At 40.5% G+C, this 144,179-nt stretch overlaps 5 protein-coding genes and 1 non-coding gene across 17 annotated transcripts in view; 5 read left to right on the forward strand and 1 right to left on the reverse strand.

The window, feature by feature from the left end:
• Positions 1-36,242, forward strand: part of LOC128695161 (uncharacterized) — a 356,867-nt gene extending 320,625 nt beyond the window's left edge. For all 4 annotated transcript variants that reach the window (XM_070091341.1, XM_070091343.1, XM_070091342.1 and 1 more), the window contains 7 exons: positions 19,864-20,052; positions 21,325-21,483; positions 22,112-22,422; positions 23,283-23,391; positions 24,783-24,918; positions 30,212-30,372; positions 33,152-36,242. In XM_070091341.1, coding sequence (XP_069947442.1) covers positions 19,864-20,052; positions 21,325-21,483; positions 22,112-22,422; positions 23,283-23,391; positions 24,783-24,918; positions 30,212-30,372; positions 33,152-33,243 — 1,157 coding nt within the window. In that variant the 3' untranslated portion in view covers positions 33,244-36,242. The remainder of the gene's footprint in view (positions 1-19,863; positions 20,053-21,324; positions 21,484-22,111; positions 22,423-23,282; positions 23,392-24,782; positions 24,919-30,211; positions 30,373-33,151) is intronic.
• Positions 36,243-39,522: 3,280 nt separating this feature from the next.
• LOC128695159 (uncharacterized) lies at positions 39,523-86,197 on the forward strand. 4 transcript variants are annotated; one of them, XM_070091344.1, is made up of 13 exons: positions 39,523-39,647; positions 44,494-44,632; positions 45,119-45,228; positions 46,580-46,675; positions 60,959-61,049; positions 65,520-65,641; positions 66,646-66,765; positions 67,033-67,202; positions 69,118-69,323; positions 72,268-72,489; positions 72,740-72,864; positions 83,320-83,438; positions 85,715-86,197. In XM_070091344.1, exons 2-13 carry the CDS (start codon positions 44,512-44,514, stop codon positions 86,181-86,183), a joined length of 1,971 nt encoding a protein of 656 aa, XP_069947445.1. In that variant the 5' UTR covers positions 39,523-39,647; positions 44,494-44,511; the 3' UTR covers positions 86,184-86,197. The 4 variants fall into 4 exon arrangements, with proteins under 4 accessions (XP_069947445.1, XP_069947447.1, XP_069947449.1 ...); XM_070091348.1 differs by having other exon boundaries at positions 39,547-39,647; positions 44,434-44,632; XM_070091345.1 differs by having other exon boundaries at positions 39,553-39,643.
• Positions 39,641-44,495, forward strand: LOC128695157 (meckelin). Its single transcript, XM_053785623.2, has one exon. It carries the CDS (start codon positions 39,761-39,763, stop codon positions 42,701-42,703), a length of 2,943 nt encoding a protein of 980 aa, XP_053641598.2. The 5' UTR covers positions 39,641-39,760; the 3' UTR covers positions 42,704-44,495.
• On the reverse strand, positions 80,500-114,729 carry mRpL52 (mitochondrial ribosomal protein L52). Its single transcript, XM_070091349.1, has 4 exons — positions 114,600-114,729; positions 109,397-109,466; positions 101,572-101,698; positions 80,500-86,940 (listed from the first exon to the last, which is right to left on the reverse strand). The coding sequence occupies exons 1-4, from the start codon at positions 114,619-114,621 to the stop codon at positions 86,788-86,790; spliced, it is 372 nt and encodes a 123-aa protein (XP_069947450.1). The 5' UTR covers positions 114,622-114,729; the 3' UTR covers positions 80,500-86,787.
• A 786-nt stretch (positions 114,730-115,515) lies between these two features.
• LOC128695232 (5S ribosomal RNA) lies at positions 115,516-115,634 on the forward strand. Its single transcript, XR_008407977.1, has one exon. It is a non-coding gene; the product is annotated as a 5S ribosomal RNA (ribosomal RNA).
• Positions 115,635-129,567: 13,933 nt separating this feature from the next.
• Positions 129,568-144,179, forward strand: part of Hyccin (PI4KA lipid kinase complex subunit hyccin) — a 58,570-nt gene continuing 43,958 nt past the window's right edge. For 5 of the 6 annotated variants that reach the window (XM_053785622.2, XM_070091352.1, XM_070091350.1 and 2 more), the window contains exons 1-7: positions 129,568-129,674; positions 133,823-133,922; positions 134,602-134,764; positions 136,456-136,600; positions 138,029-138,154; positions 138,351-138,568; positions 142,756-142,908. In XM_053785622.2, the coding sequence (XP_053641597.2) occupies positions 134,622-134,764; positions 136,456-136,600; positions 138,029-138,154; positions 138,351-138,568; positions 142,756-142,908 (785 nt within the window). In that variant the 5' untranslated portion in view covers positions 129,568-129,674; positions 133,823-133,922; positions 134,602-134,621. Of the gene's footprint in view, positions 129,675-130,047; positions 130,203-133,822; positions 133,923-134,601; positions 134,765-136,455; positions 136,601-138,028; positions 138,155-138,350; positions 138,569-142,755; positions 142,909-144,179 lie in introns of those variants that run through there. The other variant, XM_070091351.1, reaches the window with a different exon arrangement.

Consider the following 144,179-nt stretch of genomic DNA (forward strand, 5'->3'; position numbering starts at 1 on the left):
TACAACACCACCTACACAGTGGTAGTAGTGACAGTACTATCACTACTACAACACCACCTACAGTGGTAGTAGTGACAGTACTATCACTACTACAACACCACCTACACAGTGGTAGTAGTGACAGTACTATCACTATTACAACACCACCTACAGTGGTAGTAGTGACAGTACTATCACTACTACAACACCACCTACACAGTGGTAGTAGTGACAGTACTATCACTACTACAACACCTACACAGTGGTAGTAGTGACAGTACTATCACTACTACAACACCACCTACACAGTGGTTGTAGTGACAGTACTATCACTATTACAACACCACCTACACAGTGGTTGTAGTGACAGTACTATCACTATTACAACACCACCTACACAGTGGTTGTAGTGACAGTACTATCACTACTACAACACCACCTACACAGTGGTAGTAGTGACAGCACTATCACTACTACAACACCACCTACACAGTGGTTGTAGTGACAGTACTATCACTATTACAACACCACCTACACAGTGGTTGTAGTGACAGTACTATCACTATTACAACACCACCTACACAGTGGTTGTAGTGACAGTACTATCACTACTACAACACCACCTACACAATGGTAGTAGTGACAGTACTATCACTACTACAACACCACCTACAGTGATAGTAGTGACAGTACTATCACTACTACAACACCACCTACACAGTGGTAGTAGTGACAGCACTATCACTATTACAACACCACCTACACAGTGGTAGTAGTGACAGTACTATCACTACTACAACACCACCTACACAATGTTAGTAGTGACAGCACTATCACTACTACAACACCACCTACAGTGGTAGTAGTGACAGTACTATCACTACTACAACACCACCTACACAGTGGTAGTAGTGACAGCACTATCACTATTACAACACCACCTACACAGTGGTAGTAGTGACAGCACTATCACTACTACAACACCACCTACACAATGGTAGTAGTGACAGTACTATCACTACTACAACACCACCTACACAGTGGTAGTAGTGACAGCACTATCACTACTACAACACCACCTACACAGTGGTTGTAGTGACAGTACTATCACTATTACAACACCACCTACACAGTGGTTGTAGTGACAGTACTATCACTATTACAACACCACCTACACAGTGGTTGTAGTGACAGTACTATCACTACTACAACACCACCTACACAATGGTAGTAGTGACAGTACTATCACTACTACAACACCACCTACAGTGATAGTAGTGACAGTACTATCACTACTACAACACCACCTACACAGTGGTAGTAGTGACAGCACTATCACTATTACAACACCACCTACACAGTGGTAGTAGTGACAGTACTATCACTACTACAACACCACCTACACAATGGTAGTAGTGACAGCACTATCACTACTACAACACCACCTACAGTGGTAGTAGTGACAGTACTATCACTACTACAACACCACCTACACAGTGGTAGTAGTGACAGCACTATCACTATTACAACACCACCTACACAGTGGTAGTAGTGACAGCACTATCACTACTACAACACCACCTACACAATGGTAGTAGTGACAGTACTATCACTACTACAACACCACCTACACAGTGGTAGTAGTGACAGCACTATCACTACTACAACACCACCTACACAGTGGTTGTAGTGACAGCACTATCACTACTACAACACCACCTACACAATGGTAGTAGTGACAGTACTATCACTACTACAACAACACCTACACAATGGTAGTAGTGACAGTACTATCACTTCTACAACACCACCTACACAATGGTAGTAGTGACAGTACTATCACTACTACAACACCACCTACACAATGGTAGTAGTGACAGTACTATCACTACTACAACACCACCTACACAATGGTAGTAGTGACAGTACTATCACTACTACAACACCACCTACACAATGGTAGTAGTGACAGTACTATCACTACTACAACACCACCTACAGTGGTAGTAGTGACAGTACTATCACTACTACAACAGTACCGTGGCTGAAACAATTCATTATTAACTCACAGTTTGGAAAGGAAACTTTAGACGACGTTTCGGTCCGTCTTGGATCATTACCAACTTGATAATGGTTCAGAATGGACCGAAACGTCAAGTAAACTAGTTTTAGACATTTAGAATGTGTCTAAAAGTTAGGTTATTCCGTGGCAGTCATTCTTCAGGCCATCGAGTACATAAATACGGAGAAAGATTTCTCATGTAGGATAAAATATGGAAATTTTGCCGAGGTAAAATTTGCAGAGTGCATCTGAATCCTTATTGTGGAAACGTTCCCCCAGCCAGTGTCTTCTTCAGTCCAGTACAGGGAAGAACGGAGGAACATGAGGAGCAGTTTGAGGTGATTAGCTCCTCAGCCCTCATCAGTCTTGATGATTAAGCTTGATGGACTGAACACATTGACTCCAGGCTGAGGGACTGATTACCTCAAACTCCTCATCATCCACCGTTCTTCTCTGTACTGGACTGAAGAAGCCACCATCTCATTCTTCAGCTTGTCTATTTTTTAAACCATTTACATCATTGTATCTTCGATACTCTCCTTCATTCGTCACTCTGGAGCCAAGATCCATACACAGCTTTAAGAAGAAGTATGATAAAACTCGTGGAGCAGGAAGAGTGACCTAGTAGCGACCAGTGAAGAGGCGGGGCCAGGAGCTGTGACTCGGCCCCTGCAACCACAACTAGGTGAGTACACACGCAGTTATTACACCGCCTCCCAGCATACATAAGGGGGATTACCAATAGACCCCTGGCAGTCTTCAAGCTGGCACTGGACAAGCACCTAAAGTCGGTACCTGACCAGCCGGGTTGTTGGTCGTACGTTGGATTGCGTGCAGCCAGCAGTAACAGCCTGGTTGATCAGGCTCTGATCCACCAGGAGGCCTGGTCACAGACCGGGCCGCGGGGGCGTTGACCCCCGCAACTTTCTCCAGGTAAACTCTTCTGTCCAACATGGATCTACTTGCAAGTTTACTGTATGTTTGAATGAGTTACTCGAAGCGGAATTTTTTTTTTAATGTAACAACACTGGGTACATCATGAGTCTGCTGATGAACTGTTGTATATGACAGTTACACAGTGGAAACAAAGGCTAACTGTGTTTCCCTGTTATATTCCACCACTGAGGATGGTGGTCATACAAGGTGTTGAACTGTATCAGCCTGAGCTGGGAGACTTGAGTAGTGTCAACCTGAGCTGGTTACGTTACTTAAACATACAAGTATGAAAGTTGTCACAATCATGTCACAGTCGCCCGTTTAACGTTCTTATAGTGACGTCAAGAGGAGAGTCTGGGAGAAGACAGAGTAGTTATAGAGAGGCTGAGGATATACACCTCTCGGTGTATGTCTCGGTGTATATACCTTGAGAGTTTGCAGGGATTAAATTATTAAGTTAGGTAGGTTTTGTCAGGAAACAGGACAAGTGTTTCCTGACGCGGGTCTTAGTCATATGATGACCAGCAGCTGGAGCTTTTGGTCATCTGACCGAGGCTTTTTGCTAGCTTACTGGTCCACCTCTTTAAAAATTACGGTCATCGTGTGGCAGATAACTTTCAAACTCCATCAGCCAACCACAATGAGTCTTTGCAGCTGTGCTCGGCTGTTTGTGGTTGCAGGGGTCGAGCCACATAGCTGGGTTAGGCACTATGAAAATCCTGCAAATAATTGAATGGAAGAAAAATGATAGGTTGCTGCCAAGACCGGAAATGTTATTCTGGGGAGATGACAAGCAAGTATTGTGTAGGATGGCAGGTAGTGTAGGATGGCAGGTAGTGTGTAGGATGACAAATATTGTGAATGATGGCAAGTAGCGTGTAGAATGACAAGTATTGTGAAGGATGATAAGTATTGTGAAGGATGACAAGTAATGTGTAGGATAAGTATTGTGAAGGATGGCAGGTAGAGAGTAGGGTGACAGGCATTGTGTAATGTGAAGGATAGCAGGTGTTGCCCAGAAATATTGCAGAAACGACACATTCAACGGATATTCCAGCTTTGCAACACGACCCGTCGCTGTGTAGAGCTTCAAACCGTAAAACTGCGCTGGTAAAGCTCCACACACAGCGACAGGTCGCCTTTACAAGAGAGCTCTTGCTCTACAATAACCGGTTTCCCAGCGTAAGTAGCGAGACGGAGCTCCCGATGGCAAAATTGTGCGTTGCGCAGGGTAATTATGTTAAGAACAGCGCAAGGACGCTAGAGTGATATAGGAAAGAGGATGTCGATCCTTCTGTTGCATAGTCTGCAGTGTTGACTGGTTAGTACAGTCGTGTTGAGTATAGAGATTCTTGTGTACGTTGATGATACATTGATGATGCATATGTTGATGATACGTACGTTGATGTGTTCGTTGATGATACGTACGTTGATGATATAGTTCTTGGTTGGGGGAACCCCACCCTTGCTGAATGCTTCGTGTTGCAGCAGCAGCAATAACAGCAGCAGCAATAACAGCAGCAGCAATAACAGCAGCAGCAATAACAGCAGCAGCAATAACAGCAGCAGCAATAACAGCAGCAGCAATAACAGCAGCAGCAATAACAGCAGCAGCAGTAACAGCAGCAGCAGTAACAGCAGCAGCAATAACAGCAGCAGCAATAACAGCAGCAGCAATAACAGCAGCAGCAATAACAGCAGCAGAAGTTGTAAAATCAGCGGTTGCTATAACAGCAGTACAGCATCATCATCAACTACAGCAATATCGGCAGGCAGCAATAACAGCAACAGCAACAGAATCATAAAAAATATAACAGCATTAGAAGCAACGTCAACAACGGCAGTAACACCAACGTTAACAGCAGCAGCATTCAAGGCCACGGACCACTGGTACAAGATAATTTGTCACACACACATACATACACACACACACGCGCGCGCGCGGGGGGGGCAGGAGCTGAGTATCAACTCTTGCAACGGCAATTAGGTGAGTACACGCGCATACACTGGTATATCTACGTTACTGCTGCAGCTGCTATATTGAAATTCAATCAGCAACGTACAGTACGTTAGTCACTTTCCTTGTGTGTGTGTGTTAGTTACCATTGTGTCCTTGGCACATGTCCATTAGACACTAGGCCTGTTGTATATGTGTGTGTGTGTGTGTGTGTGTGTGTACTCGCCTAGTTGATGTTGCAGGGGTCGAGTCCTAGCTCCTGGCCCCGCCTCTTCACTGATCGCTACTAGGTCCTCTCCCTCTCTGCTTCCTGAGCTTTGTCACACCTCTTCTTAAAACTATGTATGGTTCCTGCCTCCACTACTTCACTTGCTAGGCTATTCCACTTCCTGATGACTCTATGACTGAAGAAATACTTCCTAACATCCCTGTGACTCGTCTGAGTCTTCAACTTCCAGTTGTGACCCCTTGTTTCTGTGTCCCCTCTCTGGAACATCCTATGTACTCACCTATTTGTGGTTGCAGGGGTCGAGTCCTAGCTCCTGGCCCCGCCTCTTCACCGGTTGCTACTAGGCCCTCTCTCTCCCCGCTCCATGAGCTTTATCAAACCTCGTCTTAAAACTGTGTATGGTTCCTGCCTCCACTACGTCATTTTCTAGGCTATTCCACTGCCTTACAACTCTATGACTGAAGAAATACTTCCTACTATCTCTCTGACTCATTTGTGTCTTCAACTTCCAATTGTGGCCTCTTGTTTCTGTGTCCCCTCCCTGGAACATCCTGTCTTTGTCCACCTTGTCTATTCCACGCAGTATTTTATATGTCGTTATCATGTCTCCCCTGACCCTCCTGTCCTCCAGTGTCGTCAGGCCGATTTCCCTTAATCTTTCTTCATAGGACATTCCCCTTAGCTCTGGAACTAACCTTGTCGCAAACCTTTGTACTTTCTCTAGTTTCTTGACGTGCTTTATCAAGTGCGGGTTCCAAACAGGTGCTGCATACTCCAGTATGGGCCTGACATACACGGTGTACAGTGTCTTGAATGATTCCTTACTAAGGTATCGGAATGCTGTTCTCAGGTTTGCCAGGCGCCCATATGCTGCAGCAGTTATCTGATTGATGTGTGCTTCCGGAGACATGCTCGGTGTGTGTGTGTGTGTGTGTGTGTGTGTGTGTGTGTGTGTGTGTGTGTGTGTGTGTGTGTGTGTGTGTGTGTGTGTGTGTGTGTGTGTGTCCTGGCATATCTATTCTTTAAACTGTGAAACTGTGTGTATGGATCCTGCCTCTTCCACTTTCCTGTCCACGTCATTCCACTTCCTAACTGCTCTAAGGCGAAAGAAGTATTTCTTAAGATCCTTGTGACTCGTCAGCATTTATTAGTTTCCAGCTGTGCCTTCGTGTAGTGAGACCCACCACTCGAATGGACTCGCCCTGTCTGCACTGTTAATTCCTGTCAATATTTTGTATATAGTAATCATGTCTCCTCTGGTCCGTCTGGCCTCTCATATCATCAATTTCAGCTTCTTCAGTCTCTCCTCATCGCTCACACCTCTCAGCTCTGGGACTAGTTATGTTGCTCGTCCAGTACACTTTTTCCAGCTTCTGTACTTCATCAGGTGTGGCGCTGCGTACTCCAGCATGAACCTGACATGTGTATAGTGTCGTGAACACCACCTTCTTGAGGTCTGGCTGTGTGGTGTAAGTACTATGTGCTGTGATACAGAGTACACATGCTCAAGTCCTGCTCTTCTCTCAGATGTTATGTTAATCTCCAGGGTTTATTACCTGGACCTCAGCAATGACAGTGGCTACTCTCACCGCTGGGCAACGGCGACCAGTGTCTCAGATAAAATGTAAATGATATCTCTCGTTTGTTAAATATATATATATATATATATATATATATATATATATATATATATATATATATATATATATATATATATATATATATATAATAAGGTCATAATAAACAGGTGATATCACAATGTGCAGAACATCTACAGTGCAAAAAAAAAAAATTTCCAAGGGCTTTCGTGATTTCTCACATTATCCAGGAACTGTCCTTGATAAAGTGAGAAATCACGAATGCGCCTGGAATTTCGCTATTTTCTTCACAGTGGTTGTTTGAAACTTAGTAAACAGCTGTCAATGAATAAGCCGAAGAAGGAATCGAACCAAGGTGGTGTACATAGCCGACCCTAAGCTGTATCATCCAGCCACGGTAGTTTCAATAACAGTTTTACAACAGTTACTTGTGCTGAGAATTTACTTTAATCGTTATTTTAAGGATTTACAGTGTTTCTGACTGGTGGTTTATAGGTAACACGCAACCTTAATTACCTTCGTGTAATCGATAGGCTTGACACCTAGCAGACTTACCGAGTAACCTGCTTTCTGCCTCATCACACAGGTGTGCTGTTCATTACCACGCACTGGTGACATCACAGGTGTTCAGACCACTATTGAACACTTGTTGATATTAACTGCTGCGAACATGTCAGTGGACACAAGTACCTGGAACATGTGTGGACACAAGTACCTGGAACATGTGTGGACACAAGTACCTGGAACATGTGTGGACACAAGTACCTGGAACATGTGTGGACACAAATACCTGGAACATGTTTGTGGACACAAGTGCATGAAATAGGTCTGTGGACACATAGGGAACAAGTCTGTGAATACAAGTATGTAAAACAAATGTGTAGATACAAGAATATAGAACAGGTGTGCAGACAAACTCGGAAATACTGAAATGGCTTCAATGACTCGCAACTGAGGAACGTAAAAACCAGACGTTCGTAGCATTTATGAAGACGCAAATAAAAAAAAAGCGCTCTTCCGATCATAGTCCTTGAGATGGTCAAGATAAAAGTCCGGATAGCTTTAAATGTCGACAGTTGTATCAAGCTCCCAGACCGTTGCCCAGTCCTGGGCACCTCTGGCTCAGCCTTGGGTACGTCTGGCTCTACCCTGGACATTCTGCAATAATGTCATTATCAATTTCCTGATGTTAGCTCCTTCCTTTCTTGCCGGTTCAATAGTCTGAGTGGCAGCCTGACTGTAGTGTGTTCTGAATGGCAGCCTGACTGTAGTGTGTTCTGAATGGCAGCCTGACTGTAGTGTGTTCTGAATGGCAGCCTGACTGTAGTGTGTTCTGAATGGCAGCCTGACTGTAGTGTGTTCTGAATGGCAGCCTGACTGTAGTGTGTTCTGAATGGCAGCCTGACTGTAGTGTGTTCTGAATGGCAGCCTGACTGTAGTGTGTTCTGAATGGCAGCCTGACTGTAGTGTGTTCTGAATGGCAGCCTGACTGTAGTGTGTTCTGAATGGCAGCCTGACTGTAGTGTGTTCTGAATGGCAGCCTGACTGTAGTGTGTTCTGAATGGCAGCCTGACTGTAGTGTGTTCTGAATGGCAGCCTGACTGTAGTGTGTTCTGAATGGCAGCCTGACTGTAGTGTGTTCTGAATGGCAGCCTGACTGTAGTGTGTTCTGAATGGCAGCCTGACTGTAGTGTGTTCTGAATGGCAGCCTGACTGTAGTGTGTTCTGAATGGCAGCCTGACTGTAGTGTGTTCTGAATGGCAGCCTGACTGTAGTGTGTTCTGAATGGCAGCCTGACTGTAGTGTGTTCTGAATGGCAGCCTGACTGTAGTGTGTTCTGAATGGCAGCCTGACTGTAGTGTGTTCTGAATGGCAGCCTGACTGTAGTGTGTTCTGAATGGCAGCCTGACTGTAGTGTGTTCTGAATGGCAGCCTGACTGTAGTGTGTTCTGAATGGCAGCCTGACTGTAGTGTGTTCTGAATGGCAGCCAAGCAGTACTGTGTTTCTCTGTCCTGTAAGCTGTAACTGGAGCAGTCTTTGATTGGATTTTTAACAATAACAACAACAATATTAATAATTTATTTCCAAAAATATTATACAAGTTCACAAGAAAGAAAGAACAGTGCAGTAGGCTTTTTATATCATCCTGGGCAGATCCGGTTCACACCCAACCGATATTTACCGAAGTCCTACCTACCCAACCTATATTTACAGTTACCCAGAGTTCTTGTCTCAATGACGCTATCTGGGAGTTTTGCTCCAGTCAACCTCAACTCTGTAAAAACCAGTACAATATTTCCTATATCCTTTCTAAATCTATTTTTTTCCAACTTGAACCCATTGCTGTGAGTCCTATCTTGGTTAGATATTTTCAGTACGTTATTTATAGCCTATTTCTGTTTTCCATTGTTATATTTCAATCATATCCCCAAAGTCGAGCAAGTTAGTTGCTTTCAGCTTGTCTTTGTAGGAAAGGTTTCTTATATACAACAAGCGTTAGAAATTTCTGACAAGTAAACAGGATAATAGTGTATTATAAAGCACACTAAAATAAGACTGAGATAGGTAAGGCTGATACAACTCCAGACGAAGTGGTCCTTGAGTACAACACATGGTCCTTCTGTGTGTGTGTCGCAGTGTGGTGTCACCAGGGGCTATAGTGTTTGTTAACAATGAGTGCCATAGAGCATGGTGTCCTCTAGGCAAAATTGTATCATTGTACCCAGATACTAATGATGAGCCAGCAGCTAAATTGTGATACAGTGGCAGTGAAAGTCTCCATACAGGAAACAGATTAGTGCCATTAGAAATGTTCTGCGTAATGGGGGCTGGTTAATGGGGGGTTAAAACCCGGAATGCTATGCATCCTGTGACCCTTCAGATTGTTGTATGGTTTGTATATACAGTAAATTAAAAAATATTGTATTGTATCTTAGGGTCATTAAGGCTACACGTAACCTTTTGACTACCGACAGAAATACTTCAGTCCACAAAACTGGAATTAAACTCTCAACTTACATATACACTGAGATTATTATTATTATAATCAAGGGGGAAGCGCTAAACCCGGAGGATTATACAGCGCCTGGGGGGGGGGGATGTGGAAGGCATTCAGGCTTAATTCGGGGAACTGGAGCACAGATCCAATTCCCTAAATCAAGAGCCCCTCACCAACATCAAGGAACCTTCCTTGAGGGGATATACACTGAGAGAAATACAACTTTCGGTGTATATATCCTGAGCCTAACCAGGGGCTTTATATGTATATTATTAAATGACATACTAGTAATATTATTGTGGTAATGTGCATGGTGCAAAAAATTTAGTGATAGTGCCCACGTGAAAGAACAAATGAATAACCAGCATGCGCCTGGTGTTGAACACTTGCAGTGTGATGGTGAACATCATGTAACTATCAGTTTCACTAATAGTGAACACCATGCAACGACCCACGTCACCAGCCAACATAGACTACCCTAATCTGTGCAGTCTGGGCCTGGGAAGGATGACAATAAGCAGAAATAGTAGTTCAAATTTTTGTTTTCACTCTTACATTCCCATGGTACCTGCTTACTGCATTATGCATCTTCCTCCCTCCTTTCCTACCCGAAGTCCAACACATTTCTCCCACACTGCTGGTGGTCCCAACACATTTCCTTAACACTTTTCCCTTATAAACCTGGTGGCCCCTAACAGCAGGTGTGTGATTGACGCACATGAGCCTAGTCTCGACTCTTCTTAATTCCTGATGATGATTTGCTCACTGAAGATGAGATCACTGATGCAGTCACAGGAGCTGAAGTTGATAACTATCCTAGTATTGATTTATAATTGTTTCCCAGTGAAGGTGTCTTTATTGATAAATTCTGGCAAGAAATATATCTTGATCATCAGAATACAGATTTTACAAGAATCTAATTAACTGTCGTATCTACGTGCTTCTGTCAAGACAGTGATAGTGTGAATGATGGTGAATGTGTTTCTTTATCGGTTCGCCCTACTGCGGTGGGAGCTGACCCGTGTGGTAAAAAAAAAATGGTGTAGCGGCAGTCTGTCAAAATAGGTTACTGAAAAGTTGATATTTATAGATTCTTGCAAAATAGGTTTCTTTTGTGACGAATGTTATTGTGCATCGCAAGCTTAACTACCTAACATACGGCTCATGGCAGTACCTAGCATACGCTTCATGGTAGTCTACCTAACATACTGTCCAGGGCAGTCTACCTAGCATACTGTCCAAGGCAGTCTACCTAGCATACGCTTCATGGTAGTCTACCTAACATACTGTCCAGGGCAGTCTACCTAGCATACTGTCCAAGGCAGTCTACCTAGCATACGCTTCATGGTAGTCTACCTAACATACTGTCCAGGGCAGTCTACCTAGCATACTGTCCAAGGCAGTCTACCTAGCATACGCTTCATGGTAGTCTACCTAACATACTGTCCAGGGCAGTCTACCTAGCATACTGTCCAAGGCAGTCTACCTAGCATACGCTTCATGGCAGTCTACCTAACATACTGTCCAGGGCAGTCTACCTAACATACTGTCCAGGGCAGTCTACCTAGCATACGCTTCATGGCAGTCTACCTAGCATACGCTTCATGGCAGTCTACCTAGCATACGCTTCATGGCAGTCTACCTAGCATACTGTCCAAGGCAGTCTACCTAGCATACGCTTCATGGCAGTCTACCTAGCATACACTTCATGACAGTCTACCTAGCATACGCTTCATGGCAGTCTACCTAGCATACGCTTCATGGCAGTCTACCTAGCATATGCTTCATGACAGTCTACCTAGCATACGTTTCATGGCAGTCTACCTAGCATACGCTTCATGGCAGTCTACCTAGCATACTGTCCAGGGCAGTCTACCTAGCATACGCTTCATGGCAGTCTACCTAGCATACACTTCATGACAGTCTACCTAGCATACGCTTCATGGCAGTCTACCTAGCATACGTTTCATGGCAGTCTACCTAGCATACACTTCATGGCAGTCTACCTAGCATACGCTTCATGGCAGTCTACCTAGCATATGCTTCATGACAGTCTACCTAGCATCAGCTTCATGGCAGTCTACCTACGCTTCATGGCATACCTGCATATGCTTCATGACAGTCTACCTAGCATATGCTTCATGACAGTCTACCTAGCATACGCTTCATGGCAGTCTACCTAGCATACGCTTCATGGCAGTCTACCTAGCATATACTTCATGACAGTCTACCTAGCATACGCTTCATGGCAGTCTACCTAGCATACGCTTCATGGCAGTCTACCTAGCATACGCTTCATGGCAGTCTACCTAGCATATGCTTCATGGCAGTCTACCTAGCATACGCTTCATGGCAGTCTACCTAGCATACGACTCATGGCAGTCTACCTAGCATACTGTCCAGGGCAGTTTACCTAGCATATGCTTTATGGCAGTCTACCTAGCACACAGTTCAGGGCAGTCTACCTAGCATACTGTCCAGGGCAGTCTACCTAGCATACTGTCCAGGGCAGTTTACCTAGCATACTGTCCAGGGCAGTTTACCTAGCATACTGTCCAGGGCAGTTTACCTAGCATACTGTCCAGGGCAGTTTACCTAGCATACTGTCCAGGGCAGTTGACTAAGAAAAACAACACTTCTGGGATTATCAGTTAAGAGAACTGATCGAGCCCCTGGCGGTATATAATACGTATTATTGATATACACCTAGCATACTCGCTGCTATAACTGGTCAACAACATACTCGCTGCTATAACACTGGTCAACAACACACTCGCTGCTATAACACTGGCCAACAACATACTCGCTGCTATAACACTGGTCAACAACATACTCGCTGCTATAACACTGGTCAACAACATACTCGCTGCTATAACACTGGTCAACAACATACTCGCTGCTATAACACTGGTCAACAACATACTCGCTGCTATAACACTGGTCAACAACATACTCGCTGCTATAACACTGGTCAACAACTTACTCGCTGCTATAACACTGGTCAACAACATACTCGCTGCTATAACTGGTCAACAACATACTCGCTGCTATAACACTGGTCAACAACACACTCGCTGCTATAACACTGTTCAACAACATACTCGCTGCTATAACACTGGTCAACAACATACTCGCTGCTATAACACTGGTCAACAACATACTCGCTGCTATAACACTGGTCAACAACATACTCGCTGCTATAACACTGGTCAACAACATTCTCGCTGCTATAACACTGGTCAACAACATACTCGCTGCTATAACACTGGTCAACAACATACTCGCTGCTATAACACTGGTCAACAACATACTCGCTGCTATAACACTGGTCAACAACATACTCGCTGCTATAACACTGGTCAACAACATACTCGCTGCTATAACACTGGTCAACAACATACTCGCTGCTATAACACTGGTCAACAACATACTCGCTGCTATAACACTGGTCAACAACATACTCGCTGCTATAACACTGGTCAACAACATACTCGCTGCTATAACACTGGTCAACAACATACTCGCTGCTATAACACTGGTCAACAACATACTCGCTGCTATCAACAACATACACCTGGTCAACAACATACTCGCTGCTATAACACTGTTCAACAACATACTCGCTGCTATAACACTGGTCAACAACATACTCGCTGCTATAACACTGGTCAACAACATACTCGCTGCTATAACACTGGTCAACAACATACTCGCTGCTATAACATACTCGCTGCTATAACTGGTCAACAACATACTCGCTGCTATAACACTGGTCAACAACATACTCGCTGCTATAACACCGGTCAACAACATACTCGCTGCTATAACACTGGTCAACAACATACTCGCTGCTATAACACTGGTCAACAACATACTCGCTGCTATAACACTGGTCAACAACATTCTCGCTGCTATAACTCTGGTCAACAACATACTCGCTGCTATAACACTGGTCAACAACATACTCGCTGCTATAACACTGGTCAACAACATACTCGCTGCTCTAACACTGGTCAACAACATACTCGCTGCTATAACACTGGTCAACAACATACTCGCTGCTATAACACTGGTCAACAACATACTCGCTGCTATAACACTGGTCAACAACATACTCGCTGCTATAACACTGGTCAACAACATACTCGCTGCTATAACACTGTTCAACAACATACTCGCTGCTATAACACTGGTCAACAACATACTCGCTGCTATAACACTGGTCAACAACTAAAATGCTTCCGAGACCAGAGTATCAATTTGCAACTAATTTTAGGTCACTGATAATGAATATCATGGTTAAAATTGTTTGTTAGCTCCACTTTACAATATACACCTAGATAACTCTGTGCAGCGATTATAATCGTTGCACAGTTACCTTAAATTCCTTTGTTTCTCACCAGTTCCTACATCGTTCTTTTTTTTGTAAGATGACCTGGCAGAATTCCGTCCCTTCATGACAACTAGTTGCGTACCACAGTTGATGAAAAACAATGTTGTGGCCTATTGATACTCTTAACCCTTAAACGGTCCAAACGTAGATCTACGTTTTTTCAACATTTGAAAGTATATAAAAAAAGTAGATCTTCTTTTCTTTTTTTTACATTTGAAAACGTGTAAAAAAACTTTGATCTACTTTTTTTGTTATATTTGAAAATATGTAAAACAACATAGATCTACTTTTGGAGCACTACGCATGTGAATGTAAATTTGTTTGGACAGTTTAAGGGTTAAGTTTTGTTCAGTGTGCTCAGTATAGAATTTTCAAGGTCACTCGTATCAGTTGCTCAAAAATGACAAAAATTGTGGTATACTTATTTTTAAGTTAAATATAGATGTTTCTAAGTTAAAACTACATGTTTTTAAGTGGACAATACACAGTTTTTAAGAGAAACTCCCCATGTTTTTAGATATAGATGTATAGAATGAGAAGAAGAAGCGACGATGAGTGAGAGCCAGTTTGTTGATAAGAGTGTGATGATCTGAGGCTGTGTGAGCATGACTGTGCAACAGTCATGTTGCACCCAGGCTGGCTGCAACACTCAGCACTCACCTGCCTGCAACACTCACCCAGGTGCTCTCACTCACCCAGGTGCTCTCACTCACCCAGGTGCTCTCACTCACCCAGGTGCTCTCACTCACCCAGGTGCTCTCACTCACCCAGGTGCACTCACTCACCCAGGTGCTCTCACTCACCCAGGTGCTCTCACTCACCCAGGTGCACTCACTCACCCAGGTGCTCTCACTCACCCAGGTGCTCTCACTCACCCAGGTGCTCTCACTCACCCAGGTGCTCTCACTCACCCAGGTGCACTCACTCACCCAGGTGCTCTCACTCACCCAGGTGCACTCACTCACCCAGGTGCTCTCACTCACCCAGGTGCACTCACTCACCCAGGTGCTCTCACTAACCCAGCACTCACTAACCCAGCACTCACTAACCCAGCACTCACTAACCCAGCACTCACTAACCCAGCACTCACTAACCCAGCACTCACTAACCCAGCACTCACTCACCCGCTCAGGTCAGGTGCTCTCACTCACCCAGGTGCTCTCACTCACCCAGGTGCACTCACTCACCCAGGTGCTCTCACTCACCCAGGTGCTCTCACTCACCCAGGTGCTCTCACTCACCCAGGTGTTCTCACTCACCCAGGTGAGCTCACTCACCCAGGTGCACTCACTCACCCAGGTGCTCTCACTCACCCAGGTGCTCTCACTTGTTGCTCTCACTCACCCAGCTCTCACTCACCCAGGTGTGTGATGATCTGAGGCTGTGTGAGCATGACTGTGCAACAGTCATGCTGCACCCAGGCTGGCTGCAACACTCAGCACTCACCCAGGTGCACTCACTCACCCAGGTGCTCTCACTCACCCAGGTGCTCTCACTCACCCAGGTGCTCTCACTCACCCAGGTGCACTCATTACCTGGGGTATACCTGGAAGGTGTTCCGGGGGTCAGCACCCCCGCGGCTCGGTTCATGACCAGGCCTAGCGGCGGATCAGGATTTGATCAACCAGGCTGTTCCTGATGGCCGTTGTTGCTGGTGCACTTTCTGAAGTGAGTATGTGACGGGTCGATTTACAGTTCCTGGCCCCTCCTAAACTATTTTGATCTGTATTATTGGTCTCTGGCCTTTTACATATCAATGAAAAATTATTATTATTATTATTATTATTATTACTATTATTATTATTATTATTATTATTATTATTATTATTATTATTATTATTATTATTATTATTATTATTCTTTCTTTACTTTCAACACACCGGCAGTATCCCACCGAGGCAGGGTGGCCCAAAAGGAAAAACGAAAGTTTCTCCTTTTACATTTAGTAATATATACAGGAGAAGAGGTTACTAGCCCCTTGCTCCCGGCATTTTAGTCGCCTCTTAAAAACACACATGGCTTACGGAGGAAGAATTCTATTCCACTTCCCCATGGAGGTAAGAGGAAATAAACAAGAACAAGAACTAGAAAGAAAATAGAAGAAAACCCAGAGGGGTGTGTATATATATGTTTGTACATGTATGTGTAGTGTGACCTAAGTGTAAGTAGAAGTAGCAAAACGTACCTGTAATCTTGCATGTGTATGAGACAATAAAAGGACACCAGCAATCCTACCATCATGTAAAACAATTACAGGCTTTCGTTTTACACTCACTTGGCAGGACGGTAGTACCTCCCTGGGTGGTTGCTGTCTACCAACCTACTACCTATAATTATTATTATTATTATTATTATTATTATTATTATTATTATTATTCTATGTTAAGTTAGGTAACATTAACATAAAATGGTATAAAGAACACGTAGGAGAGAGAAGCTTACGAGGACGTTTCGGTCTGACTTAATTTACAACGTCCCAGCGTGTATTTAACAACGTATAACAACAACTGGCCCCGGCACGTCTGGCAGGGCGGTCGCTGTATAGCTCCAGGAGACGTTTAAATATGTACGAGTGTAGCTGTAGGCAGGTCTAGCCTGTGCACCAGGTCACTCACCTGGTTGGTGGGTGTGCTTACCCTCCACGTGTTTACTTAACACCAGGTCACTCACCTGGTTGGTGGGTGTGCTCACCCTCCACGTGTTTACTTAACACCAGGTCACTCACCTGGTTGGTGGGTGTGCTTACCCTCCACGTGTTTACTCAACACCAGGTCACTCACCTCGTTGGTGGGTGTGTTCGGCCTCCACGTGTTCACTCGCCACCTGGTCGCAACAAAGGTTAAACCAGCCGGTTTAACGCTTCTCCATAACTATAATAATAATTATTATCATTATTATTAATATTTATTATTATTATTATTTAATTTGAAAACTAGCCGACAATTCAATCATTTTCGAAACATAATCAAGTCAGATGATAATGGTCCAGGGTCGGAGCGAAACCTCGTGGTGATCACTCGGGTGAAACAGCCCAGGGGGAGTGGGAAGTCATCATGTTTGATCCGAGGAAGGGGCGAGTAATTCTGGATCAAGAATCCCCCCACCGACATCATGCAGCTCTCCTCCCCCCCCCCCTCTCTTGAAGAGGGAGGGGGTGAAGAACGTACATATATGTACGTTAAAATATACCTACATGTGCACTGAAGAACATGGTCTGACCACTCGTAAACTGAAGCACTTTGACCCTACTGTACTTATACACGGTATACAGTATACAGCGTGGGTTTCGGGGGTCAACGCCCCCGCGGCCCGTTCTGTGACCAGGCTTCATGGTGGATCAGGGCCTGATCAACCAGGCTGTATATATCTATATACTGAGTTCTATATATTTGGGGTGATTTGGAAAGGTTTTACTCCTGTGCATTTAGAATGAGGTGGAATGTACTCTCAGTTATATGTACTCTAGACTGAGGGTCAAGATAATGTCGCAAAGTCGAGTGCATTGGATATGAGTTGAAAAACACACACACACACACACACACACACACACACACACACACACACACACACACACACACACACACACACACACACACACACACACACACACACACACACACACACACACTTGTACACTCACAGATATTATTCACTCACATCTCACGAGGTCAGGTTTACCACAATTTATTTTGATAATTGGGCAAGAAGTTCTTTAGTGATAAATTATACACATGCGCAACACTTATTTACCCTTATTGTGGAAACGTTTCGCCACACATTGGCTTCATTAATCCAATGCAAAAAGAATAGTGAAGATTAGAAGAAGATCGGGGTAATCAGTCCTTCAGCCTAGAATCGATGTAAACAGTCCATCACTCTTGTTAAGAATACAGCGAGAAGTGCCTTATATACTGCAGAGAGGTGAGGTGAAGCAGTTGTAGGCGGTGTCACCTTGGACAAATCCACAGATGGAAGTAGGTCAGGACTATAGGTTAGGCAAGTGATGTGTGACCCAACGTTTCCGCAATAAATATACCCAAGTTTTGGACATGTGTCTGATTTATGAACTTGTCGGTTCTCTCAACTATCTACGTACATTCTGTTAGCAGTGTTAATGATGGGACACACACTGTTAATAAGACACAGTTTATCACTGTTCCCTCGGTCGTGGATGAAAGACAAACCTTACTGAACAAGCTTTTAATGGGGAAACATTTCGATCCTCTGATGATCTGATAATGGTCTCAGCAGATCGAAACGTTGTGCCAGTTAAAAAAAAAAAAGAGAGCAAGGCAGTCTAGATTCTAGTACCAGCTTCAGAGTGCCTCTGGGGAAAGGGGTCTGACTGTCACCTGGTGTCGTGTTTGTATAACGCTAGCAATGAATGTCGGTGGTGTAGAGTGCAGCGTCATTATGCAAGCAAGTTTCTCTCTGCTGGAGGCCAGTGTGTAAACAACACCACGTAACCAACACTGGTAATTTCATCCTCCTCCTCCTTCCTCCAGGCTGAACCCCGTTTTACAGTGACCTCATCTCACACACAGTGACCCCGTTCCACATACAGTAACCCCATCCCACATACAGTGACTCCAAGCCACACACAGTGACCCCGTCCCATGTACAGTGACTCCATTCCACATACAGTGACTCCATCCCACACACAGTGACCTCATCTCTCACACAATGACCCCCGTCCCACATACAGTGACTCCATCCCACATACAGTGACTCCATCCCACACACAGTGACCTCATCTCTCACACAATGACCCCCGTCCCACATACAGTAACTCCATCCCACACACAGTGACCTCATCTCTCACACAATGACCCCCGTCCCACATACAGTGACTCCATCCCACATACAGTGACTCCATCCCACACACAGTGACCTCATCTCTCACACAGTGACACCGTCCCACACACAGTGACCTCATCTCTCACACAGTGACCCCGTCCCACACACAGTGACCTCATCTCTCACACAATGACCCCCGTCCCACATACAGTGACTCCATCCCACACACAGTGACCTCATCTCTCACACAGTGACCCCGTCCCACACACAGTGACCTCATCTCTCACACTGTGACCCCGTCACACACAGTGACCTCATCTCTCACACAGTGACCCCGTCCCACACACAGTGACCTCATCTCTCACACAGTGACCCCGTCCCACACACAGTGACTTCATCTCTCACACAGTGACCCCGTCCCACACAGTGACCTCATCTCTCACACAGTGACCCCGTCCCACACACAGTGACCCCGTCCCACACACAGTGACCTCATCTCTCACACAGTGACCCCGTCCCACACACAGTGACCTCATCTCTCACACAGTGACCCCGTCCCACACACAGTGACTCACAGCTACAAGTTTCATACCATAAAATGCGTACGGCTAGTTTCTATCCTCCTCTTGGAGTCCCTATGTACCCTACTAAGGTACTACTACTGATGCTCCTACCCATGTAGCTAGGTACCACTCTTGATACTCCTACCCTTGTAACTAGGTGCCACTCTTGATGCTCTCACCCATGTAGCTAGGTACCACTCTTGATGCTTCTACCCTTATAGCTAGGTACCACTCTTGATGCTTCTACCCTTGTAGCTAGGTACTACTCTCTTGATGGGCTGTTTCAGGTGCAGCCTACACTGTGTTTTTGGTGTAGCTGGATTATTTCAGGTATTACTGGACTGTTTCAGGTGTTGGGCTGGAGATCCTGAGCATGAGCCTGGAGGGGGGGTCGAAGGAGTACCTGGAGGTGAGGGCCAAGACAGACTACGTGCTGAGGTGTGACTACAGGAGTGGCTACGACGACCCCGTCAAGGAGGTCCGCTGGCTCCTCTACGGTTACCCTGTCTACGTCTGGAGGGAAAACCAGCATCCAACAGGTATACTCGCGCTTTCTCTCTCTCTCTCTCTCTCTCTCTCTCTCTCTCTCTCTCTCTCTCTCTCTCTCTCTCTCTATCTATCTATCTATCTATCTATCTATCTATCTATCTCTCTATCTATCTATCTATCTATCTAACTATATCTATATATCTGACTTCTATCTTCTCTACATTCGTCTAATAAATTATTATTATTATTATTATTATTATTATTATTATTATTATTATTATTATTATTATTATTATTATTATTATGTAGCTCAGAAAACAATATGAAGTTCAATGGAAGATAACAACGGAATCAGAGTATATAAAAAAAATTCCAACCACACAACAGAGCGAAAAACTAATGTGAAGGACCTGGGAGTGAATTAATGTCAGAGAATCTCATTTCCAAAGATCACAACAATGTATCTACCACATCTGCTAGGGAAATGATAGAGTGGATAATGAGAACCTTCAAAACTAGAGATGCCAAGACAGTGATGATTCTCTTCAAATCGCTTGTTCTCTCTAGGCTGGAATATTACTGTGCACTAACGTCCCTTTCAACGCAGGCGATATTGCAGACCTGGAGAATGTACAGAGTACTTTTACTGCACGATAAGTACAGTAAAGCACCTAAATTACTGGGAACAATTGAAGTCCCTTGACCTGTATTTATTGGAACGCATGTAAGAAAGATACATGATAATATAGACTTGGAAAATCTTGGAGGGTTTAGTCCCAAATCTACACACGGAAAACACTCCCTACGAAAGCAAAAGACTCGGCAGGCGGTGCAACATTTCCCCAATGAAAAGCAGGGGTGCCACGAGTACGCTAAGAGACAGCACAGTAAGTGTCAGGGGCCCAAGACTGTTCAACTGCCTCTCAGCCTACATAAGGGGGATTATCAGTAGATCCCCCTGGCTGTCTTCAAGACGACAGCCACAGACCGACTGGTCAGTACCTAACCAGTCGGTCTGTGGTTCGTTCGTCACTCTACGTGCTGCCAGCAGTAACAGTCTGGTTGATCAGGCTGTGATCCACCGCGAAGCCTGGTCACAGACCGGGCCTCTCCAGGTATAGGTACTATCTTTTATATTAGCTGACATTATAAGTACTATTTTGTACATTAGATGACATTTAATTCCGTAACTCGAGTTCAGCCATACAACAAAACTCACCCAATCTAACTTACTTTCTCCCCAGCGTCTGAGTCCCTGCTGCTGGGTCTGGTGTCAACCAATGCTACAAACTTTGCCTTTATATAATTGACTATTTCCCCAGCGTCTGAGTCCCTGTTGGGCCTGGTGTCGACCAATCCTACGAAGGAGCCTCACAATATTCACTTCAAGAAGGTGGAGTATAGCCTCGCTGGGAACTACACTTGTCGAGTTTCCTCTGCCAACGCTACCGCCCAGGCTACCTTCTCTCTCCATGTTATAGGTACGTCTCCTCCATATATACATGTTCCCTCTATGTTATATGTATCTGTGTTCCCTACTTATTGTATGTATCTGTATGTTCCGTCTGTGTTATATGTATCTGTGTTCCCTACATGTTATATGTACCTGTATTTTCCCTCCGTGTGAATAGATTGTTTTCTCTGTGTTAAAAATAACTTCCCTTCATGTGATAGGTAAGCTTCTGTATGAACCTAAGTCTCTGTGATTGTGTTTAAAGTTCTGAATGACTCTGTAGGTCAACATTGTAAATCCTCTTGTACATGAATGTATATAGTACCGACAGGATGAAAAATTAGACACGTGTACAGCATCTGGATATCTATTTGTAGACGTTTCACCATCCAGTGACTTTATCAATGCAAATTCAAGGACATAATGGGAAGACTATATAGTTTTAGTCTTCCCATTATGTCCTTGAATTTGTATTGATAAAGCCACTGGAAGGCGAAACGTCTACAAATCAACAAACCCAGATGCTGTACATTTATCTAATTCTTCATTTTGTAAGTCCTACCCAGGCAGTGTGTGTACCCCATAGCACTTCTATCATGAATGTTATAATAATAATAATTTGTAAATCCAACAATATAATTTGTTTTATATTTTAGATGCGTCATCGTCGCCCTACCAGACGCGTGTTCAAGTTCTCAGCTCCATCAGCAACAGCAGTGGCAGGGGTGACAAGAACACGTATGAGGTAGCCACTACTGAATCCTCCCACCTTGTGGAGTTTGAGAACCCTGAGTGCACTCTAGTGTGGTCCTTCTTCACTCCAGCTATCTTCCCCAAGCCCAACGTCACCTGCGGTTACTACTCCTTCGACTACGATGATGTTATCCAGCGCCTGCCAGCCGGCCTCACTATGCACCAGTTTGCTAATGGCTCCTGGCGGGCCTCGTTCCAGTCAACTCACATAGAGGTCAGTGTGCAACACCTCGTTAACACTCACTGATAAGAAATCTCGGAAAAAACTACTACAGAACCTTTATTTAGTGAAGGTTCTTCTGTTTTTTTTTAATAATTCTTCTTGTCACTACCCGTTTGTAGCCCCTCCAGAGGTAGACTGGATAATCGTAGAGCAGCGGACCTCCTCGTAGCCACTCCATGTTCTCATTCTCGACTGATAATTAACACACATGTACAATAGTTGGGTATCTTTATTAATGAAAAGTTTCGCCTACACAGTAGGCTTCTTCAGTCAAATACAGAGACAGCAGGTGTAGTAGTGAGATGAACATGATGTAACCAGTCTGTCAATCATGGAGAAATAGTATATGAGGTGGCCAGTCCCGTGTCGGTATTTTATACCATTTTCAAGTCATGCTTTACTGTTTGGCTACACTGAGACACTTTAATGAAGTATATAACTATGTTAGGCTCATTGCCATTAAACTGCTTTAGCTTATTACAGTTCGTTATTCACACACCTTCCCACTAACAGTTATTCTAGCAGAGTTTACAAACAGGTTGATGAATAAGATACATGGGTAACACTTTAGTGTCTTTTATTATTGAAACATCTTTTGCATCGCTGGCTTATTCATTGGAATACAGAGACTATGTAAGAAATCTTTGTAACTTAGAAAATAAAATTATTATTTTGAGTCAGTGTGGCCCAGTAGGTTTACTGCGGTGCTAGATTCATTATTATTATTATTATTATTATTATTATTATTATTATTATTATTATTATTATTATTATTATTATTTGTGTGTGTGCCCCAGTAGGCTTACTGTTGTGCTTCATTATTCTTAAGTTTAATACATGTTTTGGGTCAGGTGGCCAGCATCCCCAGGACGCACCGTCTGGGGTGTTCAGTGCGCATCCCTCAGACTTCTTACAAGAAGATGATCAAGGCTGATGACGACTTCCTTGTTGATGCTCTCAGTACGTATACTCTCACTCTTGTTGATGCTCTCAGTACGTATACTCTCACTCTTGTTGATGCTCTCAGTACGTATACTCTCACTCTTGTTGATGCTCTCAGTACGTATACTCTCACTCTTGTTGATGCTCTCAGTACGTATACTCTCACTCTTGTTGATGCTCTCAGTACGTATACTCTCACTCTTGTTGATGCTCTCAGTACGTATACTCTCACTCTTGTTGATGCTCTCAGTACGTATACTCTCACTCTTGTTGATGCTCTCAGTACGTATACTCTCACTCTTCTTGATGCTCTCAGTACGTATACTCTCACCCTTCTTGATGCTCTCAGTACGTATACTCTCACTCTTGTTGATGCTCTCAGTACGTATACTCTCACTCTTCTTGATGCTCTCAGTACGTATACTCTCACTCTTCTTGATGCTCTCAGTACGTATACTCTCACTCTTCTTGATGCTCTCAGTACGTATACTCTCACTCTTCTTGATGCTCTCAGTACGTATACTCTCACTCTTCTTGATGCTCTCAGTACGTATACTCTCACTCTTCTTGATGCTCTCAGTACGTATACTCTCACTCTTGTTGATGCTCTCAGTACGTATACTCTCACTCTTCTTGATGCTCTCAGTACGTATACTCTCACTCTTCTTGATGCTCTCAGTACGTATACTCTCACTCTTGTTGATGCTTTCAGTACGTATACTCTCACTCTTGTTGATGCTCTCAGTACGTATACTCTCACTCTTGTTGATGCTCTCAGTACGTATACTCTCACTCTTGTTGATGCTCTCAGTACGTATACTCTCACTCTTGTTGATGCTCTCAGTACGTACACTCTCACTCTTGTTGATGCTCTCAGTACGTATACTCTCACTCTTGTTGATGCTCTCAGTACGTACACTCTCACTCTTGTTGATGCTCTCAGTACGTACACTCTCACTCTTGTTGATGCTCTCAGTACGTATACTCTCACTCTTCTTGATGCTCTCATTACTTATACTCTCACTCTTGTTGATGCTCTCAGTACGTATACTCTCACTCTTGTTGATGCTCTCAGTACGTATACTCTCACTCTTCTTGATGCTCTCAGTACTCTCACTCTTTTTGATGCTCTCAGTACGTATACTCTCACTCTTCTTGATGCTCTCAGTACTCTCACTCTTTTTGATGCTCTCAGTACGTATATATTCACTCTTTCATTACTTAAAAAAAATCGTTACTTAAAATCGTTAGTCTATCAGTTGCATGTCAAAAGACACAAACATTATTTTCTGTTGTCTTCTCCACGTGGGTTGTATTCTCATATTGTGAAATTTTTATTATGTTGTGATGCACTAACATCACTTGAATAAGTTTATTAATATAGCGTGAATTACCATTGTTTATTACAGTTGACTCAGCTGGGTGCCCGAGCCTGGAGCTAGAGCACCACCCTGGGCTCAGTGCTCACATCCAAGACGCCACATACACCTGCCATAATGATGTCATACCTGCGGAAAGGGATGGCACAGCTATTGCAAAGCTCAGGTCAGCGTTGTTGCAGCCGATCCTCACTGTAGCTGTTATATATGATTCAAGCCGGGCTCATTTCTGAGCACCGCTGTTGGATATTAGCCTTATTTTTGTCTCTACCCCTACTTACCTAGCAGTAATTAGGTTCCTGGGTGTAATAGTCGTCTGTTGTAGGGTAACAGCATAGCGAAGATAAGACTTGGATTTGAAATAAGCAGAGGTAGGATAACAGCTCTTAGCTTGTAAATAATCTGAGGCAGGATAACAGCTCTTAGCTTGTAAATAATCTGAGGCAAGATAACAGCTCTTAGCTTGTAAATAATCTGAGGCAGGATAACAGCTCTTAGCTTGTAAATAATCTGAGGCAGGATAACAGCTCTTATCTTGTAAATAATCTGAGGCAGGATAACAGCTCTTATCTTGTAAATAATCTGAGGCAGGATAACAGCTCTTAGCTTGTAAATAATCTGAGGCAGGATAACAGCTCTTAGCTTGTAAATAATCTGAGGCAGGATAACAGCTCTTATCTTGTAAATAATCTGAGGCAGGATAACAGCTCTTATCTTGTAAATAATCTGAGGCAGGATAACAGCTCTTAGCTTGTAAATAATCTGAGGCAGGATAACAGCTCTTAGCTTGTAAATAATCTGAGGCAGGATAACAGCTCTTAGCTTGTAAATAATCTGAGGCAGGATAACAGCTCTTATCTTGTAAATAATCTGAGGCAGGATAACAGCTCTTAGCTTGTAAATAATCTGAGGCAGGATAACAGCTCTTAGCTTGTAAATAATCTGAGGCAGGATAACAGCTCTTATCTTGTAAATAATCTGAGGCAGGATAACAGCTCTTAGCGTGTTATCTGAGGCAGGATAACAGCTCTTAGCGTGTTATCTGAGGCAGGATAACAGCTCTTAGCGTGTTATCTGAGGCAGGATAACAGCTCTTAGCGTGTTATCTGAGGCAGGATAACAGCTCTTAGTTTGTGTGTAAACCGAACCTGCATGGAGAAAATAAAATGGAAGGTAAGAGCAGTAATATATATTTCTATTTCCTACTGAGGTGGTCTTCGGTCTGCTGAAGAGGACATCAGTTGTAAGACGAAATGGACAATAATCACCTTGTGTTTCATTGTCTCCTCTGGAAAATCTCTTAAATTATCTTAGAGAGGAATTTCTTAAGGTAAACTACCACCAAGGCATGTGTTCATGTAGGCTACCACCAAGACGTGTTCATGTAGGCTACCACCAAGACGTGTTCATGTAGGCTACCACCAAGACGTGTTCATGTAGGCTACCACCAAGACGTGTTCATGTAGGCTACCACCAAGACGTGTTCATGTAGACTACCACCAAGACGTGTTCATGTAGGCTACCACCAAGACGTGTTCATGTAGGCTACCAGCAAGACGTGTTCATGTAGGCTACCACCAAGGCATGTGTTCATGTAGGCTACCACCAAGACGTGTTCATGTAGGCTACCACCAAGACGTGTTCATGTAGGCTACCACCAAGACGTGTTCATGTAGACTACCACCAAGACGTGTTCATGTAGGCTACCACCAAGACGTGTTCATTCACCAAGACGTGTTCATGTAGACTACCACCAAGACGTGTTCATGTAGACTACCACCAAGACGTGTTCATGTAGACTACCACCAAGACGTGTTCATGTAGACTACCACCAAGACGTGTTCATGTAGGCTACCACCAAGACGTGTTCATGTAGGCTACCACCAAGACGTGTTCATGTAGACTACCACCAAGACGTGTTCATGTAGGCTACCACCAAGACGTGTTCATGTAGGCTACCACCAAGACGGTAGGCTACCACCAAGACGTGTTCATGTAGGCTACCACCAAGACGTGTTCATGTAGGCTACCACCAAGACGTGTTCATGTAGACTACCACCAAGACGTGTTCATGTAGGCTACCACCAAGACGTGTTCATGTAGACTACCACCAAGACGTGTTCATGTAGACTACCACCAAGACGTGTTCATGTAGACTACCACCAAGACGTGTTCATGTAGACTACCACCAAGACGTGTTCATGTAGACTACCACCAAGACGTGTTCATGTAGACTACCACCAAGACGTGTGTTCGTGTAGGCTACCACCAGCACATGTGTTCGTGTAGGCTACCACCAGCACATGTGTTCGTGTAGGCTACCACCAGCACATGTGTTCGTGTAGGCTACCGCCAGCACATGTGTTCGTGTAGGCTACCACCAATACATGTGTTCGTGTAGGCTACCACCAGCACATGTGTTCGTGTAGGCTACCGCCAGCACATGTGTTCGTGTAGGCTACCACCAATACATGTGTTCGTGTAGGCTACCACCAGCACATGTGTTCGTGTAGGCTACCACCAGCACATGTGTTCGTGTAGGCTACCACCAGCACGTGTTCGTGTAGGCTGCCACCAGCACATGTTTTCGTGTAGGCTACCACCAAGACATGTGTTCGTGTAGGCTACCACCAAGACAATTGTTTGTGTAGGCTACCACCAGCACATGTGTTCGCGTAGGCTACCACCAGCACATGTGTTCGTGTAGGCTACCACCAGCACGTGTTCGTGTAGGCTGCCACCAGCACATGTTTTCGTGTAGGCTACCACCAAGACATGTGTTCGTGTAGGCTACCACCAAGACATGTGTTCATGTAGGCTACCACCAGGACATATGTTCACGTATACTACTACCAAGACGTGCTCAAGTAAACTCCTATTTTGAGTTTCAGCCATTATAATAATGTGCTGTAGACATGTGAAGGGTTGCTAAGAGAGACTGCAAGAGTTGAAGGAACACTAAAGAAAAGTGTAAACATTGTCACTTTGATTATCTCAGCTGTTTAATAATTATCCCTTTACCGGGCACACACACACATACACACAGGATCAGGCGTGTATAACAGGAAGGGCACTGCAATGGATCAGAGAATACCTGACAGGGAGGCAACAGCGAGTCGTGGTACGTGATGAGGTATCACAGTGGGCACCTGTGACGAGCGGGATCCCACAGGGGTCGGTCCTAGGACCAGTGCTATTTCTGGTATATGTGAATGACATGATGGAAGGGATAGACTCAAAAGTGTCCCTGTTCGCAGATGATGTGAAGTTAATGGAATCAAATCAGATGAGGATCAGGCAGGACTTCAAAGAGACCTGGACAGGCTGGACACCTGGTCCAGCAACTGGCTTCTCGAATTTAACCCCGCCAAATGCTAAGTCATGAAAATCGGGGAAGGGTAAAGAAGACCGCAGAGGGAGTATAGGCTAGGTTTACCTGGAGTTTACCTGGAGAGAGTTCCGGGGGTCAACGCCCCCGCGGCCCGGTCTGTGACCAGGCCTCCTGGTGGATCAGAGCCTGATCAACCAGGCTGTTGCTGCTGGCTGCACGCAAACCAACGTACGAGCCACAGCCCGGCTGGTCAGGAACCGACTTTAGGTGCTTGTCCAGTGCCAGCTTGAAGACTGCCAGGGGTCTGTTGGTAATCCCACTTATGTATGCTGGGAGGCAGTTGAACAGTCTCGGGCCCCTGACACTTATTGTATGGTCTCTTAACGTGCTAGTGACACCCCTGCTTTTCATTGGGGGGATGTTGCATCGTCTGCCAAGTCTTTTGCTTTCGTAGTGAGTGATTTTCGTGTGCAAGTTCGGTACTAGTCCCTCTAGGATTTTCCAGGTGTATATAATCATGTATCTCTCCCGCCTGCGTTCCAGGGAATACAGGTTTAGGAACCTTAAGCGCTCCCAGTAATTGAGGTGTTTTATCTCCGTTATGCGCGCCGTGAAGGTTCTCTGTACATTTTCTAGGTCAGCAATTTCACCTGCCTTGAAAGGTGCTGTTAGTGTGCAGCAATATTCCAGCCTAGATAGAACAAGTGACCTGAAGAGTGTCATCATGGGCTTGGCCTCCCTAGTTTTGAAGGTTCTCATTATCCATCCTGTCATTTTTCTAGCAGATGCGATTGATACAATGTTATGGTCCTTGAAGGTGAGATCCTCCGACATGATCACTCCCAGGTCTTTGACGTTGGTGTTTCGCTCTATTTTGTGGCAAGAATTTGTTTTGTACTCTGATGAAGATTTAATTTCCTCGTGTTTACCATATCTGAGTAATTGAAATTTCTCATCGTTGAACTTCATATTGTTTTCTGCAGCCCACTGAAAGATTCGGTTGATGTCCGCCTGGAGCCTTGCAGTGTCTGCAATGGAAGACACTGTCATGCAGATTCGGGTGTCATCTGCAAAGGAAGACACGGTGCTGTGGCTGGCATCCTTGTCTATGTCGGATATGAGGATGAGGAACAAGATGGGAGCGAGTACTGTGCCTTGTGGAACAGAGCTTTTCACCGTAGCTGCCTCGGACTTTACTCTGTTGACGACTACTCTCTGTGTTCTGTTAGTGAGGAAATTATAGATCCATCGACCGGACAAAGACTGCAAACCTCGCTCAAGGAGAAAGATCTTGGGGTGAGTATAACACCGAGCACGTCTCCGGAAGCACACTTCAACCAGATAACTGCTGCAGCATATGGGCGCCTGGCAAACCTGAGAATAGCGTTCCGATACCTTAGTAAGGAATCGTTCAAGACACTGTACATCTTGTACGTCAGGCCCATACTGGAGTCTGCAGCACCTGTTTGGAACCCGCACTTGATCAAGCACGTCAAGAAATTAGAGAAAGTGCAAAGGTTTGCGACAAGGTTAGTTCCAGAGCTAAGGGGAATGTCCTACGAAGAAAGGTTAAGGGAAATCGGCCTGACGACACTAGAGGACAGGAGAGTTAGGGGAGACATGATAACAACATACAAAATACTGCGTGGAATAGACAAGGTGGACAGAGACAGGATGTTCCAGAGATGGGACACAGAAACAAGAGGTCACAATTGGAAGTTGAAGACCCAGATGAGTCAAAGGGATGTTAGGAAGTATTTCTTCAGTCATAGAGTAATCAGGAAGTGGAATAGCCTAGTAAGTGAGATAGTGGAGGCAGAAACCATACATAGCTTTAAGATGAGGTATGATAAAGCTCATGGAGCAGGGAGAGAGAGGACCTAGTAGCACTCAGTGAAGAGGCGGGGCCAGGAGCTGAGTCTCGACCCCTGCAACCACAATTAGGTCAGTACACTAGGTGAGTACACACACAGTATATTCATTAAAAAAAACTAATACTAGTGTCAGAAAACAATTTCCAAATTATTTCTTCTGTCGAACAAAACACTGCCGCCATTAATACTCTCAACCGTCATATATTTAGAAAATATTAATGCTAACATACTAATGTTCTTTCTCTTTCCATCAGCTGCCCAAATGGTCACGCATCTGTGTTCCCAGACAGCTCTGTCGAACACGGCTGGGAGCTGGAGCTCAGCTGCTCTGAGAATGACGTGGGATGGAGGACCTTGAACAGGAAGGACAAGGCCGAAGGCAAGATTGTCGACATTCAACACCTGCCTTACTGTGGTATGTGAGAGTAACTAGTTCAACACCTGCCTTACTGTGGTATGTGAGAGTAACTAGTTCAACACCTGCCTTACTGTGGTATGTGAGAGTAACTAGTTCAACACCTGTCTTACTGTGGTATGTGAGAGTAACTAGTTCAACACCTGCCTTACTGTGGTATGTGAGAGTAACTAATTCAACACCTGCCTTACTGTGGTATGTGAGAGTAATTCAACACCTGCCTTACTGTGGTATGTGAGAGTAATTCAACACCTGCCTTACTGTGGTATGTGAGAGTAATTCAACACCTGCCTTACTGTGGTATGTGAGAGTAACTAGTTCAACACCTGCCTTACTGTGATATGAGAATAACTAATTCAACACCTGCCTTACTGTGGTATGTGAGAGTAACTAATTCAACACCTGCCTTACTGTGGTTGTGAGAGTAACTAATTCAATACCTGCCTTACTGTGCTATGTGAGAGTAACTAATTCAATACCTGCCTTACTGTGGTTGTGAGAGTAACTAGTTAAACACCTGCCTTACTGTGGTATGTGAGAGTAATTCAACACCTGCCTTACTGTGGTATGTGAGAGTAACTAATTCAACACCTGCCTTACTGTGGTATGTGAGAGTAACTAGTTCAACACCTGCCTTACTGTGGTTGTGAGAGTAACTAATTCAACACCTGCCTTACTGTGGTTGTGAGAGTAACTAGTTCAACACCTGTCTTACTATTATATGTGAGAGTAACAAGTTCAACACCTGTCTTACTATTATATGTGACCAGTTAGGAAGGCTCTTCTACCCTCGCAACTCGGACTTAAATCAGGCATCTTGGCTGATTTCATATTCAACTAGGCTGTTGCTGTTAGCGGCCCACTGGTTTGCTTATTAGGTATCCCCAGTAACCTTATCCTTGACTATATTTTCACCTTCAAAAAGACCATGCTAGTGAAGGGCTCTTGATTCAAGGACTTGTATCTATGTCCTCTTGAGATAAACCTTTATAATCCCCACATATAAGAAATACCTTGAGGGATACCTTGAGGTATTCCTCACAACCCCTATTTGTTTGTATTAATATTTAAGATTAAATAATCATTGTGTCTGAGCTTATTACATTTTATTTTAAGGAAAAATATTTGGAAAACTGTTATTAAAGAGGAGGTAGCTGGTAATTACTTCCAGCTGTGGTATGTGAGAGTAACTAGTTCAACACCTGCCTTACTGTGGTATGTGAGAGTAACTAGTTCAACACCTGTCTTACTGTGGTATGTGAGAGTAACTAGTTCAACACCTGCCTTACTGTGGTATGTGAGAGTAACTAATTCAACACCTGCCTTACTGTGGTATGTGAGAGTAATTCAACACCTGCCTTACTGTGGTATGTGAGAGTAATTCAACACCTGCCTTACTGTGGTATGTGAGAGTAATTCAACACCTGCCTTACTGTGGTATGTGAGAGTAACTAGTTCAACACCTGCCTTACTGTGATATGAGAATAACTAATTCAACACCTGCCTTACTGTGGTATGTGAGAGTAACTAATTCAACACCTGCCTTACTGTGGTTGTGAGAGTAACTAATTCAATACCTGCCTTACTGTGCTATGTGAGAGTAACTAATTCAATACCTGCCTTACTGTGGTTGTGAGAGTAACTAGTTAAACACCTGCCTTACTGTGGTATGTGAGAGTAATTCAACACCTGCCTTACTGTGGTATGTGAGAGTAACTAATTCAACACCTGCCTTACTGTGGTATGTGAGAGTAACTAGTTCAACACCTGCCTTACTGTGGTTGTGAGAGTAACTAATTCAACACCTGCCTTACTGTGGTTGTGAGAGTAACTAGTTCAACACCTGTCTTACTATTATATGTGAGAGTAACAAGTTCAACACCTGTCTTACTATTATATGTGACCAGTTAGGAAGGCTCTTCTACCCTCGCAACTCGGACTTAGATCAGGCATCTTGGCTGATTTCATATTCAACTAGGCTGTTGCTGTTAGCGGCCCACTGGTTTGCTTATTAGGTATCCCCAGTAACCTTATCCTTGACTATATTTTCACCTTCAAAAAGACCATGCTAGTGAAGGGCTCTTGATTCAAGGACTTGTATCTATGTCCTCTTGAGATAAACCTTTATAATCCCCACATATAAGAAATACCTTGAGGGATACCTTGAGGTATTCCTCACAACCCCTATTTGTTTGTATTAATATTTAAGATTAAATAATCATTGTGTCTGAGCTTATTACATTTTATTTTAAGGAAAAATATTTGGAAAACTGTTATTAAAGAGGAGGTAGCTGGTAATTACTTCCAGCTGTGTATCTCTTAATTAATCCAGTAATTAAAATAGAGCTTTCAATGTCCTGTACCGTTATTAATGGTACTTGATGATGGTCCATTCGGGCCGAAACGTCGTCTAGTCTGGTATAATCCTTGGTAATTGATACTGGCAGATTGGTTTAAAAAAGACACGTGAGCAGACACTATGATATGGAAAACGGTCTCAGGACCGAAACGTTTTCTATGTCCTAGTGTTTGCTCTCGTGTCTTTTTAAACCAACCATCTAGACTAGAGTTAGTAAGTAAGTTTATTCAGGTATACACAAATACAGTTACATAGATTGTCATACATAAGCAACATATGTGTAGAGAACCTGGGATAACCCAAAAAAGTCAGACAGGGTGACTTATTTCAAAAGTGTGAGTTGTCTGCTAATAGTTACAACCATGGTATTGTGACCATTTTTCTAAGAAAACATAATAAGACTTTTTCTCTCTTTTTCAGAGCCTAGGAAATATTCGTCTGGAGTGTTGTGTGTAGCCTCGTCCAGTGCAGTGTTGGTGTTACTGTCCGTGGTGGGGGTTGTGTCTCTCTGACCGTCATACATACTGTCCGTGGTGGGGGTTGTCTCTCTGACCGTCATACATACTGTCCGTGGTGGGGGTTGTGTCTCTGACCGTCATACATACTGTCCGTGGTGGGGGTTGTGTCTCTGACCGTCATACATACTGTCCGTGGTGGGGGTTGTGTCTCTGACCGTCATACATACTGTCCGTGGTGGGGGTTGTGTCTCTGACCGTCATACATACTGTCCGTGGTGGGGGTTGTGTCTCGCTGACCGTCATACATATACTCACCGATCCTTAAATACAAAGGTGATATAACCTTGTAACCTAAAGAAAAACAATGGAGTTCTGTACGCTGGAAACGTTCAGAAAGTGACGCTGTGTAATGCGTACGGAGATGAACCGTGTGAGATAAGGATGGATTTAACTCTCCGTTAGAGTGGGATGATTGTAGACGTTTATTTGGAAAATAATAATGTGGAAATGACCAATGTGATAATAAGTGTTTGAACCACCGAGTTAAATATAGTGCAATACTTGTTTGTTTGAAAGGTACATATCAGGTGTGTATCTCTTACTATAGTCCAGTCAATCTAGCAGGAAAAACTGTCCAACTCAGAACTAGTTGCACAAGAATTTAGTTTTACTGTGTTACGTTGATGAGCACTTAAGGAACATTATATTTAAAATGGTGACAGAAGGAATTGAAGCAGCATAGCTAACATTGAACTTACGAGCAGCTGCACTTCCGCCATATTTCTTCAATTTCTTTTGTAACTGATTTTTTCTTTATGTATGAATTTTAATGTGTTAGTGTCATCAGAAATGAATTATGTATTTTCTATTATTTTAGCCAAAAATACTATCATTGGATGAACATTACCAACATGGTGCCTTATGTTTTGAAGACATATAAACAACGAACAACAGATAACTTCGTTTTTTACAGAAAATTATTATTTTAAAAGAAACAGTTCTTTTCACTTTACATGTGACATTTTATAGTTTGTCCATGCAAGGTAAGCCGAAGTTAGCACAACTAACTTCCTTGCATTCTGTACATGCTAGTGAACATTTCTGGCTATATTTTTGGCAGTTACGTTTATCATATCACTGTCCGTCTTGTGGTTGCATCTCAGCACCTTCAGTAGAGCTTCTGGAGCTGGTGGTCAATCTGTTATTCTTGTTTCAAGTTAGCCATTGACCAATATTCATCAGCAGTCTTCTATATCCAAGACAATGCCCATCCACTGCTAAATTTGGAAATAAACAAGGACGCTGTGATATCGTGCAGCAGCTACTGCTGCAGTTGTTTGTGGTAGGTAGTGAACCTGTACAGAAGTGCCTGCAGAAACCTCAAGAAATCGCTGGTAAAGTAGCAGAGTTCGTGACCTGAGATGCAGTTGTATAGACAGACACGCACAAGTTTTTGCCAGAATACTTTGCATACCTACATGCTGCCCCAACAGCTGTGAAATGCGGCAGCATTTCGTGAAGAGAATGGAGTTGACTTTCTTGATTTCCTATTCTTTCTGATTTTATGAAGTGGCGAAGAATTTCAGCCATGTCAGGTATTCCAACGAGCTGCGTCCACTGCAATGAACATGTATTGTAGTTGTTTCCTTTTTCAATTTTTGTCGGACCTTGTCAAGGGACAATTCTAAACAGATCTCACTTGCATGAAGTTAACCAGCCCTAAGTGTGTCATAAGTTTGTGCTGCTATGAAGCCACGACTTCTGTGGTTTAAGTAACCCCGGAGTCCATACTAGTCAAAGCTGAACACCTGTTGAATTCAATCATTGCTTCCTCAATGATCGAACACAACAGGTGGATTACAGGTTCAGGAAATATTACAGGTTCGAACATCTGTCCTTTATTATTGTTTCTATCATGTTCAGTTTTACTTTATCGTTGTTTCAGTCATTCTCTTTCATTTAATGAGATATTTTACATCAGACAAGCATAAACTAAAAAAAAAAATCGTGAGAGAACAGGACAAGTGTTTCCTGACGCGGGTCTTAGTCATGTGATGACGCGCAACTGGGGCTTTTGGTCATTTGACCAAAGCCTTCCATTGGCTTACCAATCCACCCTTTCAAAAATTTTAGTTATGATTATAGCTATTAGGTTTCGTTGAAAATGTGAGTCTTGACAAATGTTAAACGTAGTCTGACAAAATCTTGTTCAACAGAACATGCTGAACTTACCAGACTACACATGTTCAAAAGAACGAGCATGTTTCAAACAATAACGAAGTGGAAAAGTTAGCACGACTGAAGCACTAATAAAGTAGAGAGTTAACAACACTGAAACAACACCAATATTAATAATAAAGATAACGCCCTCATCTGTCAGCTCTCCTTCAAGATCAAAAAAATTAATTTTCCACCACGTATTTTTTCATTTCGTTCCATGTCAACCCACAGATTGACTGGATATTATTAATAACACCGACCAAAAATTGTGTATCTTTCAGTGTATATACATGAGAAGTGTGTACATATCTCTTTGTATATACAAACGTAATATTTCTGGGTGTATACACAAACATGTATATCATTGCATACACCGAGAGGCGTATCTGTGCACATACGATTAGTTTCCATTAATCCCTATTTTAGGGACTAAAATATTCTTTACTGGTGGTGAACAAGCTACTGCAACCTTAATAACCCTGACGTAGTCGATTAGCTTCAAGCCTAACAACTCAACTACAGTGCTTTAACTAGGCAGAAATAATCATTTTTATTCACTGTAAAATATTTAGCTCCATTCAGGTTGAGTGCTTTCCTGTGAATATAACAATAAAATATTTAATATGACTTAATTTTTAAGTGTGTACAGTTCTTTTGATAATAAAGTTATATCGAGGGGGGTTCTCGTATTTCAATGGCGGTGCCTTGATGCTGGTGAAGGGCTCTTGATTCAAGGAACTGGAGCTACTTGGTACTAACGAGCCTGAATTGCGCTTAAGTATTGCTACTTTATTATGACTGTACATTGATTCATTAAAAGGCGTTGAATATAATGTGTTTTATTTACCAGTGAGGGTTCCATTGGTGGAGGGGAGAAGTGAGCTTCGAAGAACTGGAGTCTCATTCCCCTTCCTCGGCTCAACCTTAATTATCTCAGTCTTCCCTAGGATGACTCCTATGGGTTTTCCCCTCAAGGGAGGTTCCTTGACGCTGGTGAGGGGCTCTTGATATAGGGAATTGGATCTGTGCTCCAGTTCCCTGAATTGAGCCTGAATACCTTCCATCCCTCCCCCACATGCGTTGTATAATCCTAGGGGTTTAGCGCTCCCACATGATTATAATAATAATTATAATCCTATGGGTTTAGCCCTTTCAACTGATTATACTGGATGAAGTGGTACGAACTGCCAGAGGTAATCAGGGTACGGGTGAGGTTAGAACCTATGGCGAGTGAGTCGTGAAACTCCATTTCAGTACGTAAGCCACTGGGCCACCTGGCTACAATGACATTCATCCAACTTTCTATATACACCATAGAGAGGTTAGCATGGGCACCACTGACGGTCTGAGGGGTTTGACCCTCCAGACCGTCAGGAGATTCTGGCCTATATATGCGCCTTCTTGCTGGCTTCAGGGAGCATTGGGTACATATAATACGCACAGTTATTAGTCAACTTCCTTTCATTTTGGTCGAGGTTTGTTTTCCGGGCACTGGAAGGCAGGGCTCAATGTGGCGTCAGCTGTCAGTGGCCCTATAAACCCCAACGAAATCCGGACTTCTGCGCCAGCCTTCGTTGGGTGCGGATGTCTCTCTCTCGCCTGAGTATTGGTGATAAATTTACCCCGTTCTCTCTGGGTCGCTTATCCTCGTCTGTTTTGCTCGCCGGGCACTTTACAGGAGGAGCACCTGGTCATCGGCTTACTTTTAGCAGGCTCTATTGTTCCTCTCTGCGGATAATTCTTTAACGGTTTTATTGGGAAGCCGGTTACTAAATTCAGGTGTGGGGTGTGGGCGTCCTGCTCTGCTGGGGCTTGGCAAGGGGATCCACCTAATCTAATTGGGAATTTATAGTTCCTGTTTGTATTTACAAAGGAATTATTGTTCTCTTTTCTTTCATGACCCAGCTTTGGACAAAAGCTTCCCCACCGTAGCTCGATCCCGGTCCCGTAGCTCACACACAGGTCCGGAGATCGAATCCCCGGTACGGCTGGAAAAGATTAGGACGACACCTGTCGTCCATGTTCACCCATAAGATAAGATAAGATAAGATTTCGTTCGGATTTTTAACCCCGGAGGGTTAGCCACCCAGGATAACCCAAGAAAGTCAGTGCGTCATCGAGGACTGTCTAACTTATTTCCATTGGGGTCCTTAATCTTGTCCCCCAGGATGCGACCCACACCAGTCGACTAACACCCAGGTACCTATTTTCTGCTAGGTGAACAGGACAATAGGTGTAAGGAAACGTGTCGAAATGTTTCCACCCGCCGGGAATCGAACCCGGGCCCTCCGTGTGTGAAGCGGGAGCTTTAGCCACCAGGCCACCGGGCCATAATAATTATAATAATAATAATAATAATAATAATAATAATAATAATAATAATAATAATAATAATAATAATAATAATAATAATAATAATAATAATAATAATAATAATAATAATAATAATAATAATAATAATAATAATGATAATAATAATATTAATATATTTACTACAAGTACATATACATAGACCTAGCTGACATCAGTGACATACTACTATAAAGAAAGCCGCTTGTTATACAAACCTCGGGCAAATTAGATCAGTTTTGTCCCAGGATGCGACCCACACCAGTCGACTGTTAACACCCAGGTACCCATTTTACTGATGGGTGAACATAGACAACCGATGTAATGAAACACGCCCAATGTTTCTACCTTCGCTGGAAATCGAACCCAGACCCTCGCCGTGTGAAGCATTGTTATAAAATGGGTACCCGGATGTTAGTCGACTGGTGTGGGTCGCATCCTGGTACAAAACTGACTTAATTTGCCCGAAATGATCAGCATAACAAGCGGCTTCCGATATAGTAGTATGTCTTAAGAAATCGTAATGACACGATTGCAAATAAACCATACCCCCGGCCGGGATTGAACCCGCGGTCATAGAGTCTCAAAACTCCAGCCCGTCGCGCTAACCACTAGACCAGCTAGCCACAATAAGATTCATCCAACTAGGTATATTTCTACACCATAGGAAGGTTAGCACAGGCACCTCTGTGACCACAAATGCAAGTTTTTACAGACGAATCTCCAGCTAGCGTGGCCGTGACGAACTCTAGTTCAAGTCCCTTCACTGCCGTCAACATGACTTAAGAAATCGTAATGACACGATTGCAAATAAACCATACCCCCGGCCGGGATTGAACCCGCGGTCATAGAGTCTCAAAACTCCAGCCCGTCGCGCTAACCACTAGACCAGCTAGCCACAATAAGATTCATCCAACTAGGTATATTTCTACACCATAGGAAGGTTAGCACAGGCACCTCTGTGACCACAAATGCAAGTTTTTACAGACGAATCTCCAGCTAGCGTGGCCGTGACGAACTCTAGTTCAAGTCCCTTCACTGCCGTCAACATGACTTAAGTCATGTTGACGGCAGTGAAGGGACTTGAACTAGAGTTCGTCACGGCCACGCTAGCTGGAGATTCGTCTGTAAAAACTTGCATTTGTGGTCACAGAGGTGCCTGTGCTAACCTTCCTATGGTGTAGAAATATACCTAGTTGGATGAATCTTATTGTGGCTAGCTGGTCTAGTGGTTAGCGCGACGGGCTGGAGTTTTGAGACTCTATGACCGCGGGTTCAATCCCGGCCGGGGGTATGGTTTATTTGCAATCGTGTCATTACGATTTCTTAAGTCATGTTGACGGCAGTGAAGGGACTTGAACTAGAGTTCGTCACGGCCACGCTAGCTGGAGATTCGTCTGTAAAAACTTGCATTTGTGGTCACAGAGGTGCCTGTGCTAACCTTCCTATGGTGTAGAAATATACCTAGTTGGATGAATCTTATTGTGGCTAGCTGGTCTAGTGGTTAGCGCGACGGGCTGGAGTTTTGAGACTCTATGACCGCGGGTTCAATCCCGGCCGGGGGTATGGTTTAGTAGTATGTCACTGATGTCAGCTAGACCTGTGTATCATGTACATGTACTTGTAGTAAATATATTATTATTATTATTATTATTATTATTATTATTATTATTATTATTATTATTATTATTATTATTATTATGATTATTATTATTATTATTATTATGATTATTGTAATAGAACATGGGTAAGTGAGAGGGATACTGCTGAAGCTGTCAGTGGCCCTTATAAACCCAACAAACAACAACACAATATCCCCAGACAGCAGCACTTTGTTTCAGTGTTTAATATTCTACTCGACGACTGTAATAAGAACTGATTTTCTGTGGGTGAGGAATAAACTATTCTAGTCATCATGGGTTTAGTTTGGAACACCATTATCACAAACCACAGGTTTTACAGATGATTTTCACGTAACCAAGGCAGCTGCTGATGCTTGACAATGTCTCTTTCAAGAATCTCAGTCTTCCTGGTGTTTTATTTCATTCTCGGGTTTGCTACTGCTCGTAACCTTGAATTTACGACGTTTTTTGACGACGAATCTTGCTTTGATGATGAATATTTTGATCATATGAGTCTTCAGTGTACAGCTTGTCCCGCTAATCAAACTGCCGTGGAGGATCCATACACTTGTACATGTGTACCTGGCTTCAAGGTTGTAGGTGATGGACCTGACCTTAAATGTGAACCTTGTCCTCCTTTACAAGTGACCTCCAGTGATAAGAGAAGCTGTGTGCCTTGCTATGAATCCTTTTCCTTTAATGACACGCTCAAGGAATGCCAGCCATGCTCTGAGTCTTACATTATGACCGATAAATCACTAAATGGTACAAGTTTGGGTAGTATGGAGTGTATAGAATGTACTAATGATACTGTTCCAGGTGATCGAGTGTGTGTTCCGTGTCACACGTCCTTTTATGCTGCTAGCGGTGGCTCGTGCATGTGCCCCAATACTCACGTTCAGCTTGGCGGCATTTGTACGCCATTGTCAGATCTTGCAAAAATCCCTGATAAAAAGAGCTGCTACACTGTTAAATATGAGAATGGGGAAAGTGTGCAGTCTTTATTCTTTGAGAAAAACTATAGAGTGGCTGCTCACTCTTGTGCCTTCAGTCAGAATAAATCAGCCTGTCAACTTTTGAGCAATATGTGCGTTCTTTTGCATTATGATTTCAGTGATGAATTTAATGCCTGTGAATATTATAGAGAAAAATTTGGAGACAATTTTGTTAATTTGCCTGATTTTGTCCCATGGTTATATTATACTGAAGGAGAAGCAAATGTGTATCTTACTAAGAGTAGATTAAAGACCCACTACAGCTTTAACAAAGATAATCCAAATTCAAAGTTTAACTTTACCGTTGCAAAATACTCTGCTGAAGGTCACTTTCTCAAGTATGGATTATTAGAGGATGTGTTAACTTTGTGCCCTTTAATAGACTTTCAACTTCATGCTGCTGTTCAATTTGGAACAACATTTTCTCAAAGTTGCTCCATAAATGTGAAAGATTTATGGAATAAGTATGCTACTGAGTTCTATGATGTATTTTTACAATATTATGATGATGAAGAACATATGATTTATGCCATTCCAGTTCTTAATAGAAACTATAAAGAAGATGACTCTTTAGTGAATCGGCAGGATCAGAAAAAGTGGCAGCTTACAAGGCGGTTTTTTCTGTTTGATAACATAAGTGGAAAAGAGAGCCTCTCTCCAAATACTAAGGATAAAAAGAAAAGAGCCAGAGTAGTTCGATATGCTCAGAGCATTGAAATAATTGTCCAACTCCGTGAAGGGGAGGGAGACGGCTTAATTTATCCACCTCTGATTAAAATAACATATGGTGAAATTGGAGATGAGGATTATGAGTCCAATAAAATGGTGGAGACCAATCTAAAAGTATTGTATACCATGAATTTTTCAAAAATCCGTGAGGATATATCTATAGCTGTGGGTGTTGTGAGTGCCTTTGCTACTGTATGGTCGCTGATAGGAGCATGGAGGTGGTCACGCCGTTGTGGTAAAGCAGGTTTAGATTTGCCCACCATATTGAACTTTCTTGTAATTGTATGTGGAAATCTTTCTAATGTATTCTTTTTGGTGATGTTTTTTGCGTGTTTTTACTTGACTATTTTTTTTAAAAGGCAGGATGTGGTTCATTTATTTATCTTGATTGACAGCCAGGAAACACTTATTAAACAGATCCTTACAGCTGCGTGCTTTCTAAAACTGGTCCAAGTTATTCACATAGTTTATGTTCAAGTTACTCTTGACATGTTCATCATTGATTGGGAACAACCAAGGGCAAAAAACTCCATTCCTCATCCACAACTGTTAAACAGTCCAGAAGAGGAGGAAAAATTGAAAGGGGAGCAGCCAATAAGTATTTGGAGAACCTATTTCATTGCAAATGAATGGAATGAACTCCAGACTTACAGAAAAATAGATTTAGGATGCCAGTTGTTCTTGACACTCTTATTTTTAAAAGTAATTGGATTTGAAAATCTGGCTGCTGCTGATCCTAACAGTAGTTTATCTGTTAACAATGGGAACTACAATTCTCCCCAGAGTTATGTGTGTAGATTTGCTATCAGTATGTCAGTTTATGTCATTATTGTTGCTGTGCAGTGGATCTTTAGGGTTGTTTTCTATGAACGCTATGTTGATAACAAGCTTCAGCAGATTATTGATCTCTGTTCAATTGCTAACATAAGTATATTTATTCTCGAGCACAAAATGTATGGTTATTACATTCATGGTCGTTCTGCTCATGGTTATGCCGATGTTGATATGCAGTGTATTTATGAACAAATGAAACGAGAAGAAGAAGATTTATGTGGCCATCGAGGTCTCGAACCTTCTAGCGAGTGTCAGACATTTGAGGTATCTATTACTTACAAATTTAGAGAGCAGTACGACACCATTTTGCAGCCTGTACGTGGATTTGCAGGGATTAGAAACCCAGGAGGCCGGGGCAAAATGAGATCTGTAGAGATGGAGCAAAGTTTCCAGGCACATGAAACTATGAAAAGATTTTTTGGCATGTTTCTTCAACATGCTCTTAAAGATTTAGATTATATTGTCAAGGAAAAGTTCTTTCTGGAAAGTATTTTGGATGTCGAGTTTCAACAGGCTGATGACAGATGTGTCTTTTTTAGGGATAATAATCATGCTTTTGATCGAGTTCTGTTTTATGGACATGAAATATCATTCATTTTGTTTGAAATGCTACTTTTTACATTTGTTGATGTAGTTGCTTATGATTTTGTGCTGGCAGCATTAGTGACTTATATATTTTCATATTTGATGAAAAAGGTCCGCAATACAGGAGGGCGAAAAAATGTGGTGCACAAAACCCTAGTTGATCAGAGATTTTTAATTTAGTAATGATGTTGAAAATTAGTCAAAATATTGTGTTGTATTGAGCAGAAAATGTGCAAAATCCTTAAAAATATCTAATTCAGTGGACCCCGGTTTACGATATTTTTTCATTCCAGAAGTATGTTCAGGTGCCAGTACTGACCGAATTTGTTCCCATAAGGAATATTGTGAATTAGATTAGTCCATTTCAGACCCCCAAACATACATGTACAAACGCACTTACATAAATACACTTACATAATTGGTCGCTTTGGGAGGTGATCGTAAAGCGGGGGTCCACTGTCTACTTGATCTCATACCTATTTAGTTCATATCTTAGACACTAATATCCATGCAGAGAAATCTTTTACTTCAAAGATTACCATTGTAAAACAAAAGCTTCTATGAAATTAATCTTCAAGTTTTCACTTAGTCTTGATATCTGTTCAATACATAAGCAACATTTCAGAGTCATTAATATAATGAAAATAAAAAAAATAATGTTAGGACACTAAGTTAAATTTACACTTTGTCTCATTTTTCGAACCATATCATGTTACAGTAAGATGTTTTTTAATCTTATGACTAACCATACCATTGTCACCTGTATATTTATATATACACAGGTTTGAACTGTGGACAGTGTATGTACAGCTCACTTAGTCATATTAAGCACCTTTGGGTGGGGCCAGTATTGGGTGGGTTACCATGTAGACAAAGTCCTGACTTGGGCTCAGAGAATCTCAGTAAGCTCCATGCTTCTTGTACATCACAGGGAAAGACCATCCCATATGACAAAAAATGATATCTTTGATAAGATTAGTGGGAGCTTGAGATTTTCTGCATAGTTATTTTAATTTTTGTAGCTGTACAGTACCTGTACTGTATATTGAACCAGAATTCATAGTTAATTTTTTTTTATATCGCAGTGTACATTACACTAAACAGAGATGATGTATACTGTATGCACTTTACTGTGCTGAACCTCATACTCTAAGCAAACCAGCATGAATAATGTCAAATTGCTCCATAACAATATTGGTTTTCAGCTTCATGGAAAACTGCATCTTAAGACTATGCTTCAGTGTTGGCTTAGTCTTTTTTTGTTATTCTGGTCTCAAGTGCACCAGAATAATCTGCAAACATGAAAATAAAAATGTATGATAAATATAAAAATGAAATAGGGGCAGTGTTCCATCCAGTGTGCATGAAAATCAGAGTACCTTAGCACTTAATACATTTTTGTTTGCTTGGGATAAGATATTTTTGTAATACACGTATACAGTATTTGTAAAGATTTTTTTCCGACAAACACATTTAAAGGTAAATAATTAGGAACATCTTTGTACATTCCATATAGCAAATTTCATTGTTTTCATTATAGCCTAAAAGAATTGTATGGTACTATGAAACAGCTGTTTTCATCTCTATCTTACGATCATTTTGACCTTTGCAAGATTACATTAATCTAGCATTACTGTACTGTGACATCTTGCTTTTGTAAGATGTGCATTATTTAGCTAAATTGAAATTTACATCTCCCTTCCCATGTATAGTTCACTTCAATTTATTATAATTGTTACAAAATAAATACATTAATCATAAGAGTTTTGGAATTGTATGAAATAGATTCCTAGCATCATAAAATAAATTTGTATGTAGCATTTAATGGTAATATGGTAATTGATTGTAATGTCATCATTGTTGTATTATAATTGCAAAATTGTATAGTGAATGCATTTCTGTTTTAACAGAAACATATCTGCAGAAAGCTTTTCCTATTTTTTTTTACAATTTGTGTAATATGCATACAGAGAATATGCAAAAACAAAATGGAATGTGTAAATTACAAGATCGATGATGTCATACCACTAGAATATGCCAAAATTACTTTGGCAAGTTCTTCATTCTACAAACATGTTAACATCTTGAACCAGCAGCTTCAGGGAGAAGGTAAGGCATCATTTTTCAGAAAACTATCAGACCATTAATACATACTGTCTATACTGTGCAGAATAACCACAGTGAAAAAAAAATAGTGAAATTCCAAGCAATTTTGTGATTTTTCACAATATCAAGGAATAGTAAAAAATAATAGGAAAACAGAAGACTTATAAGGCTGAGATTTCAGCCTTATAAATCTTTGTTCTATTATTTTACTATTCCTTGATAATGTGAGAAATTACAAAAGCACTTGGAATTTCACTAACTTTTAAACTGTGGTTATTCTGCATATTTTAATATCAGATGTTTACTATAATCATATTGCACTGTACATTCTGTTTTAACATTATCTACTGTGTTAACTTTAGATTTACAATTAAAACTTGTGCTTGATTTCATATTTTCTTGTAGCTAGCTCTGATTTTGATAATATAAATGAAAAGAGCATTTAGTGCTTACTACGTATTGAATTGTACAAAGGTTTTTATATTGCAGAATCGGTCAAGAAACATACTATAATAGCCACAACACTGGGCCATCTGATTGAGCTACAGGGAGAAAAGGTCCTCCGCTCCATGAAACTAACATCGAAAACTGTTGCAAAAGTAAATTATTTCACATCAGCCTTCCAAGTTTGTTATATTGTTCCAAATTTATTATATTGTTGCTACTTTAGTATGATTTACCACAGGGTGGGCAAACTGCAGCCCACCAAAGGTTTTCGTGCAGCCCACCAAGATCAAGTCGTATGCTCACGTATATGCAGCTGAATGAGCAAAACTTTGTTCATTTTCCTCAGTTGAAAACATGAGCTGTTACACAAGCATTATCAGACAAGTACAGTTCCCAGTTGATGCACTGAAAAGTTTGTCCACCCCTGATTTACTGTATCTTTTTGCTCATGTAGTGATTTTTTTTTCATTTGTTCCTGGTGTATTGATTATATTTTTACTAATAAAGGGTATATTAATTAAAATTAATTACTACAGTATGAGTAATTCTGATAGCTTTTAGTGTATTGATTATGTATTTGTTAGTGTATTGATTATCAGTATACAGTGGACCCCCGGTTAACGATATTTTTTCACTCCAGAAGTATGTTCAGGTGCCAGTACTGACCGAATTTGTTCCCATAAGGAATATTGTGAAGTAGATTAGTCCATTTCAGACCCCCAAACATACACGTACAAACGCACTTACATAAATACACTTACATAATTGGTCGCATTCGGAGGTAATCGTTATGCGGGGGGTCCACTGTATTCATGTTTTTAATATCAACCTGTAAACTAATCAGTTGATAAGATGTTAATATTATCTTCATAACTAATTTGATTGTCTGTTCAGATTTAGCATAATTTTATTAAAGACATATCTGTAAGCTTCTTGTCAATGTGTATGCTTAATTATACTATATTCCTTGACCTTGTGTTGACTCTGGGAACTAGAGCCTGTATTTAACCTCTAGAAAAATATACTTTAGAAATAATCTTCATTATACCTGTGTTTGCTGTACCTGATGAGGATAGATGTTAAAATATAATTATTATAATCAAAATTTATTGTTGATACTGAGAATATATAAAGTAGCAATGAATGAAGTGAGTGTGAGGTTTATAACAATTCTCTTTCACAACCCACACCTGTGAATACCTCACTAGGGTTAAAAGTGTTACCAGAAAATATTACTGACACCATCACATTTTAGCAATAAAAATTGTCAAGCTCTTGTTGATGTCATTTTTATATTGCTAATTCTACCAGGAGTCACATTTAATTAAGTTGGGCCAAATATACTGTATTATGAAGTCAGTTTAAATCGAAATGAACAACTGCCAATGAGTAAACAAACGTGGACCGGAGGGCCTCAAACCACAGTTCAAGCCCCCCGTCCACCTTTCTGTTTATTCATGCTGTATTTTATTATTATTGTTAACAATGAGTTTCTTTATTCAGATTGTGGTTCATCATAATTTTCATCCAGTACAACTGTATATAGTGCTACTGTACAGTACCCACAAGGCAGTCATCCTCTCTTATCACGATTTCAAGGTAAGCAAGAAGCATGAATTATGGTAGTCTCACTAGTTGCATTATGGATTTTCATGAAGAGTTCATGATAGTATGAACTTACATAAGATACAGAAAACTTTTACTACCATAATTATGACCTAGCATATACGTAATTAAAAAGTGTGAAAATTAATACTAAATAATTATAAAAATGATAAAACAGTATAAATGCATGCATATGCAAGCTAATTAATTACATAGGTAAACAAATTTATTATTTGACTGTTGTATACTGTACTGTCAGTCATTACGTTAAAATATAAATCACATATTGTGGCGCTGATCACTGCACAAAACAGTGCCTGAAGAAAAACTTACACATTCCAAGAAAAACACCATACAATGCAGTACAGTATTTAGTAATTATTGGAGTTTGTGACAACATTTAATCACTGGATCTCCATTCTGTGGGCCACAAATCCCTACAGGGCCAGTAAGTTATTCCAAGGGGCCTATGAACCCTCACATCAAGTATTGCTCCTCCAGTCAGCTCTTGTGGGGAAGCTTGTGAAATTTTTTGAGGTTAAAAAGGAGTCCACATACTTGAAGAAAAGTTGGAAACCACCACACTAGGTTAAATGTTTACACATCTCTCTCAGTGTCATGGACAAACATGCAGCTCAGAATACTTTCCCTCAAATAACTTCCATTACAGAGTATTGATATAGTATCATCATCTGTTAACACAAGCAGGTTCTGCTTATATATCAGGTTAGGTTCTGGGCTACTGCTGTAGAGTGAAAATTGCTGTAAAGTGAAGCATAGCCTTTTTTCACTTTCAAATACATATAAAAGCCTAATAACATTTACACTAATATATATTATGTCATAAAATTACATAAAAATTACTTTTTTGCACTCTAAGATGCTCATTCAAGCCTGTTTGATGTTCATGACACTACCACTCAAAACCTTCTTTACCCCCTCCCTCCAACTTTTCCTGGGACAACCCCTACCCCCTCATTTCTTTCACCTCAAGTTTATATAAACTCATAGTAATCCCATTTTGCTCCATTCTTTTTAAATGCCCAAATCACACTGGTAATCAATTCTCAGCCTCTGAATTGTATTTTTGGTAACTTCACCCCATCTTTTAATCTCCGCCCTAAATTTTCTGGTTGTCGAATTTAATTCACTCCAGATGTCGATATGACAACCAAAATGGACAACAACCAAAGCAGTTTTTCCCATAAAGAATAATGTAAACAGAATTAATCCATTCCAGATCCCAAATGACAATACAGGTCTCCCTCAACATTCGCGAGGGTTAGGGGATCATGAGTCTCGCGAATGTTGAAAAACCGTGAACGTTTGGTGCCCCAATATATTGTAGGGAAATATATTACAATACTGCTTCCTTAACTTGTTGAACCATGAATAATCATAAAATACATGAAAACGTCGTAAATTGTACTAAATATATACATGTTATGCTTTAATAACATATGTTATTTAATAACATGTATGTTAATAACATTATTTTATTATTTTTTATTATCACACTGGCCGATTCCCACCAAGGCAGGGTGGCCCGAAAAAGAAAAACTTTCACCATCATTCACTCCATCACTGTCTTGCCAGAAGGGTGCTTTACACTACAGTTTTTAAACTGCAACATTAACACCCCTCCTTCAGAGTGCAGGCACTGTACTTCCCATCTCCAGGACTCAAGTCCGGCCTGCCGGTTTCCCTGAACCCCTTCATAAATGTTACTTTGCTCACACTCCAACAGCACGTCAAGTATTAAAAACCATTTGTCTCCATTCACTCCTATCAAACACGCTCACGCATGCCTGCTGGAAGTCCAAGCCCCTTGCACACAAAACCTCCTTTACCCCCTCTCTCCAACCTTTCCTAGGCCGACCCCTACCCCGCCTTCCTTCCACTACAGACTGATACACTCTTGAAGTCATTCTGTTTCGCTCCATTCTCTCTACATGTCCGAACCACCTCAACAACCCTTCCTCAGCCCTCTGGACAACAGTTTTGGTAATCCCGCACCTCCTCCTAACTTCCAAACTACGAATTCTCTGCATTATATTCACACCACACATTGCCCTCAGACATGACATCTCCACTGCCTCCAGCCTTCTCCTCGCTGCAACATTCATCACCCATGCTTCACACCCATATAAGAGCGTTGGTAAAACTATACTCTCATACATTCCCCTCTTTGCCTCCAATGACAAAGTTCTTTGTCTCCACAGACTCCTAAGTGCACCACTCACTCTTTTCCCCTCATCAATTCTATGATTCACCTCATCTTTCATAGACCCATCCGCTGACACATCCACTCCCAAATATCTGAATACATTCACCTCCTCCATACTCTCTCCCTCCAATCTGATATTCAATCTTTCATCACCTAATCTTTTTGTTATCCTCATAACCTTACTCTTTCCTGTATTCACTTTCAATTTTTCTTCTTTTGCACACCCTACCAAATTCATCCACCAATCTCTGCAACTTCTCTTCAGAATCTCCCAAGAGCACAGTGTCATCAGCAAAGAGCAACTGTGACAACTCCCACTTATGTGTGATTCTTTATCTTTTAACTCCACGCCTCTTGCCAAGACCCTCGCATTTACTTCTCTTACAACCCCATCTATAAATATATTAAACAACCACGGTGACATCACACATCCTTATCTAAGGCCTACTTTTACTGGGAAATAATTTCCCTCTTTCCTACATACTCTAACTTGAGCCTCACTATCCTCGTAAAAACTCTTCACAGCTTTCAGTAACCTACCTCCTACACCATACACCTGCAACATCTGCCACATTGCCCCCCTATCCACCCTGTCATACGCCTTTTCCAAATCCATAAATGCCACAAAGACCTCTTTAGCCTTATCTAAATACTGTTCACTTATATGTTTCACTGTAAACACCTGGTCCACACACCCCCTACCTTTCCTAAAGCCTCCTTGTTCATCTGCTATCCTATTCTCCGTCTTACTCTTAATTCTTTCAATAATAACTCTGCCATACACTTTGCCAGGTATACTCAACAGACTTATCCCCCTATAATTTTTGCACTCTCTTTATCCCCTTTGCCTTTATACAAAGGAACTATGCATGCTCTCTGCCAATCCCTAGGTACCTTACCCTCTTCCATTATTATTATTATTATTATTATTACTATTGTTATTATTAGCTGTAGCAGAAATGTTTAATTCTTTGCAGTGTTCAAGAGTAAACACATGATGTCACCGTCTAATACTTGTTCTAATAGGCATTCCAATATGCAGTCATGAATGGATTTACATTATTTATACTGTAGTTTAATAGCAAATAATGAACAAACAAAACACTCACCACACTGAGTGGTGGTAGGGCTGGCTGCCAGTTGCAGGGGTCGGAGGGAGGGTAGTAGGGACTCGCAGGTGGCGGGAAACTTAAATATAATTTGGCGGCTGGGAATTTGGCGGTTGGGAATTCGCGAATGTGTGAAGCCCGTGAAAGTTGAAAACGTGAATGTTGAGGGAGACCTGTATAATAATTTATTAAAAATGTACTAACTACTACATAAAACTGTAAAAGTGAATACTAAAAGAAACTAACTGAAATACTGTACAGTAAATGAAAATTTAACTGCTTCTTACAGTAAATGTAAATTTAACTGCCTCTCCTCTCTTAAAAAAAAATAGGTAGTAGGTTGGTAGACAGCAACCACCCAGGGAGGTACTACCGTTTTGCCAAGTGAGTGTAAAACGAAACCCTGTAATTGTTTTACATGATGGTAGGATTGCTGGTGTCTTTTGTCTGTTTCATAAATATGCAAGATTACAGGTACGTTATGCTACTTCTACTTACACATAGGTCACACTAAACATACATGTACACGTTTATTTATACACACTCGACTAAAGTCAACTAAAATGCCGGGAACAATGGACTAGTAACTCCTTTTCCTGTAATAATAACTAATCAAATTGGGGAGGAGGAGTATGGAAGAAGTGAATGTTTTCAGATACTTGGGAGTTGACGTGTCGGCGGATGGATTTATGAAGGATGAGGTTAATCATAGAATTGATGAGGGAAAAAAGGTGAGTGGTGCGTTGAGGTATATGTGGAGTCAAAAAACGTTATCTATGGAGGCAAAGAAGGGAATGTATGAAAGTATAGTAGTACCAACACTCTTATATGGATGTGAAGCTTGGGTGGTAAATGCAGCAGCGAGGAGACGGTTGGAGGCAGTGGAGATGTCCTGTCTAAGGGCAATGTGTGGTGTAAATATTATGCAGAAAATTCGGAGTGTGGAAATTAGGAGAAGGTGTGGAGTTAATAAAAGCATTAGTCAGAGGGCAGAAGAGGGGTTGTTGAGGTGGTTTGGTCATTTAGAGAGAATGGATCAAAGTAGAATGACATGGAAAGCATATAAATTTATAGGGGAAGGAAAGAGGGGTAGGGGTCATCCTCGAAAGGGTTGGAAAGAGGGGTAAAGGAGGTTTTGTGGGCGAGGGGCTTGGACTTCCAGCAAGCGTGCATGAGCGTGTTAGATAGGAGTGAATGGAGACGAATGATACTTGGGACCTGACGATCTGTTGGAGTGTGAGCAGGGTAATATTTAGTGAAGGGATTCAGGGAAACCGGTTATTTTCATATAGTCGGACTTGAGTCCTGGAAATGGGAAGTACAATGCCTGCACTTTAAAGGAGGAGTTTGGGATATTGGCAGTTTGGAGGGATATGTTGTGTATCTTTTACGTATATGCTTCTAAACTGTTGTATTCTGAGCACCTCTGCAAAAACAGTGATAATGTGTGAGTGTGGTGAAAGTGTTGAATGATGATGAAAGTATTTTCTTTTTGGGGATTTTCTTTCTTTTTTGGGTCACCCTGCCTCGGTGGGAGACGGCCGACTTGTTGAAAAAAAAAAATAACTAAAAAGAATAATAAGAAGAAAATTGTCAAAGTGGGAAGTCTGAATGTGCGTGGATGTTGTGCGAATGATAAGAAAGAGATGATTGTGGATGTTATGAATGAGAAGAAGCTGGATTCCAGTCCTGGCTTTAAGCGAAACAAAGCTGAAGGGGGTGGGTGAGTTTCAGTGGAGAGGAATAAATGGGATTAGGTCAGGGGTTTCTAATAGAGTTAGAGCTAAAGGAGTAGCAATAATGTTGAAGGATAAGCTATGGCAGGAAAAGAGGGACTATAAATGTATTAATTCAAGGATTATGTGGAGTAAAATAAAGGTTGGATGTGAGAAGTGGGTTATAGTTAGCGTATATGCACCTGAGGAAGAGAGAAGTATAGAGGAGAGAGAGATTTTGGGAAATGTTGAGTAATTTCATGGGGAGTTTTGAACCAAGTGTGAGAGTACTTGTGGTTGGGGATTTTAATGCTAAAGTGAGAAAAAATGTTGTGGAGGGAGTAGTAGGTAAATTTGGGGTGCCAGGGGTAAATGAAAATGGGGAACCTTTAATTGAGCTATGTGTAGAAAGAGGTTTGGTAATAAGTAATACATATTTTATGAAAAAGAGGATAAATAAATATACAAGGTATGATGTAGCACGTAATGAAAGTAGATTATGTATTGGTGGATAAAAGGTTGATGGGTAGGCTCCAGGATGTACACGTTTATAGAGGGGCAACTGATATATCGGATCATTATCTAGTTGTAGCTACAGTTAGAGTAAGAGGTAGAAGGGATAAGAGGAACATGGCAGCAACAAGTAAGAGGGAGGTGAAAGTGTATAAACTAAGGGAGGAGGAAGTTTGGGTGAAATATAAGCAACTATTGGCAGAAAGGTGGGCTGGTAACTCTTGGTAAATTACCCCAAGACACTACTAAAGTCACCTTCAGACTTCACAATGAGGCAGCCATTAATAAGTTCACAGCAGCAGTAACAAACATTGACTGGCACACTGAGCTAGAAATCTATACAGATATTGACGAATGTATAAATAATTTTCTAAAAAAGACCCAATACCTCTATAACAACCACTGCCGCCAAAAAACTAAACAGATGACAGCTAAGAGACTGAACAGTCCCTGGCTAACACCCAACATTCTCAAATCCATAAATACAAAACACCTATATGAAAAACAGTACAGAATGGGCCACATAACCAGAGACCAAAGAAAATGTTTCTCATCAGTCCTAACCAGCCTGATAAGAAGGGCACAAAAATTGCATTATGAGAACAGATTATCCAGCTTACAAGGTGATATAAAAAAGACCTGGAAAACCCTATCAGAAATTCTAGGAACAAAAAATATATCACGAAATAGCGAAATAAAATTAGCAAAACCAGATGAACCCCAACTCCCACCAACAGAAACAGCAAACAGACTCAATGATTTCTTCTCCACTATAGGAAAAAACCTTGCCAATAAAATCCCAAGCTCAGATACCCCACCAAATGACTACCTCACTGGCAACTACCCGAACTCACTGTTCCTAGCTCCGACTAACCCATACGAAGTCTCCCTTATTATCAACAAACTAAAAAACAAGACAGGAGATTTAATTACCTTACCACCCATTATATACAAAAAAGTGTCACAGGTGCTAGCACCAATCATTGCAACACTCCATTGAATCCTCTACCTTCCCTACAGTTCTCAAAATAGCAAGGGTCACCCCGATCCATAAAGGAGGAGACCAAACAGAGTTGAATAACTATAGGCCAATATCCAACTTACACCCTCTCTCAAAAATCTTCGAAAAATTAATTCATAAGCGAATCTATTTCTACCTCATCTCCCAAAACATACTCAACCCCTGCCAATTTGGATTCAGGCCTAATAAAAATACTAATGATGCTATTATACACATGCTAGAACATATATACACTGCAATAAAGAAAAAAGAAGTCCCACTGGGGATCTTCATTGACTTACATAAAGCTTTTGATACAGTTGACCATGACTTGCTCCACATAAAATTGTCACACTATGGTATAAGAGGGCACTCCCTCAACTACCTCAAGTCATACCTCAGCAACAAAAGCCAGTATGTGTACACAAATGGGGCAAACTCTTTCGCACAACCAATTACAGTTGGTGTCCCACAGGGAAGTGTCCTTAGCCCTCTTCTCTTTCTCCTATACATAAATGACCTACCAAATGCTTCGCAGTTACTCAAACCCACACTATTTGCAGATGACACTACATACGTCTTCTCTCACCCAAGCCCAGTCATGCTAGCCAATACTGTAAATACCGAATTACAGAAAATATCTACCTGGATGAGGACTAACAAACTTACACTAAACATTGACAAAACCTACTTCATTCAGTTTGGTAACAGAGCTACAGATGTCCCTCTTAACATAATGATAAATGGATCACCTATCACAAAGCTAACAGAGGGAAAATTCCTAGGAATCCACCTTGATAATAGACTCAAATTTCATACACATATACAACAAATTTCTAAAAAAAATTCCAAGACCGTAGGCATACTATCGAAGATATGGTACTATGTTCCACAGTCAGCCCTCCTGGCCCTATATCACTCTCTTATTTACCCCTATCTCACCTATGGAATTTGTGCATGGGGATTAACAACAATTAACCATCTCAGACCACTAATTACCCAACAAAAGGCTGCAGTCAGAATGATAACAAATTCCCACTACAGGCAGCACACTCCACCAATATTCAGAACACTAAACCTACTCACCATACAAAACATCCATACTTATTACTGCACCTATTACATACATAGAACACTTAACTCTGATATTAACCCTCCCCTCAAACATCTCCTTGCCAACCTCAACAGAACACATGACCATAACACAAGGCACAGATCACTCTTTGATGTTCCTTGTGTCCATCTCACGCTATGCAAAAACTCAGTGCACATAAAAGGCCCTAAAATCTGGAATTCATTACCTGTAAATATAAAAGAAACACTACCTGTTTATAAATTCAAGTCTCTTCTCAAAGATCACTTACTCGCCCAAAATCAAATAAATACTGAATAACTGAACCTTATAAATTGTATATCTTAAATGTTTCTCACAATTATATCACATAAATGTTAAACCTAAGACCCAATCTAACTTTGTTATTTTTTAAATACACTACCTAATAGAATACTTCATTCTACTGAACGTACAGCAATACGTGCAACCATATGACCTGTCTTTGTAATACTCATTTGTGCTTTATTGTTATCTGTTTACAATAATATTTTAGCACTGATTACATCATTGCTTAATCTTAAGTTAATTTTAAGCCTGCCCATAATGCTATGCATACAAGTGGCTTTGGCATGCTGCTCTTACCTGTATTTTTTTGTACCTCTGTATGTATGTTCAAATTATTAAATAAATAAATAAATAAATAAATGAGTAGTGGGGTGGGTTGAAGAGGGTTGGAATAGTTTTAAAAATGCAGTATTAGAATATGGGGCAGAAGTTTGTGGTTATAGGAGGGTGGATGCAGGAGGAAAGAGGAGTGATTGGTGGAATGATGAAGTAAAGGGTGTGATAAAAGAGAAAAAGGTAGCTTATGAGAGGTATTTACAAAGCAGAAGTGTTATAAGAAGAGTAGAGTATATAGAGAGTAAAAGAAAGGTGAAGAGAGTGGTGAGAGAGTGCAAAAGGAGAGCGGATGATAGAGTGGGACAGGTACTGTCAAGGAATTTTATTGAAAATAAGAAAATATTTTGGAGTGAGTTAAACAAGTTAAGAAAGGCTAGGGAACAAATGGATTTATCAGTTAAAAACAGAGTAGGGGAGTTAGTAGATGGGGAGATGGAGGTTTTGAGTAGATGGCGAGAATATTTTGAGGAACTATTAAATGTCGACGAAGAAAGGGAGGCGGTAATTTCATGCACTGGCCAGGGAGGTATATCATCTTTTAGGAGTGAAGAAGAGCAGGATATGAGTGTGGGGAAGGTGCGTGAGGCATGACGTAGAATGAAAGGGGGTAAAGCTGCTGGAACTGACGGGATCGTGACAGAACTGTTAAAAGCAGGGGAAGGGGGGCATAGTGTTGGAGTGGTTGGTTTTTTTTTTTTTTTATTATCACACTGGCCAATTCCCACCAAGGCAGGGTGGCCCGAAAAAGAAAAACTTTCACCATCATTCACTCCATCACTGTCTTGCCAGAAGGGTGCTTTACACTACAGTTTTTAAACTGCAACATTAACACCCCTCCTTCAGAGTGCAGGCACTGTACTTCCCATCTCCAGGACTCAAGTCCGGCCTGCCGGTTTCCCTGAACCCCTTCATAAATGATACTTTGCTCACACTCCAACAGCACGTCAAGTATTAAAAACCATTTGTCTCCATTCACTCCTATCAAACACGCTCACGCATGCCTGCTGGAAGTCCAAGCCCCTCGCACACAAAACCTCCTTTCGGGCCTCCCTCCAACCTTTCCTAGGCCGACCCCTACCCCGCCTTCCTTCCACTACAGACTGATACACTCTTGAAGTTATTCTGTTTCGCTCCATTCTCTCCACATGTCCAAACCACCTCAACAACCCTTCCTCAGCCCTCTGGACAACAGTTTTGGTAATCCCGCACCTCCTCCTAACTTCCAAACTACGAATTCTCTGCATTATATTCACACCACACATTGCTCTCAGACATGACATCTCCACTGCCTCCAGCCTTCTCCTCGCTGCAACATTCATCACCCATGCTTCACACTCATATAAGAGCGTTGGTAAAACTATACTCTCATACATTCCCCTCTTTGCCTCCAAGGACAAAGTTCTTTGTCTCCACAGACTCCTAAGTGCACCACTCACCCTTTTCCCCTCATCAGTTCTATGATTCACCTCATCTTTCATAGACCCATCCGCTGACATGTCCACTCCCAAATATCTGAATACATTCACCTCCTCCATACTCTCTCCCTCCAATCTGATATCCAATCTTTCATGATCTAATCTTTTTGTTATCCTTATAACCTTACTCTTTCCTGTATTCACTTTTAATTTTCTTCTTTTGCACACCCTACCAAATTCATCCACCAATCTCTGCAACTTCTCTTCAGAATCTCCCAAGAGCACAGTGTCATCAGCAAAGAGCAACTGTGACAACTCCCACTTTATGTGTGATTCTTTATTTTTTAACTCCACGCCTCTTGCCAAGACCCTCGCATTTACTTCTCTTACAACCCCATCTATAAATATATTAAACAACCACGGTGACATCACACATCCTTGTCTAAGGCCTACTTTTACTGGGAAATAATTTCCCTCTTTCCTACATACTCTAACTTGAGCCTCACTATCCTCGTAAAAACTCTTCACTGCTTCCAGTAACCTACCTCCTACACCATACACCTGCAACATCTGCCACATTGCCCCCCTATTCACCCTGTCATACGCCTTTTCCAAATCCATAAATGCCACAAAGACCTCTTTAGCCTTATCTAAATACTGTTGACTTATATGTTTCACTATAAACACCTGGTCCACACACCCCCTACCTTTCCTAAAGCCTCCTTGTTCATCTGCTATCCTATTCTCCGTCTTACTCTTAATTCTTTCAATAATAACTCTACCATACACTTTGCCAGGTATACTCAACAGACTTATCCCCCTATAATTTTTGCACTCTCTTTTATCCCCTTTGCCTTTATACAAAGGAACTATGCATGCTCTCTGCCAATCCCTAGGTACCTTACCCTCTTCCATACATTTATTAAATAATTGCACCAACCACTCCAAAACTATATCCCCACCTGCTTTTAACATTTCTATCTTTATCCCATCAATCCCGGCTGCCTTACCCCCTTTCATTTTACCTACTGCCTCACGAACTTCCCCCACACTCACAACTGGCTCTTCCTCACTCCTACAAGATGTTGTTCCTCCTTGCCCTATACACGAAATCACAGCTTCCCTATCTTCATCAACATTTAACAATTCCTCAAAATATTCCCTCCATCTTCCCAATACCTCTAACTCTCCATTTAATAACTCTCCTCTCCTATATTTTAATAAATGTATGAAACCTAGGTAGTAGGTTGGTAGACAGCAACCTCCCAGGGAGGTACTATCGTCCTGCAAAGTGAGTGTAAAACGAAAGCCTGTAATTGTTTTACATGATGGTAGGATTGCTGGTGTCCTTTTTTCTGTCTCATGAACATGTAAGATTTCAGGTACGTCTTGCTACTTCTACTTACACTTAGGTCACACTACACACACATGTACAAGCATATATATACACACCCCTCTGGGTTTTCTGCTATTTTCTTTCTAGTTCTTGTTCTTGTTTATTTCTCCTTATCTCCATGGGGAAGTGGAACAGAATTCTTCCTCCGTAAGCCATGCGTGTTGTAAGAGGCAACTAAAATGCCAGGAGCAAGGGACTAGTAACCCCTTCTCCTGTATAAATTACTAAATTTCCAAAGAGAAACTTTTGTTTTTCTTTTTTGGGCCACCCTGCCTCGGTGGGATACAGCCGGTTTGTTGAAAAAAAAAAATGTATGAAAGAGGGGAAGGTACCTAGGGATTGGCGGAGAGTGTGTATAGTCCCTTAATATAAAGGGAAGGGGGACAAAAGAGATTGTGAAAATTATAGAGGAATAAGTTTACTGAGTATATCAGGAAAAGTGTACGGTAGGGTTATTATTGAAAGAATTAGAGGTAAGACAGAATGTAGAATTGCGGATGAGCAAGGAGGTTTTAGAGTGGGTAGGGGATGTGTTCATCAAGTGTTTACATTGAAGCACATATGTGAGCAGTATTTAGATAAAGGTAGGGAAGTTTTTATGGCATTTATGGATTTAGAAAAGGCATATGATAGAGTGGATAGGGGAGCAATGTGGCAGATGTTGCAAGCATATGGAATAGGTGGTAAATTACTAAATGCTGTAAAGAGTTTTTATGCGGATAGTGAGGCTCAGGTTAGGGTGTGTAGAAGAGAGGGAGACTACTTCCCAATAAAAGTAGGTCTTAGACAGGGATGTGTAATGTCACCATGGTTGTTTAATATATTTGTAGATGGGGTTGTAAAAGAAGTAAATGCTAGGGTGTTTGGGAGAGGGGTGGGATTAAATTATGGGGAATTAAATACAAAATGGGAATTGACACAGTTACTTTTTGCTGATGATACTGTGCTTATGGGAGATTCTAAAGAAAAATTGCAAAGGTTAGTGGACGAATTTGGGAGTGTGTGTAAAGGTAGAAAGTTGAAAGTGAACATAGAAAAGAGTAAGGTGATGAGAGTATCAAATGATTTAGATAAAGAAAAATTGGATATCAAATTGGGGAGGAGGAGTATGGAAGAAGTGAATGTTTTCAGATATTTGGGAGTTGACGTGTCAGCGGATGGATTTATGAAGGATGAGGTTAATCATAGAATTGATGAAGGAAAAAAGGTGAGTGGTGCATTGAGGTATTGAGGTATATGTGGAGGCAAAAAATGTTATTTATGGAGGCAAAGAAGGGAATGTATGAAAGTATAGTGGTACCAACACTCTTATATGGGTGTGAAGCTTGGGTTGTAAATGCAGCAGCGAGGAGGCGGCTGGAGGCAGTGGAGATGTCCTGTCTAAGAGCAATGTGTGGTGTAAATATTGTGCAGAAAATTCGGAGTGTGGAAATTAGGAGAAGGTGTGGAGTTAAAAGTATTAGTCAGAGTGCTGAAGAGGGTTTGTTGAGGTGGTTTGGTCATTTAGAGAGAATGGATCAAAGTAGAATGACATGGAGAGCGTATAAATCTGTAGGGGAAGGAAGGCGGGGTAGGGGTCATCCTCGAAAAGGTTGGAGGAAGGGGGTAAAGGAGGTGTTGTGGGCGAGGGGTTTGGACTTCCAGCAAGCGTGCGTGAGCGTGTTAGATAGGAGTGAATGGAGACAAATGGTATTTGGGACCTGATGATCTGTTGGAGGGTGAGCAGGGTAATATTTAGTGAAGGGATTCAGGGAGACCGGTTATTTTATATAACTGGACTTGAGTCCTGGAAATGGGAATTACAATTCCTGCACTCTAAAGGAGGGGTTTGGGATATTGGCAGTTTGGAGAGATATATTATGTATTTTTATACGTATATACTTCTAAACTGTTGTATTCTGGGCATCTCTGCAAAAACAGTGATTATGTGTGAGTGAGGTGAAAGTGTTGAATGATGATGAAAGTATTTTCTGTTTGGGGATTTTCTTTCTTTTTGGGTCACCCTGCCTCGGTAGGAGACAGCCGACTTGTTGAAAAAAAAAAATGAGCAATAGAGCTAGGCCTAAAAAATGCATATACAGTACTCACATTACTTACCTTAAATTGTTTTTGTTCTTAGCTTATAGTGATCAGTGAATATATTTATTGTTGGAAGTCTGAATAAATGAACAAAGGGAACAATTGAAAACCGCTGCATTAGTGCATAAGCTTTATAGGCAAGGCTTGGGAGGGAGTGACTTCCAGGACTTTGAACTCTGCTTGGAGAAAACTGTGGCTAGATTGTGTCCAAGAGAGGGATTTTGAAGGGTTTGAGGCTGACCCTGTGGACTCTATTGTGGCACTGGGGAAGTCCCTGGGGTTGGAGGTAAGTGGCAAGGATGTGGAAGAGTTGGTGGAGGACCACAGGGAAGAGCTAACCACTGAAGAGCTGCAAGAGCTTCAACTTGAACAGCAGCAGACTGCAGCTGAGGAACTTGCTTCAAAAGGGGAGGAAGAGGGAGTGAAGGAAGTGCCTTCTTCAGATATTAAAGAGGTGTGTGCAATGTGGACTAGGGTGCAAGCTTTTGTAGAGAAACACCACCCTGACAAAGCTGACACAAGCCATATCTGCAACATGTTTAGTGACAAAACCATCCCACTTCAGGGAAATCTTAATGAGATGCCAGAAACAGAGCACTCTGGACAGTTATTTTGTGAGACATGGGTCCAGTGACTCTCAAGCTGGTCCTAGTGGCATTAAAAGAGAAGGAAGGGAAGTGACCCCAAAGAAGGCTTTGCTACCTTAAGTCTTTATGGAGGGGGATTCCCCTTCCAAACACTAATGCTTCCCTCTTTCCTCTTCCCTATCTTCCAGAAGCCATCATTAGCCTTCAATAAAGGTATAAAATATTTACATAATTGTTAAAAAAATATTTTTTTGTGAATATTTTTGTTTGGAACGGATTAATTGCATTTCCATTAATTATTATGGGAAATATTAATTCGGTTTTCGGCCATTTTGGTTATCGGCCAACCTTCTGGAACAGATTACGGCTGATAACTGGGGGTCCACTGTAATTTTTTGTCATGCCAGCTGCACTTATGCCTAATGAGTTGAAATCTCATATGTGCATGTGATTTATGTACAACATTGTGCTTGATGAATAAGGTATGGTTAAATTTCTCAGACCCTTCATGAATGGGAGAACATCGCTGACATTAGCTCTGAAGACCCACAGGCCATTGGTGTTCCTCATTTAAGGCTGCTTCAGCTTAATGGTAAGTGATTTCTAACTCAGATACTTTAAAGAATTATGATGTGTAGCATTTGTACAATAATTGTGCTGTTTTAATTCCAGTAATTGACAGTGAACATAGAAAATACTGTACTTAAAATTAAAATTTACAAACTTTACTGACAGTTGATTTTATTTTAGAAGTACAGTATGTATTACTGAGCATCAATAATCCCTAGATTGTTGGTCGAGATTGTTCAGTTGTTCTTGAAATTTAACTGCAAAATTAATATTTGTTGATTAAATATGACAAATTAGTGTTTTGAATAGGATAAGTTTGAAATTCATGCTGGTATTTAAACCATAAGAGTTAAATATGTGTTACACAAATAACCCGCACATAAAAGAGAGAAGCTTACGACGATGTTTCGGTCCGACTTGGACCATTGACATCCACTCTTCTTAATTCGTTTTCCTGTCTTGGCTACCCTTCCCATTTCATAGACTCTGCCCTCTCATGTGCTAAACGCAATTTCTTCTCTCCCAAACTCTCTACTCCTGGGAACTCTTCTATCCTCTGCCTTCCCTACATTTCCGGTCTTTCTAATCTCAACAATTCTCTCTGTCCCTTAGACATCAAGCTTACCTTCCACCAGACTAACACTCTTCACACTAATCTCGTTCATACCTCTCCTCCCTCTACAGATGTTCCTGGTGTCTACTCTATTTCTTGCTCCTCCTGTCCTCTTCAATACTTCGGAGAAACTGGTCGATCTCTTTCTGACAGACTTAGGGAGCACAAAAATAGTGTTAGGCTTGCCGACACTAACAATGCTCTTTTCTGTCACATCAGAGATCATAGCCATCCTATTGACTGGTCTTCTGCTAAAACTGTCTTCCCTACTTCTAACTCGAACAGTTGCCGTCTAGTTGAATCCTCTCTAATACACAACTTTCCTTGTATGAACCTTAGCCCTGGTTTCGTCTCTGTAGATGCCTTCCTCTCCCACTACATTGTAAAATGCTCCAAACTTCAGAACACCCGTGACTTAACCTGACTCCTCATTTTTTTTTTCTTTTTCTTCTTCTCCCTCTTCCCCTTTCCTCTTTCCTTTTCTCCTCTGGGTTGTCTTTCTCTCTTCTGTCTCGTGTTTCTGTTCCTTCTTCATTTATTTCACCACTTCCCCTTTCACGCACCTCTGTGCGCTTGCTCACCCTCAGTGGGCACCTAGCTCTCTTGCAGTGCTCCCCCTTCCTTTGTATTTGACTGGCTCATCCTCCTTATTTCCCACTTCTGCCATTACCACTATTACTACCTCTTCTACTACTACTACAACTACTGATGAAATTAAGACACATGTGCGGCGTCTGGTTGTCTTTGTTGTGGACGTTTCGCCATCCAGTGGCTGGCTGGATGGTGAAACGTCTACGATAGGGATGCCCGGGTGTTGCGCATGTGTCTTAATTTCATCTTGTCGGTATTATATACCATTCTTGTACTACTACTACTACTACCACCTCTTCCTGCCTATATATAGCCGTCCTGCTCCATTTCTGGTTAGTGTGATTTTGTCAATGGTCCAAGTCGGACCGAAACGTCGTCGTAAGCTTCTCTCTTTTATGTGCAGGCTATTTGTGTATCGTTCCAGTCACGGTATTGTGCCTTTTTTTGTTATAAATATGTGTTGATAGCCTGCACTAAGGAATAGTATCAGTAGTACATATCTTGTTTGGACACTATTTTTTATGTTCCTATATAGGTATGAGTTAGCAAGGGTTAGTAACCCCTTCCCCTTTATAAATTTCTAAATGTAAAAAGAAAGAAAACATTTGTTTCTTCTTTTTCAGGTCACCCCGCCTTGGTGGGAGACGGTCAATGTTATAAAAAAATATATAGCTATGAGTTATAATTCCTAGACCTTCCAGTAATATTTAACAGTGTATTGTTAATTATTATGATTTTTTTTTTCCAACAAATCGGCCATCTCCCACCGAGGCAGGGTGACCCAAAAAAGAAAGAAAATCCCCAAAAAGAAAATACTTTAATCATCATTCAACACTTTCACCACACTCACACATTATCACTGTTTTTACAGAAGTGCTCAGAATACAACAGTTTAGAAGCATATACGTATAAAGATACACAACATATCCCTCCAAACTGCCAATATCCCAAACCTCTCCTTTAAAGTGCAGGCATTGTACTTCCCATTTCCAGGACTCAAGTCCGACTATATGAAAATAACCGGTTTCCCTGAATCCCTTCACTAAATATTACCCTGCTCACACTCCAACAGATCGTCAGATCCCAAGTACCATTCGTCTCCATTCACTCCTATCTAACACGCTCATGCACGCTTGCTGGAAGTCCAAGCCTCTCGCCCACAAAACCTCCTTTACCCCCTCTCTCCAACTCTTTCGAGGACGACCCCTACCCCGCCTTCCTTCCCCTATAGATTTGTATGCTTTCCATGTCATTCTACTTTGATCCATTCTCTCTAAATGACCAAACCACCTCAACAACCCCTCTTCTGCCCTCTGACTAATACTTTTATTAACTCCACACCTTTTCCTAATTTCCACACTCCAAATTTTCTGCATGATATTTACACCACACATTGCCCTTAGACAGGACATCTCCACTGCCTCCAACCGTCTCCTCGCTGCTTCATTTACCACCCAAGCTTCACACCCATACAAGAGTGTTGGAACTACTGTACTTTCATACATTCCCTTCTTTGCCTCCATAGATAAAGTTTTTTGATTCCACATATACCTCAATGCACCACTCACCTTTTTTCCCTCATCAATTCTATGATTAACCTCATCCTTCATAAATCCATCTGCCGACACGTCAACTCCCAAGTATCTGAAAACATTCACTTTTTCCATACTCCTCCTCCCCAATTTGATATCCAATTTTTCTTTATCTAAATCATTTGATACCCTCATCACCTTACTCTTTTCTATGTTCACTTTTAACTTTCTACCTTTACACTCATTCCCAAACTCATCCACTAACCTTTGCAATTTTTCTTTAGAATCTCCCATAAGCACAGTATCATCAGCAAAAAGTAACTGTGTCAATTCCCATTTTGAATTTGATTCCCCATAATTTAATCCCACCCCTCTCCCAAACACCCTATCATTTACTTCTTTTACAACCCCATCTATAAATATATTAAACAACCATGGTGACATTACACATCCCTGTCTAAGACCTACTTTTACCGGGAAGTATTCTCCCTCTCTTCTACACACCCTTATTGTCTGTGCCATAGTACTATGGATTTGAGGTCATTGTCAGTGCCTTAGTACTATGCCATGAGCTCAACTCACTCAGATAAGCTGTGAGCAGTAAATTTGGGCCTAGATATGAGAGAATTAGTTTATGCAGTAAGTGTGCACCATATAAAAAAAATCTTGCAGCACGCAGTGCATAATGAGAAAAAAAGGCTACAACAGTGTTTTTGGTTTAAAACAGCGACTGTACGGTGTATTTTCATATGATTTTTATGGTTGTATTCTCTCTTTCTTGGTCTCATTTGATAGAATGGAAGATATAGAAATAGAGATGATTTTGATTGGTTTCAAGACTGAAAATAGCTTGAAATTGAGCTCAAAGAAGTGGAAATGTTTGATTTTTTGCTGATACTCAAGAGTAAACAAATTATGTCACTTACCCAATATTGTACATCCAACTGGTGGGTCTAATATGCATTCATGAATTCACTGGTATTATTCATACAATTATTACAGTATTGCATAACAGTAAATCTTTTGTTTTTTTGTGTGAGTAAAAAATCAAAATGGAATTCATATGTAAAGCCTGGGAATGTAACTAATGAACAAAGGAAATGTTGGTTTAGTGCCAGGAATGCCTGCATTGTTTATTCTAGACCCTATTTTGAAACTGGAATATTTTGAAATTTGTGTGAAATTGGCCAAATTACTAATTTCTGATCACTTTATTGGGAGTTGTGCTCAATCAATAAAATGGAAGACATACTAGCAAAATAGCTAAGAATTTGGTCTACTGTAACAATGTAATTGACCTAAAATAAGACTCAAAGTGGACACAATTGCCACTGCATAAATATCACTGACAGCAAAATTTGCAAAAGCGTAATTTCATCAGTTTTCCATCAAATTTCGTACATTTTGTTTTATTACCTTCAAAAAGAACAAAAAGATTCCCTGCCATTTTGTAAGAAAAAATAACAAAAAAAAAAATCATTGAAACTTCTTGGATGTTGCAGACAAGTTTTAGATTGGAGGTCTGGACAATGAAATGGTTAAGAGTTTGATCCATGTCACAAAAATGACTTTTGTGTAATATTTTTATTAATCATGTTATTTTTCCAAATCTAATAAATGAGAATTCTCTGCATTCATTTGTTATTGTTATAAACTACAGTTTATTAATGTTATGGGTGTTCAGTGTATCCTTGCAAAATTATTAAATTACAGATCATCCTATGATTTTAACATAGAATTGAATCCGTGTCTACAGGAGAGGTTACGACCATATCTAGTACCGAACTGATAACTCTGTATGCCACTGAAGATAAATTGCAGGAAGAAGGACAAAAGGGAAAGAGTGATGCAGTGGAATCACTAGCACGACGCTTGAAGGTACAATATGTCTAATTTTCATGAATTTTACTCTGAGTGATGTTCCACACATCAGGAGCTTTATCAGTGTAACATGTCCAACACCAGGGTATCTTTACTGAGTGAGGTTCCACACATCAGGAGCTTTATCAGTGTAACATGTCCAACACCAGGGTATCTTTACTGAGTGAGGTTCCACACATCAGGAGATTTATCAGTATAATACAGAGGCATCAGAATGGAGCCTTGAATAGTGACAGAAGTGGAGTGATGCAGCAGTGCTAGATTAAGCACTAGCTTACCATACCCCGGCTGGGATTGAACCCGCGGTCAGAGAGTCTCAAAACTCCAGCCCGTCGCGTTAGCCAGTAGACCAGCTAGCCACAATAAGATTCGTCCAACTAGGTATATTTCTACACACTACACTACTACACTGGTCTAGTGGCTAACGCGGCAGGCTGGAGTTTTGAGACTCTCTGACCGCGGTTTCAATCCCGGCCGGGGTATGGTTTGTTTGCAATCGTGTCATTACGATTTCGTGAGTCATGTTAAGCACTAGCTTCATTATTTATAACTAGAGGATATGTTTACAATGTCATTGCTAAATCTCTGGCCAAATTTATAGGCCAGACCTGATTCCACTAGTGGACCTGCCCACATATGACTACTACTTCAACTACTGTCTCCAACTATGAAGGCCCAGGTGAGAGAAACATCTCTCGATAAAGATACCCAGCTGTTGCATGTCTTTTTCCTCAACTTTTCAGTATTTTATACCCATGATTCAAAATTCTTTTTGTTGAGTAAAATACATGTATTAAAAAAGCTACTTAAAGGATTGACAAATATTACCTGACAAATAATATGAAAAAAAATTCCTTCAGTGCTCATCATCCAAGAAATTAGAGATACCCCTCTCTTTACTTGGATCAAACCTGATTACCTCCCATTTCTCTGTTGCTGTGCTACCCTTATGAATTTAACACTTCTCCATAAATATAATAATAATAATGTAAAAATTATAGGATGGCATAAGATATACAGAGAAGCTGAACTCACAAAGAAGGATGAAAGAAAATTTCATTACTCAAAAGCTGGCAACTTTACAGTCACAGCTTCAGGGACTTCATGACTTAGATGAAAATGTAAGTTTTCTGGGGATAAGTGTTAGCATTTCTTATTTCACATGATGTAAAATAAAATTCTTGCAGAACTTCATTGACATTGCTTACAGTTCATTTTTTAAATCTGACATACTAATGATACTGTGCTATTTCCTTTGCATGTTCAAGTTCATGCAATCTTGTTTCCTCCTTGGCTGTTTGCCATTCTAATCACTTTTGTCTTTTATTATTAATATTTAAATGGTTTCTAGGTATTTATGTGTGTAACATTTTTTTCCTCTTCCAAAGAACTTGATGGCAGTATTAACTATAGAAAGTAGTGATGACATAGAGAAGAGAGAAATGAAAATTGCAGCTCCCAAACCTCCATTGTCATGTGTGACGATCCTTAACGTGAGGCACAAGGTTGTTCATGACAAGTGGGTCATTGGTCTTAACATTATAAATAATGCTGACAGGTAATTTAAAAGTTATTCATCAGTTTTCTTTTAGTTTATTAATGTATAGGATCTATTAGCTTTTCTAGTGTTTGAATTGATTATAGGTAAGATCTTCCTCCAACATATGGGATTTCAGAGCCTCAGCTCATTCTCCTTCTCAGGTGTCAAATTTTTATTCTAGATGAATTGTGTAGAAACTACTATTTTAAGTATAGCACTTGTTTTAAAGCTTTTAAATTATGAACAGTGAGATTTGAAAAGAAGATCTGGGTTAGAATATATTCTTGGTACAGTGTAGCAGGCAGTAACTTGGTTATTGTGGCAAAAAAGTAGGCCTTTGGTGAATGTGTACTGTGATATTCTCTATAGTTTGTTTATACACATTAAAATTATAGCCATTTAAGAAAATATAACCTAACACAAATCACCAACCCTGATAAATTAAATGTTATAATTCTTTTTAATACTGTAATTTAGCATTAGGTGATGAAAGATTGGATATCAGACTGGAGGGAGAGAATATTGAGGAGGTGAATGTATTCAGATATTTGGGAGTGGACGTGTCAGCGGATGGGTCTATGAAAGATGAGGTGAATCATAGAATTGATGAGGGGTGCACTTAGGAGTCTGTGGAGACAAAGAACTTTGTCCTTGGAGGCAAAGAGAGGAATGTATGAGAGTATAGTTTTACCAACGCTCTTATATGGGTGTGAAGCATGGGTGACGAATGTTGCACCGAGGAGAAGGCTGGAGGCAGTGGAGATGTCATGTCTGAGGGCAATATGTGGTGTGAATATAATGCAGAGAATTCGTAGTTTGGAAGTTAGGAGGTGTGGGATTGCCAAAACTGATGTCCAGAGGGCTGAGGGAGGGTTGTTGAGGTGGTTCGGACATGTAGAGAGAATGGAGTGAAACAGAGTGACTTCAAGAGTGTATCAGTCTGTAGTGGAAGGAAGGCGGGGTAGGGGTCAACCTAGGAAAGGTTGGAGGGAGGGGGTAAAGGAGGTTTTGTGTGCGAGGGGCTTGGACTTCCAGCGGGCATGCGTAAGCGTGTTTGATAGGAGTGAATGGAGACAAATGGTTTTTAATACTTTACGTGCTGTTGGAGTGTGAGCACGGTAAGATTTATGAAGGGATTCAGGGAAACCAGCAGGCCGGACTTGAGTCCTGGAGATGGGAAGTACAGTGCCTGCACTCTGAAGGAGGGGTGTTAATGTTGCAGTTTAAAAACTGTAGTGTAAAGCACTGTTCTGGCAAGACGGTGATAGAGCGAATGATGGTGAAAGTTTTTCTTTTTCGGGCCACCCTGCCTTTGTGGGAATCGGCCAGTGTGTTAATAATAATTAATAATAAATATTATTATTATTATTATTATCAGTGGGGAGCACTAAACCTACAAGGGTCATAGATTGCCTGACAAATAGGAGAGAATCAGGTTTGATACAAAGGAAGGATAGGTCCAATTTCTTGTATCAGGAGCCCTTCACTGACATCAGAACTAATCAAAAGTTTAAAATATTTCTCATTAAAATACACAGAAAACAGTACAGTTGAACTCCAGTATTCTCATTTTTTACAGTTTTTTCTTGGTTTCCATTATCTTGTTTTTGCTTGGCACATGAACCCTATTTGGGGGTTTCCATATTTACATTATTTCCATGAATCTAACTTCTGTGAATTATGGGATTTATTTGTACATTTATCATGTTTTCTGTGTACATTCTTTAATGAAAATTATTTAAAATTTTTTATTTATCACTCCAAGTAGATCTTTCTTTCTTATTAAAACTATTTTTAAATGGCAATAATTTAATCCTCTTAAAAAAGCTTAATTGCATAAATAAACCTTAGTTAATGTTAAAAACTGTACATCGAAATTTACATCCCTTAATAGACACAAGCTGATGTTTTCTGTTTTTTGTATTTATGGCAGATTATTAGTATGCAGTCCTCAGCTAATATTACAGGTGACAACTGGAGCAAGCATTTTATCTTATACATCTCTCGTCTTGAAGATAGTTCAACGTAGGCAAGCTAAGGCTGACGAAGCAGCAGATGGATCACTGCTAGAGTCTAAAGTTACTATAGAAAAACTGGAACCACCAGTTCTCAGACCCAAAAAGAGGGCTTGTGTTCTAGGTAACTTTTTATTAGTATTGTAAAGGGTAATTTTTATTACTGGTAGTACAGATCATTGATTATCTGATGCCTTCAGGATAGAAAAGGTGCACCCAGTTTTCAGCAGCACCAGATGACATTTTTTTGTAACTTCTTTGTTTTTGCATGTTTCATTATTTTGCATTATCTGTTTATGTGCCAGATCAAACAAGATACTTGAATAATATTGGAAACCGAAGGACCTATTACTGGATAATCAATAATCTGTGTTTATTTTTTTCCATTCAGAGATAGGTTAAGTAAGGTTTGTCAGGAAACAGGACAAGTGTTTCCTCATGCGGGTCTTAGCCATTTGATGACCCACACCTGGAGATTTTGGGCATTTGACTGAGGCCTTTCCCTGGCTTACCCGTATACTCCTTTAAAAATTATGGTTATGATTATAGTTAGTAGTGTTTTGAGACACTTCCTGTATATAAAGTTTTCAAAGATGTTAAGTATCTAAAATGTATTATTAGCAGATACAATATTAGTGTTTTGAAGTAATGCGACTTAAGCCAGCCGATTTACACTTAGTAGTATTGGACATGAATCTGTTGGAACTTGTGCTGACCAGGTATGCAATAAATTCATGATTGTTATCACTACATGAATAGTGTTGAATGATGAAAGTATTTTCGTTTTGGGGATTTTCTTTCTTTTTGGGTTACCCTGCCTCAGTGGGAGACAGCCGACTTGTTGAAAAAAAAAAAAACAGTATCTCTTCAAACATTGGAAAGGATGTGAAATCCTACAAAACCCTTGATACATATTAGTTGGGTAATAAGTCTACATCTGGCAGGTACCTGTGGATGGTAGACAAAAACATACAGTTTAGCAAAAGGAGATCTTTTATTAAATACAAAATTTTACCTGTAGTAAACTTTATCAAGTACTTTATAAAGCATCTTGTAGGTGGAAAGCCACATTTAGTAAAAGGTCTGCAATGGCTATACTGTACCTATCTTTTTCCAAGACTTGCCAACTACTTACTCCAATTATATGAGCTGTCTTCTCATAAATGGAAACATTTATAAATTTAATCACCTACCGGTGCATAATTGATAACCTCTCCATATATTACCCACCTATATCCATGGGTTACCATTAACCATCGGTTATTATTATAATTATTGTACTACAGTGAACCCCAGTTTTTGTCCGGTCTGGTTATTGTACAATTCAGTTTTCGACCACTTTTTTTTGGCAAAATTTTTCCCGTTTTCGTACATTACTTGGAAATTGTCCATACCAGGCACGTCCACCTGCCCACAGGACACGGCCACTCATACGTTCATGACTCGGTTTGCCTTTGTTACTCGTTCAGTGAGCATTACTCTACACGTTCATCCAAAACATTTCATAATAATCCATTGGTTTTTGTGCTTGAGTTCGGACATGTAGAGAGAATGGAGTGAAACAGAGTGACTTCCAGAGTGTATCAGTCTGTAGTGGAAGGAAGGCGGGGTAGGGGTCGGCCTAGGAAAGGTTGGAGGGAGGGGGTAAAGGAGGTTTTGTGTGCGAGGGGCTTGGACTTCCAGCAGGCATGCGTGAGCGTGTTTGATAGGAGTGAATGGAGACAAATGGTTTTTAATACTTGACGTGCTGTTGGAGTGTGAGCAAAGTAACATTTATGAAGGGGTTCAGGGAAACTGGCAGGCCGGACTTGAGTCCTAGAGATGGGAAGTACAGTGCCTGCACTCTGAAGGAGGGGTGTTAATGTTGCAGTTTAAAAACTGTAGTGTAAAGCACCCTTCTGGCAAGACAGTGATGGAGTGAATGATGGTGAAAGTTTTTCTTTTTCGGGCCAACCTGCCTTGGTGGGAATCGGCCAGTGTGATAATAAAATAATAAAATAAAATAATAATAATGATGTGATAACTGGTTTGAAAACCGACAAGTTGAAGATTGAGACATGCAACATATGGGAATCTTTATTAAGGAAATATTTTGCCACACAGTGACTTCTTCAGTCCAATACAAAGCAGAGAAGGGTAAGGAGAGGAGGAGTTTGAGGTAATCAGTCCCTCAGCTTGGAATTGATGTGTTCGGTCCAGGTATTGAAGAATTCCTTGTATCAAGCTCCTTGAAGTTGTGTCTGACAGATGTGATAAATGGTTCCATTTATCACATCTGTCAGACACTGCAACTTCATGGAACTTGATACAAGGAATTCTTCAATACTTGTCCAACCTTTGGACAAAGACCTACTTACACTAGTGGATGGCTCCACTGTGATCCCGCTTCCTCCTGCTTCGACTCACCTGTCTACAGTATATAAGCCACTTCTCTGACCATATGCTCTACTTTCTACAAGAGAGATGGACTGAACACATTGATTCCAGGCTGAGGAACTGATTACCTCAAACTCTTCCTCTCCTTACCCCTCTCTGCTTTGTATTGGACTGATGAAGCCACTGTGTGGCAAAACATTTCCTTAATAAAGATTCCCATATGTTGCATAAGTGTCTCAATCTTCAATAATAATCATGCAGCTCCTGGGAAATAGGAGGTAATCAAGTTTGATCTGAGGAAAAGAAGGGTAGCTCCAAATCCTTGGATGAAGAGCACTTCAGCATCACTTGAACTGATTGCTTCTCTTGACTCCTAGTCTTTCTGCCTCACAGCAGAAATCCTTATTTGTCTTTCAAATCAGTGTTAGAATTGACTTATTTTCTTGCCAATCACTACATCCAGCAGCACAAAAAGCAATAACCACTGTATAGGCTTAGAAAGATGAGAGAAATCTCGGGTATGTGTACCTGTCCAAAAGGCTTTATTTCCAACATAGCCAACAAATAACCCACATCACATGCAAAACCTTAATGGGAAGTTTTTGGTGCAGTGTGAGTGATAGAGGTAGTTAATATTTTAAGTTGGACAGTAGTATGTAGAGGGCCATATTACAAATAAATATTTCCCACAGGTGTGTGCGAGATTCCAATATTTAATGAGGGTTCAACTGTAAATTGCTCAGGAATTTTATCATACAGCTGTAAATCACTGAAGACAGAAACAACTCAGCTGTTGGTACCAGAAGGTGAAAGTCCACTTCAACAATACCAGATGACTTTTGAGCCAATACAGATTTCAGCTCAAGAACTTCACAGCCACTCCATTACAATAGAAGTGAATGTTGTTCAAGCAGGTAACAATTATTTTTTTTTAAAAATTCCTCGATTCATGAAATAATTATTCTTGTTTTAATATAAAAAGTGATTGAATAACTTATTATTTTTGCACAGGGTAAGCAAATTATAATTGTAGTTAACTGTTTTGAGTATGCAAAGATGGAATACTGACTTGTCTTTTGTTATAATTATCCTCAAATAGAACCTACTGAAAGAACTGAAATTAAATACGGATAATTTTATTATATTTTACAAAAAAATTTTCAGGTGTGCCCTTCAGCACTGTGGCATTAATTGCTGGAAGCATCTGCAATAGTGTTTCTTTCACCAGCCTCGTTTCCCCGCTAACTGAATTTATACCCAGGGTTTCAAAAGCCTACAAATTGGTTAAGGTCAGTAGAGGTCATGTAGGTATTCTTTTTCTAGATTTATCTTATATTTTGTTGTGAAGTAATGAATAATATGTAAAGTATATAAGCATGCATGGTATTATGTGATTTTATTTCCCTACTGCATATACAGGCAGGCCCCACTTTACAGTATTTCTCTAATGCATTAGTGTTCAATTATTCTTCATTTATTCAGACTCCCTACAATAAATATATTCACCACTCACTATAAGCTAAGGACGAAACTATTTTAACCCTTTGACTGTCGCAACCCCCAATCCTGAGGTGTCTCCTGGTGTCGCAAAATTTCAAAAAAAAAAAATTATTTTTTCTTATGAAATGATAGAGAATCTTTTCCCAATTGTAAAGACACCAAAACAACGAAATTTGATGGAAAACTGACGGAATTACGCTCTCGCGAAATTAGCGACCTCGGCAATATTTACAAATCGGCAATTTCGCCCACTTTGAGCCCTATTTTCGGCTAATTCCATTATTCCAGTCAACCAAACTCATAGCTATTTCTTCAGAACTCCATTTTTTCCATCGATTGAGTACAATAAACTGCCCATTTACCAATTTCAACTACCCAATAACATGGTCAGAAATTTGCAATTTGGCCAATTTCACGAAAATTAAAAAATATGACAATTTCAAAATAAGGACCAGAATGAACAATGCAGACATTCCTGGCTCTAAAATAACATTTTCTTCATTCATCAGTCATGTCTCCAGGCCCTTGTTATATTACTCTTGCTTTTTATTTTGAAATTTTTTTCAAACAAAAAATAGAAGATTTACTGTTATGCAGACTACTGTAATAATTGTAAAAATTACATCAACCCACTCATGACTGCATATTAGAATGGCTATTTGGACATTTATTGGACAATGACATCATTTGTTTACTTTTGAACATCGGCAAAAATCAAACATTTCCCGTACTTTGTGCTCCATTTCCAGGTTCTTTTTATAGTAAAATTAATCAAAATCACCTCTATTTCTATAATATAGTTTCCATTCTATCAAATGAGACCAAGAAAACGAGAATACAACCACAAATACTATACGAAAATAGACCACAAAGTCGGCATTTTAATTAAAAAAAACGGTCGGAGTTTTTTCTTTCTCATTATGTACTGCGTGCTCCAGGATTTTTTTTATTTGGTGCACACTGACCAAACAGACCCATTCTCTCACATGTGGGCCTACCAGCTTTCTCCTGCCTGATTTGAAGCCGCTAGAATTTATGAGTAGATATACAGTGGACCCCCGCATAGCGACTTTAATCCGTGCAAGAGGGCTGATTGTTATGCGAAATGTTCAGTATGCGAATGAATTTTCCCCATAAGAAATAATGGAAATCAAATTAATCCGTGCAAGACACCCAAAAGTATGAAAAAAAAAATTTTACCACATGAAATATACATTTTCCTACACACAAAGAGAAGGATACATGCACAATAGTAGAGTAGTACATGCACAATATATATTGTGCATGTACTACTCTACTAAATGAAGAATAAATGACACTTACCTTTATTGAAGATGCAGCAATGACTGATGAGACAGTGTCCTGGGAGTGCCTTTTCCTCCTGAGTACTGTAGGTCCTGTTTGGCATTTTCTTCCAGAACAGGCCTTATCACACTGTGTATGCCACTACGATTCTTAAATCTCTCAAACCAACCTTTGCTGGCTTTAAATTCACCAATATGAGCACTAGTTCCAGGCATTTTTCCCTGTTCACCTGGGTGTTAGTCGACTGGTGTGGGTTGCATCCTGGGAGACAAGATTAAGGACCCCAATGGAAATAAGTTAGACAGTCTTCGATGACACTGACTTTTTTGGGTTATCCTGGGTGGCAAATCCTCTGGGGTTAATTGTTTCTTGGTATTCTCAATAAGCCACACCAACAACGGTGCTACAGCAGCAGCAGCAGCTGACAGTGGTACAGCAGCAACAGACGATGCTACAGCAGCAACAGACGATGCTACAGCAGCAGCAAACGATGCTACAGCAGCAGCAGACGATGCTACAGCAGCAGCAGACGATGCTACAGCAGCAGCAGACGATGCTACAGCAGCAGCAGACAATGCTACAGCAGCAGCAGACGATGCTACAGCAGCAGCAGACGATGCTACAGCAGCAGCAGACGATGCTACAGCAGCAGCAGACGATGCTACAGCAGCAGCAGACGGTACTACAGCAGCAGCAGCAGCTGACGGTGGTACAACAGCAGCAGCAGCTGACGGTGGTACAACAGCAGCAGCAGCTGTACCACCAATAGTAGCGATGGTTGATTGGGGTTTATTATACAACCTGGCCAGCTCGGAGACACGCACTCCACTTTCATACTTATCAATGAACTTTTTCTTCATCTCTATAGTAATTCTCACCCTTATTGCTGTAGGGTTGGCACTAGAAGCTTTCTTGGGGCCCATGGTCACTTATTTTCCAGAAAAAAATCACCAAAAACACTGTAATAATACGAAATGTTCCGATTGTATGCTTGGATGTTACCGCGGAGGCTGGCTAGTAAACAATGCCACCGGCGGAACATGTGAGCGTGGCTCAGGCCGCACATTGAACGCGTCTCGGACGAAGAGCGGTGAGCGGATTTTTGGGCGGTATGCGAGGCAAAATTTTTGCGAAAAAAGCGAGCTGTATGCGGATTGTACGGTATGCGATGCGTGCGGTATGCGGGGGTCCACTGTACGTCAAACACGGTACCTCGTAAACGTATATATACGGCCGCGACAGTCAAAGGGTTAAAGTAATGTGTGTATTGTATATGCATTTTTTAGGCCTAGCTATATTGTCCATTTAATATATGATAGTTAAAACATGTTATCAGGCTTTTATATGCATTTGAAAGTGAAAAAAAAGGCTATTTAAAAGTGGAAAAAAAGGAGGGGGGCTATGTTTCACTTTGCAGTGGTAGTCAAGAACCTAACCTGCTATACAAGTGGTGCCCTCCTCTATACAATACAACACTTTGGGGTGCCACAGAGTACAGCCTCTCCTCACTTAACGATGGTGTTGCATTCCTAAGACTACATCGTTAAACAAATTCGTCGCTAAGCAAGGAGCATAATATAATGGTAGTGGGTTTGTGTCAACCATCTTTGATATTGTTTTAATGTAACCTTTGCACCATATATAACATTTTTACTATATTTTTTAATGCTTATACAGTAGTGTACTGTATATTGTAATAAGCAGAATAGAGGAAATCAGCTCTAATATATGTACATTATTGAGGTATGCATACTGGTCAGAAAGCCTGTCATAAGTTCGAGTTGTTGGTAAACAAGTACGTCACTAAGTGATGAGAGGTTATATGTGGAGTAATCTGTACTTTCATCTACACATGACTGTCCCACTCATGTGTCGGCAGGAATTCTAACGAAGAAAACACATTCGCCAACACTCAGTTGCTGTATCTAATTAGTAGTTTTAACTACTTGTGGGTATGATTAAGAGTTCTACTAATACCAGTAATGTTCTTTGTGTTAAGAATAACTAATTTTTTTTTTTTTTTTTTTTTTTTTTTTTTTTTTTTTATTTTTTTTTTTTTTTTTTTTTTTTTTTTTTTTTTTTTCAACAAGTCGGTCGTCTCCCACCGAGGCAGGGTGACCCAAAAAAGAAAGAAAATCCCCAAAAAGAAAATACTTTCATCATCATTCAACACTTTCACCACACTCACACATTATCACTGCTTTTGCAGAGGTGCCCAGAATACAATAGTTTAGAAGCATATACGTATAAAGATACACAACATATCCCTCCAAACTGCCAATATCCCAAACCACTCCTTTAAAGTGCAGGCATTGTACTTCCCATTTCCAGGACTCAAGTCCGACTATATGAAAATAACCGGTATCCCTGAATCCCTTCACTAAATATTACACTGCTCACACTCGAACAGATCGTCAGGTCCCAAGTATCATTCGTCTCCATTCACTCCTATTTAACACGCTCATGCACGCTTGCTGGAAGTCCAAGCCCCTCGCCCACAAAACCTCCTTTACCCCCTCTTTCCAACCCTTTTGAGGACGACCCCTACCCCTCTTTCCTTCCCCTATAGATTTATATGCTTTCCATGTCATTCTACTTTGATCCATTCTCTCTAAATGACCAAACCACCTCAACAACCCCTCTTCTGCCCTCTGACTAATGCTTTGATTAACTCCACACCTTTTCCTAATTTCCACACTCCGAATTTTCTGCATAATATTTACACCACACATTGCCCTTAGACAGGACATCTCCACTGCCTCCAACCGTCTCCTCGCTGCTGCATTTACCACCCAAGCTTCACATCCATATAAGAGTGTTGGTACTACTATACTTTCATACATTCCCTTCTTTGCCTCCATAGATAACGTTTTTTGACTCCACATATACCTCAACGCACCACTCACCTTTTTTCCCTCATCAATTCTATGATTAACCTCATCCTTCATAAATCCATCCGCCGACACATCAACTCCCAAGTATCTGAAAACATTCACTTCTTCCATACTCCTCCTCCCCAATTTGATATCCAATTTTTCTTTATCTAAATCATTTGATACCCTCATCACCTTACTCTTTTCTATGTTCACTTTCAACTTTCTACCTTTACACACATTCTCAAACTCATCCACTAACCTTTGCAATTTTTCTTTAGAATCTCCCATAAGCACAGTATCATCAGCAAAAAGTAACTGTGTCAATTCCCATTTTGAATTTGATTCCCCATAATTTAATCCTACCCCTCTCCCGAACACCCTAGCATTTACTTCTTTTACAACCCCATCTATAAATATATTAAACAACCATGGTGACATTACACATCCCTGTCTAAGACCTACTTTTACCGGGAAGTATTCTCCCTCTCTTCTACACACCCTAACCTGAGCCTCACTATCCTCATAAAAGCTCTTTACAGCATTTAGTAACTTACCACCTATTCCACATTGCTCCTCTATCCACTCTATCATATGCCTTTTCTAAATCCATAAATCCAATAAAAACTTCCCTACCTTTATCTAAGTACTGTTCACATATATGCTTCAATGTAAACACTTGATCTACACATCCCCTACCCACTCTGAAGCCTCCTTGCTCATCCGCAATTCTACATTCTGTCTTACCTCTAATTCTTTCAATTATAACCCTACTGTATACTTTCCCTGGCTGCCTTCAAGAGAGAGCTGGACAGATACCTAAAGTCAGTGCCGGATCAGCCGGGCTGTGGCTCGTACGTCGGACTGCGTGCGGCCAGCAGTAACAGCCTAGTTGATCAGGCCCTGATCCATCGGGAGGCCTGGTCGTGGACCGGGCCGCGGTCCATTTTGAACATGAACATGTCTTCTGTAGATCTTTGCACTCATCATTTATTAATCAAAGAAAAAAATGAACATGTTTATTATTCAGCTATCAATCAAGACATGCCAAAATCTTGTGCTGCCCAAAATAAAAATAAAAGTTATAGGTACAGTTCTATTACATTTACATCATTCAGTTTTTTATCTAATTAATTTATTTGGAGTAAAAGTGATTTTTTTATGCAGGGAATTTGCTACAAAAGCAGTTCCCAGTCCAAATGTTTCTTATCCTACACAGCTAAGATTACAAATGCTTATAGTACACATCTCTCATTATCAGGCTAACTTTTTAAAAAAAATTAGCGTTGTAGGTAAATTAACAGTACCAACTATTGTAATGTCATAAAAGCAAAATCGCCAATCTTTTTGTTTATTTTACTTTATCAAATTAATGAAAGTATATTCTAAAAGTATTGAAAGAAAGCCTATAACTGTAGATTATAACTAATATATTCATAAGAATTGTCTAAACAATTGACCCATTAACTGTCTAAACGTAGATCTACGTTCTTACCAATAGCGCTCCAAATGTAGATCTACATTTTATTTCTCCTGCTTCCAAATTTGGCACGATTGGCCTGAGATACCTGGTCTTAACACTTGGTGTGCGCAGTATTAAAAAATCTGGGACCTCTTAGTACCTTGTGGGATCACCAGTTCAATTGAGCACCAGCTAGAGCCAACAGCGCAGAAAACACGTGGGATTTACTGATGTCGTGTTATATTAACACTCCCCTTTTAAGAGGAAAGTGATGTTGACCCTGAGTTTAGTGGCTTTGAGGTAGATGTGGCCACAAGTGGTTGAAGAAATATCAAAAACCTCAATAGTAACCCATGTGCAACATTTTGGTACTACTGGTAGTGTCAACATTTTGGTACCACTGGTAGTGTCATCCTGCCAGAATGTCCTATAACCTCTGCTCTAAGTAAAAAGAAACAATTCTGGAAAGTGTAATACATGTTCAGCAGGCTGACTGGCCGGCAACTGGCTAGCCAGCTGGCTGGCTGATTGGCTGTCTGTCTTCGTCTGTCTGTCTGTATCTATCTCTGTCTATCTCTCTGTCTGCCTGTCTCTATCTCACAGGTACACATAAATACAATCACAGTATACATAGTGTAAATTACCTAGGATAAACCAAAATATCCAGACAAAGTGCTGTACTGTGCTTGTAGATATAAGACATAATAGCATGACTGGCAAGTAATACGCACTTTGCTTGATCAGAAATCAGACGTTGCGAGTCTGACGACTCTGCATCCCGTTGGTTCATGAGCCGCTCTCTGAGACAAGAGAGACAAGCCGACAGAAAGACAGACACACACATAGGCAGACAGAAACATACAGGCAGAGACAGATACACACACAGGAAGACAGAGACAGATGTACACACACACACAGGCAGGCAGAAAGACACACACACAGGCAGACAGAAAGACAGACATATACACAGGCAGACAGATAAGCAGACATAGCTAGACAGACAGACATGTTTATGTGAAACAGTGAAAACAAACAAAGCCAGGGGTTTCCTGGAGCAGTGCATGTTCATCAAGTGTCAAATACTGCTACACTGTCAGCAGTTTAGTGACAGTCTTACACCATGCTTCAAGGAGTCTCGTATATACTCCAGCATGTCTAAAACATTACTGGGACCTATAAATACTTTGTATATATTTCTAGACAATAGCAAATGACCAAGGCAGGTGAATATGTTCACCTGTCAGTGTGTTTGTGACTGAGTACAATTTCAGTACCTAATGTCAGTGTCAGAACAAAGATTGGCTATGAAATCACAAGAACTACTATAAATTGTAATTATCAGCACATAAAAATTATATAAAATAATATAAAAATGAGAAAAAAGGTATATCGGCAACACTTCTGCAAGTTTCAGACTCCACGTTGCCGTCAGGTGAGCATCCAGAACCAACTTTGCAGTCTTATATGTTGGTAAGTGCTAGTCCTAAAAAAATTGTTTTTTGGTCTTATTATACACAGAAAATTGCCCTCTTTAATTTTTGTTTTTTTCTTCAAAACATTCGCAGCGCTGGAAAGTAGATCTGTGTTTGGACAGTTAACGGGTTAAGGGTCTCATAGCACCTGAAAATGAGAGGCAATCAGGTTTGATATAAGGAAGGTGAGGATATCACCAATTCCTTGGATCAAGAGACCTTTTTTTGGCTCACCCTGCCTCAGTGCGAGACCGCTGATAAGTTGAAAAAAAAAAAAAGGAGAGTGTACAGGAAATGTGCCTCATAAAATACTGGATGTGTATATTTTTACTCACTGTTTATATACAGTATAGTACATATATGCAAATGAAAAGAGTAAAAATAACTGACACTTGTGCACTATTAAAATTCATGAAAAGGGGAGCATAGATGTGTGAATAAGCATGAGATACATTTACTATATATTTATGCTGTTGAATGATCTGAGTGTTAATTTTAAAATGTTAATACAGTGGACCCCCGCATAGCGAACTTAATCCGTGCAAGAGGGCTGGTCGTTATGCGAAATGTTCGCTATGCGAATTAATTTTCCCCATAAGAAATAATGGAAATAAAATTAATCCGTGCAAGACACCCAAAAGTATGAAAAAAAATTTTTTTACCACAAAAAAATGTTAATTTTAGTACACACAAACTGAAAAAGGCATGCACAATTACATGACACTTACTTTTATTGAAGATCTGGTGATGATTGATGGGATGGGAGGAGGGGAGAGAGAGTGTTAGTGTTTAGAAGGGGAATCCCCTTCCATTAGGACTTGAGGTAGCAAGTCCTTTTCTGGGGTTACTTCCCTTCTTCTTTTAATGCCACTAGGACCAGCTTCAGAGTCACTGGACTTCTTTCGCACAACATATCTGTCCATAGTGGCCTGTACCTCTCGTTCCTTTATGACTTTCCTAAAGTGTTTCACAACAGTGTCATTGTAATAGTCACCAGCACGGCTTGCAATAGCTGTGTGAGGGTGATTTTCATCAAAAAAGGTTTGCACTTCAAGCCATTTTGCACACATTTCCTTAATCTTTGAAGTAGGCAATTCCTTCAATTTCTCTCTCCCCTCCTCTGAACCAGTTTCCCCAGGTCTGGCCTCTTGCTCTTGAAGTTGATCTATCAGCTCATCAGTGGTTAGTTCTTCATTGTCCTCCTCCACCAACTCTTCCACATCCTCCCCACTAACCTCCAACCCCAAGGACTTCCCCAATTCCACAATTGATTCCTCAACTGGTATACTACTCCTCTCAGGGTTAGCCTCAAACCCTTCAAAATCCCTTTTGTCTACACATTCTGGCCACAGTTTCTTCCAAGCAGAGTTCAAGGTTCTCTTAGTCACTCCCTCCCAAGCCTTACCTATAAGGTTTACACAACTGAGGATATTAAAGTGATCCTTCCAAAACTCTTTTAGAGTCAATCCAGTGTCTGTGGTCACTTCAAAGCACTTTTGAAACAGAGCTTTTGTGTACAGTTTCTTGAAGTTGGAAATGACCTGCTGGTCCATGGGCTGCAGGAGAGGAGTGGTATTAGGAGGCAAAAACTTCACCTTAATGAAGCTCATGTCCCCATAAAGTCGCTCTGCCACGTCTGTAGGATGACCAGGGGCATTGTCTAACACCAGGAGGCACTTAAGGTCTAATTTCTTTTCAGTTAGGTAATCTTTCACATTGGGGGCAAATGCATGGTGTAACCAGTTATAGAAAAATTCCCTAGTGACCCATGCCTTACTGTTTGCCCTCCACAGCACACACAAATTATCCTTGAGGACATTCTTTTGCCTGAACGCTCTGGGAGTTTCAGAGTGATACACTAATAAAGGCTTAACTTTGCAATCACCAGTAGCATTGGCACACATGAGAAGAGTAAGCCTGTCTTTCATAGGCTTATGTCCTGGGAGTGCCTTTTCCTCCTGAGTAATGTAGGTCCTGCTTGGCATTTTCTTCCAGAACAGGCCTGTTTCATCACAATTAAACACTTGTTCAGGTTCCAGTCCTTCAGTTTCTATGTACTCCTTGAATTCATGCACATATTTTTCAGCCGCTTTGTGGTCCGAACTGGCAGCCTCACCATGCCGTATCACACTATGGATGCCACTACGCTTCTTAAATCTCTCAAACCAACCTTTGCTGGCCTTAAATTCACTCACATCATCACTAGTTGCAGGCATTTTTTTAATTAAATCGTCATGCAACTTCCTAGCCTTTTCACATATGATCGCTTGAGAGACGCTATCTCCTGCTAGCTGTTTTTCATTTATCCACACCAATAAGAGTCTCTCAACATCTTCCATCACTTGCGATCTTTGTTTCGAAAACACAGTTAAACCTTTGGCAACAACAGCTTCCTTGATTGCCGTTTTCTTGCCCACAATAGAAGCGATGGTTGATTTTGGTTTCTTGTACAACCTGACCAGGTCGGTGATACGTACTCCACTTTCATACTTATCAATGATTTCTTTCTTAATTTCAATGGGTATTCTTACCCTTTGAGGTGTAGGGTTGGCACTAGAAGCTTTCTTGGGGCCCATGGTCACTTATTTTCCACAAACAGCACCGAAAACACTGTAATAATACGAAATATTCCGAGTGTATGCTTGAATGTTACCGCGGAGGCTAGCTGGTAAACAATGGGACGGGCGGCACATGTGAGGCTGGCTGAGGGCCCACATTGGACGCGTCTCGAACGAAGTTCGCTGAGCGGGTTTTTGTCTACTATGCGGGGCAAAATTTTAGCGGACAAAGCGTTCGCTATGCGGAATGTTCGCTATGCAAGGCGTTCGCTATGCGGGGGTCCACTGTATAAGTACAAAAAAAATTAATTAATGATGTAGAAAAATGAGGTGGATTATATAAAGTTACTATTACATCATTAAAACTAAATTATTAGTAGCATGCATTGTGTAAGTGTAAATAAAATAATTTTTAAAAAATTGTATTTAAAATGTTAGGGAAAGTTGACAATACAGAGTAACATATGTATCGACCATTCTCCCAGCTTTGTCTGCATGTGGATTTCCTGTTACAATAAACTGTATATAGTACATATATTGGTTAATATAATACTAAAACTGCAATTCTTCTCAGGTGTATGGTGTAAGTGATCTGTACTGCTTTTACCCAAGTGAATGTCATCCACTTTGTCATGCAGCCTTCACTTACCATCCCGTGGACACACACAATTTCCAACTCAAACTCTTTACCAAGTGAGCAGGTTGTATTGTAACAAAATACGTATAAGTAATCTGCTTTACTCAGAAACCTTACTTTTTTAGTATAAAAATTTTAAATTAAATTTATTTGTTGCTTACTTTATATTTATGGGAAAATTCCAACCCCATAGGGAAGCATACAGTGCCTGGGAAGGGGGCATAATTAGGTTTGAGGCAAGGAAGAGGACAGCTCAAATTTGTTGGATCCAAAGTCCCTCTTCCTTCATGGGTCATATATATATTCTCTTTAATTCACAAATATGTCATAAAAGCAGTTTTTTTTTTTTTTAACAAGTCGGCCCTCTCCCACAGACAGGGTGACCCAAAAAGAAAGAAAATCCCCAAAAAGAAAATACTTTCATCATTCAACACTTTCATCTTACTCACACATGAGCACTGTTTTTACAGAGGTGCTCAGAACACAACAGTTTAGAAGCCTATACGTATAAAGATACACAACATATCCCTCCAAACTGCTATTATCCCGAAACCCCTCCTTTAGAGTGTACACATTGTACTTCCCATTTCCAGGACTCAAGTCCGGCTATGTAAAAATAACTGGTTTCCGTGAATCCCTTCACTAAATATTACCCTGCTCACACTCCAACAGATCGTCAGGTCCCAAATACCATTCGTCTCCATTCACTCCTATTGAACATGCTCATGCACACCTGCTGGAAGTCCAAGTCCCCTCGCCAACAAAACCTCCCTTACCCCTTTCCAATCTTTTCGAGGACGACCCCTACCCCGCCTTCCTTTCCCTACAGATTTAAATGCTCTCCATGTCATTCTCCTTTGATCCATTCTCTCTAAATGACCAAACCACCTCAACCACCCCTCTTCAGCCCTCTGACTAATACTTTTAACTCCACACCTTCTCCTAATTTCCACACTTCGAATTTTCTGCTTATTTACACCACACATTGCCCTTAGACAAGACATCTCCACTGCCTCCAACTGCCTCCTCGCTGCTGCATTCACAACCCAAGCTTCACACCCATATAAGAGTGTTGGTATTACTATACTTTCACACATTCCCTTCTTTGCCTCCATAGATAACGTTTTTTGTCTCCACATATACCTCAACACATCACTCGCCTTTTTTCCCTCGTCAATTCTATGATTAACCTCATCCTTCATAAATCCATCCACTGACACATCAACTCCCAAGTATCTGAAAACATTCACTTCTTCCATACTCCTCCCCAATTTGATATCCAATTTTTCTTTATCTAAATCATTTGATACCCTCATCACCTTACTCTTTTCTATGTTCACTTTCAACTTTCTACCTTTACACATTCCTAAACTCATCCACTAACCTTTGCAATTTTTCTTTAGAATCTCCCATAAGTACAGTATCATCAGCAAAAAGCAACTGTGTCAATTCTCATTTTATATTTGATTCCCCATAATTTAATCCCACCCCTCTCCCGAACACCCTAGCATTTACTTCTTTTACAACTCCCATCTATAAATATATTAAACAACCATGGTGACATTACACATCCCTGTCCAAGACCTACTTTTACCGAGAAGTAGTCTCCCTCTCTTCTACACACCCTAACCTGAGCCTCACTATCCTCATAAAAACTCTCTACAGCATTTAGTAACTTACCACCTATTCTATATACTTGCAACGTCTGCCACATTGCTTCCCTATCTACTCTATCATATGCCTTTTCTAAATTCATAAATGCAATAAAAACTTCCCTACTTTTATCTAAATACTGTTCACATATATGCTTCAATGTAAACACTTGATCTACACATCCCCTACCCACTCTAAAACAACCTTGCTCATCCGCAATCCTACATTCTGTCTTACCTCTAATTCTTTCAGTTATAACCCTACCGTACACTTTTCCTGGTATACTCAGTAAACTTATTCCTCTTAATTTTTACAATCTCTTTTGTCCCCCTTCCCTTTATATAAAGGGACTATACATGCTCTCTGCCATTCCCTAGGTACATTCCCCTCTTTCATACATTTATTAACCCTTAAACTGTCCAAACGTAGATCTACGTTTTTTCAACATTTGAAAGTATGTAAAAAAACTTTGATCTTCATTTTTTTTTTTTGTTATATTTAAAAATGTTAAAAAACGTAGATCTACTTTTGGAGCACTACACGTGTAAACGTAGATCTGTTTGGACAGTTTAAGGGTTAAAAATACCAACCACTCCAACACTACATCCCCCCCTGCTTTTAACATTTCTGTATTATTAAGTCTTTATATTCGACTACAATTTTTGTGACATTTTTACAGGGACGAAAAGCAAGCATTATTGGTGGTACATTCTCTCTTGGTAGTACTTCCTAATGATGCAAACATCCAACCCCCAACCATAAATGTACAAGACCACCACACGAGTGTTGAAAAGTTACGCCATCAGTTACTGGCTAAGATGAAAGAGGCAACCAGTTATGTTGTTGAAGGCTATGAAGCTCAGGTACTATCACAGAAGAAGTACAAATATGAAGACATCATAGAACCAGTTCCTGGAAAGTCAGGATCATCAGAGGTATATAATCAAACAAAAGTTAGACCTAAGAATGTCAGGGGTGGACCACAAGACATTCAGGTTAACAATGAAAAGTATAAGAATGAAAGGGATGATGTTTTAGCTAGGAAGGGAGATGTAACATTTAATGCCGAATTGTATAGTTTATGGAGAAAGAAATTACAAGAAATTCAGTGTGACATTGATAAGCTGTATGTAAAATATCTTGAATAAAATAAGTATACTAATTTTGTTTTATTAATTATTATTTCTCAAGTTCATTTATATTCTGGAAATATTCAGTGCACTTCCCAAAGTGAGTTTACTATCTTTACTCTGTTCTTTAATGCACTTTTTTTTTTTAGGATATAATTGCTAAGAGATTAAAGTGGTTCACAAGCAACAGTAAGTTATTGCAAGTCAAAATAGCAGGTGCGTGGTTAATGGAAAATGCCTGATAGTATAATATTCATGGAAAGTGTTAAACCCATAGATCATACAGCAGACATTTACTGAAATATTAAACTGTCAGGCTGAACCACCAAGCCTCACAGTGGCACCAAGAACCCACAATAATATACATGTATATTTAATTCACAAAAAGATGATGAACCCCTTTGGGTCTAATGTGAAAAAACTCCATTATCAGCAATATTATACATTTTCAGTACTGTACAGTATAACTTGAGACATTTACTCTTGAGAAGATGTCCCCCCAAAAAGGAATCTTACATGTTTTTGTTCAATATTCAATTGACTTTCTAAATATCTGTATAAACATTTTAAGAGAAATCATTATCCGCTATGTCTCTGGACATTAGTAGAATAGTGTTCATTTTCAGTTACTAGTTTCTTTATTTAGCAACTTGTGACCCTTTGCTTTGAGTTTACTTTCAATAATTTCTTGTCTTTTTTGCTGCTTTTCGAGTTGAAGTCTTGCATGGCGTTCAGTGGCAAACTTTGTTTCTTGCAGCAGTTGTATGACTTTGGCCTGTAACAAAAAAATATGTTATAGATTAATTCTATCCTGTTTAAAATTTAGGACACTAATAGCAAAATAAAATAATTTCATATGTAATATCTGTTCTCCCATTTTATACCTTTGCATACTAGCATATATGTACAGTATAGTCAAACCTCACTAATCCAAAATTGCTGGGACCAAGACCTTTTTCGTTAAACAATTTTTCTTAAGTAGAGAAACAATAGAAGCATTGAAAAACATAATTTATCCCAGTAAGCAATGATAAGTACACTATCATAATAATAATTCCTAATAGTAACTTTTCTATACTGTGTATTTACTCAGAAGAGGTGTAGATTATTTTATTTACAGAGAATTGCTAGGGTCATAAAGCACCTGGGAAATGGGAGGTAAGCAGCTTTGATTCAAGAGAACAAGCTCAATTCCTTAGAAAGCTGTAATACCCTTTTAGGTATAGCACTTAACTAATAATAATTCCTGAGATCAATAGCCTCTTAACAGGTTCAAGAAGTCTTCCTTGAGGAAAGAAGAGGTGTAGAATAATGCTTCCAGAATAATTATAGCACAGTATATGTCAGCTGTATTTAAAATATATACTATACAGTTTATATGTTATGTAGCATGTTTATTATATAATTTTGAAAAAAATATCATAGATGGATTAATGAAAATGTTTACGTATATTAACGTAATATACAGCATTTAATGCACCTCAGAGTAATTATTATTGCGTATTATTATTATTAATATGGTACCCTCAAGACTTAATAAGACACTCTTAGTGATTTTAATGTGTACCTGCATGCCAGCACAGTGTTTAAGTTTATTTAGATACAGGTATACATAAGTATACAGTACACAAATAACCCGCACATAAAAGAGACAAGCTTACGACGACGTTTCGGTCCGACTTGGACCATTGACAAAGTCACACTAACCAGAAGTGGAGCAGGACGGCTATATATAGGCAGGAAGAGGTGGTGGCGAAACGTCTACGATAGGGATGCCCGGGTGTTGCGCATATGTCTTAATTTCATCTTGTCGGTATTATATACCATTCTTGTACTACTACTACTACTACCACCACCTCTTCCTGCCTATATATAGCCGTCCTGCTCCACTTCTGGTTAGTGTGACTTTGACAATGGTCCAAGTCGGACCGAAACGTCGTCATAAGCTTCTCTCTTTTATGTGCGGGTTATTTGTGTATCGTTCCAGTCACGGTATTGTGCCTTTTTTTGTTATTTATAAGTATACAGGTCTCCCTCCACATTCACGAGGGTTAGGGGATCAAGAACCTCGCAAATGTTGAAAAATCGCGAATGTTTGGTGCACAAATATATTGTAGGGAAATATAATAATAGCATTTACTTAGCCTAACAATACAGTACTGCTTCCTTAACCTATTGAACCATGAACAATCATAAAACACATGAAAACATCGTAAAATATTGAGATCTTCAAAACTAGGGATGCCAAGCCCATGATGACATGTCAGGTCGCTTATTCTATCTAGGCTGGAATACTGCTGTGCACTAACAGCACCTTTCAAGGCAGGTGAAATTGCTGAACTAGAAAATGTACAGAGAACCTTCACGGTGCGCATAACTGTGATAAAACACCTCATTTACTGTGAACGCTTGAAGTACCTGAACCTGTACTCCCTGGAATGCAGGCGGGAGAGATACATGATTATATACACCTGGAAAATCCTAGAGGGACTAGTACCAAACTTGCACACGAAAATCACTCCTTATGAAAGCAAAAGACTTGGCAGACGATGCAACATCCCACCAATGAATAGCAGGGGTGCCGCTAGCACGTTAAGAGAAACCACAATAAGTGTCAGGGGCCCAACTGCCTCCCAGCATACATAAAGAGGATTACCAATAGACCCCTGGCTGTCTTCAAGCAGGCACTGGACAAGCACCTAAAGTCGGTACCTGACCAGCCGGGCTGTGGTTCGTACGTTGGATTGCGTACAGCCAGCAGTAACAGCCTGGTTGATCAGGCCCTGAGCCACCATGAGGCCTGGTTACAGACCGGGCCGCGGGGGCGCTGACCCCCGGAATTCCCTCCAGGTAAACCTCCAGTGCCAGCCCTTTGGTAAAGAAGGTGAGAAAGACTATAGAATTCAAGAAAGAACTCGTAGCAGAGTACCAAAGTGGAGGAGGAAGAGAGAGGGGAGAATGTGCCCTCTTCGGTGATTCAGTGATTCTACGATATACACGATACTAAAGCAGCACGAGTCAATAAAGGCTACAGCACCAGCCAGCGATAAAGTGTAGCATTAAGAGTGTAGCAAGTAAGTTAATCGATTAATTGATAGAAAAAGGACAGCACAAACCTAACTCCTCCAATGTTGGAGTTATATAGGGTGACTGACAACACTGCCATCTCTACCACATCTGCTGCTGCCTCCACCACTATGTAAGGCTTATGCTCTCAGTGGCCCTTATACACCCAACAACAACAACACTCGTGACATACTTAATGACAAATTTTATTCATTCTAGAATATATGTCATGTTTCTATGTTATTAATATTGTTTATTATGTCATATTAGATGAATGAGCCACAGAGTTGATATTAGTGCCATATTGAAGGACTATCTTGTCCCATCTCCAAACAAACTCTGCCACCGCCACAATTCCTAACATATGCAATGACATATTTTATATATGACTGGGTGGTTGGGCATTCGCGAATGCTCGATACCCACGAAAGTGGAATTCGCGAATGTGGAGGGAGACCTGTAATTATTAGAATATATATAAAACATCTTTTTCTTTTTAGTAAGCTATACAGGAAAAAGGGTTACTAGCCCATTGTTCCCGGCATTTTAGTTGACTTTTACAACATGCGTGGCTTATGGAGGAAAGATTCTTATTCCACTTCCCCATGGATATGAAATGAAAAGCACTAAGAGCAAAAACTATTAAGATAAAATCAAAGAAAACTCAGATAAGTGTATATACATAAATGTTGATAAATTAGACACATGTGCAACTCTTGGGTATCTTTATTGAGGAAATGTTTCGCCACACAGTGGCTTCATCAGTCCATACAAAGGAGAATCTTGAAGAACAGGAGGAGAATGAGGTAATCAGTCCCTCAACCTTGAGTCGATGTGGTCAGTCCATCAATCTTGAATAGAATACGGCATACTTGCGGAGAAGGAGCTTATAAACCGTTCGTAGGAGAGGTGCAGCAGTCATAGGTGGTGTCACGGTTTATAAGCTCCTTCTCCGCACATATGCCGTATTCTATTCAAGATTGATGGACTGACCACATCGATTCAAGGTTGAGGGACTGATTACCTCATTCTCCTCCTGTTTTTCAAGATTCTCCTTTGTATGGACTGATGAAGCCACTGTGTGGCGAAACGTTTCCTCAATAAAGATACCCAAGAGTTGCACATGTGTCTAATTTATCAACATGTCTGTTCTCTGAACCATTCATCTACAAACCTGTCAGACACTGCAACTTCTTGGGATCTTAATACTTGGGAATTCTTCACTTGCCTAATTCTTGGGCACGACCTACCCACATTGAACAAATGTGACACCACCTATGACCGCTGCACCTCTCCTACCAACAGTTTATAAGCTCCTTCTCCGCACGTATGTCGTATTCTATTCAAGATTGATGGACTGACCACATCGACTCAAGGTTGAGGGACTGATTACCTCATTCTCCTCCTGTTCTTCAAGATTCTCCTTTGTATGGACTGATGAAGCCACTGTGTGGCAAAACGTTTCCTCAATAAAGATACCCAAGAGTTGCACATGTGTCTAATTTATCAACATGTCGGTTCTCTGAACCAGTCATCTACAAACCTGTCAGACACTGCAACTTCTTGGGATCTTAATACTTGGGAATTCTTCGCTTGCCTAATTCTTGGGCACGACCTACTTCCACATTGAACAAATGTGACACCACCTATGACCGCTGCACCTCTCTTACCAACGGTTTATAAGCTCCTTCTCCGCACGTATGCCGTATTCTATTCAAGATTGATGGACTGACCACATCGACTCAAGGTTGAGGGACTGATTACCTCATTCTCCTCCTGTTCTTCAAGATTCTCCTTTGTATGGACTGATGAAGCCACTGTGTGGCAAAACGTTTCCTCAATAAAGATACCCAAGAGTTGCACATGTGTCTAATTTATCAACATGTCGGTTCTCTGAACCATTCATTTACAAATACATAAATGTGTACATATATGTGTAATGTGACCTAAGTGTAAGTAGAAGTAGCAAGACGTACCTGAAATCTTGCATGTTTATGAGACAGAAAAAAGACACCAGCAATCCTACCATCATGTAAAACTAATATAGGCTTCCTTTTTACACTCACCTGGTAGGATGGTAGTACCTCCCCAAATGGTTGCTGTCTACCAACCTACTACTATAGATATTATTATAGATTTAGCCAGACTTGAGTCCTGGAATGGGAAGTACAATCCCTGCACTTTAAAGGAGGGGTCTGGGATATTGATAGTTTGGATGGACTTCTAAACTGTCATATCTGAGTGCCTCTGCAAAGACAGTGATTATGTATGAGTGAGGTGAAAGTGTTGAATGATGATGAAAGTATTTTATTTTGGGGGATTTTCTTTATGGGTCACCCTGCCTTGGTGGGAGATGGCTGACTTGTTAAAAAAATATATAAAAACATGGAATAACTGGAAAACACTTGAAATTTTGGAAGTTTCCAGACATAATGGAGAGGGGCAGTGCTCATGAAGAATGTAAAGAAACTGGGTGGGGCACGGTGACTGTATTAGAAAGTCAGGTGGGGGGAGCCATATAGCAAGTTTTGATCATAATTTAAAATGTTCGTATTAGCGGAACGCTGTACGGCGAAACGGAGTAAAACGGGGCCCTACTGTATTTAGCAGACAAGGGAGGCAGAGTAGTAATGATGGATAGCTCCAACTATAACAGTAACAGGGATACCAGAGCCTATGAGTACATCACACAACACAATACAGAGAAAGAAATGAAAAGTTCGTATGTAAAACGGGGAAATTTTAGCCAGATCTTTACAGGGAAATCTGTTTTATCTGCAAATCAATGATAAGCACATATACATGGGTTACTCAAAACACAAAATCCCAACATATCACTCAGACCTCTGATAGAGGTAATGTTCTATACTAATTACCTAAAGTTGCTAAATGTCCATCCTAGTTATTAAGTACAATAAGACAATAAGGCCTTCCAACTTTTGTCATTTTGGGATTTGATATCCAAATATACTGAGGATATTCTTGTCATTGTTCCCAGACTCTTAACCTACAAAATTTCAGAGACCAGCAAAACTGGACTGATCCATCAGTTCAGCTTATTTTGGAAGCAGTTACCTTTCCTTGATGTTTGACTCAAAAAACAGGGTGAGGAATTAATACAGACGACCGACTTGTTGAAAAAAAAAAAAAAATGTACAGGAAGCCCACCAATAAAGACAGCCTGACACTATTATTCACATCATAATCTGCAGACCAAGAAAGGCACAATGATTGAGTTCTTGCAGGAGCTCGGAATTTGCAGTAATGAAGAACTTCTTAAATAGAAAACTACATAGTAAATACTTATCTCAGTTTGAAGGATCCTCACCACATAATACAGTATTCCACTGAAAGTGGAAAGTTGATACAAAACACAACAGGGCTGCTACCTCAAAACATAAATAGTAGATACATCATGCACATTGGAACCACCACCAACGGTTTCCTTCATCCCTTGAAAATCACATAGATGTGGCAAAAGTCACCAGCAAGACCATTAGAGACTTTACAAAGACTCAAACGACTAATGTGGAACTGATGGACACAGGAGTTTACAGTATACAATGTGTGTGTGGGGGGGGGGGGTAATTAGTTCTAAATGAGGAAAACTGCCAAAAGTGTCCCAACTGTGACTACATTGCCTGTACAGTCAACAACTTAAGGAACTCTTGTGTCCAATAGTGTTACACCCTTCCCACCTCATTGCATGGGATAAAGCAACCTTACTACTTAATGAAAATGACAAGTTTTCCACAGATATTCTGAATCCTCTTCCATTCAATGCAATAACACAAACAAGATTGTGCTATGCTTATTTTGTCTACACTCATGGCTCACACTGTGTTAGAACAAAGGAACAAACCTAGTGCATGCCAGTAGGCCTATTACAGCACTTCCCTGCTTCTCATATCTCACCCATTCAACACTTTACCACTTGGACCTCACTCAACATTTGACTAACCAGTCTGGATGCACTATATAAAATGTGATTTTCTGTTGTACTGTATGCACAGTACTTGATAAAACCAATTTGTTACAGAATGTTGTGTCAATAGACTCGTCTGCAATTAGTGTCTTGCCATTTCTCTGGAATCATTTTTTCTGTTTGACTTATTTCATTTACACTACAGGCACAGGCCATCTGCAATATGTGACCCACCTTTAAGCATACGTAACACTACTATTTTCTTCAAAACGCTCATACTTTTATACTTCTTCTTTGTCATGACACCTACAGCATCACCAGAGATGAAATGGGAGAGATGAAAAGATCCAAACTCATTTTAATTACACATGACTGAGTGAGGTATGGTCTATATTCATAAGGTAAATGGAGTCTAGGTGTTGTTTACATCATGAAGTGACACCAAGTTTATTCCCTAAAACAATTTCTTGCTCACAGGCTAACTGTGGTGTGAAGAAAAAATATCTCAAGGTTTGTTCTAATGGGTTTTGGCATGCAACATGGACTGACGCTTATTTTTTCCAAAATTTACTGGAAACAATATTTCATTCGTATTTTACTGAAAACATGTGTTATAAACATGCATTACTATATGAGACTAGTGAATTAAAAAAAATCTGTATATACATTTAGTGACCTTATTTACATCAGCTATGCTTCATTAAACCTAAAAATGATAAATACAACTGTAATAATAATAATAATACAGGTTGGCCATCACTAATCCGGCATCACTGGGACCTGTAGTGTGCTGGATTAGTGAGTTTGCCGGATTACAGAGTGGTTAGGTTAGAATACACTTAATTAACCTATCAACAGAGACTCTGCTACATCTCCCTCATTTTCATCACTGCTTTCTCCTCCACTGGCTTGCTGCTGTGGATTTACAACCATCTGAACAATTTTTGAGTCAGTATAATGATGAAATTTGAATCAATATAATGATTTGAGTCAGTATAATAATGAAATTTGAAATTATGCTAGCTGAAATTAGTGCTGGATTACTGATGGAACTGGATAACTGATTGCTGTATCGTAGGGGTTCTTAAATGGAGATATCGAGGGTTGAAGGTAGACACACTTGTTGGATGGTAACGATATATATTGTCAGACTGAGATGATGGGAGATGGAGCCCAGCCTTGCCGTGTTCTAGCCTGGATGATCAACCGCCGACTGAGACCGAGGCAGAGGTACGAACGTACACATGCGCATCCCGTGACGTCACACAAAGTCACAGGCCTAAAAGGGATCTCCTATCTAAAGCACATGGATGATACTATATGCTATGCTATATAACACAGGGATCAGCAACTATGCTGACAGCTCGGTCATGTTACGTATGTCGTCTCGACATACACTACTATCTATAGGCTGAACAGGCAGGTGGTTCTGGGCTGATTTTATACAATAACAAAATCATATATAACTTAGAATTAATGGATTGTATCATAATGGATGTTAACAAAATGAATTTTACGTAATGGGTGTTAACGTAATCACTTTTAACGTAATGCATTACAAACTATAAGAACAATTCATTGTACAATATGGATGGAATTGATCGATCGATCTGTATTCATGCACTCTATGGATTCTGAGGAAGAATAAATATATATATATACAAGGTGAAATTAACAGCAAAGGCATCTGGTGCGCACTCAGATCATTACTGTCAAATTCTCAGAATACGGAGGGAACGTGAATACGAAAAAAAAAAATTCTGAAAAAACTAATCAGTTAATAACAAACAGTTGACAATTTACTTCATCTCGGACATCTAGTTATACAGACTATGTACATTTAAACCCAATTCTGCGAGGGTGAGGTTTACATATGCAGAATGGTTATCATCTCTGGGAGGATCGAATTCCTCTGCAATGGCTAACACATGCCTTGACTGAGGGAGACTTGAACGAGTATCTACAAAAGATACTTGTGGGTTTCTCATTACTTGTCGAGTACGCAAGGAGTAACGACATTCAGGTTGGTTATCTAACTGAGTATCTGAGGTAGAGGGTACAGAGTCAAGAGGATTTTCAGCATCTGTCACATTAGTCTGGGTAGCAATATCATCAACATCGCATACTAATTTCATATGATCTAAATGCGATTCTTTGTACTTACCAGTACTAATTTCTCTAACCTTATACTTATTACCAGAGATATGTTCTACAACTCGATAAGGTCCGACAAACTTTTGATCGAGCTTAGGCATTGCGGATGTTTTGTTGAAATTTGTCAGCATTACTCTCGAACCTACTTTGACTTCTGATGGCTTAGCACGGCTATTAGTTACTCTAGTAAATTCTGCTGTTGATTTATGAAGTGTTTCATGGATTCTTCTAAAAACACTTCGAGCCATGCTGGTACGAGTTGCTACGAAATCATCAGGGTTGTAATTAGGTTTCGGAGTGGAATATAACTCATAGGGTAAACGCTTGTCTACACCATACAATGCATAATGTGGAGTATCACCTATGGAAGCATTGTAAGCAGAATTTATGGCACATTGAACATCTGGTATGACTTCATCCCAAGTTTCACTATTGGGGTTGATAGTGGCTCTCAGGACATCAAGTACTTTCTTATTGGTTCGTTCGGCTAACCCATTGCTGGCAGGATGATGAGGAACAATGGTGGATTTAGAGATCTTGTATAAAGTACACAAATTTTCAAGAATCTCATTACAGAATTCACCTCCATTATCTGTTACTAAGGACTTAGGGGTGGTATGCCTGCAGATAATGCATTCTTTAAACGCTTTAGCTATTGTCTCTGCAGTCTTATCTGCAATAGGAACTAACTCACAATATCTGGTGAAATGGTCTACCATAACATACAGATGTTTGTTGCCTTGGAGGGAACATTTAAAATTGGTTAACAAGTCAAGGGCAACTCTTTCCCACGGTTCGCTAGTGGTTGGGTACACTTGGATTGGATTAGGACCATTGACATTTCCTTTATGTTGCATACAAACACTACATTTCTTAACATACTCGGAAATGTCAGTTGCCATATGTGGCCAAAAGTATTTCATTCTGGCTTGTTTCACAGAACGATCCATACCAGGGTGTGCAACACCTGGTGCATCATGAACTAGCTGTAGAGCTACGTTCACTAGTGACTGTGGAATTACTAACTGGTACACTCTTCTGCTTGGAGTACCCAACTCGGCTGTTCGATACAGTAATTCTTGGCTCATTACAAAATCACTAATGGGTGCTGGTGGCTTCACAGTAAGAATAAGATCTTCCTGGAGCAGGAATCGAATCACCAGAACACAAGGGATCGGTTCTTTCTTACTGGAGGAATGCACAAACTCGGTGGAGTGGATGACTCTCCCCGGTTGAAAAAAATTAACGCTATAACACGCAATATGAGCAAGGGAGAACGAATCTACTATCTCAAACTGCAAGCACAGGAGAAAATAAACAAACACAGTCAACAATGCTGATATTCAATCTGAGTCGCACACAGTGACACGAGGTATCAGCTATAAAGAAACTTCACTTACAAACGTTAACAACATGTGAAAGTTACTTGAGAAATAACTTCTTACAATGCACTGATTACTGTCAACTAGGATGGGATCACCATCTGGAACATTAGGAACAACAACAGACACTCTAGTGAGAACACTACCTGTAACAGAGACGTCTTTCTGCAGACAGCATGTCACATCAACAAGAGATGGCATTACTAGTTTCAAGTAATCGTTTTCTGACAAGGCATCCCCTGTGGAGAAACTACTACTCGAACTAGCAGTCATTGCAGGGATAGGCTGTGCACTCAATGCAGTCTGAGTGTCCCCGGACACTCGAGGCAACGGAACACTATCCTGCAAGTCTGAAGGTGTAGGTGGAACACAGATGGGAGTGACAGAGTTACTAGTGCCTGACCGCTCGGCTACGTTAATAAGTAATTCACGGATCTATAGGAACTTAATCTGAACTTCACATTTCGCAGCACTTTAACAAATCTCAGATACAAGCTGTGAGAACAAACACATTGCTCAAGGGCTAGGTATTGTCTTTCAGTCAGTAAGGGAATATTGGTACTGTGGACTGATTCATATTGACTTTGACTGGCATGATACACTAAGTGAACATTCAAAAGTGACTCGGACATCTTCTCAGTGAACTTACTGAAGGACATAAAGACAAGAAAAAATGGAGAGAATGACACAATAAGCTTAAACGAGAAGAAAATGCATAACTATTCTGCATAAGTAATTAAAAATTGACAGGTCACACAGTAAGCAAAGAACTCACACAAGAAAAATACTCAACTTAACAAACACTTTGAAAATCAAGAGAACTTGTACTTTACTCAAATCTGATTTGCTCAACTTTACTTTAAATTGAATAAATGGCACAGTGAGTTGTCTTTACTTTCAATGCAATAGGGAAACACACAATAAGATGATAAAATGGACTCAATAAAGCTTGTGCAAAAATAAAACAAACTGGGACACAATTCACTGGAATAAAATAAAATGGCACAGACAGAATAAAATATTATGCACAGAACAGAGCATAAGAAACTGCACTGAAATAAACTGTAGCAATATTGCAAATGACAATTGCTAATCAAAAAGTATTGCACAACACTGCATAAAATCTCTGCAAGAAAAACTTTAATGGCAACACAATATGTGCACAAGAATTATTGCAAAATGAGTCAATGTGCAATCATAAAAAATTATTACACACACAAGAAAAGAAATATATCAAGGAATGAACTGAGGGAACACTTTAACTCTTAACTGCACTCAAGCAACACTTAAGCAAAAGAACAATTTACTCTAAAAGAAGAACTTAAAAACTGCACTAAGAGTGAATTTGTTCAATGAAACATGGAAAATAATAGGTGCTAAAACACAGAACAAAAAAGTTTGAACACTTACAGTGATGTAGAACACAACACTTACAGTGATGCAGAACACAACACATCAACATAAACACAATACTATAATTTTCTTGCAATGAAACTTGATGTGTGAAAAAATTTGTAAAAATGATTTCTTGCTTGCACAAAATAATGGCACTATTGTCTGTGGAAATAAGACAAATTAGACACTGGCTAAATGAAAAGAATATGAACACAAGAATGTTCAACACACAGAGAACAAAAAAAAAGAATACACAAATGCTGGGATGAAAGAAATATATATAACTGGGACAACACTGAGTTGTGATGCAGGACACAATTAAATAAATTACTGAATTACTCCACTGAATCACTGAGAACACAAGGTGATTCTGAAGTGTAAACACAAGTTCTATACTGCTCATATGTTGCACACACAAGGAAAAACACTAGGTACTTACTTCAAGTGTATAAAATGACACACAACACAACAGACATAAGATAATGCACGAAAATTAACACTGAATTAAGGATATTATCAAATTATTGCAATCAGTATATGATAAACACTGAGTCTAATCAAGAGTCACTGAATGTCACTAAGAAAATCACTGGAACACAAAAGAAATGTCTCAACACTCGCAAATGTCTCTAAGAAAAAAAATATTAATTATCGCTGTAACGACTTGGTGTAGAATGAGGTAGATGGTAGTGGAGAGTAGAGGATTGTTTATGTCGTCTTGCTGCTGTCCTCTGCACACGTGATCGTAGAATTGCGCTTACATCGACGACAGACACACACAGGAGGCTTTCAACGGTGGCGCGAAACACACTCTAGCTCTTGACCCCCTATGTGGTCCTTAAAATATGGTGCTACAACCCTTAGTAGTGCGCCAAAACACTGGTAGAGGTTGGGTGAGTACCACAACACAGTGATAGTGGTTGGGTTTGTGGGTAAACAGGGCTAAGACCAGCAATGGTGAGACACACGTGGTGAGTGGGTGGTTGGGCCTATGGGTTGAACGGCGTAAGCCTCACTGAGGACAGCCACACTGCCGCGAAGATATTCTAAGCTGGCTAGCTTAAAATACACCCACGAAATACCACAACACCACAAGGATGAAAAAGAGCACTCAGGATGGCTTGGAGCTTGAATCACAAGCGATGAAGACTACTCACGTGGCTTGCTTGAGTACTGGGGTAAGACACCTGGGTTAGTTGCTAGCTGGCTTATCTTAACCCTTCACACAGAATAGCTTGATAACTTCACACGATGAGCACAGCAGAGGTGGAAGCTGGCTTGGCAGGCAAAAGAATTGGATGGAGTAAACTAGGCTAGACTGGACTCCCTCACCACAGACTGGAAGCTGGCTTATTTTGCAAACTCGGGTCAACCCCTCGGGAGTGATGCAAATGAGCAGATAAACACTAATACAAAGAGACTGACCAGTGAATGGTGTAGAAGCTGGTAGGAGCTTGAGAGAGTAGCTGACTTGAGGTAGCTGGCTGGCGTTAACCTTCTCGGTAGGCCTACTCACAAGATGGCAGGCTCGGTCAAAATTTATCTCCAGAAATCGCTGTAATTGTCAGAATTACAGGCCCTCTGTTGCTACCATTTATCGTAGGGGTTCTTAAATGAAGATATCGAGGGTTGAAGGTAGACACACTTGTTGGATGGTAACGATATATATTGTCAGACTGAGATGATGGGAGATGGAGCCCAGCCTTGCCGTGTTCTAGCCGGATGATCTACCACCGACTGAGACCGAGGCAGAGGTATGAATGTACACATGCGCATCCTGTGACGTCACACAAAGTCACAGGCCTAAAAGGGATCTCCTATCTAAAGCACATGGATGATACTATATGCTATACTATATAACACAGGGATCAGCAACTATGTTGACAGCTGGATTAGTGATGGCAGACCTGTAATAATTATATGTTTATTTACTACAAGTACACCTACCATCCGACTTACGACCTGCTCGACTTACGACCACTCGACTTACGATTGTGTTTTTTATGCCAAATTTCTGGGAAATAAATAACTATTTGTGTTGTACACAGTGTTTATCCTAAACCTTACAGTATAAAATACAGTACTAACAGCATAAAAAGTAAAGGAAAACATGAAATACCAAAATAAAACAATAAAATAAAGTCATTACAAAAATGTTTTGTTGATATTCAGTAGTAAAGTTCGACTTATGACCATTTCGACTTACGACCGGTTTCTCGGAACCGAACTCGGTCGTAAGTCGGATGGTAGGTGTACATGTACATGGCAATGTGTGGTGTAAATATTATGCAGAAAATTCGGAGTGTGGAAATTAGGAGAAGGTGTGGAGTTAATAAAAGTATTAATCAGAGGGCTGAAGAGGGGTTGTTGAGGTGGTTTGGTCATTTAGAGAGAATGGATCAAAGTAGAATGACATGGAAAGTGTACAAATCTATAGGGGAAGAAAGGCAGGGTAGGGGTCGTCCTCGAAAGGGTTGGAGAGAGGGGGTAAAGGAGGTTTTGTGGGCAAGGGGCTTGGACTTCCAGCAAGCATGCGTGAGCATGTTAGATAGGAGTGAATGGAGACGAATGGTACTTGGGACCTGACGATCTGTTGGAGTGTGAGCAGGGTAATATTTAGTGAAGGGATTCAGGGAAACCGGTTATTTTCATATAGTCGGACTTGAGTCCTGGAAATGGGAAGTACAATGCCTGCACTTTAAAGGAGGGGTTTGGGATATTGGCAGTTTGGAGGGATATGTTGTGTATCTTTATACGTATATGCTTCTAAGCTGTTGTATTCTGAGCACCTCTGCAAAAACAGTGATAATGTGTGAGTGTGGTGAAAGTGTTGAATGATGATGAAAGTATTTTCTTTTTGGGGATTTTCTTTCTTTTTTTGGGTCACCCTGCCTCGGTGGGAGACGGCCGACTTGTTAACCCGTAAACGGTCCAAACGTATATATACGTTTTTCCAACATTTGAAAGTATGTAAAAAAAGTAGCTCTTCTTTTTGTTTTTTACATTTGAAAATGTGTAAAAAACTTTGATCTACTTTTTTTTTTTGTTATATTTGAAAATATGTAAAAAAAACGTATATCTACTTTTGTAGCACTACACATGTGAACGTTACTCTGCTTGGACCGTTTATGGGTTAAAAAAAAAAATGTACAATGTACAATGATGTCAGCCTAGCTGACATCAATGACATACTACTATATAGAAAGCCCCTTGTTATGCAGAGCATTTCAGGCAAATTAGGTCCTTGTCCCAGGATGAGACCCACACCAGTCGACTAACTCCCAGGTACCCATTTTACTGATGGGGTACTATAGACAACCAGTGCAAAGAAACATACCCAATGTTTCTACCCACGCTGGGAATAAAACCCAGACCCTCACCATGTGAAGTGAGAGGTTTAGCAATCAGGCCACGGGGTACCATAAAAAATTTTAAATACTATTATGTGTATTAACTCTGTAATGCAAAATACCACATTACTAACCGAAACTTCCCGTTGCTCTTGAGCTCTCCTTCTCTGTCCAACGCGAAGTGGAGTTGATCGTCCATCAAGGAAAGTGTAGTCAGCTCCATCTACCAGTGGTCCACAGGCTCCCATTGATGTATCAAAACTGGTTAATTGGTAAAAAAAATAACAGGCTGAAAAATGTAGAGTTAAACTTTCATTTACATGTATATAGCTAAAAAATAAATAATTACAGTGATACTGTACTTCATTTTTTTTATTTATGTATTACATAGGTAATACTTGCCATTTTTGTGAAAATTGGTGTCACGCCCCTTGTGCAGATATCCAAGAACTACTGTATCTACAAGATTAGGGAAGTGTTTTTGGGTATGCCCAAATGAGATAAATCTGTGGATTAAAATCACATTGGTATTAAAAGAGGATAACATCAAAAGCAGCCTTCATAGAAAACCTGGAAGCATTCTACAACAGATGGGAAAATAAAAAGTCTGGGCTGGATGGTATTGCCTTTGGTGCTGGCCATGAAGTCAGAAACTGTAAGGCTGGAGGTGCTGTCCTGGGTGACAGTAATGGTGAAGCTGGAGGTGCTGTTCTGGGAGACAGTAATGGTGAGGATGGAGGTGCTGTCCTGGGAGACAGTAATGGTGAGGATGGAGGTGCTGTCCAGGTAGTCAGTAAATATACGCATGAGGGAATTCATATAAATGACCTCGAGGGAGACAGGAGCTGTAGTGGGGAAACAAGTGTAGTCAAGGACAAGATAAAACCAATATTACAAACTAGTAATACCACAGGAGATAGCAAACAAGGGAACGTCACTAGCAATAGTGAGGATATATTACCAGAAACAACTGGTGAGAGCTCCATTGTTAGTACTAGTGAGGATAGGAATGAGACAGGTAAACATGCATCAACAGGGAATACAGTCATAGAAACCCAAGGCAAACGGAAACCAAGCCTGTGCACATACTATGTACAGTGGACCCCCGCTTAACGATCACCTCCAAATGCGACCAATTATGTAAGTGTATCTATGTAAGTGCGTTTGTACGTGTATGTTTGGGGGTCTGAAATGGACTAATCTACTTCACAATACCTTATGGGAAAAAAGCCTGTGCACATACTATGTACTTGGTATCTGCAGGCATGGGAAATCTGGAAAAGCAGATGGGATGTACAACTATGACCACCCTAGAAAATGCTGTGCCCATATGACAACAGAAAAATGCAAACTCACTTCCTGTAAGCTTTTTCACCCTGAAATGTGTCCCTCTTCAGTACAGGAAAGACTGTGCTATAATTTAAATTGCCAGGCACACCATCTAAAGGGGACAAAAAGATACAAAACATCCAGGCCATGGGAAAACCTGGGTAGCCACAGCCACTCAAAAGGGAGAGGTTTTTTAGTACCAGGAAGGAAAAAAAACTGGCAGGAAATGATGGAAATAGTACGCCAAATCCAGTCATTTCTGGAGTGGAACCACAGTCGATGGCCTCCACTCCAAACCAACAGATACAGATACTAGTGCCGGAAAAAAAAGCGCCCCCCCAGTACCACCAATATCACCAGTCCGATGACATTCTTCTTTGCAAATATACAGGGTCTAAAGCCAGCAACGAACAACAAAATACCTTTCATCTGTGGACTGCTTGCAGAGGCAAATGCAATGTTCGCGGCCTTCATAGAGACCCATATAAAGGATCACTTGGACAACGAAATATGGATCCCAGGTTACAATCCATACAGATGTGACAGAGTGAACAGGCAAAAGGGTGGGGGTTGGCCTGTATATTGCAGAGTCACTTGTTTGCACAGAACTGCTTAATGCCTCAAATGATGCAGTGGAAGTTTTAGCAGTAACGATTGAGAACCAAAACCTAGTCATTGTGGAAGTCTACAAGCCTCCGGATGCAACGTCCCAGCAATTCCAGGAACAGCTGTCAAAAATTGACCACTGTCTGGAAAATCTGCCAGCTCCTGCCCCCAACATCTTGTTCCTGGAGAATTTCAACTTTAGGCACCTAAAAAGGAGGAATATAGCAAATAATGTTGTTGCAGTGATAACACCAGGAGGCAGCTCTGACGAGAACTCACACACACACAAGCTTTTAAATCTCTGCACAAAATTCAACTTAGACCAGCAAATAATAGAGCCTACTAGACTGGAGAATACACTAGACCTCATCTTCACTAACAATGATGATCTGATACAAAATGTCACCATATCAAAAACAATATACTCAGATCACAACATAATCGAGGTTCAGACATGTATGCGCGGAGCTCCAGACCGACAAAATGAGATTAGTCACGAGGGAGCCTTCACCAAATTCAACTTCAATAACAGGAACATAAAGTGGGACCAAGTAAATCAAGTCCTAAACGATATAAGCTGGGAAGATAGACTAAGCAACACAGACCCCAACTTATGCCTAGAACAGATTAACTCGGTGGCACACGATGTATGCTCAAGGTTTATTCCTTTAAGAAAAAGGAGGAGTAGATGTAAAATAGAAAGAGACAGGCGCTCCCTTTACAGGCGACGGAAAAGAATAACAGAGTGGCTAAAAGAGGACAATATATCTGAAATGCGTAGGGAGTCACTGGTCAGACAAACAGCAAACATCAAACTTAAGGAAAAGAATTCTTATAGGAGTCAGGAATCGCGGGAAAAAACAACTAAAACAACAAAATAATATAAAGGACTAAAAGCCACTTAATTCTTATAGGAGTCAGGAATCGCGGGAAGGACTAAAAGCCATAAATGAAATCGAAAGAGACCCAAAGTATTTCTTTTCTTATGCCAAATCAAAGTCGAAAACAACATCCAGTATTGGGCCCCTACTTAAACAAGATGGGTCGTACACAGATGACAGCAAGAAAATGAGTGAGCTACTCAAGTCCCAATATGACTCAGTTTTTAGCAAGCTGCTAACCAGACTGAGAGTCAAAGATCAAAATAAATTTTTTATGAGAGAGCCACAAAATTTGGTTAACACAAGCCTATCTGATATTATCCTGACACCAAATGACTTCGAACAGGCAATGTGACATGCCCATGCCCATGCCAGACTCATGGAACTCCGTGTTCATCAAGAACTGCAAGAAGCCCCTATCACGAGCTTTTACCATCCTATGGAGAGGGAGCATGGACACAGGGGTCATCCCATAGTTACTAAAAAAAACAGACATGGCCCCACTTCACAAAGGGGGCAGTAAAGCAATAGCAAAGAACTACAGACCGATAGCACTAACTTCCCATATCATAAAAATCTTTGAAAGGGTCCTAAGAAGCAAGATCGCCACCCATCTAGATACCCATCAATTACACAACCCAGGGCAACATGGGTTTAGAGCAGGTCACTCCTGTCTGTCTCAGCTACTGGATCACTATGACAAGGTCCTAGATGCACTAGAAGACAAAAAGAATACAGATGTAATACATACAGACTTTGCAAAAGCCTTCGACAAGTGTGACCATGGCGCAATAGCGCACAAAATGAGTGATAAAGGAATAACAGGAAAAGTTGGTCGATGGATCTATAATTTCCTCACAAACAGAACACAAAGAGTAGTAGTCAACAGAGTAAAGTCCGAGGCAGCTACGGTGAAAAGCTCTGTTCCACAAGGCACAGTACTCACTCCCATCTTGTTTCTCATCCTCATATCTGACATAGACAAGGATGTCAGCCACAGCACTGTGTCTTCCTTTGCAGATGACACCCGAATCTGCATGACAGTGTCTTCCAATGCAGGCACTGCACGGCTCCAGGCGGACATCAACCAAATCCTTCAATGGGCTGCAGAAAACAATATGAAGTTCAACGATGAGAAATTTCAATTACAGTGGAACCTCAAATTTCGAACGTATCACTTATCAAACGTTTCAAAAATAGAACCTTTTTTTCGAACCAGCTTTGTCCCTATTATCGAACGCGCCCTTATTTTCGGACCGCTGGGTACCAGACCTGTCCGCCAGCCTGCTCTGTCCGCATCCCCACGCGGGCGCCGTGAGCCAGTCTGGCTTTGTTGATGCTTGAGTGAACACTAACCTGCACTCTCATTCAAACATTTTATGATTATTTCATTGTGTTTAGTGCTTATGGGACTGTGAAATAAGCTACCATGGGCCAAAAGAAACTTGCTAGTGGTACCCCTGTGGTAAAGAAAGTGAGAAACACCATAGATGTGAAGAAGGAAATAATACAGAAATATGAGAGTGGTGTGAGACTTGCTGAGCTTGCCAAGATGTATGGGAAAAACAAGTCGACCATCGGTTCAATCCTGGCAAAGAAAGATCAAGGAAGCTGATGTTGCGAAAGGTGTTAATATGCTAACCAAAAAAGACCAGGAATAGTTGAAGAGGTTGAGAAGTTGTTGCTGGTGTGGATCAAGGATAAAGAGATGGCTGGTGATAGTGTTTCAGAGACGATTATTTGCGAAAAGGCAAGGAAGTTGCATGCTGATCTGGTACAGAAAACTCCTGGAACCAGTTCAGAAACAGAGGACTGTGGACAGTTATTTTGTGAGACAGGGGTCCAGTGACTCTCAAGCTGGTCCTATTGGCATTAAAAGACAGAGTAGGGAAGTAACCCCAGAGAGGGCTTTACCTCAAGTCCTCATGGAGGGGGATTCTCCTTCCAAACACTAACCCCAACTCCCTCTCTCCTCCTCTCTATCTTCCAGATGCCATCACCAATCTTCAATAAATGTAAGTAAAAATGTTATTTTATATTTATATACATAATTGAACACTATAGTATTTGTTGTGTATGTAAAACTGTAATTAATCTCTGTAAAATGTATTTTTTTGCGAGTATTTTTAGGTTTCTGGAACCGATTAATTTTATTTCCATTATTTCTTATGGGAAATACTGCTTCGATTTTCATACTTTTCGAATTTAGAACTAGCTCCTGGAACGGATTAAGTTCGATATTTGAGGTTCCACTGGACTCCGATATGGTAAACATGAGGAAATTAAAACTTCATCAGAGTACAAAACAAATTCTGGCCACAAAATAGAGCGAAAAACCAACGTCAAAGACCTGGGAGTGATCATGTCGGAGAATCTCACCTTCAAGGACCATAACATTGTATCAATCGCATCTGCTAAAAAAATGACAGGATGGATAATGAGAACCTTCAAAACTAGGGATGCCAAGCCCATGATGACACTCTTCAGGTCGCTTGTTCTATCTAGGCTGGAACAGCACCTTTCAAGGCAGTAGAAAATGTACAGAGAACCTTCACGGCACGCATAACGGAGATAAAACACCTCAATTACTGGGAGCGCTTGAAGTTCCTGAACCTGTACTCCCTGGAACGCAGATGGGAGAGATACATGATTATATACACGTGGAAAATCCTAGAAGGAATAGTACTGAACGTGCACATGAAAATCACTCACAATGAAAGCAAAAGACTCGGCAGACGATGCAACATCCCCCCAATGAGAAGCAGGGGTGTCATTAGCACGTTAAGAGACAATACAATAAGTGTCAGGGGCCCGAGACTGTTCAACTGCCTCCCAGCATACATAAGGGGGATTACCAATAGACCCCTGGCTGTCTTCAAGCAGGCACTGGACAAGCACCTAAAGTCGGTACCTGACCAGCCGCGCTGTGGCTCGTACGTTGGATTGTGTGCAGCCTGCAGTAACAGCCTGGTTGATCAGGCTCTGATCCACCAGGAGGCCTGGTCACAGACCGGGCTGCGGGGGCGTTGACCCCCGGAACTCTCTCCAGGTAAACTCCAGGTAATACAGTACATAAAAAATGCAAAAATTTCCATTTATTTGTAATGATAATATGTATGTTCACATGTGACTGCTTCCTTGATCCAAGGAACTGGAGCTGCCCCTCTCTTTCCTAGATCAATCCTAATTTCCCCTCATTACCCAAGCACTACATGGCTGTTGATGATTTAGCACTTATCCATGAATGAGATAATAATAAAGTAACTGCTAACTTTTTGTCACTGTTTCATGATCTTTCATTTAAAATAGTACAGGTCCACATACCTTTATCCAAAATTCTGAAATTCAAAAAGTTCTGAAAAACCGAAGTTTTTTCGTGTAGTGTGGAGCATCAGTCATCTCTACATAACTCCAATGCCACCATGTTGGAACTACCACTGTTTATGATTTAAAGAAACAGAAAGACAACTTACTGAAGTATTATAGCGACAGTGATGACCAAAAACTAATGAAAAAATGGGATGATGATAATGACATTGTGAACACAGGTGAAAAAGTCCCCATAGACGATATGGTGAAAATGTGTGGTCATTTAACCCTTTGAGGGTCGACAGGCCCTCTCCGAAACTCGTTCTCAGGGTCGGCCAAATTTAAAAAAAAAAAAATTTTTTTCTCTTATGAAAAGATAGAGAATCTTTTCCCGATCATAAGGACACCAAAAGTTTGAAATTTGATGGAAAACTTACTGAATTATGCTCTCGCAAAGTTAGCGGTCTCGGCGATTTTTACGCATCGGCGATTTTGCCCACTTTGAGCCCCATTTTCGGCCAATTCCACTGTACTAGTCGACAAAAAACATGGATATTTCACTAGAACTCCATTTTTTCTATCTAATGGGTGCAAGAAACCACCCATTTATGAAATTCAACTATCCAGTACAGTGGTCAGAATTTAGCAATTTTGCCAATTTCACACAAATTTCAAAAGATGCCAATTTCCGAATAGGGTCCAGAATAAACAAGAAAGACATTCCTGGCACTAAAATGACATTTCCTCTGGTCATTAGTCACGTCTCAAGGCCCCTCTTATATTCTTTTGCTATCCACTTTGAATTTTTATTCTCACAAAAAATATAAGATTTACTGTTATGCAGACTACTGTATTAGTGTAAAAAATGGTATAAATATTATTGGTGCACTTGTAAAAGAATATCAGACTCACCAGTTGGCGTGTATTACACGCTTGGCACGATTTGTTTACTTTTGAAATTTGGTAAAAATCGAACATTTCTGCTACTTTGAGCTCAATTTCAAGGTACCTTTCATTGTAAAACCAGTCAAAATCATCTCAATTTCTGTAATATGTCTTCCATTCTATAAAATGAGACCAAGAAAACTAGAATACAACAATAAATACCATACGAAAATACAGTGCAAAGTTGCTGTTTTATTCCAAAAAAATTGTCAAAGTTTTTTTTTTCTCATTATGCACTGTGTGCTGCAGGATTTTTTTTAGACTGTGCACACTGACCACATAGACCCATTCTTTCATATGAAGGCCTACCAGCTTTCTCCCACTAGATTTGAGGGCGCTAGAATTTAGGCGTACTAGTACGTCAAAAACCCTGGGTCGTAAGCCGTACTAGTACGTCCGAAACCCTCAAAGGGTTAATTGCTAGCCTTGAACAACGTGCAGTTATCAGTAAGTTAAAGAGAGATTGCTTAGACAGAAACCTATGTTAATAAGACAGATGACACTTGAAGAAGTCTTTAAAAATGCCGTCGGTCAATTGTCTTGAGAATCATGTTCTTGGTCTATAATTATCCCATTATTTCATTTATCAATATATTACTCTATAAATAAACTGTAGTAATATTTGTAGTCTTTAATTATCCCGTTTAGTGCGAGTATTCATACGTTTTTGCTGCAGTGTTAATGTCTGATTATCTGGTGCTGCCCTAGACCCCACCCCACCTTCATTCTGAAATTTGGAACACTACTGGCCCCAAGGGTTTCAGATAAAGGGATGTAGACCTGTACAGTACATGTATACAATTGTTTTATAACATTTATCAATATTTATGCAGTTAGACTGAATTTCTTATTTATTGCAACTACTGCTCAATAAATACTCTAAACTTACTTCTTGGGAAATTTCCCCAACATGCAGGATGTAGTTGAGAAGCATCTTGCAGCAGTGTTTCTCAAAGCACCTGCAAATAAACAAACGTGGAGATAAGACACCATGTTAACAGAAGTTGACACCTCTCAGATTTCTAGTAGTCTTTAAATATTGTTTTTGATGTGTAACAATTTGAAGATAAAAAGAATTAAAAATAATATTGTGCAATACATAGTACTCAAATTTAAAATTTTGGCTACTTTCATATTAATACATGGCTTAAAATGAGGGGTTATAAGTTCAAATGCATGTAGTTAGAGGAAAGGATCAAAATCTGGCTGAAGAGAGCAAGAGGATAAGAAAAGTTTATTGCTTGAATATATAGTACTACTAGTTATTAACAGTAATAAATGGTAGATTAATTGATGAGGAATATAGGAGTTTGAATTAAAATCAGAGAATGTAGCAAAATATAAAGAATGAAACTAAAAGCATGGGTGATTCATGGCTCAAGTGGCAGAGCAATAATCTCACATCTAAAAGACCCAGGTTCAATCTTGGAACAAGTGGAAATGTTGAGTAGGTTTCTTTACACCTGGGTGTTAGCCGACTGCTGTGAGTCACATCCTGGGAAAGAGGATCAAAGGACCTCAATGGAAATAAGCCAGACTTAGTAGCTTTATTAGGTTAGTCTGAATAAAATCTTCCACACAACCACATATGAAGGTATTATGTACAGTGCATATAAGTAATTTGTATTGTATACGGTCATTATAGACATAGTTACAGTAAAATGGAATATACACATATTATGAAGCTCTAGCTTAGAATATCTCTGTGATTCTTCAAAATTATTTAATTCCACCTGTGCCAGGATGAAGCAGACTATCCAGTTTCTTAACCATATATTAACCCACCATAATCCAAGAAAACCATAAAGTGATTACATATTTGTTGTTTTAAATCTATATGTCTGGTAAAAACCACCTGATGCAGGTTTTAATCACATGATGATGCCTCATGGCTTATTAAGAGCAACTTCAGAAATGTGAATGCTTACAAATAGGTCCTCATCTCAAGAGCACAGATTGTATCCATGGTAGAGCACTTGCCTCTCATCACCAGTGACACATGGCTGCTGAGATGGAATATGTATCTCTATTCATTACTTATACTCTAAACTCCCTCTATCTCATATTTGTTTTTTAGCATGTGGAGAAATTATCATGAGGTGAACCACTAGCTAGGCAATTCAATATATCACTACAGACAGGTATCATACCAGATAAATAGAAAATTTCCAATGTGATACCAATACACAAAGCAGGAGATAGGTCCTCACCTTAAAATTATACCCCAATCAGTCAAATCTCAACTGTGGGAAAATTGATGGCATCAGTAATTGCATATGCATATCATAGCCACTTATGATTTAATTTGCAATGAATCTCAGTAGAGTTTTAAAATAGGATGTTCCTATTCTGCGAATTCACTAAACTTTTTTCACTGAGATATTTGAAGCAGCAGACCATGATAAACAAAACGATATTGTGTATAAAGACTTCAATAAGACCTCTGCTGGAGTTCCACACAGAAGACTAATGAAGAAAGTAGTAGCACATAGTATAGGAGAAATTATCTCCTTGTGAACAAGATCAGTATGGAATAATGCCTGCATCAATAATGTGAGTACCACCATGGAATAATTATTCATTGGGCTAGGTCAGGTTATATTTAGGCTTGGTTACATTAGGTAAATATGGGTTAAGTGTGACTGAACTGCCTTGGATTACACTGAGCTGGGCTGGATTGGGTTAAAACACAACCTAACCAAAACTAACTTAGTACGTATAATGTAACATAAGAGCACAAGAATGAAACAACACTGAAGTAGGCCTACTGGCCCATGCAAGGCAGGTCCAACTCACATCCAATCAGGTACCCATCCAACTTGCTTTCAGAAATAAAAAGTTATCACTTCAATGACAGTAGCTGGAAGTTTGTTCCACTCATCCGCAAATCTACTGCCCAAGCAGTACTACTTTAATATACTCTTTCTAAAGTAAAGAGATACTGTACTTTGCATCTAATGGGCCTTCAGATTATTTTAATTTTTATGCAATAAGATAACAAGAAACATGTGATATCTTAACCCTTTGACTGTTTCGGTTGTATATATACATCTTACGAGCCACTGTGTTTGATGTATATACACTCATAAATTCTAGTGGCTTCAAATCAAGCAGGAGAAAGCTGGTAGGCCCACATGTGAGAAAATGGGTCTGTGTGGTCAGTGTGCACCATATAAAAACGATCCTGCAGCACACAGTGCATAATGAGAAAAAAAAACTCCGACCATTTTTTTTAATTAAAATGCCGACTTTGTGGTCTATTTTCGTATAGTATTTATGGTCATATTCTCGTTTTCTTGGTCTCATTTGATAGAATGGAAAACATATTATAGAAATAGAGGTGATTTTGATTGGTTTTACTATGAAAAGAACCTTGAAATAGAGCTCAAAGTAGAGGAAATGTTTGATCTTTGCCAATGTTCAAAAGTAAACAAATAATGTAATTTTCCAATAAATGTCCAAGTAGCCATTTTAATATGCAGTTGATAAATTAGACACATGTGCAACTCTTGGGTATCTTTATTGAGGAAACGTTTCACCACACAGTGGCTTCATCAGTCCATACGTAGGAGAAACTTGAAGAACAGGAGAAGAATGAGGTAATCAGTCCCTCAACCTTGAGTCGATGTGTTCAGTCCATCAATCTTGAATAGAATACGGCATATGATCGGAGAAGCAGCTTATAAACCGTATGGCAGGAGAGGTGCAGCAGTCATAGGTGGTGTCACATTTGTTCAATGTGGAAGTAGGTCGTGCCCAAGAATTAGGCAAGCGAAGAATTCACTGCAACTTCTTGGGATCTTAATACTTAGGAATTCTTCGCTTGCCTAATTCTTGGGCACGACCTACTTCCACATTGAACAAATGTGACACCACCTATGACTGCTGTACCTCTCCTGCCATACGGTTTATTCATTCTGGAGTATATATTTTATTCATTCTGGAGTATATATCAGGTTTCTATGTTATTTATATCGTTTATTATGTCATATTAGATGAATTGTGATAGATAAATAGGCCGTAGAGTTGTTATTAATGTTATATTGAAGTATTTTGTCCTGCCTCCTGAGAGCAGGAATTCTGCTGGAACAGATTAATGACATTTCAGTTAATTTAAACGAGGAAAATTGACTCAGCATATGAGCAGATCGGGTTACGAGATAGGTCACGGAATGAATTAAACTCGTAAGCAGAGGTTCCACTGTATCTTCATTTACTACAAGTACAAGGTATACAGACCATAGCTGACATCAATGACACACTACTATATAGAAAGCCACTTGTTATGCAGAGCATTTCAGGTAAATTAAGTAAATTTAAAAGAAAAAAACATACCATGGATGGGGTTAGAACCCGCAATCAAAGAGTCATAGAACTCCAGATCGATGCGTTAGCCACTGGGTCAGCTGGTTACAACAAGATTCGTCCAACTAGTTATATTTACACACCATAGGAAGGTTAGCATAGGCACCACTGCAACCACAGGTGTAAGTTTTGCAAGGATGCGACCCACACCAAATGACTAACTCCCAGGTACCCATTTTACTTATGGGTGAACATAGACAACCAGTGTAAGGAAATACGTCCAATGTTTCTATCCTCGCTGGGAATCGAACCCAGACCCACACCATGTGAAGCAATAGCTTTAGCCACCAGGCCAAGGGGCACCATTGTTCCAACTTGGACCATTAATTGGTCCAAATCAGACTGAAACACTGTTACGAGGACCCCAATGAAAATAAGTCACTTTATTTATTTATTTATTTTATTTATTTATTATAAATTTGAGCACACATACAGAGGTACAAAAAAAATACAGATAAGAGCAGTATGCCAAAGCCACTTATACTATGCATAGCATTACGGGCTGGCTTAAAATTAACTTAAGATTAACTAAGCAATGATGAAGTCAGTGATAAAACATTAATGTAAACAGATTACTATAAAGCACAAGTGAGTATTACAAAGACAGGTCATATGAAGGATTCTGTTAGGTAGTGTATTTAAAAAATAATAAAGTTAGATTCGGTTTTAGGTTTAACATTTATGTGATATAATTGTGAGAAACATTTAAGATATACAATTTATAAGGGTCAGTTATTCAGTATTTATTTGGTTTTGGGTGAGTAAGTGATCTTTGAGTAGAGACTTGAATTTATAAACAGGTAGTGTTTCTTTTATATTTACAGGTAATGAATTCCAGATTTTAGGGCCTTTTATGTGCATTGAGTTTTTGCATAGTGTGAGATGAACACGAGGAACATCAAAGAGTGATCTGTGCCTTGTGTTATGGTCATGTGTTCTGTTGAGGTTGGCAAGGAGATGTTTGAGGGGAGGGTTAATATCAGAGTTAAGTGTTCTATGTATGTAATAGGTGCAGTAGTAAGTATGGATGTTTTGTATGGTGAGTAGGTTTAGTGTATTGAATATTGGTGGAGTGTGCTGCCTGTAGTGAGAATTTGTTATCATTCTAACTGACTTTTCTGGATCATTCTAGGTAATTTACACATATGTTACTTATGGATGATAATTTATATAAATGTATTTATGTGTACCTGTACCTAAATAAACTTACTAAGTTCAAGCCTCTTATGTGCAGGTTACTTGTGTATTAATATTATATACTACCATAAAGTAGAAATTATCCCCCAACTTCACTTACAAGTAAATAACGACTAAAATAAGTCACGTTGTTTGATTACTGGGTTATGCTAAGTTAAATCTACATAATGTACTTCCTGGGCCCATAACGTACTTATCTATTTGTGGTTGCAGGGGTCGAGTTGTAGCTCCTGGCCTTCAAGTGCATTGTAAAAAATATACTGGATGGTAATCACTCAAAGACTAAACAACAACTTACCAAGGGGAGGATTAATCCAATTCCTTGGATCAAGAGGCCCTCATCAGCATCAAGGAACCTTCCTTGGATGGTCTCATACATACAAACATGAAAAAGCAACAAAATAACCAAGGATAACCTATTTCCACATTCTTATCACCTGAGCTTCTAAACCTACATGTTAGTATTTGACGAACTTTAAATATTAGTTGTGTAACATTCCTAACAACTATAATATAAGAGTCTTATATACCATTTATGAAGCTTCCAGCCATCCTTCTCTTTTTTATTGGTGTTGTTTTTTATAGGGCTACAACAACTTGCATCGTATCTTCGTCTTCTTGGGTTTGTAAGAGCCACTGACAGCTTATGCCGTATCGAGCCCTAAGTTAGTAAATTTATTTAGGTACAGGTACACATAAGTACAGTCATCATACATAGTGGGAATTACCTAGGATAACCCCCCAAAAAATCAGAGTGATTTATTTTCATTGGTGCCCTTCTCAATTAAGTAAGATAAGATTTGTTGGAATTTTTAACCCGGGGAAGGGTTAGCCACACAAGAAAGTCACTGCATCATTGAGGACTGTGTCTTTTTCCATTGTGGTTCTTCAGTTTTATCACCCAGGATGCGACCCACACCAGTCGACTCCCACCCAGATACCTACTTACTTGCTAAATAAATAGGAAGAGCAGGTGTAAGGAAATATTCCAACGTTTCCGCTCATGCCGGGAATTGAACCAAGGACACTCAGTGTGCGGCATGTGTAACCTACCGAGTCACGGGACAGGTAAACTTAAGTAATTATACAAATTTAGGTGATTACAGTTATCATACATAGTGACATGTGTGTAAGTTACCTAGGATAACGCAGAAACGTCAGACGAAGTGAATTATTTCCATTGGGATCCCTGTAATATCTTATTATTTAAAGTTCAGCTGCAACATACAGCAGAAATCAATCATGGTTATAATCTAAAAAATAAAACAAAGTAACTCCAACTGTGTGAAAATGTTTACGATAAAAAGAGGTGCAATAGGAACAAAGTGAAATGAGTTATTTACAAGAATATAAAATAGAGAAAATCAGCTTATAATAATAAGTACACGAATGTTAACTGTATAAGAAATCACTTTCCTCTTGTTTTGTAGCTTCATTCATTATACTGTCAACGGCCATACCACGTTGAACGCACCGCTTCTCGTCCGATCAGCGAAGTTAAGCAACATTGGGTTTGGTTAGTACTTGGATGGGTGACCGCCTGGGAACACCAAATGCTGTTGGCATAATTTTTTTTCCATGAGGCCTGGTCACAGACTGGGCCGCGGGAGCGTTGACCCCCGGAACTCTCTCCAGGTAATTAGGAACCTTTTAACTCGCTTCCTGAACTGTTTCAGGCCATGACATGCTCAGATAATCGGTTCCACTGCTTTACTGTTGTATAATAAAAAGATGACTGAGGCCTGACCACCTGTTGTAGGTAGTGCAGAACTGTATTCACTTTCTCTAGTACCATACTAGTTTTCGAATCGTCGCAGACTCCACCAACATGGCAGGGCGTGTGGCGGGCTAGCTGCGGGATTTTCAAGGATAGCTCCTGATCAAAGAGGCTGACCAGGTCACGACTGAACAGGACTCAGTCTGAATCATACCCCCGGCCGGGATTGAACCCGCGGTCATAGAGTCTCAAAACTCCAGCCCGTCGCGTTACCCACTAGACCAGCTAAGTCTCAAAACTCCAGCCCGTCGCGTTAGCCACTAGACCAGCCACTAGCTGGTCTAGTGGCTAACGCAACGGGCTGGAGTTTTGAGACTTAGCTGGTCTAGTGGCTAACGCGACGGGCTGGAGTTTTGAGACTCTATGACCGCGGGTTCAATCCCGGCCGGGGGTATGGTTTATTTGCAATCGTGTCATTACGATTTCTTAACTCAGTCTGAATGCTTTGAGAAGATTCCAGAGCAGCGAGAGGACATCCCAGTGCATCGTTTCAGCATAAATAGTGGAAGTATTGTGCAGTTTTGTGAGGGTTCAGTCGGGACCAGTCAGTGCCTCCCACCCACTCCGGGGGGAGGGGGCGGGATGTGTTGGTGACACCCTGCCCCGGGCCGTGCCCCGTGTGTAGTGACCCTCTCATAACCCCTCACCCCTGCGCCTCACCCTCCTAGCGCCACCCCAACTGTAGAGGGTACTTTCCCCTCCCAACCCACGATGTCAGCGATTGCACATGGTGTGCCGGGGTCACGGGAATTTCCACTGCAGAGACAGCATCGTGGAGTTCGACCGCGAGGCAGCTGTCAGGTGCGCTGTAGTGATACTGGTCCTGTGGGGAGCAGCAGCAGGATAATACTGCACCACCTCTTGGGGCCATTAACAACAACAACAGTTTGGTGTGTGTCATGGGCACCAACACATGGTGTGTGATTCTCTCCTCCTCTATCTATATATATATTAGTGATGCAGATTACATGGTGAGTTTAAATATGTGGCCTGTAGTTATAACTTTTCTCTTGACATATGCAAGACATCACCATCCCTGTAGAAGCCATTATTAGATGTACTAGTCATTATATTTTGTTGTTGCAGAAGTACTATGAAGATTCTATGTTCAATAAAGCCTAGAGATAAGGCCTGTGTTTCTATCACAACATGCGCCATAGGCAGTGTGCACTCATTTCCTCAAGCTTCAGCATCCGTGCACACGGTGGGTGTCTGGGCACCCGGAGGGCTCCAGGTGGAAACAACCAACAGCCCCTCCAGGAGACAGAGGTGACAGCTGCCGTGACTTCACCTTTACATAGGGCCTGGGATCTTCAATCAAATTGGCGTCCACCAGGACGTTGACACGTCCCCAGGGCAGCTCTCCCTCGGGCTGCTAGGGGAGTCGCTGGCTTCTTGGACCTCTTGGGGAGGGTCGATGGTGCTCCTGCAAGCAGCAGATCCTGGCCCAACCTGCTGCTGTTTGCAATGGCTGTCTGGTTGTCCTGCCGAGGAGGGACAGGCACCTAGCAACATGTTGGGGCAGTGCATGCATTCCTTAGAATGTTTTATAATTGTTCATTACTCTGTAATTTGTTCATGATTGTAACCATGTATTAACGTGTTTATGATTCATTACCTTTGAAACTTGTCATGATTTTGACCTAGTTCATTACCCTTGTAATTAGTCATGAGTGTGACCAGCTCTACTTGGAGCTCATTACCTTTGTAACTTTGTCATAATTGTGACCAGATCTAGTTCATTACCTTTGTAACTTGCTCAGCTATCAAAACTTTGGAGTCCAGTCCCTGGAACAATTATGTATCTGTAATTTTTTGACTACCGCCCACAGGATGGGTATGGGGTGCATAATAAAGATATTAAACTAACCATACTGGTTTTGGTTCCTAACCTTGACAAATCTTTGCAGCAAGATATTCTGGACACTGCTTGTGAGCAAATTTATAAGCATTCGACATATCCACTTGTAATTTACCCCGGCTTACACGCCCTCTTGGACTCAGGTCCAGGATGATTCTCATTAGTTTGTTCTAGGTGATTTGTAGTCTGTATTTCATTTTTTTTGTTAAGGCCCATAATGTCTAAGCATAATAGAGACTATCTTTGCATTGCAACCCATTATTGTAAATACAAAATCCCAATGTACTATTTGCAAAGACATAAATAAATAAAGGCAGAGTATCATGAACAACACGAATAATCTACGTGACATGCTTGAGTCAAAGGGAATTCCCAGATATTTCACTGAAGAGATGGGGTTCCCCATTACACTGGGCATTAAAAGTATTTACCCTTTTCAGTATACTTATACTGTTTTCCCAAAGTGTAGCGATAGCTGGTTGTCTCCTAACCATTTACTACTGGATTCTAGTTGCAGTGAAAGTACAAGCTTACATTTGACAGTGATGAACATGTAATTCATATAGCATAAAATTAGTAAGGGACCCAGAATACTATCCTGGGGGACCCACATATTATTGATCTTGACAATTTGTTTCCTGTTATTTAGGTAAGACTTAAACTAGCTTACAGAGCTTATGCTGATATCTTGGAGGTCCTTACACAATATATTATGGTTAACTGTATCGAATGCCTTTAGCAGGTCTAGAGTCACCTTACTTATGAGATTTACTAAGAAGAAATATTGCCCAAAGCTGGACGATGACAGAAAATAGAACAGGAGTTCCTTTGTATATAGAAAGAGAGACTACAAGTTCCCAAATAGACCTTACCAAGCCCCAGAAGAGAGGGACGTCCACAGCCTCATCAGAGTTCAGCAACCGGCTTCGTATCAAAACCGTTAAAGAATTATCCTCAGATCAGACAAATGGAAGCCGGCTAAAATTGAGCAGATGACAGGTTTCCCTCTTTGTGACATTCTCAGCAGGCAAAGTAAGATGAAAACAAGCGTCCCAGAGAGAACTGGGAAAATTTGTCATTGATGCTCAGGTGAGAGAGAAACGTCTACACTAGACGAAGGCTGGCGCAGAAGTCCTTACGCCGGATTGTTCTTTATATATTTTCTTAAGCAAAAAAAAAAAATCACGAACAAACGATGCAAGATGCATTCAATTCTCCCCGTGGTTGTTTTTGCATATTTACTTATATTTAAACTAGCCACTTCGGTGGCAAAATCTAAAAAAAAAATCTAGTAGGGATCAATAAGGGTTGCCAAAGCGTACGCCTTAGGGATTGTACTGGAGTGTGATAAAATTAATGAATTTAGAAACAACTCACTCAGAAGTGTTCAAGAAATGGCTAAGTATTTTATCCACAGTGGTATATTACAGACCATTCTGGAGAAATACCCTGACTTTGCTAGCTGTAAATAAAGCATTACCACATATGTGCATGTGTGTGTGTGTGTGTGTGTGTGTGTGTGTGTGTGTGTGTGTGTGTGTGTGTGTGTGTGTGTGTGTGTGTGTGTGTGTGTGTGTGTGTGTGTGTGTTTGTGTGTATGTGTGTGAGTGTGAGTGTGTGTGTGTGTGTGTGTGTGTGTGTGTGTGTGTGTGTGTGTGTGTGAGTATGAGTGTGTGTGTGTGTATGAGTGTGTGTGTGTGTGTGTATGAGTGTGTGTGTGTGTGTGTATGAGTGTGTGTGCGTGTGTGTGTATGAGTTTGTGTGTGTGTGTGTGTGTGTGTGTGTGTGTGTTTATGTGTGTGTGTGTATGAATTTGTATGTGTGTGTGTGTGTGTGTGTGAGAGAGAGAGAGACTCAGCAATCAACATTTGCACCAATAACTCACTACAGTTGTGACCGGGTGTGGAAGTGTGAATTGCTCATTACTCTAAAATTTGTTCATGATTGCAGCCATGTATAAACGTAAGTAACCATTCTTACAGTATTCATTACGTTTGTAACTTGTGAGTTCATTACCTTTGTAACTTGTGAGTTCATTACCTTTGTAACTTGTGAGTTCATTACCTTGTACCTAGTTCAGCCATCAAAACTTTGGAGCCCGGTCCCTGGACCCATTGTGTACCTCTGTAATCTGTAAATACCTTTGTAACTTGTCATGATTGTGACTAGACCTACCTGGAGTTCATTACCTTTGTAAATTGTGAGTTCATTACCTTTGTAAATTGTGAATTCATTACCTCTGTAACTTGCTCAGCTATCAAAACTTTGAGGCCCAGTCCCTGGACCAATTATGTACCTCTGTAATCTTTTGACTACCGCCCACAGGATGGGTATGGGGTGCATAATAAACATATTAAACTTAACTTAGGGATTGTGGTAGGATTATGGACAGTGGAGTCGGAGTACACCTGTGGATTCCGTCTCACGTTGGTCTTCAGATGCATGACAGAATTGATGAATTAGCTAAGTTATATAGCTTCAAAGAGGAAGTAGATTACAGTCTTGGGCTGTCAATTAGCAGTTTGAGAACATTCATACGAAAAGAACTTCAACTGATATAGAAGGAGCCACATGCCCGTGGTTCGTCCAACAAAATAAGCAGACTCTTGGATGTCACTTCTACCTGGCTCCGGCTGGGTCACAAATATCTTTGGGAGATTAAATCACCACCACCAGATGTAGACCAAACGAAATGTAAACTCTGCCAAATGGACACTTGTCACACCTTGCGCCATTACGTACTTGAATGCGATAAGATTAATGAATTCAGAGACAACTCACTCAGAAATGTTCAAGAAATTACCTGGAGTTTACCTGGAGAGAGTTCCGGGGGTCAACGCCCCCGCGGCCCGGTCTGAGACAAGGCCTCCTGGTGGATCAGAGCCTGATCAACCAGGCTGTTGCTGCTGGCTGCACGCAAACCAACATACGAGCCACAGCCCGGCTGATCCGGAACTGACTTTAGGTGCTTGTCCAGTGCCAGCTTGAAGACTGCCAGGGGTCTGTTGGTAATCCCCCTTATGTGTGCTGGGAGGCAGTTGAACAGTCTCGGGCCCCTGACACTTATTGTATGGTCTCTTAACGTGCTAGTGACACCCCTGCTTTTCATTGGGGGGATGGTGCATCGTCTGCCAAGTCTTTTGCTTTCGTAGTGGGTGATTTTCGTGTGCAAGTTCGGTACTAGTCCCTCTAGGATTTTCCAGGTGTATATAATCATGTATCTCTCCCTCCTGCGTTCCAGGGAATACAGGTTTAGGAACCTCAAGCGCTGCCAATAATTGAGGTGTTTTATCTCCGTTATGCGCGCCGTGAAAGTTCTCTGTACATTTTCTAGGTCGGCAATTTCACCTGCCTTGAAAGGTGCTGTTAGTGTGCAGCAATATTCCAGCCTAGATAGAACAAGTGACCTGAAGAGTGTCATCATGGGCTTGGCCTCCCTAGTTTTGAAGGTTCTCATTATCCATCCTGTCATTTTTCTAGCAGATGCGATTGATACAATGTTATGGTCCTTGAAGGTGAGATCCTCCGACATGATCACTCCCAGGTCTTTAACGTTGGTGTTTCGCTCTATTTTGTGGCCAGAATTTGTTTTGTACTCTGATGAAGATTTAATTTCCTCATGTTTACCATATCTGAGTAATTGAAATTTCTCATCGTTGAACTTCATATTGTTTTCTGCAGCCCACTGAAAGATTTGGTTGATGTCTGCCTGGAGCTTTGCAGTGTCTGCAATGGAAGACACTGTCATGCAGATTCGGGTGTCATCTGCAAAGGAAGACAAGGTGCTGTGGCTGACATCCTTGTCTATGTCGGATATAAGGATGAGGAACAAGATGGGAGCGAGTACTGTGCCTTGTGGAACAGAGCTTTTCACCGTAGCTGCCTCGGACTTTACTCTGTTGACGACTACTCTCTGTGTTCTGTTAGTGAGGAAATTATAGATCCATCGACCGACTTTTCCTGTTATTCCTTTAGCACGCATTTTGTGCGCTATTACGCCATGGTCACACTTGTCGAAGGCTTTTGCAAAGTCTGTATATATTACATCTGCATTCTTTTTGTCTTCTAGTGCATTTAGGACCTTGTCGTAGTGGTCCAATAGTTGAGACAGACAGGAGCGACCTGTTCTAAACCCATGTTGCCCTGGGTTGTGTAACTGATGGGTTTCTAGATGCGTGGTGATCTTGCTTCTTAGGACCCTTTCAAAGATTTTTATGATATGGGATGTTAGTGCTATTGGTCTGTAGTTCTTTGCTGTTGCTTTACTGCCCCCTTTGTGGAGTGGGGCTATGTCTGTTGTTTTTAGTAACTGTGGGACGACCCCCGTGTCCATGCTCCCTCTCCATAGGATGGAAAAGGCTCGTGATAGGGGCTTCTTGCAGTTCTTGATGAACACAGAGTTCCATGAGTCTGGCCCTGGGGCAGAGTGCATGGGCATGTCATTTATCGCCTGTTCGAAGTCATTTGGCGTCAGGATAACATCGGATAGGCTTGTGTTAATCAAATTTTGTGGCTCTCTCATAAAAAATTCATTTTGATCTTCGACTCTCAGTCTGGTTAGCGGCTTGCTAAAAACTGAGTCATATTGGGACTTGAGTAGCTCACTCATTTCCTTGTTGTCATCTGTGTAGGACCCATCTTGTTTAAGTAGGGGCCCAATACTGGACGTTGTTCTCGATTTTGATTTGGCATAGGAGAAGAAATACTTTGGGTTTCTTTCGATTTCATTTATAGCTTTTAGTTCTTCCCGCGATTCCTGACTCCTAAAGGATTCTTTTAGCTTAAGTTCGATGCTTGCTATTTCTCTGACCAGTGTCTCCCTACGCATTTCAGATATATTGACCTCTTTTAGCCGCTCTGTTATTCTTTTCCGTCGCCTGTAAAGGGAGCGCCTGTCTCTTTCTGTTTTACATCTACTCCTCCTTTTTCTTAGAGGAATAAGCCTTGTGCATACATCGAGTGCTACCGAGTTAATCTGTTCTAGGCATAAGTTGGGGTCTGTGTTGCTTAGTATATCTTCCCAGCTTATATCGGTTAGGACTTGGTTTACTTGGTCCCACTTTATGTTTTTGTTATTGAAGTTGAATTTGGTGAATGCTCCCTCGTGACTAATCTCATTATGTCGGTCTGGGGCTCCGCGCATACATGACTGAACCTCAATTATGTTGTGATCTGAGTATATTGTTTTTGATATGGTGATATTTCTTATCAGATCATCATTGTTAGTGAAGATGAGGTCTAGTGTATTCTCCAGTCTAGTAGGCTCTATTATTTGTTGGTTTAAATTGAATTTTGTGCAGAGATTTAAAAGCTCGCGTGAGTGTGAGTTTTCATCAGAGCTGCCTCCTGGTGTTATTACTGCAACAATATTATTTGCTATATTCCTCCATTTTAGGTGCCTTAAGTTGAAATCCCCCAGGAGCAAGATGTTGGGTGCAGGAGCTGGAAGGTTTTCCAGACAGTGGTCAATTTTTAACAGCTGTTCCTGGAATTGCTGGGATGTTGCATCCGGAGGCTTGTAGACTATCACAATGACTAGGTTTTGGTTCTCGACCTTTACTGCTAAAACTTCCACTACATCATTTGAGGCATTTAGCAGTTCTGTGCAAACAAGTGACTCTGCAATGTACAGGCCAACCCCCCCCCCTTTTGCCTGTTCACTCTGTCACATCTGTATAGGTTGTAACCTGGGATCCATATTTCGTTGTCCAAGTGATCCTTTATGTGGGTCTCAGTGAAAGCCGCGAACATTGCCTTTGCCTCTGCAAGCAGTCCACGGATGAAAGGTATTTTGTTGTTTGTTGCTGGCTTTAGACCCTGTATATTTGCAAAGAAGAATGTTATCGGACTGGTGGTATTGTTGGTACTGGGGGGGGATTTTTTTTCCGGCATTAGTATCTGTATCTGTTGGTTTGGAGTGGAGGCCATCGACTGTGGTTCCACTCCAATGTCAAAACATTTTATCCACAGTGGTATATTACAAACTATTCTGGAAAAATACCCTGACTTTGCTCACTGTAAATAAAGCATTACCACTTCTTTTTTGGCGTGTATGTGTAACCTAATTCATATCTACATAAATAACTCATGTTAACTCATTACGACTGTAACCAGATATTAACAAGTAAATAGTTCCTTACCACTGTAACTTGTTCAGTTATCAGAACGTTGCGGTCCAGTTCCTGGACCCATTATGTGCCTCTGTAATCTTTCGACTACCGTCCACAGAATTGGTATGGATGTACAATAAGGGTATTAAACTTAAAACTTATAAAACCCTGACTTCCGGGAGTCCCGGAAGCATTATTCTGGGCTGTCCTACAACTACAACTACAACTAAGTGCTGCTGACACAATATGTGAAATCAGCGTCATAGTAGGACTTAAACTGCTAATAATTCTTTGGAGAACAATGTTCTCCAAAGAATTACGAAATCATTTAGTTCCCGTAGCTCGGCTGGGAGCGCACTCAGCTCACTCATTGAGGTCCATGGCTCGATTTTCCTGTTCATCTAAGCAGTAAATGGGTACCTGGGTGTTAGTTGATTCATGTGAGTCACATCCTGGGGATAAAATTAACCTAATTTGTCCGAAATGCTCTGCATAAGAAAGGGCTTTCTATATGTCCTTGATGTCACCTAGGTCGGTATACGTTGTGCATGTACTTGTAGAAATAAAGTCACAGATAAGAATGTGTGGACTACATAAACTGTATCATGTTAAGAAACAAGAGCATTTCCCGTCACCCTGGCAGATAACAGCTTTTGATATCACTATGTCCACCTATCCTCCCAAGTAACTAATCATTCAAAATCCTCGTCTTCGACATCTTTTTAACTCAGTGCTGTGGAATAAATTTAAGACCTGCAGAAAAAAATGACTGACTATACTGATGGCTCCTTAACGCTGACAGTGGGAGAGAGGGAACTGCTGTTATCGTAATCCAGCCTGATGGTATTATAATACAAAGGTGTATTAGAATTAATAACTGGTGGCCTGGTGGCTAAAAGCTCCCGCTTCACACACGGAAGGTCCGGGTTCGATTCCCGGCTGGTGGAAACATTTTGACACGTTTCCTTACACCTGTTGTCCTGTTCACCTAGAAGCAAATAGGTACCTGGGTGTTAGTCGACTGGTGTGGGTCGCATCCTGGGGGACAAGATTTGAGGACCCAGTGGAAATAAGTTAGTCCTCGATGACGCACTGACTTTCTTGGGTTATCCTAGGTGGCTATCCCTCCGGGGTTAAAAATCCGAATGAAATCTTATCTGACCTCCATCTTACAAACTGAGCTGTTGTCATGCTTGTTGTCAAGCTTGTTGTCAAGCTTGTTGTCATGCTTGTTCTCAAGCTTGTGTAAACTACGACCTTGGACAGTTAACTGTAACTGACTCCCTTTCCTCATTATCTTATTTTACTTTTAATAGTCTGAAATCTGAATATAGCATGCTTGTACGTTGGTCTGCGTGCGACCGACAGTAACAGCCTGGTTGATCAGGCCCTGATCCACCACGAGGCCTGGTCAGGGACTGGTCCTCGGGGGCGGTGACCCCCGGAACATATTCCAGGTATCCCAAAAGGGACTTTTAAGTGGTTGCATGAATAATATTTTTCTTATTTTTTTCAGAAGCACCTCAAAGGAAACTGTACAGGAAATGACAAAACACTTCATGGTTAATAATAGCATATCTGAATTCTTATGATTGTAGCCACATTTTGCGTCGGATAGATGAATGTATTGATTGTATTGATGAAATTGCAACCCAGGTATGACCAATGTCTTTCTGACCAGCCGGGCTGTGGCTCGTACGTTGGTTTGCGTGCAGCCAGCAGTAACAGCCTGGTTGATCAGGCTCTGATTCACCAGGAGGCCTGGTCACAGACCGGGCCGCGGGAGCGTTGACCCCCGGAACTCTCTCCAGGTAAACTCCAGGTGGTAATAAAATACCATTTTTCTCCCTTCAGATTATACTCCATATTGTATCGTGTACATTAGCTATATGAAGCAAGAGTAATGATTGAGGTGACTATCATTCTTATAGTGATGTAACAGTGCCCTCAGGCAGAATTTGGTTAACACAAGCCTATCCGATGTTATCCTGACGCCAAATGACTTCGAACAGGCGATAAATGACATGCCCATGCACTCTGCTCCAGGGCCAGACTCATGGAACTCCGTGTTCATCAAGAACTGCAAGAAGCCCCTATCACGAGCCTTTACCATCCTATGGAGAGGGAGCATGGACACGGGGGTCGTCCCACAGTTACTAAAAACAACAGACATAGCCCCACTCCACAAAGGGGGCAGTAAAGCAACAGCAAAGAACTACAGACCGATAGCACTAACATCCCATATCATAAAAATCTTTGAAAGGGTCCTAAGAAGCAAGATCACCACCCATCTAGAAACCCATCAGTTACACAACCCAGGGCAACATGGGTTTAAAACAGGTCGCTCCTGTCTGTCTCAACTATTGGATCACTACGACAAGGTCCTAGATGCACTAGAAGACAAAAAGAATGCAGATGTAATATATACAGACTTTGCAAAAGCCTTCGACAAGTGTGACCATGGCGTAATAGCGCACAAAATGCGTGCTAAAGGAATAACAGGAAAAGTCGGTCGATGGATCTATAATTTCCTCACTAACAGAACACAGAGAGTAGTCGTCAACAGAGTAAAGTCCGAGGCAGCTACGGTGAAAAGCTCTGTTCCACAAGGCACAGTACTCGCTCCCATCTTGTTCCTCATCCTCATATCCGACATAGACAAGGATGTCAGCCACAGCACCGTGTCTTCCTTTGCAGATGACACCCGAATCTGCATGACAGTGTCTTCCATTGCAGACACTGCAAGGCTCCAGGCGGACATCAACCAAATCTTTCAGTGGGCTGCAGAAAACAATATGAAGTTCAACGATGAGAAATTTCAATTACTCAGATATGGTAAACACGAGGAAATTAAATCTTCATCAGAGTACAAAACAAATTCTGGCCACCAAATAGAGCTAAACACCAACGTCAAAGACCTGGGAGTGATCATGTCGGAGGATTTCACCTTCAAGGACCATAACATTGTATCAATCGCATCTGCTAGAAAAATGACAGGATGGATAATGAGAACCTTCAAAACTAGGGAGGCCAAGCCCATGATGACACTCTTCAAGTCACTTGTTCTATCTAGGCTGGAATATTGCTGCACACTAACAGCACCTTTCAAGGCAGGTGAAATTGCTGACCTAGAAAATGTACAGAGAACCTTCACGGCGCGCATAACGGAGATAAAAACACCTCAATTACTGGGAGCGCTTGAGGTTCCTGAACCTGTATTCCCTGGAACGCATGCGGGAGAGATACATGATTATATACACCTGGAAAATCCTAGACGGACTAGTACCGAACTTGCACACGAAAATCACTCACTACGAAAGCAAAAGACTTGGCAGACGATGCAACATCCCCCCAATGAAAAGCAGGGGTGTCACTAGCACGTTAAGAGACCATACAATAAGTGTCAGGGGCCCGAGACTGTTCATCTGCCTCCCAGCATACATAAGGGGGATTACCAACAGACCCCTGGCAGTCTTCAAGCTGGCACTGGACAAGCACCTAAAGTCGGTTCCTGACCAGCCGGGCTGTGGCTCGTACGTTGGTTTGCGTGCAGCCAGCAGTAACAGCCTGGTTGATCAGGCTCTGATCCACCAGGAGGCCTGGTCACAGACCGGGCCGCGGGGGCGTTGACCCCCGGAACTCTCTCCAGGTAAACTCCAGGTCAACTCCAGTCCCATATCTACCTGGAGAGAGTTCCGGGGGTCAACGCCCCCGCGGCCCGGTCTGTGACCAGGCATCATGGTGGATCAGGGCCTGATCAACCAGGCTGTTACTGCTGGCTGCACGCAATCCAACGTACGAGCCACAGCCCGGCTGGTCAGGTACCGACTTTAGGTGCTTGTCCAGTGCCAGCTTGAAGACAGCCAGGGGTCTATTGGTAATCCCCCTTATGTATGCTGGGAGGCAGTTGAACAGTCTTGGGCCCCTGACACTTATTGTGTTGTCTCTTAACGTTCTAGTGACACCCCTACTTTTCATTGGGGGGATGTTGCATCGTCTACCGAGTCTTTTGCTTTAATAAGGAGTGATTTTCGTGTGCAAGGTTGGTATTAAGTTGCGTTAGATTATTTTAGGTTTGGTTCATTAAGTTAGGTTACGTTTCTTACATTTCCACAATATAAGACGTATGTACATGACAAAACCAGCTTGATATTGGACTGTTGTAAGACTAAATCATCCACAAACTTGTGTAAAAATCGTAAACCCGTAATTGTTAATATTCCAAACATTTGGTTCTGATGTGTTGCTGGAGCCTCAGTGAAGCCATACATGAGACACCATGGTTGCTAGTCTCACTATTCTTCCCTTCTTTCCTTCTTCCCATCCTTCCTTCTTTCCTTCCTTCTGGAAATATGTCACTGACTCTTGGCGCATTATCCTAGGTAATTTACATTATGTATGATAATTGTACTTATGTATACCTATACCTTAATAAACTTACTTATTCCTTCCTTTCTTCCCCCCTCCCTGTCTTCTTTCATTCTATTTGTCCTTTTTTTTTCTTTTCTCTCTTCCGTCCTTCATTCCTACCTTCTTTCCCCCTCTTCAAGGACCCCAGTGGAAATAAGTCACATAATTACGTTATCCTAGGTAACCTGCACATAGCTGCCATGTATAACAATTTATGTAACTATTTACGTACACCTGTACTTGAATAAACTCAGCTCGACTGCTGGTGCACTCAGCTCACATACTGAGGTCCAGGGATCGACCCCCCATACGGCTGGAAAACATCAGGACGTGTCCCCTCAAGGAAGGTTCCTTGATGCTAGTGAGGGGCTCTTGATCTGGGGAATTGGATCTGTGCTCCAGTTCCCTGAAGTAAACCTGAATACCTTCCACACACCCCCTCAGGCACTGTATAATCCTACGGGTTTAGCGCTTTCCCCATGATTATAATAATCAGGACGTGTGCCCACAAGACACCTGCTGTCCATATTTACCACATCAGTAAAATAGATACCTGGGTATGGGTCGCATCCTGGGACAAAATTGACCTAATTTGCCCGAAATGGTCAAGTAAGTTTAATCACGTTCTCTACACAATCCTAGGTTCTCTACACAATCCTAGGTTCTCTACACAATCCTAGGTTCTCTACACGTAATCCTAGGTTCTCTACACAATCCTAGGTTCTCTACACATAATCCTAGGTTCTCTACACAATCCTAGGTTCTCTACACGTAATCCTAGGTTCTCTACACAATCCTAGGTTCTCTACACAATCCTAGGTTCTCTACACGTAATCCTAGGTTCTCTACACAATCCTAGGTTCTCTACACAATCCTAGGTTCTCTACACAATCCTAGGTTCTCTACACATAATCCTAGGTTCTCTACACGTAATCCTAGGTTCTCTACACAATCCTAGGTTCTCTACACATAATCCTAGGTTCTCTACACGTAATCCTAGGTTCTCTACACAATCCTAGGTTCTCTACACAATCCTAGGTTCTCTACACAATCCTAGGTTCTCTACACAATCCTAGGTTCTCTACACATAATCCTAGGTTCTCTACACATATGCTGCTATGTATAATCTGAATAAACTTCTACACAAATACACTTACATAGATTATCATACATAGCAACATATGTGTAGAGAACCTAGGATAACCCAAAAAAGTCAGAGTGACTTATTTCCATTGGGGTCCTTTAAGGGGCTTTATAATAGCACATCATTGATGTCAGATATGTATACCATGTACATGTACTTGTAGAATTAAAGACATTATTATTACATATATACAGTGTGTGGGTGTGTGTGAGTGAGTGAAGGCAGCAGAGGCACCATGGTTGGCAGTGTCAATATGGCAGACGACGTGGGTGCAACTCAATGACACAAAATTGACATTATCTGGTGAGTCAGGTCTTCTCTCTGGTAATATTCACTCGCTTGTCCGTTTAACAGTGGCATAAGTTTATTTCATGGGCCTGTGGGGGGGATTTATGGGGCTTTTTTGCTGTTTTTTTGAGGGTGTATAGGTCTGGGTGGGAGTGTTGCTGTATTATATTACTATGGGAAATAAGTATTGTTTTTTTTGGGTGTCATTGGATATATATTTTTTTTTTCGGGTGTATTTTAACGTGGTTTTGAGACTGTGGTGATTTCTGCTAGTTTTGTATAATGAATGTTCATAACAGTGTATTTTTTTTTTTTACACTTCGTCACTTTCACTCTTGCTTCAGTTTTCTATTTGCATGTCACTCTTGTTCCAAGGATATGGAGCTGCTGCCCTGGCTATCTTCCATTCCCCGAGCACTGTATAGCCCCCTGCGGGTTTAGTTTCTCGTAATTATAACAATAGTAATCATTAGTCAGTTCCTCTATTTACTGCAATTTTTCCGTAAATGTGATTGAAAAAGCGCATTGAAAATTAGATAGCAAGTAAGTTTATTGACATACAGGTACACATAGGTATAATTATCATACATGGTTTAACGTATGAGTAAATTACCTAGGATAACCCCAAAAAAAGTCAGTGACTTATTTTCTATTGGGGACCATATATTTTCTGTTGGGGACCATGTATTTTCTGTTGGGGACCATATATTTTCTGTTGGGGACCATATATTTTCTATTGGGGACCATATATTTTCTGTTGGGGACCTTCTATTTTCTGTTGGGGACCATGTATTTTCCATTGGGGACCATGTATTTTCCGTTGGGGACCATGTATTTTCCGTTGGGGACCATGTATTTTCCGTTGGGGACCATGTATTTTCCGTTGGGGACCATGTATTTTCCGTTGGGGACCATGTATTTTCCGTTGGGGACCATGTATTTTCCATTGGGGACCATGTATTTTCCGTTGGGGACCATGTATTTTCCGTTGGGGACCATGTATTTTCCGTTGGGGACCATGTATTTTCCGTTGGGGACCATGTATTTTCCGTTGGGGACCATGTATTTTCCATTGGGGACCATGTATTTTCCGTTGGGGACCATGTATTTTCCGTTGGGGACCATGTATTTTCCATTGGGGACCATGTATTTTCCATTGGGGACCATGTATTTTCCGTTGGGGACCATGTATTTTCCGTTGGGGACCATGTATTTTCCGTTGGGGACCATGTATTTTCCGTTGGGGACCATGTATTTTCCGTTGGGGACCATGTATTTTCCATTGATCAGTCATGAGGGTGTCTTCACAAAATTCAACTTCAATAACAAAAACATACAGTGGGAACAAGTCACCCATGTCCTAAACGAAACAAGCTGGAAGAGATCCTAAACAACACGGATCCGAACTTTTGCCTAGAAAAAATGAACTCTGTGGCTCTTGAGATCTGCTCAAGGCACATTCCATTAAGGAAAAGAAAGAGAAGATGTAAACTAGAAAGAGAGAGATGCTCCCTATACAGACGAAAGTGAAGAGCCACAGAGCGGCTGAGAGTGGCCAATATATCTGAAATACGAAGGGAGGCACTGGCCAGTGAAATTGCAAATATCGAACTTGAGCTGAAGGAATCCTACAAAGACAAAAATCGCAGGAAGAACTAGAAGCCATAAAGGAAATTAAAAACAAAAACAAAATACTACTTCTCTTATGCCAATTCTAAGGGAAAAACAACATCCAGTATTGGGCTCCTGCTTAGGCGAGATATGACATACACAGATGACAGCCAAGAAATGAGTGAGATACTAAAGTCCCAATATGACTCGGTGTTCAGTGAACCGCAATGCAGACTAAGGGCCGACAATCCAAATGAATTCTTTATGAACGAGACCCAAAATTTAGTCATCTCAAAAATCTGGGATATTATCTTAACACTTTGAAAAAGCAATAAATGACATGCCATGCACTCTGCCCCAGGTCCAGACTCGTGGAGCTCCATGTTCATCAAGAACTGCAAGAAGCCCCTGTCGCGTGCCTTCAGCATTTATGGAGAGGGAGCATGGACACGGGTCATCCCACACTCACTAAAAACAACAGACAGTCCCACTCTACAAACGTGGCAGTAAAGCAATTGCAAAGAACTACAGACTGATAGCACTAACATCCCGTGTCATAAAAATCTTTGAAAGGGTTCTAAGAAGCAAGATTGCCAACCACCTAGATACCCATCAATTACACAACCCAGGGCAACACAAGTTCAGAGCAGGTCGCTTCTGCTTGTCCCAGCTACTGGACCACTGACAAGGTCCTGGATGCTGTAGAGGATAAACAAAATACAGATGTAGTATACACAGACTTTGCAAAAGCTTTCGACAAGTGTGACCATGGTGTAATAGTGCACAAAATGCATGATAAAGGAATGACAGGAAAAGCTGGTAGATGGATCTGTAACTTCCTAACAAATAAAACACAAAGAGTAATAGTGAACAGAGTAAAGTCTGAGGCAGCTACGGTGAAAAGCTGTATTCATCAAGGCACAGTCCTCACTTCCCTTCTATTCCTCATCCTCATATCTGACATCGACAGAGATGTAAGCCGTGTCTTCCTTTGTGGATGACGCCCAAATTGCCATGACAGTGACTTCCATTGAAGACACCGCAAGACTCCAAGCGAACAACAACCAAATCTTCAAATGGGCCGCTCAAAACAATATGAAGTTCAATAAAGAGAAATTTCAACTACTCAGATATGGGAAACTAGAGGAAATTAAAACTGTATCAGGGTATATGACAAATTCTAACCATACAGTAGAAAGAAACAAGTAATGTGAAGGACCTGAGAGTGATAATGTCAGAGGATCTCGCCTTCAAAGACCACAACAATGTATCGACCGTATCTGCTAGGAAAATGATAAGATGGATAATGAGAACCTTCAAATCGCTTGTTTTCTCAAAGCTGGAATACTGCTGTACACTAACTGCCCCCTTCAAGGCAGGCAAAATTGCTGACCTGGAGAGTGTACAAAGAACTTTCATGGCACACACAAAATGATTAGGCACCTAAATTACTGGGAACAGTTGAAGTCCCTTGATTTTTTATTCCCTGGAATGCAGGCAAGAGATACATGATAATAGTATACACTTGGAAAATCCTAGTGGGATTAGTACCAAACTTGCACATGAAAGTCACTCCCTGTGGAAGCAAAATGAAAAGCAGGAGTGCCACGAGTACACTGAGAGAGAACACAATAAGTGTCCAGGGCCCAAGACTGTTCAACTGCCTCCTAGTATACATAAGGGGGATTAACAATAGACCCCTGGCTGTTTTCAAGAAGGCACTGGACAGGCACCTAAAGTCAGTGCCTGACCAGCCGGGCTGTGTTTCGTAAGTCAGTTTTTCGTGCGGCCAGCAGTGACAGCCTGGTTGATCAGACCTTGATCCACCACGAGGCCTGGTCTCAGACCGAGCCACAGGGGCGTTGACCCCCAAAACTCTCTCCAGGTGTACTCCGGGAGAGTGCCTTGATATCAGTGAAAGGCTCTTGTTTCAAGGTATTAAAGCTATGCTCATTTTTTCTCTGATCATACCCGATTACTAACCATTTCCCTGGTGCTGCATTGATCAGTACTGGTTTAGTGCTTCTCCATAAATTTAATAATATAATATAATATGGAAATCTGCATGAGAGATAAGATTTTGTTCAGATTTTTAACCCCAGAGGATTTGCCACCCAGGATAGCCTAAGAAAGACAGTGCATCATCAAGGGACTATCTGTCTCATTTCCATTGTGGTCCTCAATCTTGTACCCCAGTTTGCAACCCACACCATTCAACTAACACCCAGGTACCTACTTACTTGCTAGGTGAACGGGACAGCAGGTGTAAGGAAACATACCCAATGTTTCCACTCTTGTGATGAATTCGTTTACCGATGTGGTCTTAGGAACAGAACTCGGTCATTAAGTGAGGAGAGGCTTTACTTATAAATTCCCTTTTGCTTTCTTGCTTGCTAGCCCTATTGCTTGCTAGCCCTATTGCTTGTTAGCCCTGTTGCTTGTTCACAAGGATTGTTTAATTTCTTCTTTGTAAATTTTTTTAATGTTGTCTGCCTGAATGCATATCATATTTATCACATTTGTCTGTAGCAAAAATTGCTTTAATTTTTCAGGAACTGACTAGGAGCGTAATGTGAAGACTTCCTGTAATACAGTTCAGAGACAACACCCCATTTTATTTCTGCCGTTGTCATGACATTGTTTGACTACAAGGTAATTAATAAAATAAATTTGTTTATTTTCATATACGTAATTGTTTATGCTCTGAATTACCCTGAAAATTGTTAAATCTGATGTGGGTCATTTCCCAACATGTCAAGTTTTTGGAACTACGCATTCCTGAAATATAATTTTTATTTTTATTCATTACTTGTACTGTACATAATTTGTAGAAATAGGGTTTTAGAAAATAGAGTATGCATACCCCAAAAAAAAAAAATAGATAAATGTTTAGTAGAGCACTGGTACAGTAGTATATGAAAGATGATATTTTATTGGTTCAGAATGTAACCCATAAAGTATTTGAAACCAATAAAAAGCCAACCTATCTTAACGAATAATGAGATGCACCTTTCAGTACAAAGATAAAATTGCAAGACAATTTTATCCCATTTACCATGCACACAGGTGGAGAGTAGCAGGAAAACTGAAAAAAATGCAGAAATATTAAATAACTTGACCCCCTTACCTTCTATGAAGTAAAAACATCAGTTCTGATGTCTAGTTAAGCAAGGTGACCAAATTTTGTAGTCCTAAAGTACTTATACAGTGCAGTATAATAAATTTTTAGATAATGTGTGGTAGAATCATGTTGTGGAATACAATACGTATTAACTTTTTTTAAAGGTTTCTCCTCTCAGGTTCAAATCATAGGTTGTGTGTTTTATTTCAGAAATATCTTTGTATGATACAATGGATGGCCTGGTGGTTGTTTTGGAGGATTGGCTTAGTGACTGTGATGGTGTCAGTGACTGCAGGCAGATTTATGAATGTTTGCAGTGTGACCAAGAAAGACTCATTCATGCAATATACACACTCTTTGATGAGAAGTCAAGGTACAGTGTGTCCCTGGACTTACATCTGTATGTTATGTATTTTTTTACATACTATTAGTATGAGTATATTTAAAATTTCTGAAACTTGATCATTCTAAATTCAGAATTTGTGTTGAATTTTGGAAATTTCAGAATAATAGCTTTCCAAATATGTTAGATACTGTATTACTGTACAAGTAAAGTATTACCTATTAAAATTTCAGGAATTAGCTTTTCATAAAGGCATTCCAAAAAGTTATCATGTGGAATGAACAGTTTTAATAGAGAAAAAAAAAACTAAATGCATAGAAATTTAGCTGACTTGTGTTTATATCGTTTGAGTATGTTTAAAATAAACATAGAAGGTGGAGAAAAATAAAACGATTAATGCTGTATGATAAAAATGTTGAGTTCTGCCCAGTTGTCAAGTGGGAGCAAATTCTTTATGTAAGGTCTTGCTGCATATTTGAAAGGTGGCTTATGAGTAAGTGGTAGCTTTATCACCTTACAACTAAAGGACCCAGGTTCAGTCTTGGGTAGGTTGAGACTTATGGGCTAGTCTCATTACAGGTATTGCCCATGTTTGCCTAGCAGTAATGTATAGGTATATACCTGGGTGTTAGTCAGTTTTGGGGGATGCATTCTAGAAGGGAGTGGGGTATACTGTACTTAAATATGACTGGACTATGAAATGAGCTGAGGCACAATAATAGTTCCTGGCCTGTACATTCAGTTGTATGAACAAAGAAAAATTGTATTCTTATTAATTTTACTGAAGAGCCTGTCACAAATATCTTTAGTTACACATATGTAGTTATTGCAATCGTGTCATTATGATTTCTTGAGTCATGTTGACGGCAGTGAAGGGACTTGAGCTAGAGTTCGTCACGGCCACGCTAGCTGGAGATTCGTCTGTAAAAACTTGCATTTGTGGTCACAGTGGTGCCTGTGCTAACCTTCCTATGGTGTAGAAATATACCTAGTTGGATGAATCTTATAGTGGCTAGCTGGTCTAGTGGCTAACGCGACGGGCTGGAGTTTTGAGACTCTATGACTGCGGGTTCAATCCCGGCCGGGGGTATGGTTTATTTGCGAATTATTTGCGGGGCCAATTGTCTTTGGTCCTGATGCACGACCCCAAATTCTGAATTCGTGAGGGCCTAAAGGAATCTGATATTCACAGCCTTAGGGGTTTGGCTGTACTGGAACCAGTGCAATGGGAGTTGCTTTGGTCATTAATTTTAAAATTTGTAAACAGTTGTTTTGGGTGTCTGTATAACATTTTGAATACAGAACAAATAGCTCTATATTATTGTGATACAGTACATAGTATCTTAAAAAATATTGGTAGATATAATAGGTACAGTAGCTACTTATAGGAATGTGTTCATCATATTCAGCCTTATGGCAACATCTTACCAAACGTGAAAATGCAACACTTGCTAAGAATAATAATACAGTGGACCCCCGGTTAACGATATTTTTTCATTCCAGAAGTATGTTCAGGTGCCAGTACTGACCGAATTTGTTCCCATAAGGAATATTGTGAAGTAGATTAGTCCATTTCAGACCCCCAAACATACACATACAAACGTACTTACATAAATACACTTACATAATTGGTCGCATTGGGAGGTGATCGTTAAGCGGGGGTCCACTGTATTTTAAGACAGTTATCATTGTAGCTTGTGTCATAATTTTGTTTTGTCCAGGTGTCCAGACTTGTTTGAGAGCACAGTGAAGCAGTTGTTTGCCCTAGCACGTAGTAAAGATGAAAGACTGCGGGAGTTTGTTCTCTTGTTTGCTCCAAGTCTCCTTTATATATATTTGTCATCCATCAGCTTTGGTGATAAAAAGGTATTTAAATGATTTGTATTTATTTAACTTGCATACAATATGGTCCATAGTGTCAAGAAAGCAATTCATCAATCTTTTTCTTTATTATTTAACCCTTTCAGGGTCCGTCCCGTAGATCTACGGCTTTACGGTGAGTGTCCAAACATGGACATGAGCTCAGCTCACTCTGATAAACTGTGAGTGGTACATTTGGGCCTAGATATGAGAGAATACATCTATGTGGTATGTGTGCACCACATAAAACAGATCCTGCAGCACACTGTGTATAATGAGAGAAAAAAACTGAAATCATGATTTTTCGATTAAAACAGCAACTTTGCAGTGTTTTTTCGTATGTTTTTTATAGTTGTATTTGCGATTTCTTGGTCTCATTTGATAGAATGGAAGACATATTACAGAAATAGAGATGGTTTTGATTGGTTTTAGCACTGGAAATGGCTTGAAACTGAGCTCAAAGTAGCAGAAATGTTAAATTTTTGCCGATATTCAAGAGTAAACAAACGACCTCACACGTCTAATACACGTCAGCTGGTGGGTCTAATATACATTCACAAATATGGTGATGATATTTATACAATTATTACAGTATTGCATAACAGTAAATCTTCTATTTTTTGGTGTGAATAAAAATTCATTATGTGAATAAAAAATCAAAATAGAATTTATTTGTAAAGCCTCAAAACATAACTAATGAACAGAGGAAATGTTAGTTTAGTGCCAGGAATACCTACATTGTTTATTCTGGACCCTATTTTGAAATTGGAATATTTTGAACTTTGTGTTAAATTGGCCAAATTAACAATTTCCGATCACTTTATTTTGTAGTTGAAACAGTTGACTTGGCGATTTCTTGTGCTCAATCGATAGAATAGAAGTAATACTAGTGAAATAGCTAAGAATTTGGTTGATTGGAATAATGTAATTGGCCTAAAATGGGAGTCAAAGTCGGCAAAATCGCCGATTCGTAAATATCGCTGACACATCAAAATTCGCGAGAGCATAATTTCGTCAATTTTCCACCAAATTTCGTACTTTTTGTTTTATTACCTTCACAAAAAGATTCTCTACGATTTCATAAGAAAAAAATAACAAATTTTTTTTTTTTAAATTCTTGGACACTGGTGCGTGACTCCAGATTTGGGCCTTGGACCCTGAAAGGGTTAATTGCAGATGAGTTAAATAAGTAAGCTTGATGTTTTTTTTTTTTTTTTTTTTTTAGATTTACAAGATTTTAATATTGTATAGTAGTGTGTGTGTGTGTAATGTTCTATTTTTTTTTTTTAACCGGCCATATCCCACCTTGGCTGGGTGACCTAAAAAGAAAAATTATTTTTTAATTATTATTATTATTATTATTATTATTATTATTATTATTATTATTATATCAAGTCATGTTCTACAGTTTATAATAAACCATTTCTATTTTAGGGTGTTGGAAGTGTTGAAGTGGCTCTGCTGGCCCTGTACAATATGGAGGTTTTAGATGAACAAGGGCAACCAAGGATTGCTCCTTTTCGCCTTCCTACCCTAGCAAGGCAGTCAGTCTTTCACGAGGTTTGTGACGCTTGCTATTTCTTGCATTTTTAATTGATATTTTTCCTCTTGATAAAATGAGAATGAAAAAAATGTAAGTAAGACTTCTATTGGTGTATTAGTATTATTGTATTTTGTCTTGTACCTTGCAATTTTTCTGGTGTCACATGCAAAAAAAAAAAAAAATGTTCAATACCACTTAAGTCTTATATTACAGCCTGCTAGTTTAGCTCCAGCTTCATTCACTGTGGACTCCCTACAAAGATTGGAGGCTGGTGATACAGACACAGTACGTTGGGGCCCACCAACTCAAATGACCTCAGTTACTGCAGCAACGAGGCATCACCTGGCCACTGCCATCATGGTTGCCTTTAATGCTCGCTTAGCATCGTTACCCAAGATAGCACTCATGCACCTCTGCAAAGCTGTGTCCAAGTAATTATTAATATACATACTGTATTGCATATTTGTTTGTGTTTAAAGGGAAAATTTTATATGTGCAAAGTCTTTCAGAGATAACACTGAAATGGGGATTTCTTAGTTAATCTCCAGGGTTATGTGCTTAAACCTCCTATTGAGCATTTAATGTAATTGAGGTTGGTAATACAAATTCTCACATTCCAGCACTACGTATATAAAACACAAGTCTGCTAGATGCTCAGTCCTCTAAAACTCGGGTCTCTTTTATCCCTTTCCTCCATCTGTTCCTGGAACAGTTCCTACTCATTCTACCTTCCACCTTAGCCCTTCCCACCCTCTCTCTGGTTATATCTTTTGTATTTCTTAAACATTTCTTTAGTATAGAGGCCCTTTGAATCTAGATTCCATAAATAATGTAAAATTGTGTCAGTATAGTTTTTCAGATTTATGCTTATTTTGGGTTGAAGAGAACATATTAATTTAAATATCATTCTAATCTGCTTAACATTGCCATTATAAGAAAGAATGACTTGAAAGAAAATAGGTTTGGGCAAAGCCTGGTCACAGACCGGGCCACGGGGGCGTTGACCCTTGGAACCCTCTCCAGGTATAGGTAAACCAGTGAACACATTTTGATTGAAATATAATTTTAAGTGAAACAAAGCTGAAGGGGGTGGGAGAGTTTCAGTGGAGAGGAATAAATGGGATTAGGTCAGGGGTTTCAAATAGAGTTAGAGCTAAAGAAGGAGTAGCAATAATGTTGAAGGATAAGCTATGGCAGGAAAAGAGGGACTATAAATGTATTAATTCAAGGATTATGTGGAGTAAAATAAAGATTGGATGTGAAAAGTGGGTTATAATAAGCGTGTATGCACCTGGAGAAGAGAGAAGTGTAGAGGAGAGAGAGAGATTTTGGGAAATGTTGAGTGAATGCGTGGGGAGTTTTGAATCAAGTGTGAGAGTAATGGTGGTTGGGGATTTTAATGCTTAAGTGGGTAAAAATGTTATGGAGGGAGTAGTAGGTAAATTTGGGGTGCCAGGGGTAAATGTAAATGGGGAGCCTTTAATTGAGCTATGTGTAGAAAGAAATTTGGTAATAAGTAATACATATTTTATGAAAAAGAGGATAAATAAATATACAAGGTATGATGTAGCACGTAATGAAAGTAGTTTATTAGATTATGTATTGGTGGATAAAAGGTTGATGGGTAGGCTCCAGGATGTACATGTTTATAGAGGGGCAACTGATATATCGGATCATTATTTAGTTGTAGCTACAGTTAGAGTAAGAGGTAGATGGGAAAAGAGGAAGGTGGCAACAACAAGTAAGAGGGAAGTGAAAGTGTATAAACTAAGGGAGGAGGAAGTTCGGGTGAGATATAAGCGACTATTGGCAGAAAGGTGGGCTAGTGCAAAGATGAGTAGTGGGGGGGTTGAAGAGGGTTGGAATAGTTTTAAAAATGCAGTATTAGAATGTGGGGCAGAAGTTTGTGGTTATAGGAGGGTGGGGGCAGGAGGAAAGAGGAGTGATTGGTGGAATGATGAAGTAAAGGGTGTGATAAAAGAGAAAAAGGTAGCTTATGAGAGGTTTTTACAAAGCAGAAGTGTTATAAGAAGAGCAGAGTATATGGAGAGTAAAAGAAAGGTAAAGAGAGTGGTGAGAGAGTGCAAAAGGAGAGCAGATGATAGAGTGGGAGAGGCACTGTCAAGAAATTTTAATGAAAATAAGAAAAAATTTTGGAGTGAGTTAAACAAGTTAAGAAAGCCTAGGGAAAATATGGATTTGTCAGTTAAAAACAGAGTAGGGGAGTTAGTAGATGGGGAGATGGAGGTATTGGGTAGATGGCGAGAATATTTTGAGGAACTTTTAAATGTTAAGGAAGAAACAGAGGCAGTAATTTCATGCACTGGTCAGGGAGGTATACCATCTTTTAGGAGTGAAGAAGAGCAGAATGTAAGTGTGGGGGAGGTACGTGAGGCATTACGTAAAATGAAAGGGGGTAAAGCAGCTGGAACTGATGGGATCATGACAGAAATGTTAAAAGCAGGGGGGGATATAGTGTTGGAGTGGTTGGTACTTTTGTTTAATAAATGTATGAAAGAGGGGAAGGTACCTAGGGATTGGCAGAGAGCATGTATAGTCCCTTTATATAAAGGGAAAGGGGACAAAAGAGACTGTAAAAATTATAGAGGAATAAGCTTACTGAGTATACCAGGAAAAGTGTACGGTAGGGTTATAATTGAAAGAATTAGAGGTAAGACAGAATGTAGGATTGCGGATGAGCAAGGAGGTTTTAGAGTGGGTAGGGGATGTGTAGATCAGGTGTTTACATTGAAGCATATATGTGAACAGTATTTAGATAAAGATAGGGAAGTTTTTATTGCATTTATGGATTTAGAAAAGGCATATGATAGAGTGGATAGAGGAGCAATGTGGCAGATGTTGCAAGTATATGGAATAGGTGGTAAGTTATTAAATGCTGTAAAGAGTTTTTATGAGGATAGTGAGGCTCAGGTTAGGGTGTGTAGAAGAGAGGGAGACTACTTCCCGGTAAAAGTAGGTCTTAGACAGGGATGTGTAATGTCACCATGGTTGTTTAATATATTTATAGATGGGGTTGTAAAGGAAGTAAATGCTAGGGTGTTTGGGAGAGGGGTGGGATTAAATTATGGGGAATCAAATTCAAAATGGGAATTGACACAGTTACTTTTTGCTGATGATACTGTGCTTATGGGAGATTCTAAAGAAAAATTGCAAAGGTTAGTGGATGAGTTTGGGAATGTGTGTAAAGGTAGAAAGTTGAAAGTGAACATAGAAAAGAGTAAGGTGATGAGGGTGTCAAATGATTTAGATAAAGAAAAATTGGATATCAAATTGGGGAGGAGGAGTATGGAAGAAGTGAATGTTTTCAGATACTTGGGAGTTGACGTGTCGGCGGATGGATTTATGAAGGATGAGGTTAATCATAGAATTGATGAGGGAAAAAAGGTGAGTGGTGCGTTGAGGTATATGTGGAGTCAAAAAACGTTATCTATGGAGGCAAAGAAGGGAATGTATGAAAGTATAGTAGTACCAACACTCTTATATGGGTGTGAAGCTTGGGTGGTAAATGCAGCAGCGAGGAGACGGTTGGAGGCAGCGGAGATGTCCTGTTTAAGGGCAATGTGTGGTGTAAATATTATGCAGAAAATTCGGAGTGTGGAAATTAGGAGAAGGTGTGGAGTTAATAAAAGTATTAGTCAGAGGGCAGAAGAGGGGTTGTTGAGGTGGTTTGGTCATTTAGAGAGAATGGATCACAGTAGAATGACATGGAAAGCATATAAATCTATAGGGGAAGGAAGGCGGGGTAGGGGTCGTCCTCGAAAGGGTTGGAGAGAGGGGGTAAAGGAGGTTTTGTGGGTAAGGGGCTTGGACTTCCAGCAAGCGTGCGTGAGCGTGTTAGATAGGAGTGAATGGAGACGAATGGTACTTGGGACCTGACGATCTGTTGGAGTGTGAGCAGGGTAATATTTAGTGAAGGGATTCAGGGAAACCGGTTATTTTCATATAGTCGGACTTGAGTCCTGGAAATGGGAAGTACAATGCCTGCACTTTAAAGGAGGGGTTTGGGATATTGGCAGTTTGGAGGGATATGTTGTGTATCTTTATATGTTTATGCTTCTAGACTGTTGTATTCTGAGCACCTCTGCAAAAACAGTGATAATGTGCGAGTGTGGTGAAAGTGTTGAATGATGATGAAAGTATTTTCTTTTTGGGGATTTTCTTTCTTTTTTGGGTCACCCTGCCTCGGTGGATAATTTTTTTTTTCTAAGCCCCCCAGAAATGGAATACCCAAGAACAATTAAATGTATTAACAGTTTGCCCATTAGTTGAAACAATCAAATCCTATGAATTGGGAAGCTAACAAATTTTGGGGTCAACTTTACACTTTTAAAAACATACAACTTATTTGCATTCATGCTTTCCATGCATGTGGAATTTTATACATTATGAGGCATTGTAAAACCAATTTCAGAATTGTACTTTGCAGTATGAAAAGTTTATTATACTTAAACAAATGAAAGCACAAACGTTTTCTCTAATCTTAATGTTTCTCTAGGTAACCTCTTTTAGAAAACAAAATATTAATATTTTGACTGATAATGTTTCATTTTTACATTGGATTGCAGACAAATTGATATTTTTGTATTTTATCTTATAGAATGCTGTGTCAGGGATTCAACCGGCCAGGGCATCACCACCGTTCATCTTATGGCAGTGAAAGCAGCTTTGGCCTGTATCCAAGGCCCACACCCAGGATACCTGTTACCTCAGAGCTTCTTAAGGAACTCCTACATGCTGTATATTTTGCTATGTAAGTTGTTATTTTTCTCTTCTTGCATAAAACTGGTGCACTAGATTTGCATCTTGTGTGAATTTTTGTGAGTAACATATTTACTAATATTGAACTTGAATAAATTGCTGAATTGAAAATATGTTTCAGTCTTTGTGAAGTGTATTGTTTGCAAACCTAAGCTTGATTAATTGTTAGTATTAAGTGTAGACTGTTTTGTACCCTGAAACCCCATTTATCTGGACTTTAGACAGCCACAAATCACCAATAACTAGACATCTTTGAGAATGTCCTGAAGCTTCCTGCTGATTTACCTAACTCGTGACCTTGTCAATTGTAGGTTAAAATGTGGATCTGCTGCAATCTTTTTTATATTAGGATTGTATGCAGATGATATTCAGATATCAACCAGGTTCTCCAAGTTTGTTGGACTCCATAGTTGATATTTGTTTACATGGGCTACTGAAGCATAGTTATTGCTTGCCTGGATTGGACAGAGAAGAGAAGATTGCATGATTATTTACCCTCAGTCAAATTTTGTTCCTCTACCACTGGCGGAGTATCTTGCATGTAAATTTTTCTTCTACATAGGTAAACAAATTTCTCTAACTTACATTATTTAACCCGTAAACGGTCCAAACGTATATATATATATGTATGTTTTTTCAACATTTGAAAGTATGTAAAAAAGTAGATCTTCTTTTTGTTTTTTTATATTTGAAAATGTGTAAAAAAACTTTGATCTACTTTTTTTTTGTTATATTTGAAAATATGTAAAAAAAACATAGATCTACTTTTGTAGCACTACACATGTGAACGTAGATCTGCTTGGACCGTTTACAGGTTAAGGTAAGAGAAGCTATGAAAAAAGTACTGTCAGTCATATAAGTACTTTAGGTTGGGTGATCCTGCCAAAGTAGGATGACCTAAGGAAAACACATTCACCATAATTAGTGAATTCTGTGTAAGACTAGCAAAGGAATTAATTGTGTATCACAAACTTGGTACTTGAATGCTTGTAAACAAGCAGCCTTGGTCAGCTCTGAGGATTGTGTAGACATCCTTGTTCATTGAGTCAATGGGATTGTCTTCGTCTTAAAGAATTCATAAATGATTGTGGATGCATGGTATGTAACTATTTGGTGTAAATTAATTACAGCACTGCCATAATGAGTGTCACTTTAAATCATAGCAAAGGCTGCTGAATTTGTTGTAATGTAGAGGGCAATGATTACTGGGTACACCATATAAATACTTTGGCCATAATTCTTATAGCTAATCTTCAAGCTTTT

The sequence above is a fragment of the Cherax quadricarinatus genome, chromosome 35 (assembly GCF_038502225.1).
Source record: "Cherax quadricarinatus isolate ZL_2023a chromosome 35, ASM3850222v1, whole genome shotgun sequence".
NCBI classification, from domain to species: domain Eukaryota; kingdom Metazoa; phylum Arthropoda; class Malacostraca; order Decapoda; family Parastacidae; genus Cherax; species Cherax quadricarinatus.

Bases quoted from the DNA above. Each gene is read 5' to 3' on its own strand.
- LOC128695157 (XM_053785623.2), top strand. From the start codon at position 39,761: ATGTCTCTTTCAAGAATCTCAGTCTTCCTGGTGTTTTATTTCATTCTC.
- LOC128695159 (XM_070091344.1), top strand. From the start codon at position 44,512: ATGGAATGTGTAAATTACAAGATCGATGATGTCATACCACTAGAATAT. The intron at 66,766-67,032 runs GTAAGTTTTCTG...CCTCTTCCAAAG, and splicing joins TTCATGACTTAGATGAAAAT to AACTTGATGGCAGTATTAAC. The intron at 69,324-72,267 runs GTAACTTTTTAT...TATTTCCCACAG, and splicing joins AAAGAGGGCTTGTGTTCTAG to GTGTGTGCGAGATTCCAATA.
- mRpL52 (XM_070091349.1), bottom strand. From the start codon at position 114,621: ATGGCTGGAAGCTTCATAAATG. The intron at 101,699-109,396 runs GTAAGTTTAGAG...CCAATTAACCAG, and splicing joins TTGGGGAAATTTCCCAAGAA to TTTTGATACATCAATGGGAG. The intron at 86,941-101,571 runs GTTAGTAATGTG...TTTTTGTTACAG, and splicing joins AAGAGCAACGGGAAGTTTCG to GCCAAAGTCATACAACTGCT.